The 113,710-nt window shown below is 39.6% G+C and overlaps 2 protein-coding genes and 1 gene segment (V, D, J or C); all 3 read left to right on the top strand.

Moving 5' to 3' along the window:
• The first annotated feature begins 1,139 nt into the window (after positions 1-1,139).
• Positions 1,140-51,043, top strand: smoc1 (SPARC related modular calcium binding 1). 3 transcript variants are annotated; one of them, XM_083924444.1, is made up of 14 exons: positions 1,140-1,501; positions 19,144-19,309; positions 19,806-19,889; positions 22,036-22,148; positions 22,352-22,451; positions 25,552-25,599; positions 28,249-28,338; positions 29,302-29,382; positions 35,553-35,745; positions 37,693-37,775; positions 40,790-40,895; positions 41,533-41,777; positions 42,387-42,440; positions 49,218-51,043. In XM_083924444.1, exons 1-14 carry the CDS (start codon positions 1,400-1,402, stop codon positions 49,232-49,234), a joined length of 1,482 nt encoding a protein of 493 aa, XP_083780570.1. In that variant the 5' UTR covers positions 1,140-1,399; the 3' UTR covers positions 49,235-51,043. The 3 variants fall into 3 exon arrangements, with proteins under 3 accessions (XP_083780570.1, XP_083780569.1, XP_083780571.1); XM_083924443.1 differs by having other exon boundaries at positions 42,387-42,420; XM_083924445.1 differs by having other exon boundaries at positions 28,282-28,338; positions 42,387-42,420.
• An 8,451-nt stretch (positions 51,044-59,494) lies between these two features.
• Positions 59,495-65,261, top strand: slc2a1c (solute carrier family 2 member 1c; the record flags this gene model as incomplete). Its single annotated transcript, XM_083924762.1, has 11 exons — positions 59,495-59,561; positions 59,797-59,855; positions 60,499-60,597; positions 61,425-61,585; positions 61,681-61,921; positions 62,137-62,299; positions 62,487-62,671; positions 62,966-63,067; positions 63,492-63,593; positions 64,344-64,547; positions 65,082-65,261. The coding sequence occupies exons 2-11, from the start codon at positions 59,841-59,843 to the stop codon at positions 65,259-65,261; spliced, it is 1,452 nt and encodes a 483-aa protein (XP_083780888.1). The 5' UTR covers positions 59,495-59,561; positions 59,797-59,840.
• A 20,082-nt stretch (positions 65,262-85,343) lies between these two features.
• On the top strand, positions 85,344-99,877 carry LOC310955209 (T-cell receptor beta-1 chain C region-like). The segment is given in 6 exons: positions 85,344-85,527; positions 97,461-97,500; positions 98,151-98,498; positions 98,590-98,616; positions 98,745-98,851; positions 98,962-99,877.
• Positions 99,878-113,710: the final 13,833 nt, after the last annotated feature.

A 113,710-nucleotide genomic window follows, 5' to 3' on the forward strand; every position in this document is an offset into this window, starting at 1 on the left:
GAGTTTTGTACTTTTGCATAAATCTACTTTATTGTTATATTTTCTTGTTGATCTTTTTAAAAACATCTTTGTTGTTATTTTATTTCAGACCCTACTCATATTTATAGTAATAAAGGGTTTAGTCCGCTCAACACGACACAGCATGAGAATCTATTAGCAAGCTACCTAGCTGAGATAGACACAGCTGCTATTGCTATTTCTTAAGCATGACACTCTAAGTATACATCATTTAACCCTAGCAAAGAACTTGTGAGGGGTTGTTGTTGTTGTGGTGGGGGGCCCACAGAAACAGCTTATGTATAGGGTCCAGATTTTGGTGCTACACCCCTGCTTGGGAGCATCACATCCTGTGGAGTCCTATACATAGAAACCAGTCTACAAGCTCTTGTAGACGACCAAGAGAGTCCGCTCACACATTGGCAATACAAAGCAATTATACACATGAACTGCTTCATATAGCACTTTTAAAAACAACCAAAATCATGAACAATAATTAGAGATAAAGTGACACACACAGCTGTTTTTACCCATCCTCTGAGTCGCCATCCCACACACACACACACACACACACACACACACACACACACACACACACACACACACACACACACACACACACACACACACACACACACACACACACACACACACACACACACACACACACACACACACACACACACACACACACACACACACACACACACAGACCCCCTGCAGTGCTTGTGACAGCTATTGACTTTACTCAATAGATGTTTTCTATTGTAACCCAAGTACACAGGCTAAATGTCACGGCAGCAGGATACTTGGCTATTATAGAGCATTATATGTCTCTGAATGGGGATGAGAAGCTAAAATTTGACTTCACAATTGCTCGGCCATTGTCCCTGTTCTCAAAGACTAACGATAATACACCGAGGGTCCCTGCAGCTGCTGAGTCTCCTGACTGACTGACCACAGCAGCCTTTTCTCCTCTGTGGAGAGTTCATTTTGGACCAGTTACGGGTGGGCGTGGCTTTTAACGCCGTCCCTCGCTGCTATTGGACAGTCGGAGCGTCAATCAGCGCCGCTTCTCCCTCCTTTGCTTTTTAAATGAAGTCGCAATGGATACAAGCCTGACTCAACCCGTGGAAGCCGCGATGAACAGCTGATCCTCCCGCGGTGGATAAAAACCGATCACCATGGTCACCGCCGAGTCATGATTTCTCATCCCACGCGCGGCACTATGTGAATAGTTATTGGAGAAGTAGACAAAAGGAGAATAACTCAGAGGAAAGTAGATTGGATAGAGTGAAGGAGTGTTTTTTTTTAAATTTTGTATCTTTTTGGACCTGTTGATCATCAGTGTGACAGAGAGACTACCTGCCGCTCCCTGCTCTGCGCTCACCGACCATCAATTATGTTATTGTCAAGTTTGCTTCTTTTCACCGTTTCTCACTTGTTGGCGCCTCTGTTTCTCTGGTACCTGCCTCAAGTCTCCACACAGAAGCCAGGTTCACGGGTGAGTGCATACCTGAGGGTCTGCTGGTTCACACTCTTTGATAATACTTGGATTAAAGGTGGCAATGCTGCGTGACTATAGCGCGTAAATGATCTGATTTTGCACACATATTTCACTTTCCACCAAAACTTACCAACTATAATCATGTTTTACCGTTTTTAGAAGACATTGTAAATCATTTTTATTAAACTAACTGCACTTCAGGGAATCCTCAGATGTTTCATCTGTAATCTGACTGTGAGAGAAACCCATAGATGTATTAAAATACATGTGAATATTATTGTAAATAGAGAGCTGAGCTTGTAGCCCATTATGCAATTCATGTGAGATTAGCTCATAACTGCGGGTGGACAGCGAGAGGGTATGTAGAGGTCTACAAAGAAATCAATAAAGTCAACAAATGGCGTCAAATTGAAGGACTTTTCAAACTGAAAGTCAAGGTCTCAAAATGACATGTTGTGGAGGGTGAAACACAAACATATATACTATATATACGAATTAAACACTTCATTTATTACTGATTGTCTTGTCAAGTATATAAAACATGCTGCTGCAATAAGCAACGAATGATGGACGATGCATTGTATATTTTTAACAAACTTTCGAGACTTTTCAAGGCCTTGATCTATTTATTTTGGAGGAAAAAAATGTCTCTATGCTACAGTGATAATGCTTCCCTCCATGAAGTTTGGCTGCTGGTGTTTGAGATGTGTGGGTTTTTTTGGTTGATCAGTTTGAGTCATTAGAAGAGAATTAAAGACTTGATAAAAGGCTTTTTATCAGGATATACAGTTTAACCTGCGTTCCCTTCACCTCAGCGTCTTTGCCACCATCAAGTCTTTTAAACTCACACACACACACACACACACACACACACACACACACACACACACACACACACACACACACACACACACACACACACACACACACACACACACACACACACACACACACACACACACACACACACACACACACACACACACACACACACACACACACACACACACACACACACACACACACACACACACAGAGCTTTATTTGTTCTCCCTTTTGTTGAAGCATTTTTTCTCCCTGTGGCACCATTTAGGCAGAGAGGGGAATAAGTGATGGTGAACAGCATTGTTTCAGCTTACAGATGCAGTGTAATATTTGCGGTCTGAGGGGTGGGCGAATATGTACTGTAATAGCCTACTCACATACTGGAACTATTTCACAATGTCTTTGAAACCCCCCCTCCCTACACAAGACACAGTGGTCACGGCGGCTCTGCTGAAGGATTTATAGTGAATTATACTTTGCGTATAATCACTTCTTTGTTACTCACTAGATAACTGTTTTCCTGAACAAAAACTGAATGGCTTTATGGTCACACAAGTGAGTTTGGGGTTTGTTTGTAGGAGTGCTAGGGTTATTAGAAATCTAAACAAATGTGATTTATCAGACCGTTGTGGCTAATTACCCCTCTGAGCTGGACTAAAGAAACTCACTCAGCCTTAGGAAACCCTTTCGTAACAACACCATGTCAATTTGAAAACAAGGCGGCTTTTAGTCCTAAAAGGTTGAAACTTTAGAGACAAAAGCTTTTCACCAGAATCAGAATTAAGTGCTAAAAAAAAAACATGTTAAACAATTGGTGAACAATTGAAGCATCTCTATCAACTTTATCCCCATAAAATTAAACTCTCTCTGCATCCACTTCATCCTCCTCCTGGCCCAGTCCAGTCACACTCGGCCTGCTGCACACCCCCACTCACACCACAGTAGATACTTTTAACATTGCTCACAGCTGCCGTAATACCATAATTCACACCCCCACTTTCCACATTGATATCAGGGGTGAAAGCCTCGGCTAACTTCGCTGCATAGCACTGCTCCTTCCTCATTTCCCCGGAGGCTCCATGATGCAATAAGTCCAACATTTCTCGTGACTGGGACAGAACCAAAGCTTTAGACGATTTGAACTTTTTGCCTTGTGATTGTTGCTGTTTGTGCAGTTCAGATAAGTCTGTCTCGCCTACTCCCTCCTCATTCTTGAGAGAGTATGTTTGATGTGTCCTTTTATTGTTTTAGCAATTTGTTCATCAGCTAGAGGGGAGGGCAGCACTACTCAGATGATAAGGATGTGTGATGATGGTGATCACATTTTCCTATGATGGCAGTGCAACACAGTCTCTGCATAAACTGCCACTGTCAGTTATTTAATTCATTTATATCTAATACTGGTGGAGGGGAAGGAACAACAAAATGTGAGAGCCACCTTTATGATCTCCCTGAAAAACTTAATGCCTATGTGAAATCATGCTTTTTTGGTCTAAAAGGATTAAATCTCACATCTTATTGCAGGTCTTAATGGCTGCAAAAAGATAATTTGCATTTTTTTAGTACCAGGAAGGATCTCTCTAACAATGCAGGTGCTGGGCAGGCAGTTTCTTTCACTGAGGGATCTGTTTCCCAGAAGCGATGTATTTAAGAAATTATCGCTAATACATGAGGTCGCCAACCATTTTTACACATTTATTCTTAATCCCCCCTCATCAAATCAACCTGTTGGTGCATTAGGGATGAGATACGATGAGCAGTCGGCTGGCATACTTTGGTGAGTGCATCAGTTTAGAGTCATAAACTCATTAAAAAACAAACATAAACAGAGAGATCTGAGCGGCGAAGCAGCCAAGACTGCATACCTTCAGCCGGGGGAAAGAACAGCCCTGGTTCAAAAGCAGGAGAGCCTTTTTATTGGTGTGAGGTAGACCACAGCACAGGTGTGAGTGGTCTGCATGTGTGTGTGATTGTTGTATGGTCAGCCAATTCCTTAATTATGCTGACAGTGCTCAAAGGAATGGAGGTCAGGAACTGGACTTTTTTTTAAGTAAGAGAAGAGTAATATGAAAACAACAGATATTAAAAGTAATTTTGATATTTAAAGAACGAATTTACCCAAAAATGACTATTAGTGTTGGTGTGGTGAGAATCTTTAGAGGCTTCTTGTTTCCATTGATGTGGGGACATCATCAGGGGGGGAAAAGCATTGCACAAAAGCATTGCTGAATAAGTTTCTCGCCTGAAAAAACTCATTTCACTTATACTTTCTCCGACAATTAAAGGAAAAAGCCAATGGGAGAAGTTCACACCTGTTATGTCAAAGGGCATTTGGCTAAATGAAAGAAATCAGGATATAAAGATGAAGCAGATTGAGAGGAAATGGGTACGTAAATAGTAGTGGGGGAAGAAAATAAAAAACTATGAAACTGTATCAATTCTTTAAAACACTATCGACTTTGAATTAACCCTTTGAGACCTGCAGTTGATCTCAGGCTGTAGTGGGCTCCGTTTTGAGGCCAGAGTAAAGATATATATATATATAAGTGTCATATAAAACCACATTAACTAAGACAACCATTGACACCAACCATCTATCATGCTAGCTTGTGGGAAGAGGGGCTTCGATGCTAAAATTTGGCGAGGGTAAAACTAGACCTCACTGTGTACTATGACAGTTTGCCTAAAATTAGATTTTAAAAATTCAATATATCAACTTGCTTACAGTATTTCAATATAATCGTAATCCCTGTATCATGATACGGATTGAACTATAAGGAACCCAAAAATCTACCTACTGTAACTGAAAGTCGAAATACTGACTAAGTATGCATGCACATACAAGTATATGTTAATAAGTATGTACATACTCAATTAAAGGAAAAAGAGAAGTTATATATACTTTTAACCTCTGAATATAATGGTTTATGATTTGGGTTGGAGAATGTGTGTATCCAATTAAGTGAAATGATGCCTAATGTTGGGATAAGTGTTACCTGAATGAAATATTATATATATACTGTGTATATAATATGGGTAGGAGGGAAAGAGAGGAGGACAGAGTGGGAAGTTTGTCCCTTAACCATCAAACCACTGGGATGCATACAGTAGAAGAAGAGCTGTTGGCCATAATCACGCAGATGTGCAGTGCACATTTCCCCATTTAATCTTTATGGGATAAAAACATTCTTGGCAAAGCGATAAGGTCATAGTTTGGCATTACCGTGTTCTGAGAAGAGAAGTCACGGAATACAAACCTTTCAGAATAAACTTTGTCCTCGGCAGCAGTTTTTGATTAGGCACTCAAAGGACAAATCCCTAAAACAGTTATTGGTGATGATGGAGCTTGTGGTTTTTGGTTCCTTTGTTGTACGGTGGTGTGATTTTGAATACTGACACAACAGAATACATATGCATGATGTTGCGCTTTATTGTTTTTGCTTGGAGATCATGAATGTTGAGAAGAAAAGCTACAGGAAAGGTCCTATGGCCACCAAAACGTTCATTTCATCCTCGTTGGATACAAATTATTCAAAGCAAATTAAATGAATCTATCGATTAATATTCAATATCTTACGTACCAAAATGACAATTTGACTTGAGGATGGAGCTCTAGAGAAGCAAACATAGCGTATAAAGTCAACTGTGCGCGGAGGGTCTGATCACCAACCTCCAGCATTTTGTGATAACGTGGAAGTCGCACAGACCAGGTTTCAATGATTGGATTGATACAGGACCCAGAATTTCTGTTGGCTTCGCTGACAGGTCCGTTTTTGGAGCCTCTGACTCAATCAGAATAAAAAACAAGACGCGTGAGGTCCTTGCTCGCCAACCACAAGAAGCATGAAACTGAGATGAATACTGTTAGTCTTACATTTTGCTCCAACGTCACACAACAGTACAGGAAGAAATCAAATGCACCTATTCGGTGGGAGTTGTTCAGAGACATCCTGGAAAATGTAGGAAATCTAACTGAATTAGAATAAACACGACAAGTTGAAGAAAATAACTAAGCTTACAACAGAAAACTTCAGTAAAACTTCAAATTGACAAGCAAACTAGACACATGACTGGACACGGAGGCTGCACTTTTCTTAGGACAGACAGATGGATTAGAGGGTCCACCAGCGACCAATCAAATTGCTCACATATGTCGATTCCCTCTGATAACCGCGTAATCAACAAACGCATTTCATGCTCAATTTTCAGGGGTTTCTAATCAGTGTAATGAAGCACAGTCAGCGTCCAGCTGTGATTTCAGGCTAGTGAGCTCCACGCACGGCTCATCACAACTTCACTTTTTTCCCCCTACATATTCTCGATACTCTCCCGACATAGTTGTGGTTTATGGGTGCGTTTGCATTTGCATAATTGTCTAGTCCACTATGGGAACTTGCTCAATGTCAATTCAGTGTGTTGGTGCACCAGCTCTTGTTTGAGAGGAGAACTGCCTGTTGAAAGAGTCATGGCTCTCTATAATCCTTCAGATTATCAGGATGGCAGAAACACTTCCTCTTTCCTATCAAACTAGCTCAGCGGATTAGCCTCTGCTCTGCCATATATTCAATCATTTCCTTTGATATGAGTGAGTGTGTGGTCTCAGTTTAAGTACGCAATGGTCTCTTCCTGGGAACAGTAGACACAGCTCCCTGTTCTGTAGCCAGGATGAAGCATTAGCGACAAACAAGGAATGCTGTTAATCAGATTTAGTGCCATTTCCGAAAAGGAGGAACACCTCCTTCTTCCCTTTACCCACACTTTCATTTTGGTTGCTCCACACCACTACAAAAGAAAAATAAGGAAGTCGTCCTTTTCATTAATGTTGTATTAAGTATAATCCAAAGAGGAAGTCTGATTTTGCCATGGTGTGAAATTGCTTTAGATCGCCTCTTTCTCAAATGTATTAAATCAACTTAATTTAGAAATATAAAAATACATTAAAGGTGATAAAAATCTGTATGATATTAACAAATTAATCAAAAGACTGTGTAATGTGACGAGTGGTTCATAGTGATAAACCCACAGATCATTTTCACCCAACCCTGCAGTTACACAGTGGTTTAGATTCTTTCAGCTCATTGTTTTCTGACAAATTTACCGTTTGGGTTCAGTCTCACTGACTTAGTAGATGCTACCTGCCCAACAGACACACACAAGCCCCTTTCACACTGCCTGTTTGTTGCATGGTTGTTGATTGGAGATAGAACGGGGGGGTCAGGTCTGAGACTCGGCAGAGGAGGTAGTTGCAGAGCCACAACGCTGAACTGACGTTTGGCCAAAAGGAAAGATATTAGGGTGGAACGATACACGGTAGTGATGATGAGTCAACCCACAGTCAGGTCAAAAAGTGACAAAGCAGCATTCAGAGTGGCCTCAGTTACACATACAATAACTTACAGAAACATTGCTTGCGATAGTTCACGACCTCTCCCCCTCTCTATGTATCTCTCACCTTTCTCAAAAACATGTGGGTGCCACGGCGCGGCAGTCTGTCTGTCCTTCTCTTTACTGTCAATCGTGCTACTATGTATAAAGTTGGCGGTTTGTGGGTGGGATTGAAGAAGTTGATTAATGGTGCAGATCGGACGCACGCACTTTTACTTCCAGAATGCCGGCATTCTGTTTGAAACCACAACTGCAGGATTACGCCGCCTTTGCTTTGCTCTGTGTGAATGCAACTACAGTTGGCAACTAGCTGGTGAACATAGGGGAGCATTTACGTAAGGGGTAATGAGCCAGATAGTTCCCCGTTTCCGGAGTAGGTGGAGACCAAAGCCGGAGCTAGAAGAGATAAAATATCGGACTTACATTTTCTAGGTGTCCAGAAATGCTAATGACAATCTGTGTCTGCTGGATGTGTAAATAAGCCACTGTTTGCAAACGTGTCTGAAATATCAGTGTTGTGTTTACAGCTGGTTTCAGCTCCTAAACATCTGCTAAATCAGGCTTAAAAAGAATGGTACAAACTAAGAAAGCATAGATGACAAAAAGTATTCATACTTTGATGATTTCATTACATCAATTATAAATAAATGCTATACTAAGCATGTGGATAACTGTCAACAACAGTTTGCTAGATATTTAAATTAAGTTACAGACATTCTTTGCATCCTTCATGTTTTGTATATTCAGCCTGGTGGCAGATTAAAGAAAACTACTCTGCTAAAACTTTACCTACCGAAACATGACACTAACTAAGGAGGTAAAAGGAATGGTGGGATATGAGACTTTAAATGTTAAGCCCAATCCGCACCCTCCTGCTGTGAGTGGCACACACAGTTTGCACCTCCTGTGTGAAGTCGCAATTGCAACATGCAAGAACTGTGTTTAAAAAGGTTACTTATATGTCAAATTACAGGTTTGTTTTCAAGACAAACCCAATTACAATTTTAAAAGGAATAAGGGGGAGGAGAAGGGTGCAGCTTCTCATACATTACTTTTTATTTCCTCCACTTTTTTTTTATAACACAGCTAAGTAAAGTGTGTTAATGGAAACAGCATGAGGGATGGCATTCGCTTTATAGATTTCCTTAAAACTAAATGCCAATTATCAGAAAAGGGTGATTACTTCAGCCCGTTAAAAGCAACAGTACACAATTAGTCCCGACTTTGGTGGACAACTTTCATTGACTCAGTGGTTGGCTCACGTTTGTTCTCCTTTTCCTCCATTTGACTAATCAACTTGTTGGCTGGTGAGGGAATGCCAAAAAACGCCTGGTGAATAATGACACAAGGATGCAATAGATGCCCATATATTTATGTATTTTTGTATGTGTTGTTGCATTGTTTGTTTTTGTTGTGCCCAAAGGGGATAATGAGCCCATCGCACGTAAAGTTGGCATGAGGCGCACACACACACACACACACACACACACACACACACACACACACACACACACACACACACACACACACACACACGCACACGCACACGCACACGCACACGCACACACACACAGGCTTGTAATGAATCTCCATCTGTGCACTGCTTTTCCGTAGAAGCAGTGATGTCATTCATGTCAAGGAGCATGTTCCTGTTAGTTAAATAGAACAGACATTTTTTCCACTACACAGGATCTGATTTAACCATCCCTTGTGATATCAAGTCAGGGTAAGAGCTTCGGTCGACTCACGTTAGATCAAAGTGGAGAGGGTTGTCACTACAGTGGGCTTCTCCAACTAAAGATTTTTGACTAAATGGAGATGCAATCATGAGAAAAATCTCAAATGTGGACCACTGCGCTCTATAATAATGACCATATTGCAGCAGCCTGTATTTGTATTGTTCTGGTTCCAGTTTACAAAGCAGGTAAATGCCCAGAGTATTTTTTTTCAGTGCATGATTAACACTAATATGAGAGTGAACTCCATAAGATGTTTGTTACAGCCACATGGCGACCTGACTAGCTGTGTAACAGGATGGACAACTCTCCAAATAAATGTCCCTGAAAAATCATCTCTAATTAATGATGGAAATTCTACTGTGAAGAATTAAATCTGATGTGGAAAATGATGCAGAATCATGCTGAATTTTCTTTTAAAACAATGTGTCCACCACAAATGTTCTTGTGTTATTAAGTCATTATGATGTTTCAGTTAGAGTTATTAGAAGATGAAAACGCAGAGCTCTGGCAGTAAGATTTTAAAATTAGAACCAGAAGTATGAAATTAACTGTAATGGGTGTGGACTGGTGCATTGTAATGGTGAGTTTTAACAGTGACAGCAATACAGTCTGTGATTTCCAAATGCAACATCAGCGTCGCGTACAACGTGTAGCTTATTAGAAGGCCTTGCTGCAGGTTTAAAACCGTATGTCTCTCAGCAGCTCATAAATTGTGCTAACTCTCCAAAAACACTGTTGACTCCTGTTAACTTTCCACAAACACCCCCGACTCATGCTGCTGCTGCCATCATTAATCATTAATTGCCAGATCAAAAGGACCACACCATTGGGTTTGCAAGTTTTTGCTCTTTAACTATAAATCATTTAGCCTTTACATATTGGATGAACATTTTCAAAAGCAGGCTATCGTGTTTTAGATTTTGGGGTTGATTTTTTTCTACTATACCCAGCACCCAGTTGTTTCCATTTATAAGAAAGTTGATATGTACACTCTTGGACCTTGTTTGAGTTATGAGATGCATCGGAGAACATGCAAACTATGCTTTTGTGTCCAGCCATCTACTGGTTTCCATTAATTTCCGTAAGATATGAACATCAGCAGACTCTTGAAACGTGTGTTGGCAAGACATTTTTCAGGCAGGTTGATTTAAGAAATCTGCACTACATTACAAAAATTCACACTTGATGTTCACTGTGATGAATCATACAGGGAGCAAGTTACAAGAATCTGTCAATAGATTCTCGTACTACACAAATGAATTGAAACCAGTGCCTGGCTGGAATAGACAGACATACAAATATGTAAAACAGCAGCATAGTTTATACAATTGTTGGTCAGATGTGTAAATTATTCATAGTTACAAAGATAAAACATGCATCACCACTGGTATGGTACGAAGGGGGAGCTCCACGGATTTTATACATCAAAGTCTGTTCACAGGTCTTGGGGGGTACTACTGCATATGTTACATAGAGCCTGTTCCAGAAGAACTGTGCAAAGCCTGATTAATTACCTCAAGTGATGTCAAAGTCAGGGCCGAAGATTGCAAATATGAAAATAGAGAAAAAGAAGAAGTAAGAATTGAATTGAATCTGCCAGATCTCTGTCGCCCACTCCTCATCTGAGCTGCAGGCTTGAGGATTTAGGCTACATGAAAGAAAGCATGAAACCCCTCAAATTCAGACCAAACTGGTCTGGCTTACCAGGCGTGCAGTGCTGGGATAAAGCCTGAGCCCGAGAGACAAGATGTCAGGCCCCTTCTGATGTGACCACAAAGACAATTGTGATGGGCCTAAAGGACTACAAGTCAATGCGTTTGTTCCCCCTTACCCCAGAATTATACGTTTTGGAGATTTGGTCTGGTTTGTGTTTCTTTAAACTAATCACAGTCGTCTTGAGTGTGCTAATCCTTTGAGACACACCCAGAAACAGAAGTTATTTTCCTTCGCTGTGTATCTGGGATGTAAATCAGCTAACATGTCGTTAAACTAAAGTTTAGCAAGCCTGTTCCCTACTAAAGACAAGTGCAATAAAGGTGAAAATTGGATCTACTGTTTATAATATTTGTTTTTATAATGAAAATCTGTCCAAAGAAATTAGCTCTACGCACAAAAAGCCAGTTGGAAAGTTTAACTCAATACATTTACTGAAGGAGTCGTAATCCAATCATTTGTTTATGTACAACCATTGTTCCGTTTCTCATCTCCCTGCTTCCCCCCTCAAAGTCCTTAATATAAAAAATATTACTTTTTAATCATATTCGGTCTTATTGTTCCATTGCTGTGGCTCGAGCTGGAATAGATTCCCTTCCAGTGAGGGTAAAAAAAGACCACTTTGCTAATGCTGTAACTGTTGCACAACAGGGGTTGCATTTCACTTATTTTATGAGCGGTAGAGAGAGAGCTCAGTGTGCTCCTGGCTGGGGTGTGTGTGTGAGATTGTGTGTATTTGTGTAGGGGGAATTTGGCTTGTTAAATGTGAGAATCTCCCCGCTTATCATTTCCCGGTCAAGATGTCAGTACCGAACCATCGCGCAACTCCCCTGTTGTTATACCTTAGGATACGGTATCCTCACAATGTCAGGGGATTTATATCCAAGCTGTCTCTGTCCATTAAAGATAAAAGAAAATATGCATTTCTTCTTGTGTTCCTGTTTGGAAATTAAAGAAAGGGTCTCTGAGCAGTTGTTAAATAATTCCTTCAGGGGTGCATTCAATACTCCAGTATGTTATTTGGGGCTTTGGCCTCTTTGTAAATCTTTGATGTGCTGCCTTGTTGCAGTATGATGTAAAACTTTGCTTAATGATCTGCAGGAACAGAGTATGAGTGAGTTTCTCCCCACAGGTTTAGGTAATTAATGTTATTTTGAGCAGCGCGTGTTCCTCAGCAGATCCAGCAAGAGCTCCATTTACACGTTAGTCTGTTTAATTTAGATGGGTTTGTTTGGTTTTGATTATGGGATGTCGGGCGGGTCTCAACCTCAGCCATTATTGGCCTAACAGGAGGAGCTGTTTTCCCTCAGGAGATAATGCCAGGTCCTGTCATCCTAGCTAATACTGTAGCAGCTGATTGCTGTCAAACAGACCTCAGTCAGACAGTAACTGAAATAACTTGTAGCATTTGTTTTAACCTCCTTAAGCCGCCAAATGGGTGGGGTTTACCACATCAGGGCAGTTCAGATTCTCAAGAGTATTTGGTAAGCTGGAAACCACAGAAAAGTGTAAAAATGTTGTCAAACACTTTGCTGATTGGCTGCAAACAGCTTTGTGTCGTGCTGAAAGACTCATTTGGTTGTCCCTGCTGGTTAACAGACTTGTTTTTCAGATACCATGTGACCCAGGCTCAGTGTCACTCACTGCTGGTGTGAGTGAACTTTATTGTGGCAGGATTCAAATGTGAACCGCATGCTATCTGTTGTAGTGAGGAACTCATGTAAAGCAGTGGTGCCGTAGAAACTGTTGTGAGACTTGATCAGACCTGAGAGGTGGCTTGGATAAAGTGCAGAGAGTCACAAGATTAGATTAGATTAGATTAGATTAGGGTTAACAGTATATTGTCTGCTATTTGATATTCTCTCTTGGAAGCTAGATTTTTCCTTCTCCCAGTAATTTAAAGGTTTTTGCCTAAGCTGTTTTAATCTGAAGCAGTTATTTGGCAAGTACGGCTACGCACAAGCAATTAAGGGTTTCGGACATGTACTATTATTTATTCTAAATTACATACAGTTATTACACAGCTCTGCACAAGGATTTCATCAATAACAGCAGGAATAGTTCCACATTGTGGGAAACAAGCTTAATTGCTTTCTTGACGAGATTTAGATGAGATGATAGATACCACTCTCATATCTGGTAAATATGGAGCCACAGCCAGCAGCCTAGCTTAGCATAGAGACTGGAGACAGGGGGCAACCGACTGACTCCATCCAAAAATAAAAACACAAACCAGCACCTCTCAATAAATAACTCTTTATGTCCAGTTTGTTGAATCCGAGTTGTGTTTTCCCACTTGTTAGTTCATCAGCACGTCATTTTTATTCTTGCTATTATATGAAATAAACAACTGAGATATAACTTGATAATCAATGAGCTTTAGAGGTGCAGGTAGTAGGATTTTGTTCCCTTTGGACAGAGCCAGGCTAGTTGTTTCTGTCTTTATGCTATGCTAAGCTAACTGGCTTGTACGATCTTGGCTATGGCTTCATATTAATGGGCAGATAATGTATGAGAGGATCAATCTTATACCTCAAAGATATTTAATTACTCCTATTTGTGCTTTTACATGGACTTTTATTGAATGTATCTGGTATAAATTCTTTCATATTTGTGAAACTGTAACCAGCAACTTTAACACACATGTTGAGCTTTATCTCAAGCAAACTTTCAGCAAAGTTACTTGTATTGAATAAAAAAAAATGTCCTAAGAAAATCTACATTCTTTGTAAGTGCTGTGTAAACAAGACTACTGGACAGACACTATCTACAGGTCGAAAGCTAAACAATTAAGTCAAAATGTTCCTGTTATTTAGTATTTAAGTACTTCTAAAGGGGGAGTCTGTGATTGTAATCCAATACACTTTTGGTCAAATTCATACCTCCTCATGGGCTGCTAGCTGTCCATTTGTGCATACAAACAAGTTGTTCATACACAGCCCTGGCTTTGTTCTCTACTGAAGGAGTTCACTTTACGTTGCAAATGTGTTTTAGGGCATGTTAATGAGTATGTCGTACAGAGAAATAATTAAACCTTTTATGTTTCATGCTATAAGTTAGCAAAACAAACAGGCAAGTTCATGCTTGTGCACAGAACAGGTGAATGTATAAGAGGTGAGAGGAGAGGGAGTGAGAAGAACAGCAAATAAAGGTGCACAGACAGAAGGGGGGGTGTATTTTTCAATGTATTCTCTTCAGCAGGTTTGTATATCGTACAAAACAACTTGGTTAGGATGGGAAAAGGGTCGTGGTTTGGCTTAGTACTTACGGGATACAATCACAGGTCCACCTTGTGAACGTTACTTCTGCAGTAATAATATTATATACGAATTACAGGGAGTTAGTTTTAGTATGTGTATGTACGAACAGAGAATGTGGGCAGCCTTATTTGTTTGGATGCTGAGTTCAACTATTAATCTTTCTTTACTGACTCCAACTTTAAGAGTACTTTTAAAAGTAATAATCCTCAACTCAACTAAAAAGAAATTCCAACTATAAATTTGGAAACTCTTTCTGATCTGCCGGAGTCTCTGGTTTCACCTTTATGGGAGACGAGTCTGTGGGTGGGACAGTATGACTAAGAAACATCTACATGTGGGAGACGTGGTAGGAGTGTTTTTTTCCACTTACCCGACAATGGCGTCTCAAAATCTGTGATTTAATGTTTTATTATGACAGTGGAGGTATAGGAGGTGACTCCATTAAGGCTGTGAGTCAGGGATGGGGAGGACGGGTCAGTCTGTGGGCAGAGGCCAGACTCTGTGGCTCTTAACCTGGATGAAAAACGTTTCAGAAAAGCTTTCTTTGGATGCTGATTTAGATAAACGGCTTCCCATCCACAGTGATTTGGTTCAGCCTTTTTAACCACTTCTGCTGTGAAGGAAACATGCAACTGGTTTCTTCTCTTCTTAGACTAAAACGGAAAGCTATGATGGCAGTTATCTGCACTACTTGGATAATAAAATAAATAAGAAAACAGCCACATGCTTCTTTATTCAGGAAAATCACAGATACAATAGAGATATACGCCCCCCCCCGAACTACTGAATTATTCCTGTCTTCCACGAAGCCAAGAAGATGACACGCAAAGTTAAAGTGAAACGATGTGCTATGTTTTCCTCTCTGTCTGCACTCTCTCACAAAGAGGAACATAATGATTTCGTTTTACTCCGAGCTGTCTGACAATGTTTCTACCATGTTTCATTGCCAAGGATGAAATCACATTTAGCTGTCTGGCTTGTTCTGGACATATTGTTACAGCGATGCGAGGTGGATTTGTGTCCTAAAGTATTATTCCTTGTTTGTTTAAATATATCCTTTCACCTTGTAGACCCAAAATATTCACAGATTACCGATATGGTGGCAGATATAGTGAAAACTCAGCTTTTCTATGTGAATTGTACACCGATATGACTACACAAGGGTAATCAATGTATTACATTGTCAGCACATTATAGGAATTAACGCTGAGAAAATAAAGAATAAAAAATAAAATAAACAGCTATATGACACATTACCCCAAACATAATTTCTGCATTACATGTTTGTATTGTATTATTAAAAAAAAAGGTTTTCATATCAGGGCATATTGAAAAAAAGCCTATACACTAATAAATATGTCTGACAGGCCAATATTGGACGATAATACTCGCGGACCGATATATCAGCGTCGCTCTAATTTCAACAGATATATTGTTTTATGTGGGATTGAACCTGTGAACCATCTTCAGGACACTTTCTTAAACTCAAACTCTGTAAGTGGAAGATACTGAAGCATCTGTATCTTTTTCTATTTCAGGAAAAGTCTAATCTGTCTTTGCTCTTCTGCAGATAATGGAGTATCTGCCAGAGCTGACTGCTATGATAACTACCACAATCCTTTCTCTGCAGCAAAAAAACCCAACATTTTTTCCAATGGGGCACCATCTGTTTCAGTACTAAAAACTAGCCAGAAAAAGCCAGTTTGGTTCACTAATGTGAGGAAAATGATCCAAACCAGTTAATTTGTATGAAAGGTGATGTGAGCTCACCAGTTGGCAGATTTTTCACTTCATGAATTTTGGACTCAGTTTTTGATTAAATTGCTGGGATTTAGAAATTAATGTTCATGACTTTCACAACTGTCAGCACTGGCAGATACTCTCTGGTATCGGTAAAGTAAAAAAACCACAAAGGACTGTAAATGGATTATTTTCTGACACGTGTCTCATTTTCCTCACCACATATTGGATTTGTAATTTGTGCTATAACAAGTTTAAACTCCTGTGTCATGTCCAGGTCGCCAGAGAGAGAGCGATATAGGCCAGAATATGACAGAGAATATAAAATTCAGGGATTAAGGATGTGCTGCCACTGTGGCTGAGTGAGCCTGCATCATTTTTCAGTTACCCTCATAGCATGGCTCGAGGGATGGTCGGTCTGTAGCTCCACCACTGTGGTCCAGACTAAAATATCTCAGCTATTGGATGGATTGCCACATCATTTTGTTCAGACATTCATGTTTCCCTGAGGATGAACTATAATGACTTAGATGATTGCCTGACTTTTCATCTCGTGCCACCACAAGGTTCACATTTGTGGGTTTGAGTGAAATATCTCGACAGTAATTGGATGAATTGCAAATTTTGTACGCATTTATGTCCCACTCCACTCAAGATGAATTATTATGACTTTAGTGATCCTGACTTTTTATCTAGCGCCACTAGCCGGTCAAAATTGTTATTTGTCTAAAACCAAATACAATAAATAATGACATTCCCTTTACACACAGCTGTACTTTATGTTTAGTGTTATTGGCAAATGTTAGCATGCCAACATGCTAAACTATGATGGTGAGCATGGTAAACATCATACTTTCTGTTCAAACTGCTGTGTCAGGCATGGCTAGATTTATAGTATGCAGCGTACAACGTTTAATCATTTCTCTGTACAAGATGCTCATGAACATGCTCTAAAAGCACATTTTCAATGGAAAGTCAACTCCTTCAGTGAAGAAGAGATTAAATGTGATGAGTGTAAAGCTCGATTAATGCTTGACCAGTCGGCTACGGTGGCGAGTGTCAGCACAGCCAAAGTGACATCACACTAGGCTCGGCCCGTAGATATTTTTATTTTACCTTCATACTGTCATGACATTTCCAGGGGTATATGGCAGTATTTGTGTCAAAAAAGAAGAAAATAGACAACTACTCTCCCCTGCACGCCTAAGTCACACCATCAAACATATTCCTTCGCAGGTGTTTTATCACCTGTCCATGCACATCCAGCATTTTCTACCCTTTGTACATGTGGCTGGGCAGAGGAATTGGGGAGCTTGCCATGCTGTAGACGACGCAGTTTTTGATGCTGCCCCTACAGTTTGGGAGTATAAAAGAGTCAGCTCACGTCCGTGCGGACAGCATAACTGGGCTTTAACTGTCCACCGATCTATGAAAGTCAAATTGTCCAGGAAAATAGTGCCACTGGCGGATACTTAAAGTATGATTATATTGGCAGTTGTTATGGGGTGAGTGGAGAAGCAAAGAACTCAGACAGGATGGCGGTGACGGTTCTGGAGCAGTCTGACCTTTATAATATAAAAAATATGAACGCAAAAGCAAAGATTGACGTACAGTACTGTACTGACAGAAGAAAAAGTTGATTGCCATGCAGTTAATCTGGTTAGAGCACGTTAGATGAAAACTCCTAGTGATTTATTTGTATATGAGATCCAGTTGTGCACCAGCTCATTCATGACATCAGTGGTTTGGCTTTGTTACCATCTACACTTTGTTCAGGTCTGTCTGATTGCTGCTCTTTATGTTTGGAGAAAATCTGTCGCCAGGCAACAATTTAGATGTTATTGAAAATACAGCTTTTTTTTTAAATCAGGCATTGGGATGAGGAAGGAGAGGGAGAATAAAAATTGTGCTTGTGTACATGCAAGTTCCACGCATGCATTTCTACTGTGGATCGTTTTGAAAAGATTGTCTGATAGGTGTTGGCAAGCGAAGGATGGAAACTGTGCCTTTTGTTTCTGGCTGCATTTCACTTTCCACCACCTTCTTCCCTCCATACCTGCCCTTAATGAGATCCCCTGTGTCGAATCCAGAGCGCCAACCAGCACTCTGCTAATTGCTTAAGAGACCTTGGGTGAAAAATGCATTTGAGAAAACTTTTCACATGCAGTTTAATACTTGAGAATTGCCTGATTTTCAGTTGTTAGTCGTTTATGAAACAGGTGTTTAAGCAGCTACAAAGTTTAATCACCACTTGCGAGATATCAAAGTCAAATCAAAACCTCCTTGTGTTTTCTTAACTAAAAAACAGAGTTGGCTCAGGTACAGTACACTGCAGGGAGACTCTTCACAGCAGAGGATTCAGGTGCTGCTCAATGCACACCTACTCTCTCTTCTTACAAACCCACAACTCCATCCTCTTGGCAAAGTTTGTGCTCCGCTGGAATCCTTTAGACCTTAAATATATTTGAGGCAGCTGCAACGCCAAGAACCATTACTGCTGTCAGAGAGAAGGCCTGCTTCCAACAGTAGAGTAGAACAGACTCACTAATAGATCATGAGTAAAGATCTGGGGAGAGGGGGAGAAGGATTCCCATTGCTCTAAATGTGGTTTGGCTCCTTTGAAACGTAATCAAGGATCAACTTGTCTTTAGCCAAAGATCAATTAGATAAATTAGCCTCTAGGTTGAGCTTCAGTGCAGAGCTGCTCAAACACCCCCTTTACAGTAGCCTAAACAAAGAAAGCAGCAGCCGTCAAGTGTTTGAGGAGTACAGAAATGTTTTGAGCCAATTGGGCAAGTGACCCATGAGTCCAATTTGTACATTAGTTTGGCATAATCTCAGATTCAGCTGAATGCAGCCTTTGTCCAAACCCAGTGAAACTAGAAAGAAAGAAAAGGAGCCAAAAAGAAACCTATGTTTCAAGCAATGAGAAAAAAAGCTTCATAATGTTAAGATGCAACGGTTGTTCTCATTGCAGTGGCTGATCGGAGACCGAGACAGTCACTGTGGGGTCATCTGCACACGGACGCAGGGGAAGCCGGTGTGTGGCTCGGATGGGCGGAGCTATGAAACCGGCTGTGAATTGCAGAGGGCGCGCTGCAAAGATAAAACACTGACACTGGCACACCGCGGCCGGTGTCGAGGTGAGAACTGAACTCTGGTTACAGTCTGTGTATACTGTAAATCTTCTTGAAGAAACTTGAAACCTTTTGCAATGAGTAAGCTCTCGGGATGCATTCAAGGAAACTCTTTTTGAATCATCTGCCATTTTAATGCAAGAAATTATTCATTTTCATTGAATGACGTGCATGTTTTGTCTTAAATCTACAAAGTCTTGTCAGCAGCTGGTACTGGAAGTCTTTGGAGTTTCCATGAATGCACCAATAAGGATTTCTCAACAGCCTGTAGTTGACAATAATATCATTTTGGGAGGAAAAACAGATAATCTAGGCTAGAAATTTTAACAATATACCAAGATGATGATGTAAAATCTCCAAGTACTGTAGGAGTGCATGATGGGTAAAATACTCTATCATGTTATGTGTCATTCTTTATCACAATATCCTTAGGTATGCATCTCTAGTATGCCTTAATCATCATGTGACTCCACAGAGCTTTGTGTGACTTGTGTGTGTTTAGGTAAAAACTGGGCAAAAATCGATCAGTTGCCAGTGGCTTCAGCACCAACATCCACATCTGAGGGGAGAGACCTGGAGGTCAAAGGTAAGGACACTAAGAACCTATGCATTTGATCAACAGTTCTACAAACAAGGAGCCACTATGAGGAGATGAAGTTCAAATGGTAGACTGTCATCTGTAGCAAAGATTCAAAGCCGGCTCTTAATCTTTACCTAAAATGGTAAAACAATGTTGTATGTAGAAGATGCACTGATTTAGTTCAGACTGAGAGCATGTTTAAGATGTTGCAGCTTTGACTGAACACCAGACAGTTTGGGGAAAGTGTAACTGACCAGAAGATGTCTTTTATTTTCCGCCTCTCTGTAAGCGTGTAAGTTTTTACAGACCAGGATCACACACTTCCTCAGTCTCTGGATGCCAGCCACTCAACAACAGCAGAGATTGATAGGTCTAGAGTCAAGGTTGGAACTTGGCATTTCCCTCCCCCTTTTTTCAGCCCCAATGTCGATGAGAAAAAACAGCATACCCAACCAAATCCATTTTTGGAGTGACTTTTCTTCCCTCTGCATGGTAATATGTGCTTTTGTTTCATAATATCATCGTTGTGCCAAGGAAAGGAAAGCAGGGCAAAGCTCAGAAAGTCTTTGTAGATGAGGCAGGCCTGGTTTTTTATAATGCAACTGTTGCTTTATTCAGGCAGACAGCTCATAGACCAATCCTTGTTTACAAAAGCAAAGTTTGGCGAAGGCTTACTGATGTGTGCATGAGATTCAGATTAAACACAACAGATAGATTTGACTAAACAAGATATAAATTACTAACAGGTACAACAAAGAACCACAAACACCAAATAAAAACACAGCTATGATGATTGCAACAGGCAAACCTGTTTATTCATTATTGAGCTGTGAATAAACAACCTGAGTAGAATCAACACATCATGAACCAGCGCCTTATTCGAAATCTCTAAAACAAAGATGATAAAGTGATGCCTTTTGCAGCCAAACATACCTAAATACATTAAAGAAACAAACATTTGGATGTGCATTAACACAGACAAGCATAAGGCAGAAAAATATCTGCTAACATTTCCATAAATCCGACTTATTGAAATGATTTCTTGGAGTCTTTAGAAAGATATTACGACAGGAGCACTATAATGTGTAATGGGACTAGTTTATAAAGTCAGATTAAACGTACTCTCAGTCAAAGTACAAGTTTATGAATTCATGTATCCATGCCTGTCCTTCTCGGTGACTTCATTACCGACTTCTGGCTCGGTTCAGTCTGTTTCTCTGGAGGAGACAACATGTCTGTCTCCTTTCAGGTCCAGAGACAAGTTTTTTAAACTTGTATTTATCCGGGGGAGAATGTTTGCCAAAAGTGGAGGACTGCGGCCGCACTGGTCAGCTCCCTGGTGTGAATGTGTATACACGAACAGTTGAACATGAAGCTCAAATCCACAGGAGCTGTGAGTGCAATAAAAACAGTGGGCGCTGATGGGATTTTGAACCAGTGACCAGCTGTTATGGAGCCCACTACAGTCTCTGACCTTTCAGTCACTTCCATCTCTGTCCCCTGAGTGCAGGTCTGGCTCATCAGAGCTGCAGGAACACAGGCTCACTTTCCACTGGCATTTCAAAATCAGTGTGACGCACTCCTCAAAACTAACAATGTGGTGCTCATAGCCTACCTCTGGCAGTGGTAATGGTCAGTGTCGTGGAATGTGTTGTTTTTTCGAATAGTGTAATAAAACGGTCTTTGTGGGTTCTTTTGTGGTCTTTATGGGTTTAATGTATCTGCACTGCAAGATGTTTTTAAAATCAGTTTGGAGAGTTCTTTCAGAATCCTGAGCAACCATCACTGCAGCTTTTCCTGTGCTTAAAACTTGTAAAAGGCTGCTCTTCATCAGGAAAGAAGAATAGCCTTAAGGTTGGAAATTCAGCTCATAACTGACTGGAAAAAAGAAGTGCAGAAAGTTAATAAATAATGCTCTTCTCCCTGTACATCTATCAAAAATATGCCCTTGAGTAAGGCGCTGAAATGTCAGACAGCGCTCTGTGGCCAACAGTAGTAAACGGTGGTTGTAATGTTCGGCTCCCAGGTGTGAACAGGGTGTTGTTGACAAAGAACACGCCTCCTCAAAAAAAAAACCCAAACAACAAAAAAAACAACAACAGCAGTGCTGGAGGTTTGTATGAGAGGACTCTGTTCTGTCAATCTGTTACAGACGCAGGTCAATCCAAGTGTCGCGTTGAGAGGAACCAGGCTCTGGAACAAGCCAGGAGACCTCAGGAGTCCATGTTTATCCCAGAGTGCAACGAGGATGGAACATTTGCACAGGTCTGTTGTACCTCCACAGATTTATTTTACTTCATGTTTTTCAGTCTTCATCTTCATCAATGGCTTTTGAAACTTCTTCTTCAAATCATCCAGGTGATCAGAAATATTGAATTGTCCTCTTCACCCTCTGCTGTATTTACTAACCAAATCATATATATTACAGTACAAAGCTATTGGTGCGATTTACCTTTTTGCACCTGCAGGTCCAGTGCCATACTCTGACAGGTTACTGCTGGTGTGTCACCAGTGACGGCAAGCCAGTGAGTGGTTCCTCTGTGCACAACAGGACCCCGGTGTGTTCAGGTACTGGGGGGGAGGGGCACCAGCCCGGCAACCTGCGGATGAAATGCCCAGAGTTTTTCAAATTAATCTTAAAACGTTTTTGTCAAACAAGGTTGCCGATGTGTCAGGCTGCTGCCAACACAGCTTGCATCTGTCCTGCCTTAAGTACTGTGCACAGTGATTAGAGTCTTAGTTGTTTGTGCAAGCTCTACTTCAGAGTAATGTTTAACAGGTTTTATGACTAAAACCCCAGTAAAAAAACAGTAGGGTTGGATGTTTCCTGACAATTCTTTATAGGGATGGAGAAGCAGCATAACGAGCATTTAAAAGTTTTCAATGGTGGCTGCATTTGTAGGATGTTGGAGCCAAGAGTGCTTGGAAGCCAAGTCCCTGGGGTTTGGGCCAATTAACATACAGTTACTTTAGGAATTGGACTTTTTTTCGTTATAGTATACTGCAGAAATGAGTTCTTAAACCTGGAAATGAGTTAGCATTTTTGCACTTCTGACTTTATTGAATGGGTTTGTGGTTAGAGGACTGAAATAAAGTCTGTGGTTGACACAGGCTTAATAGATTTTAATGTTCTACAAGATAAAATACGTCAGTCAGTACGGCACTGGTACATTTTGAAGCTTGTACGTGTCTTTAAAGAGGCGGTTGCTAACAAGTGGTTAAATGAGACTACAAACGTCAGTTGCAAGCTAACGGGTGGTGTAGTTTGTTTACAGCCTAACATTAGATTTTTACCTTTCGTGTCCCAGCATGAGGACATGCAAATGATACATGGTCATCTGTGAAGAATATCTGGCTAAACAAAACATCTAAGTCTCATAAACTTCTCTTCACCACAGAGCCAATTTTCTACAAAAATCCAAAATTCATTTGAAAATTCCAGTTGTTTTTTTGTTGAAGGTAGCAGACCGATGCTGCTTGCAGTACTCTATTCACTGGGAATCGTTTTCATTGATAGGCTTCAGTTCCTTCTCAAATAAAAGACAGAGATTGGATGCAGTACATTCAAGGTAGAACTTAAATAGAGTAAAAATCAGCGAACTGTCCCTACATCCGAAATAGTGAACAGCCTTTGGGTTACAGTTAAAGACGGTCTGTCTGTTTTGCCATACTACGGGCACATGTGTATAACATGTCATGTGGTGTGTAGCAGGTGCAAGGTCAACAAGAAGGCTAATGGCCATACATCCAGGGGCCTCCCAGCCCTCCCCCTCATCTAACTGCTCTCAGCAGGCTGGAGGAGAGGGAGCGGGGCTCTGCACACTCATCCTGGATGGGAACACTTTATGATAATCACCATCATTTTCCCTCAGAAGATAATACACATGGGTCTTTGCCAGAATTGGATTGCACAGTCACTAGAGCATATGGTGCAAATTTTGTGTGGAGAGTGTGGTGAGAGCGGTCGCATGCCCCTCTGAAGCTGCTCAACAGACCGCCAGAGGCTTCCTGCTCTCTGTGTCTTTTCCCCTTATCTCCCTCTTTCTGCCTCAATCTTCTCTGCCTTCACTTTTCTCTGTATCCCCAGTTTGTGCCACTAATCACCTGTATGATTGGCACCTGCTGAGTTCCAGTCCTTTGAATGAGAAAAGATCACACATTTCATTCCATTCATACAGGAAAAACACACTGCTTTTGCCGTTTAAGAACTGTATGTCCTGTCATACCATAAAGTGGCGCAGCAATTTCTATTGTGTTTCTGCACAAATTAGGCAGCGCCTGAGGCTTCATGTGCAGAGTAACTACTTGTGGTGTCTGTTGCAAACTGGACAGCAAGTTTACAAAGTTTTCATTTTTGTACCATTTACTAACCATTTTTATTCCATTTTTGATTCTATAGTTCTCCTTTCACTCAGAGGTCATCACTGTCGAGATGGTTTGCAATAGGTCAATGGTAAAAATGTACAAAGAAACTTAATTGGCACCTCTTTTGTTATATCGCTGACTCGTTCCAATCTTTTTTTTAAGCAAAAAGTGCTAAATGTCTCTTGTTTCAAGTTTGTTTAATGTAAGGATATTTGGCTTTCTTTGTTATATTTGATATTATTGAGATCTTTTGGAAGATCAGACAAATTAAGCACTCTGAAGACATAACTGACTATGCAGAGTTTTGATGGCTGTTTTTCTATTACCTTTGATGGAGAATAAGCAAGAATCAACAAACTAATCATTAGTAGTAGGCCTACTCAAGAAAATCAAGAATTACTTCTTTGAGATCAACAGCAATGACTTTTGCTGTACTCTACCAGCACTCAATGGAAGAAATCATTTCAGTTGTGCAGGTTTAAACAAACTTGTGAAAATGTAGTTTATGGCGCAACATAATCTCTACTTATCTCATTTCTGTCCTGCATAAGATCCAATATCTTCATTGTTTCTTGCAAAGGTATGTATGATGCTGGTACCAGAATCCGGGCACAGTAAACCTGGTACAGCTGCTGCAGTCGTACATACCCAACTCTCCTTCCCTCTCACCTGACAACAAATAACCTTCACTGACATGCTCAGACACCCCTGTACACTATGAGCCAAATCAACCATCTCACATACATTTGCAGGAAACTTCCGTGAATTTATGGGAACTCATGCTGGGACAAGTGGATTGTCAGGTAGTAAATTTCCTTCCAGTTGCCTGCACTCAAAAATGTTCCCCTTTACCCTTTTATTGTAATTGGTTGCACTGTCTGACGTTGCTCTTTTCCTCCGTGCATCCATGCATGAAACCAACTACCTGCATGCACCAAATGAGAATATTTGCAAATGTACAGCTTAATTTAGCTTAATTTCTACGGTTGGTGCAGATCACTCTGATTTGCATTAGTCAGAATTAAGAAGATGCAAGAAGCATATTGTTTCAGTGTGCCATTAAATACTAACATAATGTACTCATCAAACTTTTTATACATCTCCGCATTTAACTCTAAGTCAAGATGTGAGTGACTTGAGTTCTTGCAAAACTGCAGTAAGGTGGTAAATTATAAGTATTTCTTTTTGTTTCTAAAATGAGTCAACAGCATTTTGAAATCAAATTATTGAAATGTCCCCCAGGAGTTGTTGCTGCTGTCCAGTCTTTGCTTTGTACATGTTATGTTTTTTTTTTTCTTTACAGGGTCAGTAACCGATAGACCACCCGGGCTACCGAACTCTGGTAGAAAAGGTGAGTTGAGATCTGCTGTAAGTTTGCGTGTGCATGTGTGTGAGTGTTTGTATGAAAACGACAGAAAGAGAGCACAAGTTCAAAATGTCTTTTGACCTGATTTTGTTCCATCTGATCTATGCAAAGTCCATATTTGTGCAGAGCCGAAATGTTTAAGACTCTACTTGTAATTTTAAGGAGAATTTGGATGAAAATAGTCTTTATAGTAAATGACTTACATATTATAAGTAGCATTTCATTTATAAAGCATGTTAACATGATGCTGAGCAAACCTCAGAGACAGATACTACAACATAACTACTGTAATTCTCAAGTATTCCTTCAGTAAGCGATCAGTAACAGTGTGCCACAAAAACTTTATGCTTTTGCTCCAGTTATGTCCTCGGCTGAAACTGTAAAATATGCTAACATTATTATTAGACAATACTGTAGTTTTACTCTAGTTTCATCAAAGTAATTAAATCAATTAAATAAAACTGAAGTGATTTCTTGCATGGGTCTGCTTGCATCATAAGACAAAACCTCATTGAAAATACATTATAAAGTCCTTTTAAGCCCAGAAAAGATATGCAGGCTCTCAGGGTTTCTCTGTTAAAAAGCACTTTAGTTGTTTCCGAGTGCAGAGGGTGTTTTACACAGTAGAGCGGTTCGCTGTCAATGCTTATATTATTTGTTTTTTTCCCCTCACAGTTTGTAGCTCACAGTCCAGACCTGGATCAAACAGTAATTGACAAATACTGTAAGTTACAGAATTTGTTTTAACATGCTCAGCATACATAATCAGTGTGTTTTACATTTGGAAATTTCAGGAAGTGTAAGAAAATTATCAAAAAGAAATTTAACGAATACTGGTAAATATTTCTGACTAGTGTTTGACCCAGGTTTGCAGTTGTCTGAGACCAACGTAGTACGGTTGTATTTTATTCACAGTTTCACCAGATCAGGTCAGTTTGGCCTCAAGTGTTAATAAATTGCAGACAAACCATCTGATTTAAGGATTTACTTTAGTTTTGTGTAGAATGACTCCAGTTCTCTGTGGTTTGCTTTTGATCAAATTATTTCCCAAGGAAAGTTCCGGATGCTACAAAACTGCACAAGGGTGAGTATTTTAGGTAGCATTATCTAAGATTTATTACAACTTCTCAATTTATTAAACAGGACAAAAGATCTTTCATCCTTTCAAAATATTTTAAGTACTGTGCTACACAATAAGTCTGTCTTAGTTTTTAGAAAAAAGTAGCAAAAGTCAACCTTGAATATGAGTTTTATTAATTCAGTTGAGCGTTGTATATCTGTGAGTGAACAAGTCTATGTACATGAATCCTGCTGTCTTGTAGACATTTTCTTTATCACACAGTATTATAACTGGAAAGATGTTGGGACAGAGAGAATATATTTCTTTATTATGGTTTGTAACCGCATCTTTTTTATCTACAATATAAGACGTCAGTGGCTCATATTTTGACTAAAAGATTAAGACCACCAAATATCACTTCATTATACGTTTTGTTTTCCAGAATGAGAACATTTATGACAAGTACTCTATAGTTTGCAACTTTTTTATAGTTACTGATTAAATTCTGATGTTTTTCCCCTAAGGCATTCTTGAGAAAACTGAGGATGAAAGTCTGACAGCATATTCACTGGGAGCAAAGAACTTGGGAGACTTTTAATGTGATGAATAGTCATAAATATGGCGATACAGTGATCTTTAATAGTAATACTGTGGTTAGTATGTCATGTGGTTCACCAAATAAATCCTCGTATTAAAAAAGTACTGCTAGAACCCTTGTAAGGGCTATTTTTAGTGCTGAACACACCTGGATTCTGAGGGTGATGCTACTGTACAGGAAAGGCCCCAGGGGTCATAAAATGTCAGTCCAACTGGGAGAATAAATGGTAGATTGTGGCACTAGATGAAAGGTCAGGAGAACAACCAAAAAATATCACAATTCATTGTTTTAAATGTCATGAATATCCCCAACAAATTTTGGCATTGGTTTTTTGAGATTTACTTCTCATGGACCATGGCATGATTCGAGGGAGATTTCTGATGTGACGGTGGAGCCAGAATAATGATCGAACCATCACCAAAGTCAGTGGAACGTGTCCTAAGGATACCATCAGTATCGGTGCTGAATTTCAATGCAGTCTGGCTTCTCGTTGGAGCCGTACACTGGAGCAGCATTGTGGGAGGACCAACCAATCGGATGACGGATAATATCAACATCGGCATTCCTGTTATTTTGACAATCAAGGATGAAGAAGATCACACTCTACAATTGTTCAGAGGTCCGTTCACCTCTGTGTTGGTGTTAGTTGCCACACCAGCGCTGCGATCATGCAGGTCCTGATGGGGAGGGTGGTCTCCTCATGTGAGTGTATGTGAGTGTTTGTGTGTGAGTGGTTTACAGTGCATTTGTGAGGGAGTGTTTTAAATGTGCAGCTTGATTGTGTTGGTGTGAGAGTGTGGGTGTGAGAAGTTGCTTCAGTGATGTGTGAAAGATGAGCAAGGTGTGGGTGATTGTTTTTCTTACTATTCAATCTCTCTCTCTATCTGTTTTTCTATCTTTCTTGGCCGGGCCATGTGCAAATCCCAACCATTCAACAGTTCTGGAGAGTAGATTGTATTAACCTCAATAATGGTAGTCTCTTTCCGTTTCTTTCTCACCCTCAACCCAGATGATGGCTCCAAGCCCACGCCCACCATGGAGACTCACGTACCCCCTGAGGGTGATGGTAAGTCTAATCTATCTACTCCATCTGTAACACGGTGCTACGGTCAGTTAGCTAAGGAATTGGTGGGTTGCTCCATCTGGGTTGGGAGTGAGTTATTGCCTCAAGTTACAGGGTTCAAGAGTGAGGGTGAAATGGAGCGTGAGATGGACAGGTGGTTTGGTGCATTGTCAGCAGTGATGCTAGCGTTGTACCAGACTGTTGTGTTAAAGACAGAGCTGGAAGTCTACCTTCTACGTTCCGACCCTCACCTATGGTCATGAACTTTGGGTAGTGACCGAAAGAATGATATCTCAAAACCAAGCAGCTGAAATGAATTTCCGCTGTAGGGTGGTTGGGCTCAGCCTTAGAGATAGAGTGAGGAGGTCAGACATTCGGAGGAAGCTTGGAGTAGAGCTGCTGCTTCTTTGCGTTGAAAGGGGCCAGTTGAGGTGGTTCGGGCATCTTATTATTATTAGGATGCCTTCTGAACACCTCTTATTGGAAGTTTTCCTGGCATGTCCAACTGGTAAGAGGCCAGAACACGCTGGGGAGATTATGTATCTCGTCTGGCCTGGGAACGCCTCAACAAGCCCCAGGAAGAGCTGGAAAACGCTGGGGAGAGGGACGCCTGGAATACTTTCCTTAGACCTGGCCCCTGATGAGTGGATGAAAATGGATTGATGGATTGATGGATGGATAGAAGACGCCATTTCTTAAGAATGCACCATTATATTAAATGGAAAACTCCCTCACTCAAAAATACCAGATGACCTATTTGATATTTTTGGAAATACTGGGATCTTTCCTGAAGTTTTAATTTTGGTTTTGTGGGAAAAGCTTGGCTGTGCAAGTGTTTGAAATATGCAGCTACTATTGGATCTGGTGCAGCTCACGAGGAATAAAGCTTAGCTGTGGTATATTCTGTGGAGATCATCTAAAAGCATGGAAGTTATTGATCTGTACTTTGTCTTCCTGTCATTGCAGAGATAACTGCTCCAACGCTGTGGATTAAACAGCTGGTTTATAAGGAGAATAAACAGAACAGTTCCAATTCCAGAAAGCAAGGTAAGACTAAGAAACCATCATTCTGAGAAGTTTACGCATAAACTCTTCCTTAATATGAGTCATAAACAAATGGCCTATACAGCCAAGAGTTCCTAATTAATATGATCTAGTACACTATCAACCTAGTACTCATAGATTGCCAACACAGCTTTGGCAGTTTATGCATGTGGGAAGTGATGGACTGTGTCTTTGACCACATCACTGATAAACCCACCTCCCCTCCCAGTACAACCACCTACTCAAATATCACCCATGCGCTGTCAACAGCCACAATTTTTAGCCACATATTGATCTTAAGATCAAAAATACAGTTCAAACCCTGAACAAAGTGAACACTCTGAAAGTATCAACTCATCTCGGTTTAACTGGTTTCAAAGCCACCAGTTTCAGATGAAATGTAAAACATTTCCAGTTTGAGGACAGCCCTGTGCCGCCGGGGTTATGTTTCTTGGTTTCTTTCCTTTGGTGTAATTTGTTTAGCTTTCTCTGTCTCCTTTTCAATTACACCTCAACATGTTCACTACCCTCTGGGCAGCTGAATGCCTTTCACGCTTCTGCAGCAAGTCAATGGGTGAATGTGGTGCAGGGAGTGTCAGTGTATGTCTGGATGAATACATGTGTTAGCTTATATATGGGACTGTGTCTGTCTTTTATTAAAGTCTTGCTTTATTAATGTCTTCTAGTTTACCACTGAAGTGCCGCAGTGGAACGTTTTAATGCCCCATAGTTGAGACAAATAGTTTTTTATGTTAGTGACGTTTGCTGAAGATACACAGGTTTGGGAAATTAACAGATAAGTTCAAAGAGATTAATCTTCAAACCCCCCCCCCCCCGTTAAATCAGATGTTTATGTGCTTCTGCACCTTCATATATGAATATTTTCAACAAATATGTGAATGTCTATCTTAAATGTCCGCATGTTATATTAAGACGCGAGTTTAGCTCTCTCCCACACAATAAATTGCACAAACAGTTGATTGTAATATGGGGTTTCAAGAATGATGGCGATGTGGCAGGGGAAACTGTGGTCAGGGCAGCACTAAGGATTGTATTTTGGATGAGAGATTCACTGTGACAGCTCTTTGAAACTTCTATGGAAACACCAGCTTCCTGTTTCCAATTAGCATCCGGTGTCCTCAAAGTACAAGCAACAAGGCCGACTGAGGGGGAGATGTCATCAGGTTTAGTACATGTGAGATGTGTGTATCTGCGTATGATTGCAAACACTAAGTGTGTAAGCGAGTTTGTGTGTATCAAAAAGGAGATTTGATGCCTGTGTATGACTTTGCATGTGTACATGAAAATGTACATATTCCTGTGTGTGATTCAGAGTTGGGAATTAACCAAGTACAACTCGAGTACTGCACTAAAGTTGTGATGTACTTCAGCATTTTCATTTTGGTAACCTTTTTCTCCTCTACATTTCAGAAAGAAACATTGTACTTTATGATATATGTAGTTACTACAGTATATTAGTTAACTCAAAGATTCACATTTAACAGCCTGAAAACTTTCACATGAGCCAGTACTTTAATCTAGGATATTCGAGTACATTCAGTCAGCGCCGAAACAATTAGAAAAGACGATCGACAGATTAATAGATTCTCATTTCAGCAGGATTTGCTGCTTTTCTTTGTCCTACATAAACTGAATGTCTTTGGGATTTCAATTATTGGTAGGATAAAGCCAATTTTGTGAACAAAGCTAATCAATGAATCCAATTGGTAATAATCGTTAGTTGCAGCTCTACATTTATACTTAAGTTTCTGTGAATGGAAAAATTTAAATGGAGGGATGAAGGATTTTTAACACACATCAGAGTCTATATTTACTCAAGTAAAGAATTTGAATACTTCTTTCATGACTGGTGGGAGAGTGTTTCTTGTTGTTGCTGTTGTTATTGGTCTGCTTCATTCTCTTGATAGATGCCAGGTGTTTTAGGTCCAAATCCAGAGAGTCTAAAACTGCAAGTAGTCAACAGGAGAGATAGTTTGCAATTATTACACAGAGCTTCCTTTATTTCTTTCCAACTAAAAGTACTTGCAAAGTGCAAGTTTTGGGTCCAACAGATCCTCAATATCAGGTCTTTCTCTCCCTACACGCTGGAAAACCTGAGTGCTGAGAAAGCAGCCCTCCTCTGTGCACATAAACTATGTTATTAATTTACTGGCTTACTCCCTGTCTCTGGATACCCCATAATTATGATTTAGAGCAATGCAGAGATTGTGTTAATGAAACGTATTTGCTTAGGCGAGCGATGCAAAGTCCATTTTTCAAAAAAGATGCTTTTGTTGCCAGACTTTGACATGCTGTTGTTCCAATGTTGTAACGAGGGGGAAGCGCTCTCTCATGCAGCTCATTTATAAAAGTGTGTGGAGAACCAGGAACTCGCCAACTCCCCTCTTGTGGCAAGGTAAACAAAATGTTGAATTTTAAAGCAAACATGTCATCTAAACGTAAGTCCTAAAAAGGGATTTTGTTTCCTTAATCCTATTTGCATGTGTAGTTCGAGGCCACGTGAATTTATGTTTTACTCTTCAGCACGATAAGCGATGACAGTAAACATGCTAATGAATGATGTGTTGAAAAGTAGACTGATTGTGTTGAGAATTACAGATCTACTTCATGAATTAACTCTCCATCCTGTCTGGTTCTGTTGTTCTTTAGGACGGACACACACACACACGCACGCACGCACGCGCGCGCGCACACACACACACACACACACTATTGCAGTGATTACCCCACAGCTGAAAGCCATTGGAGAGAAGTAAAGAGGAGAAAGCGCTGGGTGGGGTGGGGGTAGGTCCAGAGAAGGAGGTATTAGAATAGAGAGAAGCAGAGAGAGAAAGAAAAGGAAAGTGAAGGAATGAGGGATAAAAGCTTTAGAGATGTGAGAGGAAGGGATAGAAAGAGTGATGAAATGTGTATGATAAAGGAAGAGAAAGAGAAACTGAGAAATCCAGAAAAGAGAAGACGATTAAAAAAAATAGTTTCCCTTGGCTCGGAGCCTGGAGGACGAAGGCCAACGTGAAAGGCTTAAAATAGGGCAAGACACTTTTTTCCTGTATCAGTTTGCCCTGAAGAAAAAATGACCACAACAACCAGAAAAGTGTTACAGCAGTTCCTGACAGCCACTTGTGTGGTTTTCAGGACAATATTTGTTTTCTGAGGGTTTGTGTCTCTAATAAGTTGTTTCCTGTCAGGGGTCGAGAAATAAAATTGAAAAAAAGAAACAAAAATAAAAAAATAAATAGAGCAGAAACGTGGATATCTGAAGCACGCAACTATGTCATAGATTGGATTTCAACTCCACACAAAACTGAGAGGATTACATTGCAAGAGCCCTGCCTTTTTCCATTTATATGTATAAAAACAATTTTCTTTTGGGAATCCTAGCGCCTGGCGCCAGCATAACCTCTGTATAATAAACAGTGCTAAATAATTTGGATGTGAAGGAACCTTGGCGAGGACCAGAGCCACGGCACAGCGCTAAGAACACTTGAGTATGAGTCTTCGCAGAAGAAAAACTTTGGTGTTGACACGTTTAGTTCTCTGTTGGCAGTCATGCTAAGGAAACATGAATACTGCCTCACATACACCGACCAACCCTCCTGCAGCTGAACCTGCCACCACTGTCATCCCCATCCTTATTAACATTATCATCGAGAATGACAAAGGACGATTTCTTTTAACATTTGTAGATCATGTTTTGGGAAATATAAATGTGAGTCTTGTGAACCCTGAAACCAATTAGTATTGTGCTTGTGTGTGCCATGGATTGAAGGGTGTATTTACTCCTTTCTGTCGGGCATTTACAGTTTTTAGATTGCTGTGGTGAGCATGTGGTGTTAGGGCTAGGGAGACATACAGTATCAGGTTGGCCAGTAAACATACTGTGGGGCAGAGACTGGCAGGTGAATTCACAGAAGGATTGCACGACTCCACAAATAAGAATACTAACAATAATAATAATAATATGGATGAGCGTTTAAAGGTTGTAAAAAGTGATATAAAACTGTGCTATTGAGCAGATAGCATCACAGTGCTACTGTGTTTTTTGCATGTATTTAAATGAGGAAATCAAAATTGTCCTTTCTATGCAAATAAGCTTCATTGCAAAAAGTCCAATTCCCAATGATCAGCTCTTATACTGAAATTATTAGCGTATCTTCATTTTCAGTCTGAAGATGTGCGTTTGAAACCACATCTGTCAACAGCACTGACAGAATGGGTTTTTAAATCACAAATAGAAGAAGAAGAATTCCTTTATTAGTCCCGCAACGGGGGAAATTAGATTTTTTCACTCCATTATTGTTATTCATGTTACAGACACAGGCCCGAAATACACACACATGCACAGACAGGACCTATATACATGCAATTAATGGAGAGATGTTGTGATGAGCGAGGGGGCTGCCAGTGACCAGAGCCCCGTCCAGCCACCAGTCCACGCTCCATTCATGGTCCACACAGGGACTCGAACCGGCGACCCTCCGGTTCCCAGCCAGGAGCAAGTCACCTATGGACTGAGCAACTGCCACCCCCCCAAATACTGTCCGCACCCTGCCGTTTTCTGGAAATGTACTAAGTCCAACATTCGCTATCCTTTTGGCTCTATTTTGGTCTCTGCCAATTCTTCATATTAAAAAAAACAGCTCTTAAAGCTGCAAGATTTTCTAGTTTCTGAATTTTCTTGCTGCACCTAGAAACAAGGTTGATTGGAGCGCTGAGTCTGTACCAGCTTTAAAACCAAAACAATGATCTAAAAAGACCATAAATCTGGATGATAATTCTCTGGGTTTGTGACCAAAAGATCCCTTTCACATACAAGCAGTCATTAGATGCAGTGTTAATATAGAAATATTGATTATAGCCAAAGTAAGGAAGTCTGTGAAAGCTTCCTCCGTCACTGTTGTGTGTTTGAGAATATACTCAAAATTCTGTAGAAGAGAAGTGCCATATCTAATTTCACAAGCTCCTTTCCTGGTGTTGTAGAATCAGGCAGCAACTGTGCCGTATTGTCCTAATTACGCTCTGGTTACTGGAACCGTGTGAGTTGAGACTACCGGAACTAATGGCTCTAATCAGCTCTGCAATGTGAAAATAAAATACAGAATGCAGAAAGGGTTTCAAACAATTAGCGTGACCCTTTTTATTTGAGCTCAATGCTTCACAGCGCACGTGAATGTAAAATGAAGAATGAATCAGAAAGGGTAAAAGCACACTTCATCGCCATGGCTACAAGTTTCGCATGCAGCTCTGTTGTACATGACTTAAGAGTGAGCGATGGACTAAATGGATGTGAATGTAAATAAAGTGTGGTGGGACAAGGTGTTGCAGGACTATCTCTTGAGGGCTGAGCGGCTGTTGTTGAACAGATAGACATGACCGATCGTGGCGGGGAAAGAATTCTGATACAACCCGAGGAAAGACTAGTAAAGGAGTTATGGTAGGACCAGCCCGATAGTGCTGGATACAGAATGGTTGATACAGCTTGGTAAGATTTGTTGATAGCAGCCTCCCTTGTAGACCAGTCTTCCAGTAAATTTGCTGCTTGACATCCAGTTGCATCATGGGCCATATGTCCATGGGATGAAGCAGTATTAAAAAGTATCTGCGCACTGACACACAGCAGCTTTTAATAGCAGCTTCCTAGTGCATGCGAAACCTTACAATACTGTTCCCTGGCTCTGCTCTCAAAACTCAATCCTGCGTAGCGTGTTGCACTGATCACATACAGCGCTGTTCTGCTAAATGTGATACTTATGTGAAAAATTACTCTTGAAACATCAAAACAAAAAAATCTGACATTACAGCCAAGTAAGCAGCAAAAAAAAGAACGCCCTCAATATGCAACAGTTGCTCTATAAAGTGACCTGAAAAATGATCAATGTACGCCTTTTACCAATCAGAAGCTGACCATTCATAATAGAAATTGACGTACACTAAATTCAACATCCATAAGCATACCTCTTTAAATTCTTTGTTTAATAGATTAGCTGTGACATGATTATCCTCAACCAGGTTTACGTTTAAAGATATCCAGGTGTTTCTTTCATGTAATCCTACACCATCCCCTATTAATCTTGTGACTGATCATTTTTTGTGTTTGTTCTGGTTTCCTTATTGTGTTGCCTCTGTATTGAGTGTGTTTCTCATGGTTTTAGAGAAAGTTCCCTCTTGTGACCAGGAGCGACAGAGCGCATTGGACGAGGCTCGGCAAAATCCTCGCGAGGCCATTTTCATCCCCGACTGTGGGCCCGGAGGCCTTTACAAACCAGTCCAGTGCCACCAGTCCACAGGCTACTGCTGGTGTGTTCTGGTGGACACCGGACGGCCCATTCCTGGAACATCCACAAGGTAAGATGTTGTATCAGAAATAGCACTATAAACACTTTATTTTCTGCCAAAGTTAGAATGACTATCTTATATCCTTATGGCAGGACAGGTGGATTGAGCAAAAACATAATCTTAGTTCAGTTGAGAAGTGCCGTTACCACATACATACATAAAGTAACTTGTTTTAAAGTGTAATTCCAGCGCAATCAAATCATCCCATGGTCTTTTTTGGCACTTACATAAATCAAATAAGCTACCGAGACCGTCTTTTCGTGTAACAACTGTTAACTGAGAAATCAGGGAGAGTTGCTAACAGCCGGACATGGCTCACACATTGATTAGCTCGGGGCAGTACGGTGAAGGCATTAAAATGTCTTTTTAACCACTAATACTGTTGAAAATTTCATCAAACCTGTTGGTTATACGTAAAGTAGATTAAAAAATTAGGAAGGGTTTGATCTCCTGGTGGCACTAGAGGAAAAGCCCGGGAATAACCAAAGTCATTGTGGTTCTTCCCGTGGGCATCATGGATATCTGTAACCAATTCTATGGCAATCCATTAAAAAGACTGATATATTCCAGTTGGGGCCAACAGGTGGTGGCCTCTAGCCCACCAACACTGGGATCACTAGCGCTAACGGCTAAAAGCTACTTTCACTGTTTATATCTTAAATTTCTTGAGGAATTCTGTATCCAAGCTACTGCTGCAGTTGGTTCACTTGGCAAAACAATTATATTTAGGCTCTGATGGGAAAATCATTTAGCTGACCATAAACACTCAGCGTTTGGTATGATGTTTGTTTTCAGTGCAGTTGCTGCTGTTTATATTGTTTTCAGGGAAATGGCAGAGGCACAATGGGTTGCTGGAGCTGTAAGTCGCAGGGATGGAGATGAGGCAATGTTGAATAAATGATGCCAATCGTTCATGTTTTGGTTGTTTAATAACTTTTCATGTTCATTTCGTTTAAGAAAAAGGTTAAGCAGGCATCGGTAAACAGATGAGCTGTTTTTGTTTCTTTAAGGGGCTTCATCATTCTCTCTCCACATGAGGGTTTATGTTTTACAGGATGAGGCACAGACTATCAGAAAGAGTTAGTTGGTTGAATACAGGATAACTCATGTTTAGTTTCAAATCAATCAAATAAATGTGTATTTATAATTAACAGCCTCTCAAAAACTAAAAGAAATCCCTTACACAAACCAAATTCTCATCAGCATTTCAGAGATATCTAATGACACTCTTGAGGCGATTATTCCTCGCTGAAGAACTTATTGTATTTCGGACTAGACCTCATGTCACTCGTCCCAATTTCTTTCCCCTGGACAGCAATGTGCAGTCATGCATCAGACATCCCTTCTTGGATCAGTGGCCCTGCAGACTGTGAAAATAGAAATGACAACTTGCTTTTACTTTGAAGAAAGAAAAAAAAGGCAAATGAGACACACATGCTCAATTTTCCATTCTATTCAAGGGCCACTGATACAATAGCCAGGAGAAAACGAGTCATGCCACGCACAATGCTGAACAGCTTGTTATGGCTCTGAAACAAAGCTTTGACGAATCACATCTATTTATTAAGCATTTCTAAAAAAAGAGAGCGTAATCACTGTCTTTCACTTTTTTCTACAGATCGACAGTGAATAGTTGTAGTTTTAAAAAGCCAGAACAGCATGAATGTGTACAAAGCCATGCAGTAAAGAGATTAGAGTGCATGTCTATCATAACTAAGACAGACAAGGTATTTATCCTTGCACTAGCAATGCCTGCTGGTTTTAAGCTCCACCTCAGGAAAATGTTTTACAGTGTTTTTGTCTTCAGTTCGAGATTTGTTCATTCAATTTCTCATCATGGCCGAGCTTCTCCTTTGATGTCTCAGGTTTTTCACACGTTTCTAAGAAAGGTCTATTCTTTCCTCCTTCTGTCTCATGCAGCCATGTTCCCGCTATCCTCTCCTCTCTGTGTAACAGGTACCAGACGCCAGAGTGTGACGCCGCTGCGCGATCTCGCATCTCAGACACTGAAGATCCCTTCCAAGGCAGAGACCTGACAGGTTTTATTGAATTTATTGCCTTGTTGTTGTTTTTTTTTAAGCAAATGAGGAACCTTTAATGTTAACAACAGGACCTAGAAAAAAATATCCAATTTACACATTATTGATTTTTGCAGAGCCCCGTCCGTAGTTACTGTTGCTATGCCTTTCAAGCTTTCCGATCTCGCACAATACATGCAGTTTACAACGACGTGTCGGTGCAGCTCTACCATTTCAATTCTTAGTTTTTTTAACAACAGGCAGAGGAAAGCGGCTTGTCATTTCTAGCTGAAAACCATTGATTTATCTGACCCTGGCAGATTCGGTTCAAAACACTGATGATCCGTGTAGAATAGATGGAAATAAATAACGGCAATGTTCTAGTGTTGCAGTGTAGAGTTAGTTAGTCTTGCTTAATTTCATTCTAACACACAATCACTGTTCCCAAACAAAAAAGATATTTTAAAATATGTTTGGCAGACGTAGCGCAGAGTTTGGCTGAAGTTGCTGGAGAGTAAACTTCCCCAAAGATCAAGACACAACTGTCAATAAGCCCCTAAACACTGATAACATCCAGGCCGAGTTTCCACACACGATCATGAAATACTACACAGTGGATGCGCTAGTTGTGAAAAGGGCTTGTAACCTGTAACCGCACAGCGTGTGGTGTAAAATCTCCTTGGCCCCTGGAATTAATGCTAGGACACTAATTCATGTCGTAAGCTAGATGTTAGACAACTTTTACAGCCTACGTTCAAGCAGACAAACGCCTGCTTGAACTATTCTCACACTTTTGTGTACTGTTTTTGGTTGTGTAAAAGTTAAAAGAAAAAAAAAGAGTTTAGAGAACAGTCAATTAACAGCACTGTAGCTCAGAGACTTACTTTTCACCTTCATGGTAACTGACCAGATGGAGGGTTTTGATTAAGAATCGATTAAAGCACACTTTGTGGTGTTGGATTCTCTGGTAGCAAAGATCAGAGAGTCTCCTCTAAACCAGAGGTCGTAACCTCGGCTCATACTCCTCTGCCTTTGTAACTGCTCACTTACTTTTGTTGCCTCTCTGTTTCCCCATCATTTAAGGTTGCATTGTAACTCTTATTTAATTCCCCATCTGGTGAGTTTACAGAGTCAAGCATGACTCCTGACTGTGCAGCAGATGTGTGGCATGTTTTATGGAAGGTGTGAGTGTTGCGGGGTGTGGTGGTGAGGCTGTGGGGGGCTGCTCGGGGTGTTGGGAGACCACAGGGTGCTGAGTGGAGATATTTTTATGTACTGTAGATGGATGTTCTGAACCGCCACAACAAAGCATAATATTTCATGGTCATCACATCAAGGCAAGAGGAGAAAAGAATGCTTGAGAGGGCAGTCTATTAGTGCGACTACAGGTCCAATCTCATTTGTACACAAAGTGGCACAATACCACCTCTGTCAGGAGGAGCAGATAACAGCTCATCCCCCAGAGACCTAAGGCTGGGATCTGTTAACTTTGAATTCAGTCAGTTCAAGAACTTTTGTCCAAAAACTTAGGTGAGACTAGTTTGGACTGAACTATAACCAAATAATTTAGTTTTGCATTCAGCATCTATGAAGCAGCAAGGATCTGAGTGACTTTAAGTAAAGGTTTAGCAAATGTAGCCATCTGCTCATGTCTGTATGTGCTTAGTTTACTGACTGCACATGTGTGATACACATCTACATTTGCAGACACCCAATGTAGTTGAACAGCACTGAGGGCGTCTGTTGTCTGCCCTGCTGTGTTTGTCAGTTCTAGGATATATCAGGGATTTAAAGTTGACTATGATCAGTCAACAGAGTTCTTACATGATGCTGAGCAAAAAAAGGTTTACAATTATTTTTTCTGGACACAGAGATGTCTTATCTCAAGAAATTATGTTGGCTCTTTACACAAATCCAGACTCTTAGTCCGACAAATGTTTGCTGTTGCTAAATGATTAATGTGTTAAAACAGCACAAACTTATGTTTTTAATTTGAGAAGAAAATCTCTGTACTTAAACTACTTACAGGTTATAAACATGCCACCTAAGAAGATGTGCCACAGTTAAACATTGCTTTGTTTTAGAGGTTTAAAAGCCAAAACACGTTGGTTTGCTGCAGCTTTAATGTGTTTTAAGATCAAATCAGAGTGGCCCAGAGCCTGTTCGACACTGCCAGAGGTGCTGCACCACACTGTGCCCTTGACATCTCGCCACATAGGTAGTATACAACATAACAATTTGCGCTTCATAACACCCCAATTTAACACTTGGATTAAGGCGCAGCAAGGCAGTGCTTCTCCGAGCTTGTCGCTTCGTAGGAAATGCTAATTAGATTCACCTGGTGGGGCAGCAGACCACCTCCCACAGAACCCACTGAGCTCGCACAAAAGGAATGGAAAGATATGAACAGAGCAGAGAACAAGGAGGCCACAAACGCTCAGAGGAAGGGGAGGAGGGAATCGACCAAGAAAATGTGAGCGAAAGAGGGAGAGACGGAAAAAAAAGAATGAGAAGATTAGTTTACTATGCAGCTGCGTTTGAAGTTTCCCTTTAAGAGACACAATTAGGAGGGAAAAATTTGCACTGGTTTAGCGTGCTATTAAAGCCATACATCTGGGCAATTAAAAAGAGCTACCCAAGGTGTTCAGAATTGTGTCATAAAAGTTAACAGGTCTGCACTGCTCAACAAAACTCTCTCATCATCGCACACTTCTGTTCCACCTCTTGCCATGTGCCTCAGCTCTGCTTTTCTGAAGTCTTACCAAACAGCCAAACTATGTATTTCACCTCTACTGAAAATATATTTATAATGATTGACCAGTAACTGTGCAAGTACACCACAACAGATACACCTGGTGAGTCATTAAGCTGTGGACAAGGTCTGCATGCTTTCTTTTACTGTGTAACAGCCGTCATCTGTCATACCGGTTCACTGGTGTCGGGGCTTTAGAGGCACTTCAGCTCCACTGTGCCGTAATGACTCAATTACTCGTGGAAGGTAATTTTGGTGAATTTTTGTCTTTGATTTGTGCCAGGCTGCCCAGAGGGAAAGAAAGTGGAATTCATTACAAGCTTGTTAGATGCCCTCACCACAGACATGGTGCAAGCCATAAACTCACCAGCCCCCTCTGGTGGTGGGAGGTAAGTAGTGTTGCGTAGCATTGAAGACCCAAGACTGTTGTACCTGAGCAGGAAAGCTCATGTCTGGTTTTCCTCACCCTTCCCTCTGGTTTTCTGGATTGAACGCTAATATTTTATCTTTGACATACAACGCACAGATCTTGGTACAGACATAGGGTTTGTGTTTACTTTTCATCAGTGCTGGAGCTTTATACACAGATGCGACTGGAAGGTATTTTGGCTCAAACATGACATATTCCATCATGCACACATGCAGAAAATTGATTTAAATTTTTTTATTAACTTGCCATAAAATTACATGCTGTAATGAAATACTTAACTGACGTAAAACATGAGTGACTGAAGTATCCATAGTTATATTTTTTTGTTTTGATTTTACTTCATCACAAATCCACAAAATGGACCAATCCTTTATGACTGGAGTGCTGTGATGTCAAATGGCAATGTGTTGTGCAGAATTTGGAATTGTTAATCATCTTAACTGCATATTCAACAGTTTATCTTTTATGTGAAATTTCTCTTTTTCTTCTATTTTTGGAGCAGTTTACACCAGATTTGTTTTTTCCCTTATGCTGATCATTCTAGGTTCTGAAACATTCATGATTCCACTCCCATCTGTTCCTCTTACCCTAACCAGGTTTGTTGAGCCTGATCCCAGTCACACTTTAGAGGAGAGGGTGGTGCACTGGTACTTCGCCCAGCTGGATAACAATGGCAGCCACGACATCAATAAGAAGGAGCTCAAGCCGTTTAAGAGGTACCTGAAGAAGAAAGCCAAACCCAAGAAATGTGCTCGCAAGTTCACCGACTACTGTGACCTGAATAAGGACAGAGCCATTTCCCTGCAGGAGCTGAAAGGCTGCCTGGGCGTCAGCAAAGAGGGTAAGATGAAAAGGAAATCTGGGGAGAATCTGATGGTTGAGAGTGGGTTGGCAGGGTCACAGAGAAGGGTCACGACCCAGGTATGAACCTCAGGACAGCTGGCAAAATCTGCATATAGTCTTGTCTCCTTCAACAACTGGTTAGAGATGCCCTTTGGCATGCAGAACCAATTTTCTACAGTTTAACTGCCAAACTAACGACTTGCAAATTGTTAAGATAATTTTTTTCATGTGTATTTAAGTGTACAAGTGAAAACTGCAACACACAGAACTGTTCCCATTTATTCCCATATGAGATTGTTACTAATATTCTCATCACGTCAGTTTTAAAAAGAGGAAGGGATGAAGTAACTGTGGTGCATGTGACAAACAGATGTGCTGGCAGTCTAAATAAGGTGCAACGTAAACCTTTGTTCACTTTCAAGTCATGAAAGAAAAACAACATAGGTACAGGGACAAATATTTGTTGCAGGAATCTGCGCTGATGCATAGGGTTTAAAAATATATTTGCTATATTTGAAGTGAACTTAAATTATTTTCTTACGTGACATATTTTAGATTTTGATGATTTAATTAAGAAGACTCACTAATCTTTTTTTCTTTTTTGCAGGTAGCTCAACAACAAGTGGCAACCAAGGGACAAGGCAAGGGACAAAATTGTTCAGTAAGCCAAACTAATACGCTTTCTAACTCTGGCTGCCTCTGGCTTTGAGTGCTGTAGTTGAGTTATTGTGTAACCCATTAACATGAACAGTGTATGGGTGAAATGCATCAGTTTGGAGTAGATACAGCTAGTTTACACATCAGCAAGGCTTTACAAGAGTGAAGTAAGTGTGAATTGTATGTCCTTGTGTTTCTGTATGGATGTGCTACAAGGTGTGTGTGTGTTTGTGTATGTGTGTGTGTGTGTGTGTCCACAGCCGTTCTGCTGTATTTTAGAGAGTTCCAGTGAGTGTTATCTCATGTTATTACCATAAAGACAAAAATGACATTCATGGGGTGGATGGTGGCTGAGTGGTTAGAGCAGTCACCACATGTAAAGAGGCTGAAGGTCCTCAAGGCAGAGACCGCAGGTTCGATTCCAACCTTTGCTGCATGGCCCCCCCCTTCACCCCATTTCCTGTCCGTCCTGTATATTAAAGGCTTGAAAACTGCCCAAAAAAGTTTTACATTTATTGTTTAATCCTGATTGACTTAAAAAAAAACATGCCAATTCTTAAGATTACTTTTGTATGGTCTCAACCCTCTATTATTTTAATTTAATTTATTTTCTCCACAAATTAATAATTGTGTCTATAAATTGTCAGAAAATAGAAAGTTAAATATTGTTAACATAGTTAAATAATTTTCTGCTCAAGCCTAGAGTGTCTTTTGAGTGTTTGAGTGTTTTTTTGGAGCATCAGTCCAAAACCCAAATATATTTATTTAGTTTACTATCATATATACAAAAGGAAAGCAGCAAATCCTCACATCTGAGAAGCTGATATCACAGAAGGTTTGGCATTTTTGAAATATTTAAACAGTTCAATTATTAAAATAGTTGCAATTTTCTGTCAATCTTTTAATTGTTCCAGCTCTTTCTATCTTTTCGTCCGTCTTCTTCTCAATCTCTTTTCAATCCGTCGGGAGTCCCCCCTATTGAGCGATTATTGGTCCTGTTGGTGCTGTTGACTCTGGCGACTGGGTCAGTTACGCGCCACAGAACACTGAAGTCATGTGTTTGCCTTGGCGCTGCCCCACTGCGCCTGGAGAACAGTGGCTCAGAGCGGGCATAACGTCAGGCCTCTCGGACCCTGGACACAGCTGCCAGGATAAACAGAAGCCGGTATTGGAAGAGCAGAAGAGGCTCGGCTGGTTGTTTTCGCTGTGGTCACCGAATCTCTCACCTTCATGCTTAAGTGGCCTGACAGGTTTATACAGCACCTTATGCTGCCACTCAGGCACTCTGAGCTAGTGATGATTGTGGAGAGAGTGAGGTATGAAAAGAGAGGAGAGACGGAGGAAGACTGCATGGAAGAAGCAGGAGTCTGTAAGAACATATGGTAGCATTCTGCCTTGACTAAGATAGACAGCCATTGTGTTCAGGTACAGTATGTCTAGCTGATCCTCAACGGCCTAGATCCCTTCAAGTCAAGATGCCTTTGCCAGACATTAAATCTTATCATGCTCTGTCACAGCTTTGGAGCGTCACTGGTGTGATGTTGGACATATTTACAGTATGTGCTTTTTGGTGAGGAATTGTGAGTATGAAGGGCAGAATAGAGCACATCTGTATGAAGCGCCTGGCTCTCCACACCTTGACAACGGCAAAAGGAAAACATCTGAATACCTTGTGTGAGTTTTGAAGTGTTGCAGAGGGTGGCATCCATCCTCTGGAGGGACTGGAATCCTCATTTTAGATGAGTTAAGTAACAGAAGCCTAGAGCATGGATTTCTCTTCTCACAGTCAGGCCTTCGGTGAGCAGCAGGTCTGGTAGTTCAGATGGTCCCAGTATGATGTCTCCTTCACTATTATGAACAAAATACAAAAACATACAACTATTTAACTTGTTGCAATGGGTTTTGACAGCAGGGTTCATGGTGTTCTTTTCAAAAGTCCAATTCCATTTAGAAAGACATAAATCTACTTTTGACTAAGTACAAACACATGCGTGCGTGCACAAAACACACCAAACATGGGAAAACATATTTATAAGATATTAGAGGATCTATTCTCCATGCTTACAGAGGTTTCAGTTAGGAGGACGCATAGGCTGTTGTTGAGCATGAGTTGATCTGTATTTTTTCCTTAACATAAGCCCCTTTTAACACATGTACTGCAACACTGAAATTATCTACATTACCCAGAGAAGCTGTATGTGAGAACGCAAATGTCCAAATCAGTTGGATCGTTAGGTGGACGGATTTTAGTCCTTGGTACCAACACTAGTATTCCATGTAATGTCCCATTGAGTACATGAGTGAATGTTTTTCATTCAACCTTTAATTAACCTCGAAGAAGCATTGAGGGCATGCCCTCAATTTCAATGATATAATGAGAGAGGAGCTCATTGGCCAGAGAATTCACAGCGAGTGAGTGGGCGTGTTGATGATGTTTCTATCACGCAGCTGGCGCAAAACCGTAAGAAAAAAAACAACCTAGGGTGAAAAAGAAGGGCCATTTACACAAAGACACCAACAAAAATATCTAACTGGAACAAGATTTGGAAGCTTCTGTCGATTAGGACCGACTCCAATATCGTCAGACAATTTCAAGGAATGGCAAGAGAATACAGCGAGATCCCCGTTGTGTCCTGCCTCCTGCACGCCATACCCAGGCACCGACGCTTGCTCCCCTAAACTAAATTGAGTATTTCCAGTAGGTGAGAAAGGGTCTGACATGGACAATCTTCCGCTGAGTAAAAGGGAAACTTGTCTGAACATGATCTGTCGGACATTGTCCTGAATTCATATGAGAATACTGCTTACAGTATGTGGCGTGCTGCTTTTTACTAGTCGCAGCACAAATTCACACATAGTTAGACTAAAAGTAATTTAATTTCATAAAGAGTGATTAACAGACAATAACGGTTTGCTGGTAGATGATAGAAAGATTATATCGCTATGATGACTTATTGTGGAACATGGAGTATTACCACTTCAAAGCTTGTGTTGACAGAATAGTCAGATGTGCAGATGGTGTTATGCTTCTTGTATCCTGTCTGCTGTTTTCCGTCAAACTCCTCACTTCCTTTCTCGTCTCCTCTACTTCTCTATTCGTCTCTTCCTCTCCTGTTTGTCCTGGCTGTGTCCGTCATTAGGCAGGAATGAAAGGAAGGCATTATGAGGCAGGCCTGGCACCGCGACTGCAGGACTATTAGAGAGCCCAGAGCGCTGTTCTCTCAGAGCCAACAGCAATTACTCTACACCACTTGTGTTTTAATTACCGTTACATCAGCTCTTCACACTGTACTGTGAAACAGAGGTAAAAAAAAGAGGACTGAAACTGTTAGATAAGCATTGCATTGGTCACCATCACTAACTGTTGCTCCTATTCCTTATTTCATGGGCTGACAGTAAAGTCAGGTCTGTGTATCTCCTTTTCCCCTAGTTGCTACCATGCACAGGTATACCATGATTCCCAGGTCTTGAGCCAAGTGTCTTTATCGGCTGGTCCCAGGTGAGATGAGGCGATTCACTGCTAGACGGGATCTGCTTTCAGCTCTTTATCAAAAGTGGGGCCAAGGTGTCCAGGGAGAGGCTAGGGAGCTTTGTGTTGTTAATGGCACAGACAGTGTCCTCAGTGACTGGGAGGAGAGGAGGGAGAGGACTATTCGCTGCTCTGGAGCCTGGTAATTGCAAAGGCGATTCATCAGAACTACTGTGGCTCAGCTCCTCACAACGGAGACATTTATCTGAGCAAAAGAGAAGAAGAGCAGCATGACTTCACTGGAGGTATCAGGAAGTATTGTGGTACTGTAGAGTTTAACAGGTAGAGTATTCCACTATTGTTGCCAACGTTAAGGGTTTATGACACTGAATACAGAAAATACTACAGTTTGTTGCACAATCTTGCTCGAAAGTTACTTTTCAATTCATCAACACCACAAAAGGCCGAACTATTGTCAAATAATAGCTGGTCTGAATCTTTTTGGTTGAAATATTTCAACATTCAAATACCTTTCCATGATTTATTTATATCCTGTTTTCACCCAAATTAATGCTGCCAGACTCAAGGACGCCAATGTCTGACTCTCAGTCCTCCTATTCAATGCAATCTTGTCTTTTGCGTTTGGAGGGAAAGGTATTTTTCAGCAGCAGGTGCACATTTTGTAACGCTTTTAAACACTTGTTAGGTGTGGGGAAAGATGACGGTTAGGGTTAGAATAACTACGTATGTTACGTCGTTTAAGTTATGCACATTACATTGCGTAAAAAGTTCAAAGTTGACTTTTGGTTTCAAACGGGACACAAGCAGCGGTCTCCTGGGTGAAAGTTTACCGTTTCTTTGTTCTCCTCCCTACACATACTTTGGCAGACTTTGATTGTGTCAAAGACAAACCGAATCCAAACAAAATACATTTCCCTTGAAACATTGAGGTTGTATGGCAAAGTCATTTTTAGGAGACACGGTCAACTGGTGATATGGGTCCAACCAAACAATCTACATAACTACAAGCAAGATTAACATGAAACGTATTATTATAGGCAGAAATTTCTATTTGTATGTCAACATCAAACTCAGAAATTTTAATGAGCAGATTCATGCTCCTCAGAAGATGAATCATTTCCATCAAACTGTTTTCCTTTAGTGCCCTCTAGTCAAATTTTTAAATCTCAACACAAAATCTAGTTTTACCGTTGATATTCGTGTTCAGTGAGTCAATAGATTTAATTAATTAATCATGACTCAATGTAGCAGCGATTGATCGCAACATCTTTTTTTTAATTTGAAGTTTTTAAAAGAAAGAACTCTCTTTAGCTACTGTTTGCTGAAACAGCTATTGTGTTGTGCCACATCACTCTTTGTGCATCGAGGTATCTTTCTGTAGTTTTTTCAAAGTAGAGTAAGGAAAATATTGTACAGCTTGTTTGGATACAATTACAGTCAGTGTTGTGTTTCTGTAACAGGCATTTATTTACATAAAAATGTCATGGCTATGACTGCTACAGTAGTCATCTGGATCCAACTAGTCATGGTATAATGTCATACACTCTACTACAGCACTCACTCATATGGAAGGGAATCTGTGATTTATGGAGGACTGGAGGGATTGAGATGCTTAAAAAAATATTTGACTGAAGGAAATGTATCGTCTGAGAGGACAGGAGCTGAAATCAGCTGGACTTAAACAGCAATGATAGAGAGTGCACCTGCAGACCTCCACCACACACACACACACACACACACACACACACACACACACAGAGATATCATGTAGGCCAGTAGAGTCCAGACAGACACACTGCACATACCTGCAAACACAACATATTGATAGATGGATGGACATATACGGACAAACACAACCCCATTTTGAATGCACAAGCATGCAAATGGATGCATGCAAATATACACACACACACATGCACACAGCCTGAGCTCTCACAGGGCTCAGGAGGACCTCTGCTCCATACTGACAACCATCTGTAAGCAATCTAAACTCTTTACCCATCTCCCTTTCTCCCAGACCTCTCTTTCTTTCTCTCTCCCTCCTCAACCACTAATCTGATGGATGAGTGAGCAGTCCATCCCTTGAGCAGCACACGGACTGTCCCAATCAGTTTCAGCAGGAATGCAACACAACACACATCTTCAGAGACTGTTGAGTTGTAGCTTGGTTGTAACCTAACGTCAGCACATTGATTGTACGTGTGGTGCGTTTGGGTGTAGGTGGGGTTTATAGTTCGTAAACACGTAAACTCAAAGAAAATCAGATAGTTAAAAAGGGGAAAACATCTCAGAAATGTTTCTGTTGAAAATAAAATGTGAAAATTAGGAAATAAAATATTTAATGTAAATGAAACATTTACTTACGCACTAGATAGCAGAAGCTGTGTTGCTTTACTAAAGTTACTTTTAATAAGTTTTACTTTTGTTACACACCTACTGTAGTTACTTTTGATGGAAGGAATTAGGAAGGAAACGGTAACTGGCGTAATGATAAACTGCCATATTACCGTTTAAAATTTAATTGTCATAAAAACCACGTTTGAATACAGACTTTGACATCACATTTGATATCACAATAAATATTCATACATCAGTCTTCCAGAAGCCGGCGCAGCAACGTGGGTTTGTTTTGCATCGATTAAATATGGTGGAAGACAGTGACAAAGTAAATCCGTCTGTAGAAAAGTGCTGCTATGTTATTAATGTTAATGCATTATTATACTATGTATGTTTTTATTTGTGGTTTTCAGAATATAAAATGGTGTATCAGTACTTTCTGAAAATTGTAGCTCATTTTATTACCACAATAACACTGATAGCTGCAATAATTTTGTTCACTATAATCATGATGTGGAATTTTCATACCGTTTCACGTCTAAAGTGCCTAATACAGAAAAATTAAAAAACCATAGTGAGCCAAATACAAATGAAAAATGTATTAAATAGTACTTTTTTTTATTATTCAGGAAAATTATGCTGGTGGATTGTTATCAGCTGCAGAGGACGGGTCTGCTTTCCACATGGACATCACTAGTACCACATTGTCCATGTGGAAGTGTGTAGTATGCATCACTAGTATAAGTTTTTATTAAACTATATTAGAATATGCTTACATTATTTAAATCATGTGTATGTGTGAGTCTGTGAACGTGAGCTTCTGCCTATGGAGGGATGCCATTGTCTTGTCACGCAATAGCAATGCGCAGGCGCATCTGTATGCCAGATACGAAAACAGATGAGTGAATACATCTTTTCTTCCCTCTCTTGTCCGTCTGTCTTTCTGTTTCCCAGTAGGTCGTCTGGTGTGAGAAGAGAAGGATCCAAAAGCTGAGACGAGAGCAGAGGGCACAGAGGGAAGGCATCTGTACGCTTGCTGACAAGAAAGAGAAAGATGGAGCAGAAAAATCAAGAAGTTCCTGAGTTTCAAACAAGTGAACAGAAAAACAAGAAAACGAAGCGGCGCCAAAATCTTTGCACTTTCTCCTCCCTATGTTTGACATTTTATTTGTTTGTATGTGGGTTTTTTTCTCTTGAAGTGACTGAAAAGGTTTAGGTAAGAATGAGAATATATTTGTAAAAAGATGACAGGCTCACCACTGGAAGATGTGTTTGTTACCACATTTCCCCTTGTGTTTAGTCTGCTGTTGTGATTCCTTCTGTCCTCATATAACAGGCACTAACACATTTTGTGGCTATTAAATTAAGCCTACATTTCCCCGTTACATAGAAGAGCAAAACAGACAAGTGGTAACTCACTAAAGAGGAGCTTACAGTGAGTCCCATTCAGCCCAAATGTTGCTTGATACTCAATAGGAGGTGCTACGGCAATGTAGACCAATTTAAACGAATGTGTTATGTTGTATGTGAGCATGCAATATTAAGTGAGCGGCATGTATTAGAATTAAACTGTGACCATGAAGTCTAATTTATCAGCACAGAATTAGCTGTATGAATCCCCTTGCACTGTACAGAACTTTCTAGATACATTAACATTTTGGCTTAAAAATTTGATCTTGTGAACAATGTCTGAGATGTGTTATGTCTGGTGTTCAGTATATACCAGTGTTGGGGAAAGCTAGCTGTAAGTTAAGTACTTGCCTACCACACGGTTATTTAAAAAGTTGTACTTTTTGAGCAGCCAAAACCAATGCAAGACCAATATGTTGTACGTACAGTAGTTTTCTCAGATTTAGCATGTTGTCTGCACAAGATGCCTTACGGTTCTTTTGTTTTTCTACTGGTTTTTATAAAGTTGCTTATGAAAACATTTAATAATTATAGGTAAAAAAAACAATTCAAAAAGCCAATAAAAACAGAACTGAAAAATGTGTTACAGTTGTTGGTTATAACAAATGTAATGTGTATGGGAGTACGTCTAAAATGATGCATCCCTACAACACTGGTATAGTACATACAGCCTTATCAGTGTACCAACGCAGCTGCATGCAGGTAAAACACTTCTACGTACATATTAAAGCTGCATTAATTCTTTTTTGAGACACACAACTCTGAAATATAATTGCCTCATAAAGCTGTTATGGCTAACACAGAGCAAATTATCCAAGTCCAATTGCAAGGTTTTGGTCTCCACCAACTCCTGAGGGAAATATCTGGTTCTTCATCAGCTAAAGGCTCCAATATGTTCACCAGCTGGTTGCCAATGTTATCTGTCTGGTGTTTGATGTTGAGCACGTAGCATATAATCGGTCATTATGTTTTATTTGCTGAAAACAGTATAATAAAAGTTCTTTACACACCGGGGGTGTGACAAATGACGTGAAAATGATTAAAGTTATAATCCGTAGGATTTTCACCTTGTTAACTGTCTTTTAAGTTACTATCCATCAAAGAGTGAGTTAGATCAGTGGTGATTGATCATATGACCCACTAATGAAAGAAAAATCAGAAATCGGGAACTTCCAACTTCTGAGTCAGGCTCGCTCTAATGTGTCTGACCGGCGCAGGTCCATTTCATTACTGCTGACTCATAATGGAGGATCAACAGACAGAGAAAGAAGACCATTCAACTTCCAGTCCAAAGAAAAAGAAACAAAAAACGAATCAAAGTAAAGTAAATAAATAAATAATCAAAAAGCATAACAACCACTTACGTGACACGATGGAGGGTTCTGAAAGAACAAAAGAGGCTGAGGAAAGGAGCTCTGGGAGATGAGGTCCCAGAGGCTCACCTGCAATTACATCTTACTGCCTAAGAGGCCGCTAGAACCAACGTATCTCTATTCTTACGGATTAAAAACTTTAATACTTGCCTGCAAATTTTGCATCAAAACTATTCATGCTGGCAGCGATGCAACACTTGTTCAATAAAAGGGTTAAAAATTTGCGCAGGCAAAAGATCAACTCCCACTACAAGATCAACAACCGTTGAAAGAGTAATAGTGTTTTCGTTTTTTGTAGCAGACTATGGAGCCACCGTGTTGTTTTGTAATCCTCAAAGCATACGACACAACATGATCGGTTGATGCTTTTCTTCACCTTGCGAAAGCTCATAAAAATCGACTTTGATCTGTGTTTTTTCAGTGTGTGGAAGTATTCATGACAATGTGAATTAATCGCACCACAAAAATACCCCCGGTGTGTATATGACTTATGGATGCTAATACCAAACTCTCAGTGTTCCTCCTTTCATAATCCACTGGATTTCATATTGATATAAAAAAAATACAATTAATGTAAGCCTCCCGAGACCATCCTGATCTCGCCAAGCTTACATTAATCTCTATTTTTTTTTTCTCCATTGTTTTTTAGTCGCATATCAGTCAGGTAACCTGCGGCAGATAAAATTTGGGGAAGGTTGGGAAGCGACTGAACCAATCAGCGTTGGTTTAGAGGCAACTCAAAGTGGGACGCAACGAGAAGCGACTGTTCAGTGTAAACAACATCGGCTTCCGTGGATGAGATGAGTGCAAGCCACTCGCCAACTCTTTTTTTTTTCTTGGATCCATCTGTTGGAATATGGACCGGGCACTTGAAATTGTGACTTTTATTCATTAATTCACGTTACACAAACGGCAAATATCCTTTACCTCGATATGCTGTTAGTTCACCATACGCTTCATTGATCTGATTGGTTGATTTGGCCTGATGGTTTATCCAATCAGCAACCAGTATTTTCGGCTCTTCCCAAAAGATCTCCAACCGAGAGTTCCCATATGCAGAGCAAATGCAAATTATATAAATCAATCCATCTGGCGGAGTCAGGTTAGATTATTGCAGCTTTTAGTTCAAACTACAATGAAAGCCATAAGTTTACATCTTTTCTGTTCTAAGTACGTACATTTATGGCATCTTTCAAGTCAATGTGGCACGTTTTAGTACTCCTTTAAGTAAATGTTGGTATTAATTTTCTACACAATCAAACCTGAAAAACAATTAAAGATTATTTCCAGTGTCTTAATGGTAAATTCTGCAATTTTTTTTAATTGTTCACAAAGTTCATCGGCCTCTCCTGGCTACGTCCACAAATTGCAATAACATCAACAACTCTCTGACAAAGACCCCCTGGTGGGGATTTTATTTTTCCAAAACAAATGACAGTCCAGAGAATGATGATAAATATTCTTATTAGTACCAGGAAAAAGAGTAGGCACAGATGACTAAACCCAAGACGTTTACACGGCTCAGTATCCCGTTCATATTGGCTAATTTCAGCTGTCATATTCACGTTCATCTCAGTTATTGTAAACAAGATGTGGCATTTACAAATGCCAGTTCCTAAAATAAATATTTGAGTTTCCCCAGTAATATCGGAGTGCACTTTGTGTATGTAAACACATTCATTGTCTGTCCTCCAACTGTTGATGTCAGTCCTGCTCTGTGAAACACTTACCACCGCACATACTTGGAGCATTGCCACCTTATGTAAGACAATGCAGTCAGTCTTTTAAAGTGCCCCCCAGGGTGTCCGCCAAAGAGGAAAATTACTTACCAGGAAGGCAAAACATTAGACATTATGAACACGTTTTGGAATGTAAATAAAATTTCTTCCTCACATTTGGGAACAACTGAGTTTCAAAATTGGAGAATCATGAGTTTGCTTTTGTGGTCTAAACGCTTGTGTATTTGTTTTGAGTTGTGTATTTCTTAGCATAGTCCCAAGAGTCACTGCAGCGGCTCATAAAAAAGGCTCCCATTGTAAATATGTACAATAACCTTTATTTGTGTGTGTGATTTACTAAATATCATTGTGGGGTCTATGAGTGTTCACTTACTTCACTGTCATTCTGACTTAAAGAAAAGTAAAGCAATACATACTTTTCTGTGTTTACATCTTGTCAAACATTAGGCTATTACAGTAGCTAATTCACAACATTGAAATGCTTAGACCAGACTGTAACTTATAAGCTCTGAGCACTGTTTATTTTATCTGTGGTGGGGTTATTTGACTATGTCAGCTTGTGTTTTACGATTCCTCTCATCACTATACATGGTCAAGAATGTATACAGTATCTATGGTGCTTAATCCATTACAATCACAAGTCCAGTCACGTCTGATTTCAACTAAACATAATGCCAATGAGAAAAGAAACTTCTTTCTTAGATGGCTGTACAGTCTCTCCTGAGTGCCTGCTTTAGTCCAGGTTTGAACACTGGGCTTGTGTGTCTGCTGAAGTGCTTCCAGACGCCACAGAGCTGCAGATCACATGAGAGATCTAAAACAACCTAACAGGCTAGTAATCACTGCTAATCACGATGGGGGACGTATAGTGAAGGAGGCTTACAGATGACAGTCTGTCGAGGAGAAGCCAAGATTGTCTCGCTGCTTGCCGACAACTTTTCCACTGCAAAGCCCCAACAGGGTTGTCAAGACCATCTCAGTGTGTTTTGACAATATTTCTTATTCATGGTTGAAGAAATTAGATCTCATGGAAAACAAAACACTGAGACATGTTGCCTTTGGGTGAAATTGTTCAATGTAAATTATGTGGCTTGAGGTGTAGCTGTTTGGCTAAGCAATGAAAACAAAAATGCTTTTCCACTTTTTTAATACAGACCTTATTTCCTGAGCTATTTCAACCTGTGTCACAACAGACTCATACAAAACTAAACAACAGAAATACCAAAAAGAAGAAAGGCTATTTTTATTTTATTTTTTTGGAGGAACCTACACTGATTTAGTTTATGAATTGCATCTTGGCACACAGCAGTGGCTTACACATGGGTTGTATCACTTTTCTGTGTTTTTCCCCACCTGAACTGCAGTCATAATGAGAAAAAGGTCTGTAGATGCCCTATATATTCGCGACAATTGAAACACAAGCGTACCAGCTATTTCATACTTAAAGCGGCTATAATCAATATTTTAACGTAAACAATGTATGATAATGTGCAAACAATGTGAAAGGTGTCCCTCAACTTTATGGAGCAGTGAGTTTCAGCTCATTGTTTAGCTGCCTGGCCCACAACTTTACTAACTTGGTTCACTCAACACTCTCATAGCGTTGTTTATGATGGCAAAGAAATACTAAAAAAGCTCTATTAACAGACACACTACTTGCTCAGTACCGAATAGCAGGAGTTGGTGGAGACCAAAAACAAGGCTAATCTTTTACAGGAGCATATAAAGAGAAAGAAAGTGCAAATAATGTTTGAAAGCCTTTCATGATTCTTACTCAAGTTGAAGTTGCAGAAGCTTATTAACTACAATATATCTTATTCTTCTTGTCTTAACCAATCACAGTTGCACTACATGCGTACAATCATGCCAGTAAACAACAACAACAACGAAAGCAGCAATCATATAGCAGTGATCGTGATGCTGTTTATAGCACATTTATGCTACCATTTATGCTGAGTTTAGACTCAGTCTTGTGCAGTAGAAAGGGCCTTTAGAGCTGGAGTAGATGCCAAGCTCTCGGGGAAGGAGTTCAACACTGACCCCTAACGGTGAACATGGTTCACTGCAGACTACACGTTCACATTGAACCCTGTTATCCAGGTATGCACACACATACAGCACAGTATCAGCCAAGCTAATTAAACTCCATGAACTAGCAATACATACATTTTTAAAAAAGGTTATGTCTTGCAATTTTCTAACTTTTATGTGGACGCATACAGTATGCCACTGTTTGTTTAAAGCTAGCTTGAGAACTGACAAAAGAAATTGGCAGGTGATATTGTTTGAACTTTAAAAATAAGTTGAAGGTGGATTCTGTTTATAAATTATTACATTTAATTGCAACCCTGTTTGGACTGATAAAACTTGACAACAACGATGCTCTGTGTTTGCCTGTTGATTTGTGTGTTGTATGAGATTCTCTGATTTAGTGATGAGACTTCAAAGGTGCGGATGTTGTCAGTGCATGATGGGAGGCCGAGGTCTCTGGTGATGGGGGTGGTTTGGTAATGGGGGAGGCAAGGAGGGGAGAGAGGGTTGTATCACAGATTGAAATTGGAGCCAAGAGGCAGCTGCAGTACATCTGTCTTGTACTGACACATGTGGCATTTGACTTCCAGTGTGAAGTTCAAAAGACTTTTGTAATGACGCAGCTGCTTAGGGATGTGTGCATGTGTGTGTTTTAGAGTGTGTGCTTTCTCCTTTGTTGAAGGTGGGGTGGTGGGTAGGCGAGTTGCCAAAGGGGTTTCATAGGTGAGGACTGGAATCTGGGGGTTTAAAAGTGGCATGTGGGCAGTACAGGTGCTGCATGATGTTGTTTCTGGAGGTTATAACATAACATTTTGATCACCTCTCCAATGTTTGAATGCTTAAACCAAACTAATAACAAGTTAAAATGGTTTATAGCTTGTAAAATGACAAAAAACGATTAATTCAGCACGTCTAGATAGAGAGGATCCAGTCTATTTTCAATAAAACTCAGTTAATTACCATAACATGGAGAAATGCAGGATATCTGTCCATGCAGGAGTTGCTCTGATACAATTTATTTATTAACATTTATTATTTTACATTTACCACATGTTTTGGCAGTGATGAGTTATTTGGTGTGTGTTTTTTTTCTTTCCTTTGTGTGCATTGAAACACTTAGAAAGAGATCAAACACCATTACAGGTAATTAGAGAGGGCAATTAGCCTGTGTGATAGCTAAACATTAGCAGTGGGGGGATGATGGTGCACACTGCTCACCATTTGTGCCTGATGCCCTCTGTTCCTGCAGCAGCACCTGCCCAGCAGCCTGTGCAGGGTCAGGGGGTTGCCTGCTAGGAGGCCAGGGCTCAGGGGTTCAGAGGTCATGTTCCAGACAGGCGTATCCACACGCTGATTGAGAACTCAGCTGCATGAACAGAGCTTGCAGGTGGACGACGCATTTTAACCCCTAATGCTAATTATTCTTTACTCTCTTTTTTTGGGCTCTACTGTGCCACAGATTTGTGTTAAATATAAGTCTGTAACCTAGGGTGGTTTTGTGGGGAGATTTCCATAGCAAACAAAGAATTAAAGTGAGCAGGGGGTAGGTATATTCAGTACTCCCAGTTTGCTTTTTGGTGAATTCATTTCTTTTACACAGACTACAGACATATTCTTTTTCTTGTGGGGGATTTAAAAGCACAATATCTTGTTCTCTAAGGTATGAAATTAAATCCAAAACTAGCATTACCACCTTGTGGTTGTATGCCTTCACCAGCCAGTCGAGTAGCAGTTTACTTCCTAACGGTCCGGACTGACATAACATAAGAAGTGAAGACTTTGAAGGAATTTAATAAAAGATCTTAAGTGTATTTTTTGGTTAAAACGTGGATGCTTCACACACACGTCTTCAACCCGGCAGCACAGAAGATTTATACAAACACCACTTAATTATCTGACCGAATGTCTCCTCTTCTGTTACTGAGTTATGAAACATTATGATGTCACAGTGAAGTTGACCTTTGGGATATAAAATTCATCATTTATCCTATTAGACATTTGTGTGAAATGTTGTCATAATTAACGTAAGAATTCTTGAGTTATGGACAAAAAATGTGTTTGATCTTTGACTTCTAAACTCTAAATCCAAGTGAACATCTGTGCCAAATTTTGGAAAAATCCCTCCAGGGCTTCCTGAAGTATCACGTTTACAACAATGGGACGGTCGGACAACCTGAAAACAAAATGCCTCCTGCAGCGGCTGTGACGGGTGCGGGTCACAAATAACAGAACATGAGATAACTAATATTTGAATATATGACATCTATCAACAGTTTGGAAAGTAGCTATCCATAATTTACAACATTCGTAAGAAGTAAAGATTCAAAATGTGAAACTCATTGTTTTAGAACAGTTTTATGGCAAGTCTTCTGGTTTCTGTCGTCAACACAACTCAAATATTTCACATGAGTCAGTGCAGTGTAGTTTTTTCTGTGGATTGGAGTTCTCTGCCTTTCATCACTTCCGGGCCTCAGGGGCCACTTACTATTTGTCTCTACATATTTTTACTTACGTTTGATGATAAAAGATTATGTTCATGCACAAATTATGTAGTATGTGGTGAGGGCTGGAAATGTTTCCTCATCCACCATTATGATTAAGTTCATCTTTCTTCTCCATACTTTTATTTATTTGGCTCGTGCAACTCAGCAGAGAAAAGCAGTTACTGGCTGCCCATTTGGATTTGTTCAAGAGGCCGGGATGTCTGTCCAACATGATTTCATTCTGCAGATTCATTTATAACCTGTATTTTACTAGTGGAAATGCCTCAGCCTCTATAGTAAAACAGACGCGTTTGCACATACTAGCATGCACGAAACAAAAACACACACTTGTGCAACAGTAATTCGATGAGACTGGATTAAATTAAACTTCCCTGATCCATGTGAGGAAATGAGCAAAGAAACACAGGACATGCCAATTAGAACGATAAAATTCGTCAGCTGAAACTAAAGCATAAATACTGTAAAACTGTAATGACTTTTACATGTAAGTAAGACTTTAAATGCTACACACACACACACACACACACACACACACACGCACGCACACACATGCACAAGCACACACAATATATGGATTCACTATTAAAATACAGCAACCACAAAATTACGAAACATCCACAGGCACAAACACAAATTTGCACGCAAACACATGTAAACACAGATAATCTCCCCGGCTATAATGAACATAAATGATGAGATTATACACATTAAAACACACATCAGGCTCAGATGGCTTTAGCCTTTAATGCTGAATCATTCCCCCTCATGTGATCTCTTTGATCGGCATCTGTCTGGTTCCGGGATTACTCTAATATGTGCACGACGCTTCTGTCACAGCTCCAGGACGCACTGACAGATGTTGGAAACTGATACATCCAGAACTTCAGACTGATGGAGAGCAGGGAGCATTTTAGGCCAATATTAGGATTGTCGTAGCAGGAGGAGGACATGTACTTCATCCTGGGGCCGTCACATTGTCACAGCATTGTGCGATGGGTGAGGCCTTTTCAGACTATCCTTAAAAGCACCACACAGTATCTCTGCATCAGTGAACCTCACCTAAGTATGTTACTATTTATTTATTCATTTAACTAAAAGTCTGGACAAAGATTAAATTAGACTGCAACCACTTTTTTTAAATTATCCCAAAAATGTGATGTAATTTCCAAATGATCTTCCCTACCAAATATTTTGCATGAGCCTTTCTGAGAAATTGAGTTAGTACGTGATTGTTATTATCAATTTTGCCGACATAATTGTCTATTACGATATATACAATATATCATTTTATCACAATCCGATTCCATTTAATGACAATAAATGATCATGTTGAATTCTCCATTATAATTTACTCAAATGTACGTGGATTCAGAAAAGTTAAGAGCTAATGTTGTTTAATTATGTTTGTCAAACATTACAATCTCATTTTTTACACTTTTACACTGTTAGAAAGTGGCAGCACAAGGTTCCTGGAAAGACATATACAAGATCATCAGCCACTCATGAATTGTCCATTTCAGTGTTAGTTACACACACACACACACACACACACACACAGACACACACACACCCCTAAAGCACGTGGCTGTGTTATTGCCAAAATGGTGTTATCCCCGACCCGGGAACAGTTGTGTTATTTCCGCCAGAATTAAATTGAGCAGACAAACTGATCCTCAGTCAGTTAAAGATCATAACGCCGATCAGCTGGTCCATGAGAACCAGAGGAGGCCCGCGCCTGCCTTTCTGTCAGGCCTGCCCCAAATTCACCATCTGGGTGCGACTTCATCACTGGTCCAATATGTGTGTGTATGTACTGGTATGTAGCGTTTCCATTAGTGGTGTGTTCACTCAGGAAACTTTACACAGTCAAATCTGAAACTCAGGAATGAAGACGGGACCAACGTATGACACTCTGGAACAGTGGTGAGAACAGAGGTATAGATGAGATAGTGGTAGTTACTTCAGGTATCTTAGTCTTTTCGTACGTGTAATATTTTTAAATGGAGAAGTTTAAGAATAAACATTTTCACATGGACTTGTCAGGGAGGGACATTAAGTTTTCCCATAAAGTTGAATCACATTTTTCATTTTACTTGTAATTGTTAATGTCATAGTCTGCAAGTTACATGAACTTTTTTATGAGCGCTTATTCACTGCAGCAACTAAATGGATTTCCTATTTTCACTTTTTAAAATTAACATTTTGGACAAGAAAAGCTGTCTGCTCTACTCCACAGCACAGGTAAGTTCACATGAAAAAGAAACAAACTGTATACAGTATTGCAGGTATATAACTGTACTGATTTAAGGTTCTATACACAGCATTCCTTGACAACCTTTCCTGTACTTGAAGCATCTCTGTTTTGCTTTTATACTTCTGGGAGATTATTATAAATCTGGCTGTAAGTAAAAGTCTATAAAATATTGAATACATATCAGCCGATGTAAATGACTGGCATCATTTGGGTTTTTCACAGCAGCCAACATCTTGAGGGAGTGATACCCCGTCTTACCCGAACAAATGGCTCCACAAGAGGTTTGTTTTAGCCCCTTTTTTTGCTACAAATGAACAGACGCTAACACTCACTTGTGGTAATTAAAATTCTGTACATCTTGCCCGTGTGTGAAAATACTGTGGTTTCTGCCTTCCACTGAGCTAAGATCACTTTTTTTTCTCTACTGTGTTGAGAATCTAATTTAAATATTCAAATATTAAACGAAATGCGTGCGTAGAGTGACTTTATGACGGGATTCTGAAATTTAAGCCCATGTTGTGCAGAAATGATAACTTTACAGACATTACAATCTACAGAACTGTTGTCATCTTTCTTTGTGAAATGAATCTTTCCTCTCTGCCATGACTCCTTGCTCCTGCTGTAAGTTTCCAGAAGCGTATGTGTTTGACACCAGCAATTTAAAATGAATTGATAAGCTTAGAAGTATCCAATTCGATTCCAATTTATAATTGATTCTCAACTGGAAACCGGTTCTTGTTTCCCATCCCTACTCATTCAAAAAAACATGCCGCTCATTTCAAATAATTAGTCTTGAATGTGTTTGATTGGAGAAATAATTACCCAAATAACTTCAATGCTACTTGAAAAAGGTTAACCAGTTACTGTTTAAGATAAGTTATAAAGGTGAAGAAATACATGTCACTAACTTCAACACTGTTGCAGAGCCATCTGACAGCCACACTCCTGACCTCCATCATGGCAGCCGTGCTCGGCTCCCTGCAGATTGGCTACCACACCGGCAACGTCAACGCTCCAGCCAAGGTGAGCAGGACAGAGGGGAGCTGAGGGAAGAGTAATGACGACATTATGTCGGTTGATACTGATACCAACAGAGTAGTTTAACATTTCCTGATATCAAAAGAAAAATCTTCAAATTCCACTGGTTTCATGATATTTTAGCCTTCATCAAGATCCAAGAATATTTCTCTCAACGAAGAAACACGAAACCCCTTCATTTGAAATAAAACATTAAAAGAATGCATTCTACAAGAATATAAAGGAAGTGTTGAATGGGAGGAATTGTTTTCCAACAAAACTGACATTTGGTACTGCTACAAGTAATATCATCATGCTGTTCAGTTAGAAGACGACCAAGTCCTTGCTTTATAAGGCCAAGATCAGCGCAAAATACCATGCAGCAGGAGATGTTGGAAAACCGCCTGAGCGTCAAACAAATCTGTCACAGCCTCAATAAAACACTGAATAAACCCTCGGAGACTCTCTGGCTCGGCTCCAGGTCTGGCAGGGTTGTGCTATTTCACAGGTAGACTGCACTACATGTTTGCTAGCGAGGCAGATATTCTACATTTAGCCTTAAAAATAATTAATATACATTCTTATTTTCTACATTCCTCACAGTACTCAGCCCACTGAATATTTTGTCTGGTTAAGTTTGTGCAATACTTGCGGCTGTTTGATTGGTCCAGTTCATCACCAACAGCTGACATACAAGGAAAAACAAATGTTTTCAATAAGTTGAGACCACAATAATGCAAGTCATTTGAATTGTAAATGATTAGCTCACACCCACAGTTTAAATGTCTACTGTTTCCAGATGTTGATTGCCATTTGCTTTACCAACTGTTTAGATCATCGAAGAGTTTTTCAACCACACCTGGAGGGCCAGGCACAACCAGTCGATGCCAGATCACAGCCTGACTCTCCTGTGGTCCCTCTCTGTCAGCATTAAAGACTTTGGAGCTTTGTTGGGCTCGCTGGGAGTCAAATACCTGGCAGATTCTTACGGAAGGTAAAAAAAAAAAAAAAAAGGGCAAAAATATATATATTTTTTTAATTCCATGATGTTTGGGTCTTTTAATTTGCCTCGTCCCCCCCCCCCCCCAGGCGTAACTCCATTCTAATAGTGAACTGTCTCTCTGTGGTGGGAGCGTGTCTGATGTCCGCCTCCAAAGCCACCAAGTCATTTGAGGTTCTCATCCTGGGACGGTTGGTGTTCGGTCTCTTCTGCGGCCTGGTGATGAGTCTTAATCCACTCTACATCCAGGAAGTGTCCCCCACAAACCTGAGAGGGGCCTTCGCTACACTCAACCAGGTGTCCTTCGCCACAGGCATCCTGGTGGGAATGGTGAGGACAGTGCTGGAAACCTTCAGTTTGACTGAAAAGTTTTTCTTCCAGGGTATAGAAGAAAAAGTGCAAGCTTGGAATAGCTTCACTGCATGATATTTATCCTCAAGATGATACATATTTGTTGCATAATTATAATTTCCCTGCTTTGCTTTACAATCAGCTTCACTAAAAGTATAAAGTAAAGGAAGATTCCTGTATCTGTTTTTTTGCAGGTGGCTGGTCTGGAGACAGTGTTGGGTACAGAGCATTACTGGGCCCTGATGCTGTCCCTGTCTGTCATTCCAGCCCTGACGCAGTATCTGGTCCTGCCTTTCTGTCCTGAGAGCCCTCGCTATCTGCTCATCAACCAGGGAGAGGAGAGCAAAGCAGAGGCTGGTGGGTATTTAATTCATCATTAAGATGGAGTTATATCATAGAGATCTCCAACAGGGTAACAGTCCTGCAGCCTTTAGATGGTTGACTTCCAGGAAGAAAATCATGGAAATGCTTTTAATTCACTCTAGTATTTCAACTCTGCGGATATACAACACCAGCTCCTTATACAGATGTTTTAACCCTGCAGCGCTGCTGAGGCTGAGAGGAAGCTCAGACAAGGTGTTCGCTGAGCTGGAAGAGATGAAGGAAGAGGCCGCCCACACTCAGACCGGTGTCACCATCCAAGAGTTCTTCAAGAAGCGCAGATACAAGCAGCCAATCATCATCGTCCTCATCATCAACTTGGGCAGCCAGCTGTCTGGATTCAATGCGGTCAGTCTTATCAACGTCTAGGATGGGTTTTCTGGTAAAACATCCTTCTAAAAGTATTTCTTCTAATGAGACTACTTTTTTTTTTTCTTCCCCTGGCGTACTCATTGTCTGATGAATATTTTACTTGCAGTGTTGTAGTATTTATTGAATACATTATTTAGGCTCAGCATTTCTCTCAGCCTCCGGCTCATATTCTGGGGCAGTGTGTCAAGGCAAAACCCCTGTCCCTAAAAACACACAAAGATGTCCCAGTAACCCACTTAGCTAAAATAAATGCCTGCTCTTTTCTTTCAGATCATCAACTATTCCACCAGAATGTTCCAGGGCAAGTTTAATCAGGCCAAATACCTGACTCTAGGCGTGGGGGCTGTCAATGTCACCTTCACTTTGGTGGCAGTGGGTATAAAATCATATCGGCTGCCCAATATTAAGCCAACAGTCTTAAATCTGGAGCTGTGACAAACAAATAATCGATTAGTTTTCAACTAATAAATTAATAACTAACTATTTTGAAAATGTATTAATCTTTTAAGAAAAAAAATCAAATTTCTCTGATTCCAGCTTCTTAAATTTGAATATGTTCTTGCTTCTGTGACTGTAAAATGATTATCTTTGAGTTGTGGACAAAACAAGACATTTGTGGCCGTCCTCTTTGAGAAAAACAAATAACATATTTTTAAGATAAAAAAACATTGTCACCATTTCCTCATGAATGCTTTTACAGTTTGAGCCACAACGGGATAAAGTTGCATTTATGTTTCAAAATTAAAAAGGGGAAAATGTGAGCAATTTCACCACTGTGTTGATTTTCCCTTTCAAGTTCTTCCTAATGGAAAGAGCAGGAAGGAGAAGATTGCTCCTGACTGGATTCATCTCCATAGCACTGTGCAACCTACTCATGACCATAGTGGATTCTGTCCTGGTGAGTTCATCTCACTGCGATTGTTTTTTCTCCCAATCAAACACAAAATGTTGAATTCCAATATTGGATTTTTAGAATATACCGTATCTAATGTAAAACAAATCTGACATCCACTTAAACAAACCATGGTACGTTTTGGAAGAGGATTTTTAACCCAAGGCTCATGTGAACAAAATCCTACTTTTCCAATAATTTATGTTTTTGAAAACAGGCATTGTATGTATTGTACGTTTGTGCAAACCACAGAAACTTTATATCTATTTTTTTGGGATCCTTTTACATCTGTGTGCGATGTACCAGGGCTGTCAACTGACTCCAATGTAAAATCATAGACACTAATATTACACGTTCAGAGCTAGTGATCCAGAAGTCAGGTGACGTATAGTAAGCATCAAACTTTGCTTAGTGAGGTGGTCAGGGTCATACTTCATTTACGTTCATACTGCTTTAAACCAAAACCACTTTCTCCATTTTACCATTTTTCAATGCCTAAACCTAAGTAACGTTTATAGTTTTGTTTGAATTCATAGATTTAATTTTGTGTTTAAAACTGTCACGTAAAGCATCAAAATGTGTTTTTGATTAGTAGGGAAAACATTGATATTCAACATGTGCGTTTTGCAGAAATGTGCACAGGCGATATCAGATTTGATTTGAAGAGAATGCCAATGTCATCCCAATTTTTGCTGACACATTTCAACAATTAATCCAAAAATCCAACCCTTAACAATAAATCTATCCACCATGCAGCACCTGGTCCCAGAGCTGCGGAGTCTGCAGGTCCTACTGGTTTTCTGCCTGATTTCAGCCTACGAGCTGGGTCCTGGCCCCATCTCATGGTTCATCGCTGCTGAGCTGTTTGACCAGCCTGGCAGACCCATCGCTATGGCCTTCACCAGCATGCTCAACTGGGGAGGGAAGTTTGTTCTGGCACTCCTCTTTCCTCCATTACTGGTGGGTTTATATTGTTGGCATGCATGCTATATGAGTTTGTTAAACTTCAGGGGAAACTTGACACGTGGATTTCTTGCTTGCTCTTGCAAGTTCGCTTACGCCTTTGAGACAAGACTGTTAAATACCTCCTATAAATCTGTTCAATCTGTTATATACTAACGTACACTGTAAAACAGACATAAATCTGTGAAGTTGAATATGTCTAAATCTACTGCTAACTCCTTTAACATCAGGTTGAAATAATAGTAATTAAATTAACTGTTGACCAGGGAAACATCTGTTTGTTATAGCGCTGCAGAGATGGCAGCCAACCTGAAACTAAGACCAAGGAACCGAATCAAACAACTTTTGTTTTTCTACTTTCTTGCGTTGTTTTTCTTCTTCTTTCTGTGAAATACTCTTTTATGTGAGAGTTGTTCACATGGTGTAATTATGTTAACCTCAAAAAGGTTTTGATCTTAAGAGATTATTCTTGGTTAAATACAGATCAAATACTTTGATGACAATATTACCATCTGTCTCTTCCATACACAGAAAATCTGCGGTGCATACGTCTACCTCCTCTTCATGACTGTTGCTTTGGTTGCCTTCACCTTTACCTGGATTCGCCTCCCAGAGACAAAAGGACGCACATTTGATGATATTGCAGAGGAGTTCAGAGGAGCTGAGGGCATCCCTTTGCACAATAAGACTGGATTCAACACTTTCCCCTGACGGACCTTTCAACCCTTACTGAAGCTGTTCATGGTCAAACAGCTTAAAAGGGGTCAGTTCACCCAAATATTACTGGCTAGTTACCAAAGAGTTTTGTTTTATTTTTTTAAAGTTTTGAACGGAAAACCCAGCAATGTTTCTTTGATAAGCAATGTCCTACATTCTCAGAATAATTCTAAAACCTCACCATCAACAGTTTCCCTTCAGAAGAATCGACCTAAGGCCAAAATAATCTGTGAGTAACAACAATATTATCTCCGGAGATACTCAAGAGAACCATAAATAAAATTCCATGCAATAATTTGGGTGAACTGGCCCTTTAACTTTCCTTAATAATACCAAAAGACAAACTGTTGCACCAACAGTGTGTGTGTCTTGAGGAAGCCGGCACGGCCTCAGTGAATTTGGTTTCCAACAAACATTGTTTTGATTATGAGAATTGAACATGCAAATTTATTGGTATTCCTTTACTGCGTGTTTTGAGGCATTTAGTAACCATCGTATAGTTATTTTGGAAAGGGACACAGCCTTTTCATGGGCAGACAAAATGCTTGTGAACTGTAAAAAAAAAAAATGGAATAAAGTCTGCAACAATAAGGACTAAAGTTGGATTGTTTTCAGAGGTTTATTTAAGAGCTGAACTATTTCTTGACAAAGAGCAATATGATGCAGATAAAGTCATTGGAAATTTTCACGAAATTCTATGCATGTATGTATGTATATGTCACCACCGCTTGATGTTGTCATTTGTGTAAATAAACATACTGTTGAGTCAGTGGGTCAAGATCTTCTGTGACTTCTCATAAAACTGAATTATTTTACAGGTTTTGACCCTGAAGCAGTCACAACTGTCAGCTTAAGATTGCTCTTTTGGGTAATTTTATCAGATAATACAAGTATAAGATGTTAAATGCCACAGTGTATGTAAGATTGATTGCATTAAACTGAATTATACAATAGGTGATCAGTCTCAACATCGAACTATCCTTCCTTGAATTGGGGTCTCCTGCTGCACAGAAACAGCAGCCCTCCTGTTCATTATTGGTCTGTGAAATCTCACATATCTCTGAACTGTGTGCACTTGTACAGTAAGATGTCTGTGAAAACCAAACAGAGCTGCGTGAATAAATATTTCCTCCAATATGATCTACTGTGACTTGCAGGAGCCGCATAGGAGGAAGAGCCAGAAGATCAGACGTTTGAGTTTTAAAAGGCAGAATCAACTTTACATGTAAATTACTGTACTGGTTCACTCAAAGTTAACATCCAAGAACTCATGGCACTCTCAGTCATGACTTCATTCTTTAACTGTGTTTCAATTTCAACCAAAGCTTTTTTTCTAATTGACAATGAGAGAGAAAAGAAACATGACAAAAGTAAGCAAAGTCTACTGAGATTAGACTGTAGAACATGTTTTATATTCCTAGATTTCTCTGTCTCTATGCACAAATATGAAAACAGTGCCATCTACTGTACCAAACTGCATAACAGATGTTACAACAATACATTGCAGGGTGCTGTCTACTACCAGATGTACTGGTACAGACAGCTCCCAGGAGGAACAATGAAATAAATTGTGTACACAAAATACAGAAACAGCATAAAATGCTACTTTGTAGATTTTAGCAGAGAGAAATCAACCATAACGTTGAGAGTGGGACATTCACAGTGAGGAGTCTGGAGCCAGAAGATAAAGGCTTGTATTTTCCTATGAGTTTTTGCCGTCGCCAAGTGTATGAATGTAAAATAATAAGGAAAGTATCAGGACGCATGGGTCGGGCTCATTGTCTTCTGCCCACAGGTGCCCGATGATGAAACACTGACAGAGCAGTTTTTTGTACAGTTTATCTGTCGGTGAATAAATGCTACAACTCCTCAAGACCAAAGTCAAGTTACCCTCTCTCATTTGCTAATGTCGCCTGCTGAATCAACTTCAACCACGTTTTGCTTTAGAATAGGTGATCTCTTACTTATTAAACCACTTGTTGAACCAACAACCACTAAGCTTTATGCTAATAATTGCAGGATGAAGTCACTATAATGCAAATTGGTGTATGATGTCATTTATGCCTAAGCCCTCTAAAAAAACTCTGAAAACCCTGCAGACACACGTGAAAGCTGAACAGAAGCCATATTATCTCATGTACTGTAGGGGGACCTCAAGGACCACAAACACTCCCAGTTACACTTTGTTCACACGCCACACAATATATGACACTCCCACCTGCAACTCTTTATCTGTTAGGTGACAGACAGTTATGTGCTCAACTTTGACTTTCTGAACATGGACATTATCAAACATGGTCTCATCAGCTTGATAATATTTCTGCTCTGGATACAAGGTAAAGTCCAAAAAGATCACAATTCTGCATTACTGACTTTAACGTCTTTTGGGCGGTTATCTAAGGATAACAAACAAAAGTTAAAAATAAATTGCTGTATATGTTCACTTCTGGTAACATTTACTGTTTTTCACTCAGGGTTTATTGATGGGAGTGATGTCACCCAGACTGACGTACTGTGGGAAAAACAGGGTGACAATGCAACAATACACTGCAGACACTCGAAGGGTGGTACCTACTACCAGATGTACTGGTACAGACAGTTACCAGGACAAACAATGGAACAAATAGTGTACACAACACCAGCCAGGAAAGATGATGATCATGATTTTGGAGATTTCAGCAAAGATAAATTCTCAGCCACCAAGCCTGACGCAGAGAGAGGGACATTCACAGTGAAGAATCTGGAGCCAGAAGATAAAGGCTTGTATTTCTGTGCTGTGAGTCAACACAGTGATGCAGACAAACTTGACAGCTGAACAAAAACCCCAGTCCACTAACACAATTATAATTATCTCATGTACTGTAGGGGGACCCCGAGGACCACAAACAGTCCCAGTTTACACTTTGATCACAAGCTACACAATATATGACACTCCCAACTGCAACTCTTTTTCCCTGAAACTGCATTAGAACAAATTAAGATGGTCTCACACTTTCAATTTTTCAGATAATTTTTAGCATTATAAAGAATTTCTGTTTAGTTAGTTTTGCTCATAAAATAAATGTTGACAAATATTATTTAAGATACAACTAACTGTGTGGAATAAGAACGTAATTATAAAAAAACATACATTTTAAAACAATCACCAACAGCAGTGACACCAGGCTATTTCTAAATGAATATAGCAGATGGGAAGGTTTTGATCAATTTCCTCGTGGAAAAAGTGGCGCTTGAAACTCCAGGAGAACAGCAGGAAGAGGGGCAGGAAAATCAAAAGGGTTGGCAAGCAGGGACGCATATACATGATCAGAATCAGATCTTTTATATCAGTTATAGTCGATCATCAGTGTATTTTCTTGCTAGATTTGCTCACGGGAAAAATAGACCAGACGCGGAAATTACAAATCAATTTATTAACACGGGCATCGAAAGGATGTAGGCCGCTTTTTCATACTGAATGACTTTTTCCAAGAAACTTATGAGCACATCTCTAGTAAACACACAATTTAAAGTGGTGCTTTTTCATGATTCTTTGTGATAAGTTTTAAAGATCTCTTGATTAAATTAACTAGTCGATTAGTCAACAAATTCGTATGAGTGTCTTTAAATCGTTGGCAGCCCTGTATCTAAAGTAGAGGGACCAAAGCTGGGGGCAATGTACAGCATGGGGACCTCCAGTACCATTCATACTCTACTTTGAATGACAATGTAGATTTGAAGAGAGCAGCTCACATGATCACATCACACAATGCAGGGACACTCCCACCTGCAGCTCCTTGTGTCTCTACAACTGTATGGACTTCTGGCAGTTTGAGTCTAACAGCATGGTGATCATCATTATTAAAAGAGGCGTCCTCATATTGTCAGTCTTTTTACTGTGGACTACAGGTAATCTACCAGAAAATCAAACAATGGAAAACTAGGTTTACAGTTCAAGTTTTCGCCATCATTAGAACAGTTTGTCATTTTGTAAGTGATGTCAAATAATACTATATGAATCCAAAAGATCAGTTGTGGTAACATTTACCGATTTACGCAGGTCTAATCGATGGAAGTGATGTCACCCAGACTGACATACTGTGGAAAATCAAGGGTGAGAGTGCAACAATGAACTGCAGCCACACAAAGGCTGCTGACTACTTCCAGATGTACTGGTACCGACAGCTGCCAGGACAAACAATGGAACAAATAGTGTACACAACAACAGTCAGCAAAGATCATGATTTTGGAGATTTCAGCAAAGATAAATTCTCAGCCACCAAGCCTAACACTGAGACCGGGACATTCACAGTGAAGAATCTGGAGCCAGAAGATAAAGGCTTGTATTTCTGTGCTGTGAGTAGACACAGCGACGCAGACAAACTTGACAGCTGAACAAAAACCCCAGTGCACTAACATAACTACAATTATCTCATGTGCTGTAGGGGGACCTTGAGGACCACAAATTCTACCAGTTACACTTTGATTCACCGTGTGGGTTTTGATAGAGCAGCTAACATCAGATAACATCACAGAAGTAAACTGACACTCCCACCTGCAACTCTTCATCTCTCTATAACTACACTAACAGTAGAGTCTTTCAGAACAAAGACCTTATCAAAAATGAGCTCCTTATCGATTTCTATTTTAGATTAAAAAGGGGTAAAGTAGAGGAAAATAACACTGTATTAAACAAATACTACTAAAATGATCTACATCAATGCATACTCTTAGAGCTAAATCATAAACTAATGTGTTTCTTCTAACTAAAATATAATTGAATAAACCATTATTATCCATGACAGAGAAGCATACATGGATCTATGTAGAAACATTAAAAATACTTTTTTGTATTTTTGGGAAAATCTATAATAATCTTTCATCATGCTGTAATACAAGTGTTCTAAGACAAAACTAGACCTCTTCACCTTCACCTCCTCTTTACTCTGTTTTCAGGCTTAAGAAAATCTAGCCTGTGATGGAAGACTTTGGCCAATCACAGATCAGAGAGCTGTTTTACAAACGCAGATGCACCTGTGCGTACCTTCCGTGAAAGTCCTGCTTCTCACTTTTGGCAAAGGTTCACAGCCGTTGATAATTATTGGCTAAATTATCAGGTAAGAGACTTTACGGTTATCCATCATCATTCCTTTAAAAGCTGCTCAGTGGCGCATGAAGCCAAAAAAGTTCAACTTCAGTGGTAGGGTTGGGGAATATGTTAAAATTTTCCAACCGGCCATCGTCGGCCAACCAACCGACGCTTGCCGATATATATTGTCCAAGGCGAATTTACTGATAAACAGGCCCCCAGTGACTTCTGCACTCGTTTGTAAATACCTGTTGTGTGGAAGAAATGTGTCATAAAAGTCCAACTTCCCCATAACCACCACTTACTGAAACCTGCAGTATTTCTCACAGCTACAGGGGGAGACAAACCTGAGCAAACTAAATAGTTGCAACTTTCCACTTCCATAAAATACAATATTAACAGTCTTTACCCTGCTGATGAAGTGAAAGCTATGATGTAGATGACACCTCCCCTGTTTGTTATATTAACTTTAACGGGGATGAGCATGCGTCTCACATCTAACCTTCTTTACTATGATGTTTCCAGTCTTTATATTTTGTTTCCTTCATCTGTCTGTGAATAAGGGTGAGTGGTCCAAACAGAGAAAGATGCAGCATATCTAATAATTAAAAAGTAATAAAAATAGCTTCTGCTCTTTTTCCACAGCCTCTAACACCAAGAGTGTCCTCCCAACACCGCCTTTCATCATTAAGAGAACTGGTGAATTTGTTGTCGAAGAGATCAACTGCTCACACAGCATAACGGGTTATGATCAAATTTTTTGGTACAAACAGGACGAACAAAGAGCTCCAAAGCCTCTGGGATATCTGAATCTGGACTACCCATACCGCGAGGTTGACGTGCAAGATAAACTCAGCTTTGATGGAGATGGCCGTAAATATTCACTCCTCATTTCTGATCTTGATTTAAACGACAGTAGTGAGTATTTCTGTGCTGCCAGTCAACACAGCGCTGCAGATTCCCCTCAAGGCAACTCAAAAACATTCCTTTATCTTTCTGCAGAGACAACATGTTGACTCCTGAACACCTGCAGCCAGCCTCCATCTAATACGAGCCTTTGACGATTTTTTTCAACTGTTTTGATGTTTTTTGACCCCTTCTGAGGTCATATTGTAGGCACAAAGTTCAACAATACATAGTCATCATAAACTTGGATGTGTAGAACAATCATTTTGTGAAATGATCTCATGATTGATTGAGTCTGGAGCTACAGAGGACAGATAAACGCCTGTTATCCAAACTTCATTCAGGTCTATCTTTCAGTTTAAAAAAAACAATGACATTTCATCATTGAACTTGATCATAAGTTACAATTCTACTCACATTCTATCACAGAAATTTTTCCCATATTCTCTTTTGAAAACATCACAACATACATCACATTAAGGCTGCCCTCTCTCCGTCCATTAGTCATTTTTTATGCTTTTTCAATACTGAATGAATTGGACCTCTTTCCAAAAGACTCATGAGCTCATCCCTAGTAAACAAAAGTTTTCAAGTGGTGCTTTTGCATGATTCTTTGTGAATAAACTATCGAGACCAATTGTTAAAAATCAACTAATTGATTAGTCAACAAAATTGTGAGTTTCTGAAAGCTTCTGAAATGTGAATATTTTCTGTTTTTTTCCTCCTCTATGACAATAAACTGTATCTATATGAGCTGTGGATGAAATATGACAATTGAAGACGTCATCTTGAGCTTTGGGGAAAAACTGATCAAAATGTTTCATCATTTTCTGACATTTTATAGACAAAACAACTAATCAATGAATCGAGAAAATAACCAACAGATTAATTGATAATGAAAATAATCAGTTGCAGACCTAGAAGACTAAGAAATTCTTAACTGAGGGCAACGCTATCATATCATTAAATCCATGTGTCCTCAGCCTTGTGAGTGTAAATGATCTGAATTAGAGGCAACAGTCATGACAGTGATGGACTGTAGGGGACCTACAGCACCACTTATACTTCCATCTACACTTTAACACAGTGACACTCCCACCTACAACTGCTCATGTCTCTGTAACTACATACGACTCAGGTACAGTAGTTTCTAACAGAACATGGACATCATCAATCCTCCTGATCACACTTACCTCCTCATATTGTCAGTGTTTTTGCTGTGGACTACAGGTAATTTACAATAAAATCAACTGTTAATTATTACACTTTTGCATTAAATTGTTGTTTCATGTTTTTGTTCACATTATTATCAGCTAACAATGAAATCAAAAATGCTGAGGGAAAGTTTATAATCGGCAAACTGTTAAATACACAGGTCTTATTGATGGGAGTGATGTCACCCAGACTGACATACTGTGGGAAAAACAGGGCGACAATGCAACAATACACTGCAGCCACACGAAGGGTGCTGGCTACTACCAGATGTACTGGTACAGACAGCTGCCAGGACAAACAATGAAACTAATCGTGTTCACACAGGGCGAAAAAGATCACGATTTTGGAGATTTCAGCAAAGATAAATTCTCAGTCACCAAGCCTGACGCAGAGAGTGGGACATTCACAGTGAAGAATCTGGAGCCAGAAGATAAAGGCTTGTATTTCTGTGCTGTGAGTGAACACAGTGATGCAGACACACTCAATAACTGAACAAAAACCTCACAGCACTGTAAATAAAACTGTTAGAATTATATAATGTACTGTAGGGGGACCTCGAGGACCACAAACACTCCCAGTTCACACTTTAATTCACGTTGTGGCTTTTGACACAGCGGTTTACAGCATCAGAGAGCATCACACACTGCAGAGACACTCCCACCTGCAACTCTTCACTCAACTCATCACTGTCACCAAACTTACAGTAAATATTTGAGGCTCTAGAACATGGATGCTATAAAATATGGACGCCTCAGCTTTTTAATATCTCTGCTCTGGATAAAAGGTGAATTACATTAGGAATTCATTGGTTTACAGAGTTAAAGTGGTATTCTGTGGATGGTAGCAGAGGGTGATTGTGGTTTTAAAATGGTCTACTTTAAACTACTAACCTGACTGTTTTACACACAGGTCTTACTGATGGGAGTGATGTCACCCAGACCTCCATACTGTGGAAAAACATTGGCAACAATGCAACAATGAGCTGCAGCCACACAAAGGGTGGTGGCTACTTTCAGATGTACTGGTACAGACAGCGGCCAGGAGAATTTATGAAACAAATAGTGTTCACTGTTGCAAACACTGAACCTAAATTTGAACCAGACTTAAGCAAAGATAAATTCTCAGCCACCAAGCCTGACGCAGAGAGTGGGACATTCACAGTGAAGAATCTGGAGCCAGAAGATAAAGGCTTGTATTTCTGTGCTGTGAGTCAACACAGTGATGCAGACACACTCAATAACTGAACAAAAACCCCAGTGCACTGTCATTAGCACATCTATAAGTGAGTATATTAATCTGCTGCACTGTAGGAACAGGACAGTAGGTGGCAGTACAGTATGTATGTGGTTTGTAGTGGCAGTAAAGGACGACGACAATGCATTATGACACCACTCGAAAAAAATCCTGATGGGAGGGTTCACCCAGCAATATTCAGTTGAAGTGCATATACAGTAACAATAACAAGGATGTTCTTCAACTCATAAAGTCATAAAACAACAACAAGATGATCATTGTCTTCTGCACGGTCCTTAACGTCATACTGGTTTCAGGTAATGTAACAAAAGCTCTCAAAAATATGTTTCACAAAATAAAACCAGTAGCTAGTAGTTAGTACCCCATGTATACTGTTTTCCACAGGCTCCTCTCTCAGTGAGAAAGTCCACCAGACTCCAGCTGACATCCTCAACATGCCCGAAGAAACAGCCACAATCAGCTGTTCACACAGTATTCAGAACTATGACCGAATCCTCTGGTACAAGTAAACGCAGGACAGACAACTGCAGTTCCTCGGCTACTTGTTAGCAGCAGGCATTGGAAACCCAGAGAAGACTGCAGTGAATATGAAGATGGAAGGGAATGCAAACAAAGACCAAACCTGCACATTAACAATTGAAAGAGTGAGCCTGAACAGCAGTGCAGTGTACTTCTGTGCTGCTAGTTACACAGTGTTACCTATCACTGCTGCTCAGTACAAAAACCTCCTCATCTCCAGATAACACCTCACAGCACCTTACAAGTTCCTTCCTCAGTAAATAGTCACTCAGATCTGTTTACTGAGCCAGTGGTGTGTAAACGTTACTTAACATGATTTATATGCCCAATGACACCACCCACCTGGGACCTGGGAGGGTTTACTCAAAGAGGAGGTTGGAAATACTCAGTACAACTGCTTCATTCATTGCAACAACAAATCTATTTTCTTCAAAAACACAAAATGATCACAGTATTCCTTTGCATTGCTTGGAACTCTGTTCTGGTTTCAGGTAATGTACTCCCAATTGTATCTTTCAGACTCACTCATATTGTTGCCAGTTCAGTGTGTTTTTGCATTATTTTACATTTTATATTATTCAGTTTTTCAGTTTGCCAGTATTTTTGCTCATATTGTATTTTGTCTGATGCTTTGTTGATTCGTTTCCCACAGGCTCCTCTCTCAGTGACAAAGTCCACCAGACTCCTGGTGACATCCTCAACATGCTCGAAGAAACGGCCACAATCAGCTGTTCACACAGTATTGACAACTACAACCGAATCCTCTGGTACAAGCAATCGAACGGGCAACTGCAGTTCCTCGGATACTTGTTAGCAGGCACTGGAAACCCAGAGAAGACTGCAGTGAATATGAAGATGGAAGGGAATGCAAACAAAGACCAAAAGTGCACATTAACAATTGAAAGAGTGAACCTGAACAGCAGTGCAGTGTACTTCTGTGCTGCTAGTTACACAGTGTTTCCTATCACTGCTGCTCAGTACAAAAACCTCCTCATCTCCAGATAACAGCTCACAGCCGCTCACACCTGGTCTCAGTATGTCATTACTCAGATCTTTTTACTCAGTCAGTGGTGTGTAAATGTTACTTTTAAAAATAATTGAATTCCCGCACACTGTCTTATTTGCAAATAATCACAACGTTGTAACTGCTATTGCTATTTATTAAATTATTTTTTGCAAGTAAGAAACTCTTTCCTTTCCAACCTTCCACCTGTATTTAGTTATGGATAAGCATCCTTCTGTTGTGTAAATGTTACTTAACATGATTTATATGCCCAATGACACCACCCACCTAAAGACCTGGGAGGGTTTACTCAAAGAGGAGGTTGGAAATACTCAGTACAACTGCTTCATTCTTTGCAACAACAAATCTATTTTCTTCAAAAACACAAAATGATCACAGTATTCATTTGCATTACTTTTAACTTTGTTCTGGTTTCAGGTAATGTGTACTTCCAATTGTTTAAACAATTTTAACTTTCAGACTCACTCATATTGCTGCCAGTTCAGTGTGTTTTGCATTATTTTACATTTTATATATTCATTTTTTCAGTTCACCAGTGTGTTTGCTCATTTTTGTATTTGATCTGATATTTTGATTCTTTTCCCACAGGCTCCTCTCTCAGTGACAAAGTCCACCAGACTCCAGCTGACATCCTCAACATGCCTGAAGAAACAGCCACAATCAGCTGTTCACACAGTATTCCGAGCTATGACCGAATCCTCTGGTACAAGCAAATAAAGAATAAAGAACCGCAGTTCCTGGGATATATGTATAAAAACAATGCCAACCCAGAGGCTGGAGTTGCTGTAATAATGGATGGGAATGCAGATAAAGACCAAACCTGCACATTAACAATTGAAAGAGTGAGCCTGAACAGCAGTGCAGTGTACTTCTGTGCTGCTAGTTACACAGTGTTTCCTATCACTGCTGCTCAGTACAAAAACCTCCTCGTCACACTCTTTCATCTCTGTATTACAGCTCACAGCCACTCACACCTGTCTTCCTTGGCTAAATGTTGTGTTAAAAGACTAAAAAAAGCTTTTGAAACAGCTTTTTTTTTTTTAAATCAAGGTTGCATTAAAGGCCGTTTCTTAAATTAGTATGATTGAATTTATGCTCATTTTAAGATAGTGAAGGGCTGAATGACTTTAAAAAAGTTGTTATTTTATAGTTTATTGAAATCTCTTTGTTTCCCTAGCACAAAAGGGGGAATAATAGCAAAAACAACATAAACAACAACCAAAAAACATCAGTATGCGCATTAACGCTGCAACAAACAATTATTTTCATTAATGATTAATCTGTCGATCATTTTTCTCATTAAATCAATTAATCTGTTTGGTCCATAAAATGGTGAAAAAATATAAAAAATATTCAGTTCACTATCATTTAGGAAAAAATAGACCAGAACATTTTGTCTTTAAAAATTACCCAAAACAATTAACTCATTATAAAAACAGCTGGTTATTAATTCAATCGTTGTAATTTAGTTAACTATTCCTTGCAGCTCTCATACGCATCAGCTAGTGCCCAAAATGTTTTTTTAACACCTGTGAAGAAGAAAGGTTGGGAACCACTGAACAAGACACCACCCACACATTGACTTCATGGTGATTTTCTGATGGGAAGGTTTACTCACAGAGGAGGATGGAAAGACTCGGTAGAAAACACAGTGATGCACAGCAACACGTCTACGATCTTATGTTCTTCAAGATAACTAGAAAACACAAAATGATCTTTTTATTCCTAAGCATTACTTTTAGCACAATTCTGGTTTCAGGTAAACGCCATCAAAATGAATTCAAATCTAGAATTTCTTTCAGCAAAGTCTGTTTCGACATTTACTCTCCTAAACTGCTGCGATTTCAGCTGTTAGCTGATTATTTGACATTTTATTTAGTTCATTCAATTCAATTCACTATGTTTGTTTTGCTCGTATTATATTTTGTCTGATGCTTTGTTGATTCTTTTCCCACAGGCTCCTCTCTCAGTGACAAAGTCCACCAGACTCCAGCTGACAACCTCAAGATGCCCGAAGAAACGGCCACAATCAGCTGTTTTCACAGTATTGACAACTACAACCAAATCCACTGGTACAAGAAATCGAACAGACAACTGCAATACCTTGGATATATTTTTGCAGAGAGTGTAAACCCAGAGAAGACTGCAGAGGATGTGAAGATGGAAGGGAATGCAAACAAAGACCAAAAGTGCACATTAACAATTGAAAGAGTCAGCCTGAACAGCAGTGCAGTGTACTTCTGTGCTGCCAGTTACACAGTGTTTCCTATCACTGCTGCTCAGTACAAAAACCTCCTCATCACACTTTTCTCTGTTACAGCTCACAGCTCCCTGCACCTGGAATAAGCCATTCTAACCAGTGTTGGTTTTCTTCTGATTAAGACCAGAGATTATAATGGGAGGTCCATTCTGTAGAGCAATGTCTTGAACCTCCCACAGGCCTTTATAAAAAGCAGGTTCAGACAGTCAGTATGTCTGCTGTGGCTGCTTCTCATGTACAGGATTATTATGATGACTCAAGTTCTCATCACATGTGTAGTCTCATCTCTGTTGCTTCAAGGTACGAGGATAAAAATGTACATTTTTCTACAGTGCAAGTAGGGCTGAGCGATTCAATCTGATAATTTATCATTTTAATGCAGGGATACACAGTTGTGTCGTCTACATTGATAACAAGAAGCACATACTATCTCAAAAAGATCACTTTTGTTTTTACAGCACACTATTTGTGTGCATGTGTGCAATATCAGTGTAAAGCTGGAAATGTTTAGATTTGTCTCTGTAATTTAAAACAGTTTGCACTCATTTTGCACAATATTTCTTTAGAAAATGAGAAAACACTCAGTAGTTTTCATATGTAACGTACTAAATTTACACAGGAGAACACAAAAATAAGCTTTGTCATATGGTTATTTCATATAGACCTTTTATTTACTGAATTACCAGTAACCATGCTACATCGTGATATTTACTGCTGTATGAGATGGAGGATAGTAGCCATATTACCCTGCCCTAAGGGTAAAAGATGTGAAGGTTTGTTGTTATCTAGTGTTTATATTAACATGGAAACACAGGATGATGGAGACCTACATACTTACATATTATATATTTAAACGTTTTTAACTGTTTTGTCTACGTTTGATACATAACTGTTTACATTTTTAAAAATCCAGAATAGGAAAATATTGACTTGATATAATATTATATGGCTAATATGATATAATACAATATGAATATTTTCTCCACGCAGGTCACTGCCAGGATGTGACTCAAGCCCCTGAAATCAGTTGGATTAATGTTTCTAAATCTGCAGAGATGAACTGCAGCCACAACAAAGATATTTCTCATAACCAGATGTACTGGTACAGACAGCGTCCAGGAGAGACCATGACCCTCATTGTCTACACAGTTGCTGGTGGACAGACAGACCTTGGGGGGGTCAAATATTCAGCCGGCAAAGAAAAGACAGAGATTGGGGCTCTTACTGTGAAGGAGGTGCAGCTTGAGGACAGTGGTTTGTACTTTTGTGCCGTCAGCAAACACAGTGATGTGAAAAGTATCAGCAGCTGAACAGAAACTGGTGCCAATGAATTTGATGAGTGTTTTAGAAACAAGCTTTTGACTTTTCTATCGTTCCAGTAGGTGGAGCTGGAGATCCAGAACTACTCTTCAGCTTAACACATGCATCACTGTGACATTTAATGAAGCTGCTGAACAGAGGAAGCCTTGAACAGTTTGAGTCAAGCACACAGAGCCACAACATGACAACATTATTCTTTTTATCTTGGCTCATCTGTAATCACTTTGACTATTCAGTTATACCACTTCATCCATTGTTTCTACACTGTTCAATCATTCTCTCTTTTTCTAGATGTTTGAGTGTTGAAGTCAACCAAACTACTCCAGAACTTTTCAAAGGACCTGGAGACAAAGTCCAGCTGGTCTGCACCCATGAAAAGACCTACTACATATTCATGCAGTGGTACAAGAAATCCCCTACAGACCGAGGTCTGAAACGCATCGGACGTGTGTATTGCAACAACATAGAACATGAAGAGTCTTTCAAAGAACATTTTAATATCACTCGAGATATGAGAGGAGACAAAGAAAAGAACGGTTCTCTGTTTATAGACGATCTAAAGGCACCTGAGCACAGTGTAGTGTACTGCTGTGCACCTAACCTCTAAGTAATACAAAAACCCTGAACCAACTTTTATCAACATCTATGGTTTTGAATTAGAACAGACTCCATCGCTCACAGTCAGGTTGATCTAATGTCGACAACTTCAACACCTAAAAGACTGATACCAAAACGTTTTTATTAAGAGAAAGTCAAAAATGATTCTGTTTCTCATTTTCTGTTGTCTGTCAGGTAGTAACTTGTTCAAATGAAATACATGTGGAAATGTTTAACCTATCACAATAAATACATTCTTTATTTTCTTTCCTTATCCAGGTGTTTGTCTGGGTCTTGATGTCCATCAGTCTGTCTCTGATCTCGTCACAGAACCTGGAGACATAGTGCAGATTTTCTGCAGCCATGATAAAACTGACTACAGGGTGATGCTCTGGTACCTGCAGTCACCTGGAGAAACAGCTATGAAACTCATCAAATATCTGAATTTCCAAGCGCTCACAATGGAGTTTAAAGGACATTTCAATATCTCTGGGAATTTGGGTGGTGATACAGCAAAGAACGGCTCTCTAACCATCCAAGTGACTGGAGTTGAGCAGTTTATTACTGTGCAGCTAGAGAAACGCTAGAGAAACACGCTGACAAAAATCCCTTCGGAACTTAACAAAAACTGCACACAATACTTTATCATCAGTTGTTTTAAAGAAGACAAGCTCCCAAACATCTGCTTTTGTGGTCATATTTTGGTTTGATCCAGTCGCACCAAGAGTAACTAATGTGACTGTTTCTATCTTATTGTTCAGTCTAATTCAACTAAATAAATATGTTAACAGCATTTTGAAGAGAAAAAACAAGTAAAGTCATTCTTCCCATCTCTTTTCACGCCATCAGCGGATTATAAAAAGACAAGGAATAAACTGCTTTCAGACACCTGCTTCTGTGGTTTTACTAGTTTGATGCAATCATCATATTTGGGTAATGTACCGACGTTTCTATTGTGTTTGTTTTTTAGTCTAATTTAACCATGCAAGCTGTTACAGTATTTATTTTAGTAAAAGTTTGATAGTACACCATGAAAGAAAAGTCTCAATATGTCATAGTTACTGTCACAAGTTCATTTTCCTGCAAGAAGAAACAACAGAAGAAAGACAGATTTTTCCTCCTAAAGAAACTAAGGCTGGATGAAAGAACGTTTCTCAATGTCAGCATATTATTAGATTTTTTTCTCTACATCACTTCCTGTCCCTCCTTCTGCTCTTCAAAGCTTTGCGGAGATCCCACTTCGTTTATAACATTCAACACGATGCCATCTCATCTGATCATTTCCATCATCGCAGTGTTCTGGATTAAAGGTATTGTGCATAGTAATGATGCCACTTTTTCGATTCAATCATCTCAACAAACCTAAAGTGCTAGGGGAGAAATCGAGCTGAAATATATTAATAGTCTCACACTTAAAGGTTTTTTTCCCCTCAATAAATGTGACAGTGTAAACAACTCCAAATGCAAAATTATATAATAGTGCACTGATCTCTTTGCAGGAGTTGATCTCAGTAAAGAAAAACAAGTGTTTCAGACTCCAGCTGAGCTGTTATGGAAACCAAATGCTGTCAAAGTCAAACTGAGCCTCACACATGAAATCCCGAGCTATGACACTATCCTCTGGTATCAGCGCTCTGCAGGAGACACTTCCCTGAAGCTGGTTGCCTACATTAGTTATAAAAGTCTTAATGTTGAGCCACAATTTCAAAGTCGCTTCAGCGTGAGTGGAGATGGAGCGAAAACAGCTCATCTTCACATCCTGAACCTGACGCACCCTGAAGACAGCGGAGAATATTTTGGAGTAGCAAGAATGCACAGTAATAAAGACAGTGACGCCCTCATACCAAAACCTCCAAGATGCTCCATCAGACAACAGCACACCAGCAGGAAACCACTGAAACCAACTTCTATTTCATTCAAATATTTCTTGTTTCTTTTTACTTTGTACATTTGAGAAGTAAGTGATAAAAGTGACGGTTTCCTTTTAATAGATGTTTGAGAAAAAGGGTTAGAACCCGGATGATGTGGCCAAAATCTTCTAGCCCGGTATGTTTATTCCATATCTCAAAAACGACATGTATGATATAGCATGTTCTTTGGTATTTCAATAAATAAATATCCTATAGGCTATGAAATAACCACATGGTAAAGCCTATTTTTGTATACGTAACAAATTAAAAATATGAGTTTTCTCATTTTATTAAGAAGTTTAGTGCAAAATATAAATTCAAAATATTTCACATCAGATTTTCTGACAATTTTGAGTTAGTTTGTGCCTGTTCTTATCAGTTTAGATTACGTATTTATGAATCTCGCTTAGGGTAGCAAAATCTGGGGAATATTCAAAGTTGCCTCAAAAGCGCTGCAGTGTTGTGCAGTATGCTAATAATCTGTGTATCTGATGAAAGAATGTGTACTGTTAAATACTGTTAGTATAAATTACCCCCAAATTTCAAATTTATTCCCATTAATTCCCAGGGAAAGTTTCCAACTCTTTTGCAAAAAAAAAAAAAGATAAAAATTCCCAAATTCCCGAGCTTAACTTCCCATTCTTCCCAAATTTCTGGAAAGTTTTAGGTGCAAAGTTCCCGGAAATTGCTACCCCTTTGCAACCCTGAAATGTAATTCTCTTCTTCGGGATTGTGTCCATGATTCTTTTATCACAGAAACTCTACAGGCCCGATGGTAATGCTGCCATCAGTCTGACTGTCCCTCGCCAGCCAGGCCTTACAACTTTTCCTCGACTAGCTCTGAACATCTTTATGAATCAGAATCAAAACACTGAACAGCAGAGAGCGGTGAAAACACAGTGATGTGACGATGCCTGTAAGCTCCTCCTTCCTCATTACAAACATACAATAAAGGATGATTTCACACTGTTTCATTTATGCCTTTGCATATCTCTGTTTACATCCTAGTTAAGGATTAAGTCATCACATAGAAAATTAAGTCTATATGAGGATTTTAAAATGTTTATCACTTTGTTTCTTTCTCTGTCTTTGCTCACAGGTAAGAGACACAAGATGTGTGTCATTTCTTGACACTAACAAACCTTTCTGTTTACCTTCAGGGTTTCTTTTTGTCCTGTAGACATTGTGATATCATCACTTTTGATCCAACAATCACCTCCTCTGATAAAACCTGAACAAGAAGAAGCCCGTCTTGACTGTTACCATGGAGACAACAACTACCCCTACATGCTTTGGTACAGGCACAAGTCAGCAGCTGGAGGCCAGACGGACATGGAGCTGATCGGACTGCTTCATTACGAAAACCCAAATCTTGAGAAGAACTTTGATGCACGTTTCAACATAACGGGCCACTCAAAGAAGCGAGCTCAGCTTCTTATCTCTAACATAGAGCCAGCAGACAGTGCAGAGTACTTCTGTGCAGCGAGTCAGCACAGCGTTTCAACTGCTCTGGCCCCTTTACAAGAATCTGGTGGCCCCGAATATCAAACACATGCACCTGCTGCATCAAACCTAAACTGCTCGATAAAGACAGGAGCGTTATGCTGTTGTTGTGCACCTCATCACTACTCCTCATCGATTCTGCAAAAACATGAGGTATATAGAGTGGGGGGAAAATGAGGTGCTCAGCAATGCAAAAAGCAGCAAGTAAAATGCTTCACTCTCATATAAACAATTACAAAAAACCAACAGGCTGTTAAAACACGCTCAGTGTCATAAATTGGGTAAAGGCAAATAATAGAACAGCCAGAACAGAATGGTAAGTTCAGAAAATAACATCACTTTACTGTAATGCTGTCTTTAAAACAGGAAAAGACATTTACAATATCCCTAATCAAAGGTGATGTCTACTCTCATAACATGATATATAATATATATATATATATAATATCCATACACTGCCCGACCCTGTAATGAGTCTGGTCGCCTCCCCTCCGGATGTCTTCTGTTTGGTCTATTTAACACAGCAGATATTCTGATGTAATTTCCTCTACATAGGTTTCAAGTATTGGCTCATTGTATTTTTTCATTCATTTCCTCATAAATCAAAATGATCCCAGGCTTTACCAGCTTAACTTTCTTTATGCTCTGGGCTGCAGGTAAAGTTAATATAAGGATAAAACCTTTTCACCATTTGTAGATCTGAAGAGAACTTTGGATTCCTCTCGTAAATATGATTTGAGAAGCATGTCAACATAACCAATGTTGAAGTTATTTAAAAGATATTTATTTATCATAATTGTAACGTATTTTCTTATTTCTGTGTTTCAGAAGTTTCTCAGTCTGTGCTCATCACTCAGTGGCCCCACTACATCTCCAGACTTCCCAGTCTTTCGGTAGAAATGCACTGCTACCAGAATGACACCGATTATCAATATCTGTATTGGTACCGACAGCAGAGTGGAGGGGGTTTTCAGCTTTTGGTGTCTATAGTGGCTGGCACTGCAAACTATGAAGAACGAGTTAATAAATCTGGTTTTCAGGCAGTAAAATCAAAGGATAAGCAGTGGTCTCTGACTATAACTGGTGTTCAGAAGAAAGATGAGGCGGTTTATCTGTGTGCTGCTAGTCTACACAGTGCTGTGGCAGACCTCTGCTTTGTGACAAAAACATACAGCAGAGACAGAGGAGCGGTTTATTGTTATGACACCTGACTCACATTATCAATAATCACACAAGCCAAGGAACTCAACCACACTGTGGAGATTATATCAGTAAGTAACTTTTATTGCATGTGTCATTTACAGTATATTAATGGTAGTGAGAAAGGAAAGAAGAAAGGAAATCATGAATAAACTACTCTTAAAATTATATTATTGATCATTTGTTTAAAAAAAACAACCTATGTTTTTGTTTTCCTGACCACCTGCAGTTGTGCAAACTACTGTCCTGAATAGATTCAACCAACAGGTGGAGACACAGCACCTGCCATGAAGCTTTTATCAAGAGAATATGGTGATGAACTAACACACACTCATGCCCTCCCTCTTCACCCTGAGCCTTATTTTTCTCAGAGCAACACTTTTTTCTCACATCAGTGCTTGACAATGTCTTCACCTGTGCACACAATAGGGTTTCTCCTCATCTGGTTTTCATGTAAGATCTCAAATGTTATGCTGAATATTACAAGTAAATTGTCATGTTTAAAATGCTCAAAAGCCATGATAAATGAATAATATAAATGCTGTATTGTCTCCTTGTCTGTTGCTTCAATTACAGTGTCATCTAAATCTTGTTTTCCACAGGTCAGGTGAGCGCTATTAAATTTCACCAATCTCCTCCCCAGATTATAGTGAAGGAGAGCACTGAGATCGAGATTAACTGCAAGCATGATGACACAGCCCTCACAGTAATGCTCTGGTATCAGCAAAGAAAAGACAGCACATCCATGATCCTCATTGGGTATGGATATGTTAACAGCCCAAACTACGAGGGTCAATTTGAAAAACAATTCAAACTGACAAGAGAAGACACAGTGACAGGAGCTCTGATTATACGTGAAGCAAACCAGTCACACTCGGCCGTTTATTTCTGCGCTGCAAGTACACAGTGATGTGGTTTAATGCCACTCCCTCACTAAAAACCCTCATCTGTTCATATGAGCAAGTGTGTCTCTTTCTACAGACTCTCCTGCAGTGGAGCAAACCTGCAGGATGTCGCCAACTGTGATCGGATTTCTTCTCATCTTACTTCCATGTAAGTAAATTAGCTGCAAAAATAACTATTTAAATGTGTTATTATTTTCTTTACAACTATAAGGTTGTCTTTTTTTACCTGTCTTCTGTATGACCCACTTTTCAAATGTGTTTTTCCTTACAGATCGAGTAAAGAGTGTGACGTTTGAGCCGTCTCATCCAAGAATAGTCAACGAAACAACCAGGGTAGAAATCAAATGCAGTCACAATGATAACAATCTTGATATAATGCTCTGGTACCAGCAAACAGACATAGGTTTGATGAATTTAATTGGATACAACTGGGTTAACAGTGACCCCAACTACGAGGAGCAGTTTGACGATCGGTTTGCAATGACGAGAAAAGACATCGAAACAGGAGCTCTGATTATTCACAGAGTGAATCTATCAGACTCTGCTGTGTATTTCTGCGCTGCCAGAATACACAGTGATGTGGTTAATGCCACCCCCGCACTAAAAACCCTTTGTCTCTGTTGTTTTCATGTTGACTCAGTTGCTCTCAGTTTGCACATAGAAAGCAAATTTCCATAAGATAAAAAACAGAACATAAAACTAAACTACCAAACAAACAAATATAGCCTAAGCAAACTTAAACATATAGCTATAATATAAAAGACAAGACCTGCAAAAAGACTATGCATGGTATATGGTTGTAGCACAGGAAGTGCAAGAAAAATGTTGCATGTAATAAATACTGTATGGATAATAAATTAGTCTATATACAGAGGGGGTTATGTGTGCATGTATAATGACATGTAAATATTGCGTAGTGTGTATTAAACTATGGTGAATATACATGTAGAGAACAATCTATTTATTATAAATTGCAGTGCATGACCAATTCAACATGTGTGATGGCTGTGGGAAGAAGCTGCTATTGTGTCACCTTTGTTTAATTTAATAATAATAATAATTTAATTCAACAGCAACACACAAAAAGACAGCCTTCAAAATAACCAATTCAACCTGAAACACTTTAATACTCACATAGTATCATATTTCACCAAACAATCAGCATCCAAACCAAATGATAAATATGTTCAGACAAATCCCAACCAATGTAAAACCCTATAGGGAGAGCCAAAACATTAGCCAACCGTTAGCTTAGCCAAGCTACAATAACAAAGTAAACACACCTCAAAATAAATATGTTCAGGTTAGCACAAGAAACACATGCTTACCTTGGCATACTAAAGCAGGAACTCCCAAAATCTTAGTGAAGCCTGAAGTCTTTAAAAGAGGCCCAATCTGCTTAACTCTGCAGTGGATAGCTGTTGACCGTTGATATGAGGAGCTAGCATGGTCCAGCAGAAACACAAACAAGGTCACTGTCCTTCATGGCCGTCCAGTGCCAATATGACTGAACTGGCAGCAAACTCGCTTATCAAATGCGACATAAACAACAGTAAAATGTTTATGGCGGTTCCGCTGGAGATTTAACTTAACACACTAAGTTAAATTACGGTGTTATTCGTCCTGGTGAGGACAGTGCATGCAGAGAAGCAACAGAGTGGGCGGGGCAATGTCGGTTTAAAAAGACCGCCAAATCAGAACTGACCAATCACGTTGCAGCTAGGCCCAACCGTCCACAGGTGTTCAGTCCACAGGTGTTCACCATTGGCTTAAAATGTGTCAAAAAAAAGAACACTTGTTAAATCAATATAATATCAGTGTTAGAGAGCTGCAACTAACGCTTATTTTCATTTGTCAATTCAGTCATTTATTTCCAGTAATTCATTACTTTTGCACTGTATAAACCAAAAAAATAATAATATCATCCCACTGCAGACACAAAATGGACGTTCTCGTTTACGCAGACGGTAACGCCCCCTTCTTCTTCTTCTTCTTCGTCGTCGTCGCCTAGCTGTTTGAACAGTTTCAGTTTTCCTGAATCTGACTTTTTTCTGTAGTTTTATGTTAAATGTAACCAATGGCTATCTTGGTGATTTATTGTTTTTGTAAAGGAAGCTCAAATTTCAGCCTGTCAAGTCCATAGTTTACATGAAAAGGACCGGAGCTAGCTTCGAGTGTGTGCGGGTGAAGAGACGGTACTTAAACATGATGTGTAACGGTAGGGCGCTCTCTTATTTTCCCGGTGATATGATGCATTTCAGAGTAAGATATCCGAGCCGAGGCCGACATTCATGTGAGGCAGACAGCTGGTGCACCTCCGCGGTACAGCAGCTTCATTAGCCTCCGGTGCTGTTGACACCCCCGGTGGGAGGGACGGTCATTATCGCGGAGACTCGACAGAAACATGAACTGTGCACCGTACGTTTGATTTTCTAATGTTTGTCATCGTCCACGTGATCCAGCAGAAAGTGTTTAAGTCATAAGACCCGAGGTGTGGTTAGTACTTTTGCTGTAAAGCAGCCGAAACACACCAGCTAATAAGCTAACGGTATTGTTAGCTAATGTTAGCATTAGCAGTTAGCATCAGATTTTGTCAAATATACAAGTTAATCCGGGGAAATCTGTAACGTCAGTTCGCCAATGGTATTATCCTGAAGTGTAGTTACAGAGCGTTAGTTTGTGATCACGTTTGCACAGCTAATGTATTTAAAATGTATGGTTGTAAAGGACTGTTATTGCCTGGGTGCAGACAGCCCACAGTCAGTTAAAACGGAGATATCAGTCAAATAACGTTAACAGCGATGTTGGTGTTTGTGAGGTTTATGGAGACTGCACCTGTTGCATAGCTACCTTGTTGTAGATTGAGAGAAAAAAAAAACATGTACATTTACTATAGCATGAACTGTTAACTGTATATGTATAGTGTATAGTAAACAAATATATCCACTGATACTGTGTAAAATAAAACCAATGAGTATAATGCAGTCAGATACAACTCTACTTGTCACTCTGACCTCAATGATTAACACATGATGTGAGTGGCAGTCAACCCCTACGCCACATAATACAAGAAAAACATGTTTTCTATATACTAGATTTTATTATTATACTATATTGTCTTTACTTCAGGGTTTCTTCTGCTTAATCTGCTTTTCTCCAGGCTAGTCATGCCTTTCCTCCATGATGGCAGCTGAGAGAGGACAACATCACAACACATCACATCACATCACAACACATCATCTCGTCTCATCTCATCAAAGACTACCAGAGAGACGTGCTGCCTGTCTCATATTTGTTTATTGTGCTATATAGTTGGATGAAACCTAGTAAACAAACAGGCCATGACTGACCAACAAGTGACTACTTTTAAGTGAAAGTTGAAAGTAAAGGCTAAGTTGAGCTTGTACTGAAGGGAGAGATTGAGAGCGCGCACGCAGCAGTTTGCAACGCAGCAGTTTGCAACGCAGCAAGCACAAGTTTTGAGAGAGCATATGAGTGAAGCTGAGTGAGAGAGCAAACATGCAAATACATTTGAGCACAGAATATATTTTTGCTTGCTCAAATGAAATGTTTTTCTGGCATATAACTTCTTTTCAAAATAAAACTTATGTGCTCGCAAAATTTTTCGGTGCTCAAAATCTCACATTACTCCGTAACAAATGTGGCACAAATATAACACCATATTACAGCACATAAACCTAGTGAAGAGTTATGTAATGTAATGCCAGATGTGACTGATATCACATGCACATTTGTTTCTGTTACTGGTAAGTATTAAAACTCCTGCCTGTGCCATTATTACCAATACTATTTTATTTAATGCCTGATGCCACAACTAGGATGTTGTGATGTGACAGGTAGCTGTTGCTGTTAGGGAAACATACCCGGTATGCCTTGCGAAACTCTTCGTGATTGGTTGATGAAACGCTAGCAGGAAGGCCTTGTGGGCTTTCTTGTGTCATGAACCGCCCATGCCTGCAGCTGGACCCTTCTGTAACATGTCAAAAATATGATGTCTTAAACGTATCAGTTTAGTATTTTAGTTAAATACCCAAATATATTGATTTGCAATAACATAAATTGTAGAAATGGAAAGAAAGAAACTTCTCATTTGAAAAACTGAAAACGACTTTAATCAATTCATTACATTTTATTCTATTGAATTTAATCTTATCTACAGTGACAACTAATAAGTTATCTCAAGACATTTTCAATCTAAAGTAAGTCTAGACAACATGTGATGTATTTGTGATTTACAAAGACCCAACAATATCCCCATGAGTAATAGCAAGTACTGTTAGAATCCTGGAGCTACAAACTAACATTACATCACTTTTTGAATCACTGGTTTAATTTGAAGCAGTCACATATACTATTGTCATTTTACTAAATATATATATATATATATATATTGAGTTATTTTTCAAGAAATTATACTTTTCATGGTCTATTGCTTGTTATAGAAATATTAATTAAGCCATTTGTGCATTCCAGTTTATCTTAGCACTGAGGGAAAGCATTAACATTAGTCGTTTCAATATACTATTTACATTCATGATGAAGGTGTACATGCTGTTTCAGACTTCTCCACCCTGACGAAAAGAAATACTGACAGACAGAAAAATGTGCTCAAAGTAATTTCCCAGCGATTGAGAATAAGTCCCATCCCAGTGACATCACTGTGTGAGCTCAGGGTTTGCTCGTGCTGAACAGTGATGATGTGACTCATTCAGCTGGAAGGAGGCTCATCGCTGACATGTTTATCACAGTCCTCTCCCTGTTGCTTCTTTCACACTCAGGTGAGTTTAAGTTAACGACTCTAATGGATGTAATAACTTTTAGGTGCATGTATACATCTTTAAAACATCATTCTTCATGTGCTGCAGGTCTCACTGTTGTAGTTCTTCAATCTGGAGATCAGACGTCCCACCCAGGACTCACAGTGAACTTTGTGTGCAACATGGGTCCAGGGTTCAGCATGAGCAGCTACACCATGCTCTGGTACCGACAAACGCACTACGGAGCTCTACTGGAGTACCTCACCAAAGAGTACGACAAAACTGCGGGGCGCTTCCAGGCGTCTATCGACCCATCCAAAAACAACTTCTCTCTCCAGGTGACTGAGCTGCTCCTGAACGACAGCTGCACCTACTACTGTGCTGCCAGTCACAGTGATGCACACAGAGCAGACAGTCATACAAATAATAAGTCGGCTGTCACAGATGGTACACAGGCAGGATGGAGTTGTGGTTTGTTTGGGGGGGGGGGGCTTTATACTGACTTGGTGAAAAAATATTGAAATGATATCATTGATTCAGTCCTGAAAGTGTTCAACACACTGGGCCAGTGTAGTTTAAGATAATATATATGGTCATAGGTGGATAGATAATTACTTTATTCATCAGCGAAGGGAAATTATTTTGTTGCAGCAATCTGGTACAACTGAATATGATACAATACAATAGAATGAAAATAAGAATAAAAATATCTGGGTATAAGAAATAAGTAGAAACACAGAACGGAACATGGGCATTTAGACATAAGCACGAGATAAAGCAAGATAAATGAATAGTCAGGTGCAGTGGCAGGATGATGGTAAAGTAAAATACTGAAATAAAATGTCTTCAACTAACCACAACCTAACAACTGCTATATATTTGCAGGTCATACTTTATACTCTTCAACTCATGCAACTAATGCCTAAGTAACGAATGACTCACGATCTCACGTAAAAGCTACCATACAGTTCAAAGTCCGACTCCAGACACGTGTTAAAGTATTTTGTTTAAATGGATTTCCCACATAGAATGTTAAAAAACAAATTATTATGCTAAATATGCTTTTTAGCTTAGCATGTTAGCAAAATAAAATATAAATAAATGATGCACTTTTCAACCATCCACTAGACGTTCACTTCACTTTCAAACGAAAGGAAACAGGAAGTGTATACCATTAGGGTTCATTGGCGCAGGTTGAAATGCTATCTTTAGTATAAACAATCTTTGATCATGATTAAAATAAAAAGACAACATATTAACTATATTGTGCAGCCCTAATCATGTTATAACATGTTTTCCTATAATTAAATTAAATTAAGAAGTCTATATGAAATTATCAATTCAATAAAATTCTCATTTTATTAGGAGCTTTATTGCAAAATGAACATAACATGCAAAGATGAAAACGTAGTGTTGTCCAAATGACGAAAATATTTGTAAATAAAAGTAAATAATAAATATAAGTTTTTTGACAATTACAATAGAAATTATATAGAAAAAGTTATGATAGACATTTTTATATTATTTTACATCGTCACATCACCCAGTCCTATGTTGCTGTCATATCTCTTTTATACGTATAACAAATGTGATAAGAGAGAAAAAAAGCTTGAAGTTGCAGTCAAGATAGTAGCAGAACAAAATCCTTCAGACAGCTGAGATGGTAAAACGCACCACTTTGTTGCAACATTTACTATAAACTCTCCTGTAAAGCCCGCTAAGTTCTGCTGCTATAATGTCGTTGGTGATCAGTGTCCTCCAGTTGTGTCCTATGAAACAATATGAATGAGTTCATGTAAAAGAAAGAGAGAGAGCAGGGGGAGGATCCAAGTTTATTTCAGAAGTTTGGATTGTAGCAGCACACTGAGTTACAGCACACGTGCAGCCACAGAAGACAGTTTTAATTGTCAGTGAGGATGCGTATTCTTGTCTTGGTTACAGTTCTGATCGTCTCTGGTACGAACATTGAAATTCATATGAAAGAAAGTTTTTTTATGTCAAATATTTTCCTGTTCCAAGTTATTGTTTACTTTCCTTTTTTTCTTATTTCCCAGATAGCTCCCTCTGTGTGAAAATTCACCAGCCTCCTTTTGTAATGAGCCGGGACAGAGACTCAGCTGTGACTCTGCAGTGTGAACAAGATGATGATCAACATTTCAACATGTTCTGGTACAGACAGGGAAACACAGCTGCTGACAGATCCTCTTGGTAAAGATGTGTCCAGCACTGAAGCGCCTTTCAACACATCCAAGTTCACCATGTCCCGGCCTGCAGTGCTCAGTTCCTCTCTGCAGTTTCGCCCTGTTGAGGCCGCCGACTCGGCTGTGTATGACTGTGCCTCTGGTTCAGAAAGCCTCAGTAGCTAAACAACAACCTCTACCAGGAAGAGCTGAGGTGAAAAAACAGCATTATAAACTCCACTAGTTCATTAAAGGTACAGGAACTGCCTCTCCACGGCTCAGTGGTGTTTCTACAACACCACAGAGCTGATCAGTTCAGATAAGTGAGCAGGTGTCGACATCATAAGGTTTATACGCCCTATACAAACACTATTGCTCTGTTCATTGGCACTTTGTGCTCGAGTCTGCAATTTCCTTTATTATTTTATTCAGTGTGCAGCCTGACAAAGTGTAAGCATATGAAGTTTAAGAGGCAAGCATACACTGACCTCTACAGGGTTCATGTGGGATTACACTTAGTTGGACTGGCCACCCCTTTTACATCCAGTATCGACCTTACTACATACAGAAAATGTTTTTTATTATCTAGTTAGTCACTCATAGCTGATTATAAACATACATTCATACATTTATGAAGAGTCTCAATATGACTCCATTTAGATAAATGTACATAAAATACTTAATGAGACATAATATAATGGTCTTAGGAATAATGCATCACAGTGTAGTTACTTATAATATGTAAGAATGAATGTGACATAAGCAATTCATGTAGTTTTATAATTAAAATGAATAAAATGATGCTGTTAAGATTGATTGAAATGTAGGGGAATTAAGTCAGAAGAGGTCAAAAAACAGGCTCATACTCAACTCTAGGTTTGTTAAACAATTACAAAAAGGAAAAAAAATATATCAAAAAGAAAACTAAGCGAATAGAATTTTATAAAATATGAAAAAAATTTATAAGAAGCACAGAAAATGATTTTAAAAACAGTAATCACGAGACAACTGTCCAATAAAAACAGAGAAATACATGAGACAAATACGGGGAAATAAAAGATTAAAAATACAAACATCGAGAAATAAAGACGTCATAAATTAAAAAGTTATGGATACAGTAATGAGCTCTGGTCATCGTGTAGTTGTGCTAGTAACTGATACATAAAAGCATTTCAGCTGAATGTTAATGTGCAAAGCTTGTCCTTAGATAAGATTTTGTTTGAAAAAATGAATAATGTCATAAATTTGGAAGAAATTACTTAGATATGAGCCCATGAAGAATCGATACTGACACGTTTAATGAAACTTAAAATTAGAAGATATTTTGTTAGAGGATGTGATGCCATCTTGTCTTTATCTTCCTAAAAATGTACTAAATGACAAATATAAGTTATATAATAAAAAATGTATTAAAGCTGCATTAAAATATGATGCAATTAGTTCTTAGCAACTAGATTAATACAGTCTAAGATGAGCCATTGTGATTTTATAACACTTTTTAACTAATGATGCATAATTACAAAACTGTCTAATGATAGACGTAATAATTATGACGTTCTTCCTCTCATTAGTTAATATAATTACATAGCTTAAAAACCTGTCATGCCAATTGTGAAATAATTATGTAAATGTGATGTGATTTGTTGTTTAACCTGCTCTGACAGATTTTCCATCAACTTGGGGGCAGAACAAAAAGTCAGACATCCAGCAGCTTCAGAGAAACATCAGCATGGATTTGGAGAGTATCAGTCCAGTGTTCACTCTCTTAGCTCTGTTCTCAGTCTCCACAAAGACAAAAATCTGGTTCTCTATCTTCATGTTTACCAGCAAGTTGCACAATTTGTAAGTGTGTTTATCTGGACAGTTTTGCTGCTTTGAATACAGAGCAATGTGGTAAAACCAAAATTCGATGAGCTTAAACATACTAAAATGCTTCACAGAGCTGAAGGGCAATGTAGATTCAGGTAATAATTATCTGTATCACGACGAGTGACACATTTCTCATGATTACAATGTGTAAAGAAGTAGTGAATTTGTGTCTCCTCAGTTGAGTGATGAGTGGGTGGATGAAGAGGTGTGACCAGCAGAGATGTCCCTCCCTCTGAACTGCTACAAACACACAAACAAAGAGGTCTTTCCCTTTTCCTTCCCCTCTTTTCTTAGCTGTCACAGAAATAGCAGCAGTCAGGTCGGAGCCTGTGTGCAGCTGCTCTCACAGGCGGAGAGAGATGGAGGCTGAGATATGGAGGAGCTGGGTGGGGGAGGGAGAGAGCAGAGAACCGAAGAGACTGCAGGTTTTTGTGTGATGCTTTATCACCGTGGGGACAGGGGGCCACGGTGATACAATCCAATAGAGCCGCCGTACAAAAACCTCCTCCCATTAAAACCCATTGTGTAGACAGCTCCGTGCTACCTGAGAGCAGGGAAGTCACTCTTCTGAAGGCCTGTAACATGGCAGCACACTTAGACCCTGAAAAGACAGTTTATATACAGAAGATCTGTGTGAAAAGAGTCTTTAAAATAACTTTTAAATAGTATGTGGAGCACTTGTACGATTCTTTGACTCTTCTTGATGTAAACACGACACATTTGGACATTCTGAAGCTCATCCTGCATGTTTGAAGCTTCTTCCTCCTCTGGATTATCACACTGTGTCTCCACAGGATGATTCTGGGACGTTTTGAGAGTTTTTGGTGGAGGAGAAGTTCAGTGTGACACTGGATCTGAAGCTCACTTTGGAAAGGGAACAAAAGTCACTGTTGTGGGTAAGTAGGATCTCTCACTGCTTCACTTCACTGACACACACGTTCAACAGTTGACATGTTGGTGTGAAAGTGAAGGAAAAGTCTGTAGTTGTGAAAAAGTTGAAATATTGAGCTGAACACAAAACACTGTGACCAACACTGATGCTGCTTACTTTGGCCAAGGAACCAAACTGACGGTTTTAGGTAAATATTTCAGTTTATTACTGTTTTTAGTAGATGTCACATTTCTTTAGAGTCTCAGTACAAACACAAGTATCAGTAAAGACTTGAGTTTGATGCTCAGCATTTCTGCACTGTGACAATGCAAATGAAGCTTACTTTGGAAAAGGAACTAAACTGAGTGTTTTGGGTAAGTCCAGGATGATTACAACTAAACTAATGTCACCTGAAGAGTTTTGTTATTGGAGAATAATAATGAACTTTATTTGAGTTTGAGTTCAGCTCAGTGCTTTTTGATATTAAGCCTAAACGCTGTGTCAACAGCGAAGCCTACTTCGGCCAGGGAACAAAAGTGACGGTTGTTGGTAAGAAATGATTCTTCTGATTAATTCAGCTGCAAGAGAAGGAAACAGACAAGCACCTTGGTTACTGAGGGAAACAGTTTTGTGTTACGTTAAACTTGTAAAAACCAGACTGCAGTGCAGCAAAAGTTGCTTTTTGTATTTAAAGAAACTTGACATTTACACGATAAACAGCTAAATGTAAAGAAGTAAAGTAAAAGCAGCAGGTTGAAGTGTTTTGAGCACTGATCATCTGCACTGTGACTCTGGTGGTTATGCAGCTTACTTTGGTGGAGGAACAAAGTTAACTGTTATAGGTAAGGAATATACAGTTTATTGTATCTACAGTCTCTGATTAGTGTGTGATAAGATAAGAAGTGTCAGAACAAGTGTAAAAAACATTGTAAACAGAGCAGAGAGTCTTTAACAAAGAGCTTTTTAAAGTTCAGCTCAGTGCTTTTTGATACTAAGCCCAAACGCTGTGTCAATTACCAAGTTTACTTCGGCCAGGGAACCAAACTGACGGTTGTCGGTAAGTAAGAAATGATTTATATTGAAATAACATGTAATGCAATAAAGTTCATTTAAAAGCCACTAAATGTAAAGAAGTAAAGTAAAAGCAGCAGGTTGAAGTGTTTTGAGCACTGATCATCTGCACTGTGACACTGGTGCTAATGAAGCTTACTTTGGAGGAGGAACAAAGTTAACTGTTATAGGTAAGACATCCACACATTTTAAAAAACAACAACTTTGTTTTTTACTTAAACTTAGTGAACTCAAGACGTCTGGTTGAAGCTCTGCTCAGTTTTTGTTGTTCAGCCTAAACACTGTGTCAGCGTGAAGCCTATTTCGGCCAGGGAACAAAAGTGACTGTTCTTGGTAAGTTCACATTAAAAACTATTGCAGACAACTTGTAAAACAGGAAAGTTACTTTTATTACAAACTGAATATACAGAAGCAAAGTGAAAAGTTGAAGTGTTTTGAGCACCGATCGGCTGCACTGTGACTCTGCTGCAGAGGCTTACTTTGGTGGAGGAACAAAGTTAACTGTTTTAGGTAAGACATCAAATCAATTTAAGAAAATGCACAGCATGGTAAAAGGTAAGTTTGCAATGCAACATGTAAAACAAAACAGGAAAGTTACATTTATTACAAAACGAAATATACAGAAGCAAATTGAAATGGGCTGTTTTGAGCAGTGATCAGCTGCACTGTGACTCTGGTGGTAGAGAGGCTTACTTTGGTGGAGGAACAAAGTTAACTGTTATAGGTAAGAAAGCATTTAACATTTTTTTAAATGTTGTTCAGGTATGATTTTGTTTTCTGAAGTGTTTCTTACCCTGTAAAGACAATCAAATGACATGTAAACTATGATTATAGCTGCTAAACAATCTTAAATAGACACATAAGCATACGGATGTTTAGGAGAGTGAAAGATGCAGATGAAAAATAATGAAAGATGCAACTCTTTTTCAAACTAATGTAGATTAAAGTCTTCCCCTGTCAGGGAGTGACATAGTTTGAGTAAAGTCAGAGTCAGAGAGAGGCAGCATGAAGAGTTTTTGTTACAGTCCAAAGTCTCTGTGCTCATTCACCGAGGCTTACTTTGGAGCTGGGACTAAACTCACTGTTCTAGGTAAGAAAACCTGCAACACATCATCTCAGAGCAGGATTCTCTGCTCATTTGTGTGTTGAGATCAGATACGGTCAATGATAAGAATATATTTAAGAGACCTTTCATGTCATGATAGTGAAGAAAATGTACTGATTTGAAAGTGTGAAAGAAGTTCGTTTTAGGCAGTAAAAACCAGTGTTGTCTTTGTTCTCCAGTAAAAGTAGTGCAGCTCTAAAAACATTTGGCTCTACACCCAGATTCTTACTCTCACAGAGACTTCTTCTCAGCTCTGTGAAACACTGTGAGTTCACAGGCACAAGCTTACTTTGGAGCTGGAACTAAACTCACCGTTTTAGGTAAGACATTAAAAAATATTCAGAATATATCAACACAAAGTATCAACAGATATCTTAGAACGTGCTATCAAATTAGGACTGCTACCAGTTGTGTTGTTTATAATCGTATTCTCTTTAATCGACCTTAAATCAGCAGTTTAAAATGGTCAAGAAGAGATTTAATAGGTAAAGGCGTTTCTTCAAATGTTTTGTGTGCACAGTTAACTGTTTATGTATTAAAAAAAAGAAGAAGAAGAGCACAAAGACAGTCTGCAGCGTTCAGTGCTGAAAGGTTCAACAGTTTTTCTGTAGCCTCGTATCAGTGTGAACAACTACGAGCCTGCTTACTTTGGCAGTGGCACCAGACTGACAGTGTTGGGTAAGAAAAGGACTGAAATCAGGGCCATAAATGTTTGTTTCTGAGCTTCATTGAACCCAAATAAGCTGAATTATTACTGAGTAAATTTGTTAATGTTGTAATTAAATGATTGCTGTGTTGGTTTGTTGCCAAAGTAATGTGAAAATGTCACATTTATACTGACACCCGACTTAATCAACTACTGTTATAGTGAATTCATCATCTGTGTTATTTGAAAAATGTTTCTTTATTCACATTAGATAAAAGAGAAGAAAAAAAAGCATCTTAAAGTCAACATAACTGAGCGATAAATGTTATTGTGATTGTACTGTAGATGGACTGGTTGGTAACATGAAAAACTCAGTTAAAGTTAAATAAACAAGCTAGGCTTAGTCAGCCAATGCAGTCAGTTATTTACATGAGTCAGTTTTGTGCTCCGACACTTCTCCTGCTGAGGTTGGAGAGGGAACCAGGCTGACAGTTCTTGGTGAGAAAACTTATAGAAAAAAACATTCAATCTGAAGAAAATTATTATTATTTGCTTTGATACGAGTAGAAAAACTTGTGACAAGCATGATGTTTTTGTTCTTTCATGAAATAGTTTCACTGTGGATCTTCAGCTTTTTTGACAGTGCAGCTTTAACTTAGTGATTTATCCTTTGTCCTCACAGAACCAGGTATTAATATCACCCCACCAACAGTCAAAGTGTTTCGACCTTCAGCAAAGGAGTGTCGAAACCAGAAAGACGATGCAAAGAAGAAGACCATTGTTTGTGTGGCCAGGGGATTCTACCCAGACCATGTCAGTGTTTTCTGGAAGATCGACGGGGAGAATGTCACCGATGGTGTGGCGACAGACAACGCTGCCCTGCGGGAAGACGAGTATTACAGAATCACCAGCAGGCTGAGGGTCCCTATCGCAGACTGGAACACACCTGACAAAGAATTCACCTGCGTTGTCAGCTTCTTTGATGGATCACAAACCACCTTACATGAAGACTCAGTTTTGGGTGTTAAAGGTATGTTTTTTTGGGAATTGATCTCATAAGAATCATTTTATTACGGGGGAAATCATCTGTCCTCGTCTAATATTTCTTATTTTTCTATCAGCTAAAGGAGAAGGAACCATGACAAGAGGTAAACCTATTCTTCTGTGGTACTGTACACCTCGATGCATCAATTTAAAGACCGTTTAGTGTCCTGTTTGGTCTCCACAAAGTGCACTGGATGCTTCCTCTTCATGAAACTGTTTGAACTTTCTGCAGAGAAATATCTGATGATGACACAGACGGCCAAATTCTCCTACAGTGTGTTCATCATCAAGAGCAGCATCTACGGAGCCTGTGTGGCATTTGTGGTGTGGAGGCTTCAGGTTTGTCCGACATGATCTCCTTTTATCTAACACTTCTTTTTTTATTTGTGCACTCGACATAAAACCTGACTCTGTACATTTTAACTTTGTGTCCTTTCTGTGTGCTGCAGAGATCATCTCGAAAGCAGAACAACTGAACTGAGCCGAACCATCTTCATCTTGGTTTCTGTAAATACAATTTGTAGCTTTTTTTGTTGAAGCATATGTGCATTCATATTCACGCAACATATTCCTATTACGGCATGAAAGCTATAAGTGGCCATTTTGGTTTGTTGTGAACTCTTTGTTGTGTAATTTTAGTGTCTGCTAAAAGACAAAGAAGAAAAAGAAGAGACAAAGAATTGACTTTGATAATCTCTCCTAAAAATGATAACCAAGTGTATATTTTCAGTCTAAATGCAAATAAGCAAGGATTAAGTGGCTATATTAAATATGCAGTTAGGATACCATCTCCTCTCAGAGCGCTCACTTCTCATCTGACACTGAACATCACTTTTCCACAGATAGTGAGAGGTATTTTTAGCTTCGCGCCTATCTGCCTCTTTTCTGAGAATTCACTGAGTTCTCACCTACGTGATGTTGAAACATCTCAGCTCAGGGAAACTTGCTGTCATTTGAGATGCGCTGAGCTCCTTTAGTTCAAACAGTGTCAGTAGGAAAGTAAATGTAAGAGTGAGAGTCGACCACACAACAACAGGAAGTCAACGTTCTCCTGTGTGTGCAGACGAAGGTCAGAGCAGTTGATGTTTGCGTTGAAACTCTGCAGAGGAGAGGATGTGGTCACAGAGCAGCCTGCACATCCTTCTCTGTGCTGAGAAATGACGATGGTGCGACCTTCCTCTTCACCACAACCTGCGGCTCACAGAGTGCACCTGCATCTCTGCACCAACACGCCCACGCTGCACTGCACTGCACGTCTCTGAGCAAACAGCTGGGAGAGAAACGTCCATTTCTGTGTCAACTGAAGCTACAGAATGAGCATAAATGTGTGTTATACCTCACACATCAGCTGTTTACTGTCATCTGATGCACAAATGTGAATTTGAATGTTTTTATGTTGCAGTAGATAGAGAGATGTAAACTATCACCAGTAATTAAAAAAGAAAATAAATGAAAAAACTGTGTTTCATTTTAATCTCCGTTATAAATCATCTTCCTGTGAATTACTTGTATACAGTAAGAAATTATACAACAATATTTGAAGCATATCATAGCCATTTACTAAACATAGCTGTTCATCATTAGATGGTTTTATGAGTAGAGACCCCAATGGGGCGTAAATGGACGAAGAACACGTTCTCCTTTCGCATTTGTTAATTTGAAAAACATGTTTGTGCTTAATCAAGTCGCATAAACAGGAAACAACGTCTGAGACCGCAACAGAAACATCTGTGAGCTAGAAAATATGTGCATCTCCTCCTCCAGACCCTAAACTGTACAGGTTCTCTAGTTAGGGAATATTTTTCACTCTCTCTCTCTGCATTATTTAACATCTGCACATGTCAAGAATATCTCTTTATTGGTTCATAATTAAAAATTATAGTAAATGCAGAATGAAAATGGTTGGTTCCTTTTCAGTAAATCACATTTCACAATGTAAACTAAGTGAGCAATCTGAGACTCAGTGAAAGGGTTATTGATGATTTATTGGACTTAAACTAGACTGCTGAGCTCTTTTTTGCAAATATATAATACAACAAAACAGGAGCAGATTAGACTAAAATAACATAAACAGACCAAGCATACTTATGAAACAGGGAAATTATAAATAAGGGTTTAATCTAAATCTGCTTCAAATAAACCTCTCAGGAGGCTGCACACAGATGTATAATAGCTTGTTCTCTGACCTAAAACAAAGAAAAAGTGTTCAAGACAGTCTTTACTAATGTCGAAGAGTGCTTGAAGAACTTCTACAATCTCATTAAAAATGTTTTCCACTCACTTGGTGTTTTTTTTCCATGAGTCCATAAAGAGAAACTTATATTTGTGTTAAACTGCAGGTTAGTACCCAACAGGGCCGACAGCTATTTCAGTTTAAATAAGCATTAACACTAAGTACTAAACTACAGGCTACAGTTAAAAGGTGGAGTCGGTGATTGTGGAGAAATATTGTTGATATTTGTACACAACACCCAGAATTTCTTACCACAAAAAGTTGTGGTGATCAAATGTTTTCTAACTTGCAATGAAAAACATGATTTATTTCTAAAAAATATATATATATATTCAGTGACGAGTGGCGGTTAAGAGTTTGTTGTGTTGGGAGTACAGGAAGGTGTAGCGTAGTTTTCAATTGATCCAATTTAAATTTTATTTGCAATGCCAAATCATAACAAAAGTCATCTCAGGACACTTTACAGAGTAGGTAAAGACCACACTCTATGACTTATTTATGATTTACAGAGACCCAACAATTCCTCTGTAGAGTACGGTGGCAACGAAAACCTTCCCTATAAAAGACAGGAATGTCGGACAGACCCAGCTCTGTTGAGTCCATAAAGAGAAACTTATATCTGTGTTAAACTGCAGGTTAGTACCCAACAGGGCCGACAGCTATTTCAGTTTAAATAAGCATTAACACTAAGTACCCAGAATTTCTCTTTCTAATATGGTCAATATGTAGATCAACAGCCTGTACAGAGTTCTCTGGTTAAGACTTCTTAACCAGAGTTAAGAAGCCAAATGTTTATTTTTTACAAAAAGGCATTCACCCACCCAGAAACAACAAATAATGGAGGGTTATTTGCAATAAGTATTTATAAATGAGAATAAACAACAGGAATTGAGTCAAACTGATCGTTAAAAAACAACTGAAAAAGAAACAAACACTATAAAAAAAGGCATCAATCAGTCAACATCCTTTATTTAACTTGGTTAAAGAATTCATGGAGATTTAAAACTTCTTTTCCAAGAGTGAGCTGGCCAAGACGGCAGCACAGAAGTAGAAAGGTTACACCAAACACACAAGGCGTCAAATCTACATCTCACACACTACAGGAGAACAAGACTCAGGATTACATGATTACACGGTGCAATGACAAGATCCAAGTGAGCTTATTTCTCTGTCTTTTATAATTGACTGGAGTTCCCCAGAGCTCAGAGATGAGTCAATATCAAGTCCTTCTGCACATCGTTCCAGGTAAATGTTGCAGAAAATTTCAAAGCCTTTTTGCCCAGTTCAGTTTTGACTCTCGGGCCCTGCATCTGTATGGTGTCCTGAGAACGCGGGCCATATCAGCTGAGGTTTCTACACATGTACACACAAATATGTGCGCAGAAGTCCAAGAATAGATTTATAAATCAAAGTCAGCCAGTAAGAGAGTCTAAGGACCTACAAATATGGACAATGTGTGATGGCAACAAGGAGCAGTGATGTACACATGTTGCTGCAGCCTGTAATAAAATGCACAGCACAGTGGTATACAGTATCCAATTTCTTTAGAAACTGATCAGGAGCGTTCACAGAAAGCAGGCCTCCATAGTCCAACAAGGGTGAAAAAGCTGTGGTGATCAAATGTTTTCTAACTTGCAATGAAAAACATGATTTATTTCTAAAAAAAATATATTTATATATATTCAGTGACGAGTGGCGGTTGAGAGTTTGTTGTGTTGGGAGTACAGGAAGGTGTAGCGTAGTGTTCACTTGATTCAATTCAATGTTATTTACAGTGCCAAATCATAACAAACGTTATCATAGGACACTTTACAGAGTAGGTAAAGACCACACTCTATGACTTATTTATGATAAACATAGACCCAACAAGTCCCCCATAGAGTACGGTGGCAACGAAAACCTTCACTATAACAGACAGGAACGTCAGACAGACCCAGCTCTGTGGAGGACGGACATCCGTCTGCACCGGTTGGAGAGGAAGAAAAGGAGAGAGAAAGAGAGAAACACGGACAGATGGACAGAGAGAGACAAGGACAGACACAAAGACAGAGACAGACAGACTTCCAGAGATGCAAGCAACCAAAGAGTAACAGTAACTATAATAATATCTATAGTAATGTGAATATGACTTGTGATGTTATGGCAGTTAATACAGCAGAATAGTAGAAACAAGCACAGCGTAGTGTTATCTAAAAGAACATCCAGACTGAATGTTTGAGTGATTTCAACAATGTGGATGAGTCAAGTCCCCTCTCGTGAGATTTCAGAGCGATTCCATGAGACTTGGTTAGACACAATAAAAAACAGTCAGGATCAAGCGTTTTAAACGGAACTTCAACCATTTCTAACCTCGGCTGTAGAGCGGTAGCATGTTGACGTGTGTACACATTCATGTCATGCATGTAAAGATGATTGTGGGTTTATCATATGACTAACACTCACCTTGGACTGTTTCTGGCCCAGCTGCTGCTGAGTGGAGGCTGTACATGTGTAGACGACAGGGTCTGCAGACCATCAGGGAGCCATCTGTTGGATGAACCGGCAACACACAGCGAACAGTCAGAATACATACAAGGTGCAAACCAGGGGGCCTTATTTAAAGTATTACACCTTTGAATAACAATCAGACACAAGAGCAGAATATGAGTTTGAAGCCACTCACTAAGGCATTATCTATAACTGCATCAAGTCTGCAGTTGTAAATATAAAGCAGATAATCTTTGGGTCATTTACAGAGGGTGAGATATCAAAATGTATATTTGAGGGTTTTTTCTTGATGAATGAAAGAGCTAACTCAAAATATAAATTTAGCAACTCAGTGTAAGTTTCACAATCATGTGAAATAAGTTACCTCTGCCATCGGTTGTGTAGATTTCTGTTCAATGGAAAAACAACTTTTCATGGTCAAAACAGTTTCACACCAGTAGGAGGAGACATACTTCACCAAATAAGACAAAGATTTCACTATGAACACAGTGCTCATAGAGTTAGCTGTGATGTAAGTGACACCTGCCCTGTTCTTTTTAATGTAACAGTGAAGTCTTGTGCGCTGGTGCTGAGCTGACAGGACCTCAACAGAAAGCTGACAGATTGTCGTCTTCGTCATGATGTTAATGGTCTTAATATGTTTGCTTCTTTCGTCTGCCTTGGATTAAGGCTGAGAAACTGTAAATGAACCAAAGTAAGACGCTGCAGAACTCATGACAAGAATCTAAAAAGGGTTTTTTTCTTCACAGGTGCTTCCTACATGAAAAGTGTTCTCCAAACACCTCCTTTCATCATTAAGAGAACTGGTGAATCTGTTGCCAGTAGGATCACCTGTTCACACCACATAAAAAGTTATGATCAAATTCTTTGGCACAAACAGGACGAACAAAGAGCTCCACAGCTTCTGGGATATCTGAATGGGAATATCCTGAATCTCCAGTAAATTTTCACTCCTCCTCATTTCTGACCATTTGAATCAAACGACAGTGGTGTGTGTTTCTGTGCTGCCAGTCAGCACAGCGCAACACAAAAACTTTACTTTCTGCAGAGACAACATGTTGACTCCTGAACACCTGCAGCTTTGAAGATTTCATTCGCTGATATGACACGATTGTGACCCCCTGTGAGGACACAACTACTGACGATATGCATTCTTTGTGACACTGTGTGAAATTTAATGACAATTATTGTTTACACTTATCTACTACTGTTTAATTTCAGGTTCAGGAATGACAGAATCTGAAGGAATAGGGGGATGATAAAAGTCACAGGCCTCCATTTTAGGTTAAAAAACCATTGTCAAAATAATACTTTTCATCATTTTGCTGCTGTTTTTAGTTATGTCCAGGTTACAGACTCTATACAGAGGTGGACAGCTTGACAGCTCCCCAAAAGTGAAGCCAAAGCAAATGTCATAAGGCCCCCCTCCAAAACTCGGAGTTAACCCCACATTTTCCCCCAAAGATGGTTTCTGTCATCATAGGTAGTTTTTATCACGCTGATGTTTGTTTAGGTGAACGTTTGTTTTTAATGAATTATTTAGTGCTATAAAAACAGGGTGAAACGTCATGAATTACATTTACAAATCACAAATGGTTATAAATTACAACATGGCGGCGCCTGTACCCGGGGTATTTAGGCTTCACTTTTGTACAGTGGGAGGAAGTGGAGCTGGGTTGTCCATCTTAACTACAGCCAGCTCACTAGATCTTCCATCTGTGGTTGTTGTAAAATTTCTCTAACTTGTAACATAACTAAATTTGGCACAAGATCGCTCCACCTCAGCTTCTCAGTGTTACTGATATAAGTCAATGTGCTGTGATGTACTGCAGGGGCACCCCCAGTATCACTTATACTACCATCTATACTTTATAGGACACTGAAGACTTAACTGAAAGGATGACATCACACAACACAGTGACACTCCCACCTGCAGCTCTTCAAATCGACTACACCAGAGGTCCTTTCTTCTGCAGAACATGGATATTATGGTTCAACGAGGCCTCCTCAGATTGTCAGTCTTTGTGCTGTGGACTACAGGTAAGTTCAATAAAACCCACTGTGCACTGATTTTTTTATATACTTCGAGATAAATTTAATTTTTAATGTAATTTTGAAGTGATTATGTCGGAGGTTACAATAAGGATCCAACAACTAAAGTTCACTAAGGTATCCTTTACTGTTAAACACACAGGTCTAACTGATGGAAGTGATGTCACCCAGACTGACATCCTGTGGAAAATAAAGGGTGAAACTGCAACAATGAACTGCAGCCACACAAAGGGTGCTCAGTACTTCCAGATGTACTGGTACAGACAGCTGCCAGGAGAAACAATGAAACTAATCGTGTTCACACAGGGCGAAAAAGATCATGATTTTGGAGATTTCAGCAAAGATAAATTCTCAGCCACCAAGCCTAACGCTGAGAGTGGGACATTCACAGTGAAGAATCTGGAGCCAGAAGATAAAGGCTTGTATTTCTGTGCTGTGAGTAGACACAGTGATGCAGACACACTCAATAACTGAACAAAAACCTCAGTGCACTGTTATTAGCACATCTATGAGTGAGTGTATTATTCTGCTGCACTGTAGGGGGACCTCAAGTCTAATCACAGACCATCACATTATACAGAGACACTCCCACCTGTAACTCTCATCTCCCTGTTGTAAAGTCACGCCTCCTGTCACACAGACTGACAGTGACTCTGGTCTTTATTCTGCTCAGAACACAATAATGATCACAGCTGGTCTCATCCAACTCTCTGCAGCTCTGCTCTGGATTGTAGGTACTGTACATTACAGCTTTACGTTCATACTAGTGATTTAGTGCTGATCATTCTGACTGTTGGTCATCCTGTAACATGAAAAGTGATTTTATTTTAACCCTCCAGGTCTAATTGATGGGAGTGATGTCACCCAGACCTCTTTCCTGTGGAGGGACGAGGGTCAGTCTGCAAAAATGAACTGCAGTCACACTAAGGACAGTACATATCGACAGATGTACTGGTACAGGCAGCTACCAGGGGAGGGAATGAGGCAAATAGTTTTCACGACTTCATACAGCGCTCATGAATATGAAAGTGGCTTCAGTAAGGAGAAATTTCCTGCAGAGAAGAGTGATGCTCAGACTGGATCTTTGACAGTGGAGAAGCTGCTGCCTGAAGACAGTGGAGTGTATTTCTGTTCTGTGAGTGAACACAGTGATACAGGTGACTGAGACGGCTGCACAAATACCCACCTGTTGGTGTCTCAGTGACTCAAAGACAGCTGGGTCTTTAATGAACTGTAGAGGGAGCTGTACACACATGGTTACACTTTTCTTTAGATGAAGAAGATATAAAACTCATTATGTGTCCTGTGCAATAGTGCAGCATAGTATGAGTATATTATGCCAACCTATTTCACCCCATGTATGAGCAACTTATTTAAGTTATTTAAGATATAAAGAAATGACGTCACATATATCACAAAAAGATGTTTCCACTTGCTAATTTATTTCCTGTAAGACTTTTTATATTATTTCATTATATTTAAATTCTAATGCGTTAAACTTTTTAAGTTTCAATTTAATGACTTCAGATATTTTATTTATTTTTCAATTTTACAGTCATTTGTCTTGAATACTTTTATCTTTTTTTTTCAACTTGTGTTTCCTACTTTCTCAAACAGAGTGAGGCCAAACTTAAATCGCTCCAACAAGTGACTGCCTGAATATTGAAAATAAAACATATCTATAAAACCACCATCAGCTCTGTACTGCCCAATACTGTGACTACTGGAACCAAACAAGCTTAAAACAGTTTACATTACACCTGTTTTCTTTTTTTTAAATGGCCGAGAAATGTTAATATGAAGACACAGTTTTACAAGTTAACATGTAGGGCTGCACAATAAATGGAATTTTATCAAAATCACAAAATGGACTAGTGTTAAATCTGAATCATGGAGGGGAGCAATATTCATTTAAAGGTAAAATGTGTCTGAATTAAGAATTGTGTTTCTGCAGAGATGTCCCGATCTACAAGTTGTATTCTACAGATTTAAGAAAAAAGTTTCTTTTGCACAGATCCTCACAAAAATCACACCATGATCATTTTTAATATTTTTTCAGTGAATACGAGAATAATGATGCGAAAATCATCATTCATTTCAAGAGCCTGAACCATATCACAATGTCAGCCAAAATAATAGTAATTAGGGGTGGATGGTGTAACAGTGGTTAGAGCAGCCGCCCCATGTAAAGAGGCTGAAGGTCCTCGAGGCAGTGGCTGTGAGTTTGAGTCTGACCTGCAGCGCTTTGCTGTTCGTCTCCCTGTCTCTTTCTCAGCCCATTTCCTGTCGGTCTTATATAATAAAAGACTTGAAAACTGCCAAAGATAGTCTTTAACAAAAAATCAATAAATAACCTTAATTATTTTCCGTGTATCGGGCAGCTCTACTGACACAGTCCACTATTTATTTGTTTCTATATTACAAGTGTTGGCCTTTTTTTATTACTGCCTCATATTGCAGTTACAGATTAATCCTCCATCATTTTGACAGAAGTGTCTAATTCATCACATCAGCCATAATTAAACCTGACCCCCACAGCTTCAGTGTTACTGATCTGAATGCAGGAGGACCTCCTGTTTACATCTACTCACCTCAACTGACAATGTGGATTAATATACAGCAGCTGACAGGATGAGAGAGTGTCACACACTGAGACCCACCCACCTGCACCTCTTCATAGCTCTCTAACTGCACTGACAGTTACACACCAGACTGTTTTAGAACATGGACATCATCAAACATGGCCTCCTCAGCTTGTTGGCGTTCATGCTCTGGATACAAGGTTAAGTTCTGTAATATCAGCTAATTTAGTTCACAGATTAAAAGTCCACTTATAGTAACTTTTACTGTAATTCACACAGGTCTAACTGATGGAAGTGATGTCACCCAGACCCTCATAATGTGGGAAAAACAGGGTGACAATGCAACAATGAGCTGCAGACACACCAAGGGTGCTGGCTACAACCAGATGTACTGGTACAGGCAGCTACCAGGGGAGGGAATGAGGCAAATAGTTTTCACGACTTCTTACAGCGCTCATGAATATGAAAGTGGCTTCAGTAAGGAGAAATTTCCTGCAGAGAAGAGTGATGCTCAGACTGGATCTTTGACAGTGGAGAAGCTGCTGCCTGAAGACAGTGGAGTGTATTTCTGTTCTGTGAGTGAACACAGTGATACAGGTGACTGAGACGGCTGCACAAATACCCACCTGTTGGTGTCTCAGTGACTCAAAGACAGCTGGGTCTTTAATGAACTGTAGAGGGAGCTGTACACACATGGTTAACCTTTTCTTTAGATGAAGAAGATATAAAACTCATTATGTGTCCTGTGCAATAGTGCAGCATAGTATGAGTATATTATGCCAACCTATTTCACCCCATGTATGAGCAACTTATTTATGTTATTTAAGATACAAAGAAATGACGTCACATATATCACAAAAATATGTTTCCACTTGCTAATTTATTTCCTGAAAGACTTTTTATATAATTTCATTATATTTAAATTCTAATGCGTTAAACTTTTTAAGTTTCAATTTAATGACTTCAGATATTTTTATTTATTTTTCAAATTTTACAGTCATTTGTTTTGAATACTTTTATCTTTTTTTTCAACTTGTGTTTCCTACTTTCTCAAACAGAGTGAGGCCAAACTTAAATTGCTCCAACAAGTGACTGCCTGAATATTGAAAATAAAACATATCTATAAAACCACCATCAGCTCTGTACTGCCCAATACTGTGACTACTGGAACCAAACAAGCTTAAAACAGTTTACATTACACCTGTTTTCTTATTTTTAAATGGCCGGGAAATGTTAATATGAAGACACAGTTTTACAAGTTAACATGTAGGGCTGCACAATAAATGGAATTTTATCAAAATCACAAAATGGACTAGTGTTAAATCTGAATCATGGAGGGGAGCAATATTCATTTAAAGGTCAAATGTGTCTGAATTAAGAATTGTGTTTCTGCAGAGATGTCCCGATCTACAAGTTGATTCTACAGATTTAAGGAAAATGTTTCTTTTGCACAGATCCCCACAAAAATCACACCATGAACATTTTTTAATTTTTCAATGAATACAAGAATAATGATGCAAAAATTATCATTCATTCCAAGAGCGTGAACCATATCACAATATCAGCAAAAATAATAGTAATTAGGGGCTGACAGTGGAACAGTGGTTACAGCAGCCGCCCCATGTAAAGAGGCTGAAGGTCCTCGAGGCAGTGACTGTGAGCTCGAGTTTGAGTCTGACCTGCAGCGCTTTGCTGTTCGTCTCCCTGTCTCTTTCTCAGCCCATTTCCTGTCGGTCTTATATAATAAAAGACTTGAAAACTGCCAAAGATAGTCTTTAACAAAAAAATAAATAAATAACCTTAATTATTTTCCTTTTATCGTGCAGCTCTACTGACACAGTCCACTATTTATTTGTTTCTATATTACAAGTGTTGGCCTTTTTTTTTATTACTGCATCATATTGCAGTTACAGATTAATCCTCCATCATTTTGACAGAAGTGTCTAATTCATCACATCAGCCATAATTAAACCTGACCCCCACAGCTTCAGTGTTACTGATCTGAATGCAGGAGGACCTCCTGTTAACATCTACTCACCTCAACTGACAATGTGGATTAATATACAGCAGCTGACAGGATGAGAGAGTGTCACACACTGAGACCCACCCACCACCACCTCTTCATAGCTCTCTAACTGCACTGACAGTTACACACCAGACTGTTTTAGAACATGGACATCATCAAACATGGCCTCCTCAGCTTGTTGGCGTTCATGCTCTGGATACAAGGTTAAGTTCTGTAATATCAGCTAATTTAGTTCACAGATCAAAAGTCCACTTATAGTAACTTTTACTGTTATTCACACAGGTCTAACTGATGGGAGTGATGTCACCCAGACCCTCATACTGTGGGAAAAACAGGGTGACAATGCAACAATGAGCTGCAGACACACCAAGGGTGCTGGCTACAACCAGATGTACTGGTACAGACAGCGGCCAGGAGAAACAATGAAACTAATCGTGTTCACAAGACTCGGCAACCGAGATCATGATTTTGGAGATTTCAGCAAAGATAAATTCTCAGCCACCAAGCCTGACACTGAGAGTGGGACATTCACAGTGAAGAATCTGGAGCCAGAAGATAAAGGCTTGTATTTCTGTGCTGTGAGTGAACACAGTGATGCAGACACACTCAATAACTGAACAAAAACCCCAGTGCACTGTTATTAGCACATCTATGAGTGAGTGTATTATTCTGCTGCACTGTAGGGGGACCTCAAGTCTAATCACAGACCATCACATTATACAGAGACACTCCCACCTGTAAGTCTCATCTCCCTGTTGTAAAGACACGCCTCCCGTCACACAGACTGACAGTGACTCTGGTCTTTATTCTGCTCAGAACACAATAATGATCACAGCTGGTCTCATCCAACTCTCTGCAGCTCTGCTCTGGATTGTAGGTACTGAACATTACAGCTTTACGTTCATACTCATGATTTAATGCTGATCATTCTGACTGTTGGTAATCCTGTAACATGAAAAGTGATTTTTTTTTAACCCTTCAGGTCTAATTGATGGGAGTGATGTCACCCAGACCTCTTTCCTGTGGAGGGACGAGGGTCAGTCTGCAAAAATGAACTGCAGTCACACTAAGGATGCTAGTTTTTTCCAGATGTACTGGTACAGGCAGCTACCAGGGCAGAGAATGAGGCAAATAGTTTTCACGACTTCTTACAGCGCTCATGAATATGAAAGTGGCTTCAGTAAGGAGAAATTTCCTGCAGAGAAGAGTGATGCTCAGACTGGATCTTTGACAGTGGAGAAGCTGCTGCCTGAAGACAGTGGAGTGTATTTCTGCTCTGTGAGTCAACACAGTGATACAGGTGACTGAGACGGCTGCACAAATACCCACCTGTTGGTCTCTCAGTGACTCAAAGACAGCTGGGTCTTTAATTATCTGCAGGGGGAGCTATAGACCTGTAGACTGCATTAAGATTCATTGATTAGTATTCAGTAAGATGTGTCTGGGACACTGGTGTGCAGCAACATATGGCTGAAAAAAATGGAAACAAAGAAAATCCAGAAACTGTACTTCATAGTATTGAACATTTTTCCTGACAATCTAATTCAGTGTTATTAGGATAAAGGATTATTGTCCTTTGAAAGGGAAATGTTGTATCATTTGGATTTATTTCATTTATGTGCCTTTGTGAGCCTTTTCATGTAATGCAGATTGTTTATAATGACTGTACTGTATTCTGTGACTGCATGAATCTAGAATAAAAAACATTTAATCTATAAACCACAATCACCTCTGTCTTTACTGCCACAGACAGTGACTTGCACCTGGAAGCAACAGGACCCAAAGACAATCAAAACTCTTTCATTATACTCTGTTTGACTGTCAGCTAATGTTAATGTTAATGTTAAAAAGACAAATCTGGACAGATTAGCAGTTAACTGATGACGTATCCTGAGTGTGTGTTGTCTCACAGTGATGACACACCTTCTTACAGCGCACCATCATGCGACAGGATGGATGATGTGATGCTGATATCTGTAATCAGTCACTTCTTTCTATTCAGCAGATCAAAATGATCTCAGCTCTCATCTTCACGGTGTCCCTGCTCTGTGCTGCAGGTATTATACTTCAGTTCACATCTGTGGATTAGTTTTGATGTAACTGGACACACAGTTCAGCTTGTTCCCTGTTGTTGACTTGTTTGGTTTATGGTTACAGGTAGTGCTTGGAGTAAAGAAGTAAGCCAGACCTCAAGGTTACTGGTACAGAGGGGTCAGTCTGCTGAAATGAACTGCAGTCAGGATTTTGCTGGTAACTACTATGAGATGTACTGGTATCAACAGTTGCCAGGGGAGAGTATGAAACTAATCGCCTTCACCGTTCCGTACACGGGGCCAGACTTTGGAGATTTTAGCCCGGACAAATTCTCAGCCACAAAGCCTGACGGATACAGAGGATCTTTCACAGTGAAACATGTGGAACCAGTTGACAGCGGAGTGTATTTCTGTGCAGCAGGTCCTGCACTGTGATGCAGGAAGCTGCCAAGATGTACAAAAACCAGCAGACACACGACTCAGCGTGGCACTCTGCCTGAAATGAAGCAGGATGAGCTGATTCAGACACTGGTCTAGTTCATTACAGACACACTGATAAAGTGGAAAGACTGTAAGAGATACAGCATGAAAAAGATGTAAAATAACTTAAACACTGAGTTACAGAGAAAAAAGGAAATACCCTTGTTAAGACACATATTGTATGAAATCAATCCAGAAGGTTAGAAAAGTTGAAGTTAACAAACTTACAATAAATTCTATCACACTCAAGTTTGCATTCGTCTGGTTTTTCATTATTGACCCATTATTTTTTTCCAATTAATCAATGAATCATTTCGTTGTTAAGGTGAGCCGCGTCCTGAATCTGGAAGGAGCCACCCAGCTAGCTCCCAGCTCTGTGCATAATTATGCTGGGACGTCGTTAAATCACACAGATCTCTACACTCACCAGGTGGCTCTGTTATAATGCACAGACAGAAGTGTCTCCGACCTGCACATGCTGCAGTGTTTCAGTGGAATTGATAAATTAGTCGCTAATTACTTGTAACTGCTCCGAACACCGCAGTTGGTTTCAGCTTGCATGCACATATTCACATTCACACTGATGGCAGTGGACATATATACCATCTAATCTAATCATTCACACCACATTTACACACCAATGCGCAGCACATGGAGCAATCCGGGGTTCAGTGGACCAGGGGAGGTGGGGATCGAACCGCCGATCTCTTAAATGGAGGACAATCCACTCTGACACTGAGCCTGAGTTTGAGTTCATCAATCCTCCATATAAATATTTGCCATATAAATAAGGTTCATGATAATCAAAACTCCCCTGTGCGTTGGTCCCATAAGATCTTTGAGTCTGTCAGTCAGAGACAGAGGAAGATTAAGACCTCATGATCAGCAACAACAGCAGGATCGCTCTGCTGTAGGTTTAAAACCAAACTGTTTGCAATAACTTACACTCCTGTTTTATCACTGTTTGTTCTCTTTAAATGCAGATCGTTCACAGAGCATTAAAGTCCATCAGGCTCCAACATCAATATTAGGAAATCCTGGTGGCAAAAAAACTAAAGGAATCATGTTTTCCATGTGTTTCCACTGTAGCGGATTGCCTGAATGTTCTTTTCTTAGCATGCCAGTCAGTGTTTAATCCGACAATTTAATGGTTAGGTTCGTATTGAAAGGTCAATCCCCACATGGATAAATGAATCAGTGTTAAGAGGCATTAAAATCGCCAGACAGAAGGATCACAATTATACAAGAAATAATCAGAGCCACAATGAAAACTCAGTTTAAACCAGTGTGTTGCACAATGACCTA

This window comes from Echiichthys vipera (genome assembly GCF_963691815.1).
Source record: "Echiichthys vipera genome assembly, chromosome: 12".
In the NCBI taxonomy this organism is placed as follows: Eukaryota; Metazoa; Chordata; class Actinopteri; order Perciformes; family Trachinidae; genus Echiichthys; species Echiichthys vipera.

Coding starts and splice junctions, on each gene's coding strand:
- smoc1 (XM_083924443.1), top strand. CDS start 1,400: ATGTTATTGTCAAGTTTGCTTCTTTTCACCGTTTCTCACTTGTTGGCG. Junction 1,502..19,143: donor CACAGAAGCCAGGTTCACGG/GTGAGTGCATAC, acceptor TTCTCATTGCAG/TGGCTGATCGGAGACCGAGA. Junction 22,149..22,351: donor AGGATGGAACATTTGCACAG/GTCTGTTGTACC, acceptor TTGCACCTGCAG/GTCCAGTGCCATACTCTGAC.